Source organism: Chamaea fasciata, unplaced genomic scaffold, assembly GCF_029207755.1.
Source record: "Chamaea fasciata isolate MVZ Bird 193981 ecotype frontalis unplaced genomic scaffold, bChaFas1.0.hap1 SCAF_13, whole genome shotgun sequence".
Classification (NCBI taxonomy): domain Eukaryota; kingdom Metazoa; phylum Chordata; class Aves; order Passeriformes; family Sylviidae; genus Chamaea; species Chamaea fasciata.
Genome location: NW_027094098.1, coordinates 10,738,105 through 10,860,000, shown reverse-complemented (window position 1 = coordinate 10,860,000; position 121,896 = coordinate 10,738,105). Strand labels below are relative to the sequence as shown.

Genomic DNA, 121,896 nt, shown 5'->3' with positions numbered 1-121,896 from the left:
AATTCTTGGTGTCTCAGTCATTATTCCTGCTCCAGACCATGACTCTCACTCGGACATTGGGGGAATCAGCTTATTTGGAAGGTGACTGAATTTTCTCTAGTGAAAATTTTCTCTAGCACAGCATGAGTTGACAAAGCACCCAGAAAATAATCGGCCAAACTGTGAATCATTCATTTTGGGGGAGGAGGGAAGAGCCAATGGCATGGCACAGAGTGGGGAGGTGTGTCACCTGTACCACCTGCCCTCTCTGCCTGACAGCCCTGGTTGCAAAAGCCAGAGGACAGTCTGTCCTCTTGGACATCACCATAGAGTTGTGGTGCATTTGAATCCTGCAGCATCTTGCTTTCCTGCACTCTTTCCTGTTCCTCTTGTTCCTTGTACCTCTCCAGTTTGCCTTGCCTTTCCTCCTCCTATTTCCTCAGCAGCTATGACCAGCCTGAAGGAAATCTGTCGTGGCCTTCCTCTAAACCCTCTGCCTGAAAACAAAGGTCGGAGAAAAGGGATACCCCATGCACCTGTGAGAACACCCAATCTTACTGCTCGGGAGAAAAAGGTAATATGGGGTTTCACAGGGCCTCATTTCCTTTAAGATAAAGGCAGCTTGGGGCAGCAAACTTGATTATCTCAAATGCTTTGCTGAATGGGCAGCTGACTTTGTGTCAAATGTATTTCCTTGGTGTTATGTGTAATTCACTCCATAATGGGACAAAGGACTGGGCGCTCTTCTGTTTGCTTCCTTTCTTCCTCCTCCAGAATAATTTGGTTGATATGAGGGAGACTTTCTGCACAGCACCTTCCATGACTTTAAATGGCTAAACAAGAAGCATTAGACTTCAGTGTTGTCAGTCCAGCATTGTTTCTCAGAGGTGAAATTCAGAATGCTGTTGCAAAACCACTGCATATATATGGGAGTGAAAGCTAACCCCTCCAATACAAAAAACATCAAAGGTGATGAATCAGCATCATGGTAGCAGCTACACATCTGTATATTTGCATAAAAAAATCCAAAGATTACTTATTTTAGCCAGTAGTCTGGGCATGCATTTTAGGTGAGTTTGTAGGGAGTTAAGTTAATTATTTGTCTTCAGTTGCGTAATTATTTTCCTGTCTCTTTTTGTTTAAATAATCTTCGTACACACCAAAGTAATCGTTGCCTTATTTCTTGTTCAAGACTAAAAAAAATTAGCAGCAGAAAACAATGGTCAATGGGTGGAGATCCCTAGGAATTTGTGTGGAAGAGGATAAGGTGGGTTCCTCAGTTTGGAAGTCTGTGCTTCATCACATGTAACATCACTTACACTGAGACATTCTGGTCAGACACACAGAATTTCCCTCCCCAAGAACAACTTGCACATAAACTTCCTTGCCTCCGTGGGAGTTCCCCACTGGCATCAGCAGTCAAATTCTTTCAAAGTCACTTCCACGATCAGAGGGGAGTCTAGTCAAAGGGTAGAAAGAGGAACAGCTGTGAGATATCCAAAGAGGATTTACTTCAATGTCAGGAGCATTCATGGCTGAGGCATCCTGTCTGTGCCTGGGACAGCTCAGACCCATGGAAATGTGGTTACTAAATGTGCGGGAGGGCTGTGGTGATGGCTGTGAAGATAAAGAGGTGGGGAGTGAGTTTCACTGCATGTCAGAATATTGCCAATCATCTCAGTTTTATTCTTTGCCTTTCCTAAATCACTTTTCCCCAGAAGTATGATATAGCAGGAAGGAGTTCATGTTTCAGGAGAGGAGATGATGTCTCTCAAGAGGATGCCAAACCCTGCTCTCTAACCTGTGGAGGGGAAGGCAATGACAAGGTCTTCACTCCCTATACAGAAACTGGAATAGTTCCCTGCCTCCTTTAAGGTTTGGAGCAGTAGACTGGTTTTCTGCCTCCAGCTGACTGTGTAACATCCATCTCTCATCTCTTCATTTTACCTACTGCATGTGATAAGAGGTCATGCTAGTTGGGTATTTCATTAGACTGTCAGAGATTTTAAGGCTCTCTTTATGATTTACTTTATGGTTAATCCTTCACCTTAAACTCTTAAAAGAATTGGAGGCTCAGCTGGTATTTGTTTCATATCTGAAAAGTCAAATCTCTTTTTAAAAGAGGTGCTCCATGCTTTGAAAAACATGTAGATGAACGATTGTCTGTCTATAAGGTTTTTTAAAGTCTTGAGACAGGCTTCCAGATGTTGTTGACAGTGTGTAATGCTGAGCATATTATGAGACTTGTCTTTATGTGCGGCTTCATGTTCACTTTCTAATTGAAATATTCAGAGGAAGCTTTGACAGAAGTGAAGTTAATGATGCTCTGCTGATTTCCTCTGGATTTGTCCCCCTTTTCATATGCTTTCATTCCAGTTTTAGTTCTTGTTACAATAATAAACCTTCCCACTGCCAATGTTTTATTTTCTTGAGCCTCCTTTTGTGGTTATAATAGAAATCCTGTAAGGGAGATTTATAAAGAACTGTATGTTTTGGGACTTGCTGAAGAAGTATCTAATTCTTCCTATCATACCAACTTTAATCTTCTTGGATAAATTGACCCATATCTCAGAACTGATTCTGATTATATGTTTCCTGAATTCCCTTCCTTCAGCATTCTTTGCCTGAGGCCTGAAACAGCCACATCCTCTCTCTTTCCCTCCCTCCACAGCTCAGGAAACCCTAGCTTTCTGTTTCTCAGCATCTGTATCTTAATGTAAATATGCCTCAAAGAAACTACCCTTAAAATCTAGGCGTGGCGTGTGCTTTGCAGAACAAGGATGTTGCATGCTCTGTACTCACTGACATTCCAATGAAGCTGGAGCCACTTGGAAAGAATGGCCACTTCTCTGTGCTGCTCAGGATCAGAAAAAATGGTGTGGCTTTATCCAGACAGCAATTCCCTTATGGATCTTAGAGCCAAATCATGTTAGAGTCCCCCTGCTACCCAGAAGGGTCCTCTCTCCCCTGACTGCAGTTTCTTGTGGTTCTGGGACAGGGGGGCACTGAGGTCAGTAATGGGCCTTGATGACCCCGATGAGCCTCTCCTGAGATGTCCTCCCACAACCTCTGCCGTAGCCTTAGGGGCTCCCTTTAGGCTGAGGCCTGGGGTTTCAATCTCAGCTATGCTGGCAATGTCTTTAGTTGTGTTCAGGGTGTCCCTGTACTCATCCATGGAGCTCCTGGGTCTTCTCTCCCACCTGTGGGCTGATAACGCACTCTGAACCTCCCTGAGGATTTCTGTGCTCCATCTCTCCATGGTAACCATCACCAGACCAGGTCCTGACTTGCACTTCCAGCTTGGTCCTGGACCTGCAGGTCAGCCTGGTCTTGCCTGATGACCAGGACTCCTGGTGGAGCCTGGCCGCCATCCCTGGGCTGCCTACTCTCCTCCCTCAGGTAGCACAAGGCTGAAGCCTGCTGGGTGAAGTTGTGCTGGCTCTGCTTGGCTCCCTATTCCTTAGGGAGCAGCTGGGACCTCCTGCTTGGGGACATCTTTGGATGAAGAGCTGAAAACCAGAGCCTGAAAACTCACTCAGCACCCGAAGCTGTTCTGCAGCCTTCTGGTGAAGAAATGGAATGTCTGACCTTTACGATTTCTTTGCACATCCAGAAATGAGGTTACTTTAACAATTTTATTCGTGGTTTGGGAAGGTTGACATATTAGCTCCTGTTTTGGGACATCTGGATGAAAAGAACTTGGTTAAACTTTCACAGCTCATAAATGGGTTCATTTATGGCAGTGGCCAGTAAGAAATCTCCATGTTTACTTCCCATCTGAAACTGGGACCTATCAGGCAGAGTAAGAAATGAAACAATCTTGTTTGCTGCTAGAGAATAGTACCACCAAAGATCCTGGGTCTGGATGTCATCAGGCAGAAGATGACAAGTGGGAGGGCAGCACCATCTCCACTGGAAAAAGGGCAGAACTAAGAATGAAATTGTAGAGTCAAACCAGACACTTCCTTTCCTTGTGCTTCCCTTTCCCTCAGTAAACAGGGAGACTGCAACCCTTAATGCTTGAGCGTCTCAAGGGTCTTAAATTGGAAGTCCTGATGATCCATTTCAGAAAATGGAAATGAATGACATTCCTTCTGAAGAGGCTTCCTTCTGGCTCTTCAACAAACACCAATTAACAAACAGGCTGGTTTGCTTGATTTCTCAAGAGAGTCCCCCAGCAAAGAAATTTACAGCTGATTGATTGGATTTCATCGGCTCTCTTGATTATATTTTAGCATTGAGAGGTCTAAATCGTGATTACATAGCAGTAGAATCCTGTTATAATATAAAAATTCTAGGCAGTAGAAAAAAACAGGCACCCTAATAGTGATTAGAGCTTAAACACAGAACCAAACGTTACATTCAGCTGGCAGATTTAAGAGGAAGACTTTTCATTTGCTTACATTGTGCAGAGTTGAATTAAATCAGTAATTCAGCAAATTCAGAGCAGATCATTTTTTAAAACAGCCTGTGAAACTCAGGATTATAACTACAAACAATATTTTTAAGACACCAGTGAACTCTGGACCTGCTTTTTCAGAGATGCTGAGCATGTGCAACTTGAGCTTCTGTCAATGAAAGTTATGAAAAGAAAGAACACCTAAATATCAAATACAAAAAAATTAGTCAGAATACAATGTGTCAGAGGTAAATCAATCCTTCTAAAAGGCTGGGATAATTTTTTATGGTGCTTTAATGAAATATATAGTCTTCCCACAAAAGCATAATGATCAGCCTATTTGAATTTGCTCCTTGGGTGTCTTTCTCAGGTTATTCGGGTAATGACTAAATAATGAATATGTAAATTTTTTCCCAATGCACATGGCCATTGCCCTTTCATAAAGCAATCAGGCTTCATCTAAGCAATTTTTAGCACCCTGGCTTTGTTATTGAGAGATTGTTTCACCATCTCTTACATTTAAATTCTTCTGATTTCATAACTACATTTTTTACAGGTAACTCACATCTATATACTCCTTTTCTAGCATTTCCCTGATGCTTCTTCCTGCTTTGACATTCATCCTGCAGTGAGACAGCAGTCGAATATCACCTTTATTCCATTCAGCTTCACAAGCCATGGTCTTAGTCCTCTCTTATAAGATCTCTATTGTCTGTGCTAGGTGCCTTTCCCACGTTTCATGTAACATTCAAGTTCATGTTTCATTAATGTTTGCAACATCAAAATTCAGGCTTCTGATAATGTGTAACATTGATAGGATAGAGGCTCAGTCTAAGTGAATTTATTTGATGATCAAAAGAGGATTTTCTTGCTTGAATTAAATGGTGAAGAAAAATATTTACCCAACAGTTTCATTTTATTACAAATAATATATTGATCAAAGACTCTGGGTGACCCTTGCCACAATGGATGCCTTATAGTTCTCTGTAGTTCTCACAGGCAGCCAAAATACCAATGTTTGCCTCTTGATTTTGTAGGTTTTAGGGGTACAGGTGATTTTATTTTTGCTTTAGAAATTTCTCATACCTAGAACCCCCTGTGCTGGCTGCTCACCTCTGAGACTGACTTTGGAAATAAAGTGTATTTTGTCATTGTGTGGATATAGGTGGGGTTTTTGTGTTTATTAATAACATGCCTTGAAAAATGACTGCTTATCTAACTGGAGAAGAATGAAGCGGTACTAGAAGACAGAATTTGCATTTTCTCATCTGGTAAATAAGTTTTCCCCCTTGCCATTCTCCGTGTGGAATGGCAATTCTGATTTGTAGGATTGTGCTGGTCTGATCCTCAGGTGGTGTAAATCATCACAGCTTCACTGATCTTGAAGCTGTATGCCTGCTCAGGAGAAAGTGTGACAACAAAAACCTCTCTCAGTATGAGGCATTTTAGATTTATTGTTTCTTTAGTGTACTCTAAGGGATGTGAGACCAGAGTGCTCAGATGAAGCGCCTGGAGAGGTCAGACCATCAGAGCCAGACCATGGACAGGCTGAATGAGGAGTTTTGTTGCTGATCTGAGGGTTTTGTGGAGCTTTTCAGCACTGCTTACCAGAGTGGTTGGGGATGATGATTACACTGGATGTTTCTAGATGCCTTTGCTCTTGATATCTGCACTACAGCCCACCCCTCACCCCCTCCAGGAGGCACTCACCTCCACAACTGAAGTGCCAATGGCAGGTGTCACAAACTCTCTATTCAGCCCTCTCAAAAACGGAGCTGTTATCAGATTTGGAAGTAAACTTGATCCCTTTCTATCCTTTCCACAGCCATTAAAAATCAGCCAAAGGAAGATAAGAAATTCCATATGATTTATGAATCTTTTAATCTAAAAGTCCTTTGGATGGTGTTGCCATTTGCCAGGGAACTTATAAGATCTTTGCATGAAACCGGCTATTTAAAGATGACAAAACCTTTTTTCTCATTATGGTTTTAATCAAATGAAGCACAGAATACAGAGACAAGCCTTAACAGGCTGTTGCTAAAGATAGTGTGCTTTATTTATGGATTCTTTCATCCAAAAGGACATATTGTACTTTGCAAACCATGGCAAAAGTCTTTGAAGGCAATAGGGAGTGTAAGCCACATAGTATCATCTTCAGAATTTAGCTGAGTGCCTAATAATCACTTTGGCTAATTTGGAAGTGATACATGTAACATCAATAAAATAATGTAACCCAGTACCCTCTGCAATACATTAGGATGCTAAATGGAGTGAATCTGCAATAAAACGTAGTCCAGGAACATCTTCATCTGGGAGTATGTCACGTAACCCTGGGCTAAAGTCCCTTTTTGAATGGAAAGTACAGCAGGATCTTCAGTGTCTTGGAGTTTAGGGACTTAGTTTTAAGAATTTCTGAACAATGTTCCTTGGTAGTTAGTGCCCCCAGTACTGCAAGAGAGGATTTGTCCGTGTCTGATACTGGTAAGACTGAGCACTACTTCCCAAATCTTCAAGGTCTCTCCATGCAGATTTGGGGAGGCAGGTGGGAAGGAGATGGTTATGTATTTACACCAATTGAACCTACAAGGAAAGATGTAGGTGGAAACACTTCAATAGGGAAGCAGGAATAGAACTCCCCTGATGTGAACTTGGCCTTTTGAATTGCATTGTCCTTGTAACAGCTTAGGCAGGCTTCCAGCTGAGTCTGGTTAAAGTTCAGGGTCATCCACTTTACCTCCATTTCTCTTGTACCTCGTTTTTTCTCTCTTGTTTATTTTTGTGTGTGTGTGTTTCTCGGCAGCTGGCTCTGCGCAATGCCTTGCGTTATTTCCCACCTGAAATCCAAAAGAAGTTGGTGCTGGAATTTGCTGAAGAACTCAGGCTGTATGGCCACATCTATATGTACAGATTCTGTCCAGATATTGAGATGAGGTGAGAACTAGATGGTTCATGTTGTATTCAGCTGCCATTTGCCTGCCAGCTTTCATCTGTGGGACTGATCTTTAAAGAGTGGCATTGTTGTTTCCAAATTTACTTCTTGTAGAAGTTGTCATAATATATTAATGAAGCTCATTATCTGCTAATTTGGATGTTCTGTGTATTGCAGTGATTTTATTTCTAGAGAGAGCTTCTGCACGTTTTGGGACGCCCCATGGGACTGGGAGGGAAGCAGTATGTTCCCTTCTGGATAGGCTGTGGTGGGCCTGGGCAGTCTCACTGGTGGAAAGCTCAGTCAACACAGGGAAAGGACTGAACCAGGCTGTGTGTGGCAACACCAGCTTTGCCATACACAGGGATCCTAAATGCTCTGCCCCATGGCAGGCCTTAGTTTCCATGGGCCAGTCATTACTCAGAAACCTACAATGACAATCTTGGCAGAAAACTTGCAATAGTTTCGAGCTGCTGCAAGTCAAGTCCCAGCTGAACCAAGAAGTAAGACCAGGTGAGAGGCTGGTTGGTTAATCTGTGCTCTCAGAGCAGAGGAAACCTTCTGGGCTTTAAAAGTAAGGCAGTACATTTTTTCCATTGGGACCTTTATGTGACCCTGGTGTGTAATAAGCTGTGCCTGTTGGTCTTGGACCATCACTTCATTCTAGGGCTGCTGGGGCTAATGTTTGTGAAGCAGAACAGATTTAGTGAGGGCTGCCAGGGGCTAGCTGCTTTTTTTAGGCTGATTGATTCCTTTTTGCATCAGCAGGGGCCTGGTTAATGTCCATAGAGAAGTCTGAATAAGGCAATAGGAAGCACTCTGATTTCCACAGACAGCCATGTTTCTATGCTGTTCATATTAGTCTGGGACCAGATCTTGCCAAATTCAGCTAAGGACTGGACAAGTGGAGGACTATCTGAAAGATTTTGCAGTGCTGCACTTCAGAGGACCCTGTACTAAACTACAGATGATGACACCTTCCAAGTAGGCTTGGATGAGACAGTCCAGCAGCTTGTTCCCATCACTGGCATCAGTGATTTTTGATAGGTTCAAGTATTTTTTTGTTTTGTGACCATTTCACTGATCATTTGCTAATAGATTATTGCAGTCTCATAATGAGAAAATACCTTTTGATCTCTGTAGTCTTAAAGTATTTGATTTTTGGTTTTTATGTCCCAGGGACCATAGCTCCATTTAAGTAATGTTCCTATGCCAGAGCACTCAGCTGATACCTCGACACTGGGTTTCTTATGCTCTGAGCAATATTATGTATAAGTATCTCCTCTTGATGAATTGGTATGATTCCACAGAAATGCTCTTTTATCAAGTTTAGAACAGCAGAAATCCCTAATAAAAAAAGTATTGTGGAAAAACTCAAAGGCTTTCCCTCCTGACTTGGCAATGACTACAAGGCATTTGTTTTAGTACCCTGATGTAAAAAGCCAGGATAAAGTGCATGGGATCATGGGAGGAGCCCATTTGGTGAATCTGTGGAATATGCCTTCCAGATCTTGGCTCATGAGCTGGACAGTGGATGTCCAATTTTTGTTTTTTGTTGTTGGCACTCTTCAGCCTGACCTTTTCAGTGTCGCTTTAGCTGCACAAAGCAAGTGTCCAGCCAGTGAAGATCTGTGATCCAATAAAGGGAAGATCATTTAGAAACCATGCCAAGAGATCTCATCCCTCATTAGGAATATTCAGCATTGATAATGGTGGTGGTGGTGCTTACAGAAAAGGAAGGAATAGTGATGATCAGTGGTTCTACTTCCTAGGTGTCACACCTTAGAGGCCTCAGCACAACTGTACTAAAACCTGAGCAGACACAGCAAAGGAGCTCTCCCTGCCCTAAACAGCTACATTGTTAATGCCAGAGTAGAAGTTTTAGAACAATTTGATACACAAACAGATGGTGGAGGAGAAGACAACAATGAGGTGATCACAGCAGGTGGCATTAAGGACATGAGTGCCAGGCAACCTGAGCTGGGATAACTTTGCAAGTGTTTCATACCTCATCTCTCAGCTTGGATGAAGTGGATCCTTGTAAAAAACCCCGTATTTCTCCAAACTGGTTCAGGTTTTGAGAGTTTCGTGGACTCTGAAACTCAAGCAGAGTGGGGTTTTTTAGATATGATCTTAAATAACAGGGGTGGATGAGCCTGAGGGCAACTGCCAGGGATGCTGCTTTCCTTGGCATTGCAGGACTTGGCTGCTTGGCCTGGAAACTGTTGCAGAGGCCACTTTCACCACCCCCTGAAAAAAAAATGCAGTTGAAAAGCAATGAGCATTCTTGGCCACTATATTTATCAATTGTGATTAAAAAATTCAGCAATTGATAAGCTGAATGCATTTTCTTGGTTTTGCTTAGTTCCGATAATAATTAAAACATGATTTTCCTGTTAAGGTACATATATAACTTCAGAGCTGTGTTTTTTTTCTTTACTCTTCCCCCCTTGGATAAAAACCTGCAATTCAGACAAGTTTGAGTGTCCCTGGCATGCAGAGATATTCCAGTGGGGTGTGTTGTTCTGGTCGCTCGTTTGAGCTGGAGCGCTCTTTCTAAATTTTTGTGCCTGCTCTTTCAGAGCGTACCCCATAGGAGAATACCCTTGCAAGACCAAGACAGCTGCTGCCATCATGCTGATGATCATGAATAATCTGGATCCATCTGTGGCTCAGGTAAGGTACAGTAAAAGGAATCTGGACTCATAAGCAGCAGCAAATTGGCAAGATACTTCCTGTATGTGTTCTCACATAAATACTGAAAAATTTAGACATACTGGCACTATATACAGGAGCTTGGTCACTACCTGAGACATAGAGGTCAGCTCTTGGTACATTGCTTCTACAACTTATGTTGAAAAATTAGTGCTGATGCTTCCTTTGTCTTTGGAAACTCATCCCAGTGACAGTGGTACAATAACAAACACATAATTTTGAAAAAAAATTTGGTTTTATTCTCAACTTATCACTTTTACAATGTTACTTTCTGACTTCAAGAATATAGAGAGTTTTGATGCAGTAAACTCTAGAAAAGATTTATTACCTGGATGGCAAAAATAGCTCAGAGATACAGTAAAAGGTTTGAGAAAAGTGATTGCCTTAATGTTGAATTACCTTTTTTAGTTTCCTCAGGAGCTCGTCACTTATGGAGGAAATGGGCAGGTCTTCAGCAACTGGGCACAGGTAGGACATTGCTGGGTTTGCAATTTGTTTCACAGAGCCAGTTTCACCCTCTCCCGTGCACATTCTGCTTAGGCAGTTTGGGATAATTTTTGGCAGTCATTGCCTTAAAATACTGCAAAACATCCTGTTTGGATAGGGGAATGCTCAGTTATGAACTGCATAGATGGAGAGAGCTTTATTTAGTAAGGAGAGCGCAGGCAGCCCAACAGAAATACTAAACATGATACCATAAATACACCAAGCTGTGCAGGATGATAAAAGGCCAGTTCTTTGTTTTTTTCTGATGCATATGTATGTGCCTGTGTATTTAGCACAGATAATTTCAGAGTTTAAATCTAGGAAACAAAAAAGTGCATCCTCTATTTGTTTATGGTACTTTTGCAACATTTTTCACAAGTAGTGGAATAAAGAAAGGCTTTGATTGAAGAATGTGCAATTCGGAGTCTTTTTCCAAGTAAATCAGATTAGCTGTTAATATTTGTGCTAGCTGGCCAGTTCATACTGCACTTTACTATGGACATTAGCCTTTATCTTCTAAGAATATTGGCAGGTGGTTAAAAGCCTCTCTAAAATCAGAGAATGTTTTAAACTGTGTTTGTATCATCTCTGTTCTCTTATATTAAAAAAGGTCAATAAATGTACTCACTTTATTCTGCGCGCTGTAAAATGCATGTGGGAAACATTTTCAGGAGATCTTTGGAATCAGCAACATATTTAGAATTCTATCTGCAGTGCAGGACAGAATCAGCACAGGTAGGAATCTACATCCCCCTGGAGAGCAGCATCATTCCTGAAGGCTGGGAAGGTCTTGATTTCTGATTGTAGCTGGAACTGGCAAAAGCTGGCCTAAGGAGCCATCTTCTGTCATAAAGAATCACATGTGCACCTTGTTGTGGCTTTATCTGAACCTGGCCTCTTGCTTGTTAAAGAACCCAAGCAAAAATAATGTGTGAATGAAGTTCCTAGTTAGGGGAGAGGAATGGATTCCTCACTGTAGCATGGGATTGAGTGACCTGGGATTTCTTCCCCGTTTGGGATTTCTCATTTGTGATTAAAAGAAAATTCATGTTTCAGTTTCGTAATCTGGTAAATTTAATCTAGAAGTTAAATGGAAGCCATAGGCAAATTTCAAGGCAAAACTGTTCTGCCTTTTTTTTTTTTCCAAAGAGAGGTACTGTGGCAATGCTCACCATTTCTTTATTCTGTGCATTAATTAATAAATGCCAGTTAACTATTGCCTGTTAGCTATGAGTGTTTCAGCATTTCTGAGGTGAGCAGTGCCAGCAGTTTATACAGTGGCCTTTATTGGTCTGTCAATTCTTAGGCAGATGCTCAGCTGCAAGGTGAGGGAGAAGTGCTGCCAAAGTCAGAAATGCACTTTTCTCTTGTTCTCTTCCAGGCCAGTCCTATGACCTGCAGTTGTTTCACAGCAAAGCAAACAAAACCTTTTTGTGTTTATTTACTTAGAGTAGCAATCATATGAATGATTCAGTAACCACAGAACATTTTATTCTGTTTGTAGTTTGAAAACAGCATTAAAAAAAAATCTAGCATTGCAAAACTCACAGTAAAAAGGTTCAGTTTGGTTTATATCATCCATGCAGACCTGTGCTTTCTTCTGGATAATTTCAAATGAAAGAACTGTGTCCAGAGCTAACTTTACAGGTCTTCTGACAACAGACCTGCTTTTTAAGCTAGGAAAGGCTTTTCCTTCCTCCTTGCTAGTTATGCCTTTCAATGCCACAAGACCTATTTATTTTACAGTTTCTAGTTTCAGGAAGCTGTTTAGGAAAAATATTAGGGCATTTTTCCAAACTGCTAGGGACTTGAGAGTTCAGCTAGCTACCTGCTCTGTCCTATGACATGAGTTCAATTATTCAACATTTTTCATAAACCAAATCATGAAAAGCAAGACAGTAACCTGACTAACTCATTCCTGTTCAACTGCACTTGCAGCTTGGGCAATTGGCTGCATTAGAAGGGTCTGGCTTCAAATCTGTACTATTTTTAATTCAGATCAAAACCACAGCCTCAGAGCTTAAGTGCCTGTGTTTGACACTGATACTGCTGCACCTTTGACCAGCAGTTTTGGGGAGTTTTTTTCCCCTCAAAATTTTGTTTGTGTCCCCACAGAAACACTAGTCTCAAGTAATTGTTGAATTCCAATATTGCATGGGGAAGTTTCTCACAGGCCTAGATGACACACACTAGAATTCCTGTGGAGTTTAATGGGCTTTGTCATAGATAGTGATGGATTGAAGTTAAATTTAAAGCCAGATTAGATGGTCAAAGTGTAAATTTTGGCATCAATCAAGAATAACAGCAGACAAAGCTGAAATATATTTGTGTGCTCTGGGGTGCATCAAGGATTTTCTTCCGTGTCCACCATGAAAGCTGACTTTTTTTTCCCTTGAGAAGAAAAGCTGTTTCATTTTAAAGTGCACATTGTAAAAACCCTTTATTGCACTAGAAGATGCTGGAATTCAGATTAGGATCAACAATAAGCATGAGTATTTAATCACTTCTATAGGGAAAATTTTGCAGTTTGACTTTGGAAGGATTGCCAGAAAAGTGCCAAATACAAGTGGTTAATCTCAAGATAAAATTAGAATGTCTTTAAAAGTGAAGGATATCTGGGGTTTGTACTGGAGAAATTATTCTGGAATTTATTCAGACTTCTGTTAGTTGATGATTTGTGTTTCCTGGTGAGTGATATCTCTTAAAGAACTTTATTGAAAGCAAGAATGTGTAGAGAGGTCTGTTATTCCATATGTGAATGCACCTCGTTATCTCTATAGCTGCCTTCACTCTCCAAGATTAGCAGCTTCACAAAAACCAGTAAATGTAAGATGCAGACAAAGTCCCTCTTTTCCTTGCTTTTCATTTCAGTTCTGGTTGGTAATGCACTATTTGTCAGAGATGACAGAAGAGCAAACACTGGTGATGTACAGTGGACATCCCCTGGGGCTCTTCCCCAGCCACCACCGTGCTCCTCGTTTAATCATTACCAATGGCATGGTAGGTATTAGCATCTTGTTCTTTTTTCCCCCGACTCCTTTCATATTTAAGTATTGACTGAGTTAAAATATGATTTATACTATCTGAATTTACTACAACCACAGGAGAATCTGGGGTCCAAATTCTGCAACATTTTGTCCAGCACAGCTGCTGTCACCTCACGTATCCTGATCTGCAGTGATGGAGGAAACAACCTTGTCCTTATTCTCCTTAAAACCTCTGTTCTTACTGAGTCTGTGGCACTTCCTTGCCCCAAACAGTTCAGCTAGGCTCAGTCTGGAAGATTTAAAAGCCCGCAGTAAGCAAACATGAGTATTAATCAGAGACTCAGATATCTGGACTGTTTTGCTTGGAAGGCAAGGTGGACAAGTGGAAAGACTGGTTCATTGCCAGTCTTTTGAGCCATTCAATATCCATTCTCCTACAGGTTAGTTTTGTGGCTGGGGAACTGCTCTCCTTAAAACTTGTGTGGCAGTTGCAGTGCCAGGAACATTGGTCATCTTTTTTCTAATACTAGAATACCTGAAATAAAACACCTGGATTACTCCTCCTGTTTCTACTGTTTTTCTGTGTATGTAATACTTATAGAAATAGTTAAAGAACTTTAAGCAGTTTAAAAGACCTGCTTAAATCCCTAATTTGCTTATGTAGATTTTACTTTGGTTGTTTTCTTAGGTTATTCCCAACTATTCCTCCAGAGATGAATATGAGAAGATGTTTGCTTTGGGCGTAACAATGTAAGAAGATAGCTCACTATTAAAATATATCAAATACTTGACTAAAATATAATTCAGATATCATGCAGTGACTGGTTAAAATTTCTAATGCAGATGAATTTCAACTGTGCTGCATGAAGTACTGATGCTGCAAAGCATTAATGCATACTTAAATGGAATTACTTCAGAGTTTGAGTTATGTTCAGCCACATATATAAGGATGTAATTGACGTCTGTTAGGAATTAATATTAGGTTTATGTGTGAGGCTTGGCTGAACAATAGTCTAAAGCCTTAATCATAACCCACTTGAAGCATTTGCTAGTTCTAATTTTCAGTGGTTGTTTCGCAGTCTATGGAAAACACAAGTTATAAAACATTCTTTCATGCTAAGAGAAACTTTGAAGTAGAAAGTGATCATTTTTTACATATTCTTCTACTGTTGATGAGCACAAGATTATAATTCTTCTGTGTACTGAGGAGGGAATAAATTAAAACAGCCAAAGATTTGTCCCACCTCTCTGAGTATTTACTATGAATGTGGTGAACCATTCTGGGCTAAAAGCTTCCAAAGTGGCCATGTGTCTGAGAGGCATGAGTGCCCCTGAAACCCAATGACACAGAGATTCCAGTGAGGTGAAAAAGAGTGTCCTTTTGTCCCAGTCACTGTGCTAAACACCAAGACAAGTTTACACTCAGGTTTTGATCCATGCATTTTTGAACTCAATTTAATGAGCTAAACACTCCTCCAAAAAGATGTTGGTGCATTGCTTATGATAAAACTATAAGTTGAGAATTTGATAATAGGAGACCTTTAACAACGAATTGAAGCACAGAGGGTTTTTTGTTGTAATGGGAGCACAAGTGGGCAAATGCAAGCGCCACTCCAGCCTGGGCAGTGTGTGGTCTCACTGTGCTCCTTGCTGTTCCCAGGTATGGCCAGATGACTGCAGGGAGCTACTGCTACATTGGGCCTCAGGGAATAGTCCATGGGACGGTGGTAAGGACCTGGGGAAAGCTCTCTGTCAGTACCTGATGGAGTAGGCTTTCTCCCAGAGCAGCTGGCTATGGGAGTGGATTGGATTGCTGTGAGAGGAACGTCTGGCTGCTAAAGAAATTCTCATTGCCCCCTCCATAAAAAATTATGTCTTTTCATTTTGATGTGTCTTATCCAGAACACAGATTTGAAGAGATTTGCAATCAAGGTCTCAATCGGAGCCCATATTTAGCTACAAAATGTGAAATATCAATTGGCCAAATGTGCTATATAAAAATGTTTTCTTGGCTGTTTTCCGTAGCTGTCCTTTGCAGCCACCCATGAGTCTTTATACTGCCAGAGCAGCATGTGGGGAACCACTGATTATTCTATCTCATGATGAGAGAAATAAGCATAATGAGGACAGATGCTTTCACAACATCATTTTGTAACGTATTTCCTTCTTAAAGGATTAAAATGTTTCACGGTGCTGATGACCCCAGAGTTTCAAAGTCTGTTTGCTAAAGGGACAGAAGATGTTTAAATGTGAGGACTCTGGTGAGAATGGCTCCTGGAGATGGCTGTGTTTGTTGTGTGCAGCTCACAGTGCTCAATGCAGGCCGTCGGTACCTGAAGGCAGAGGACCTGTCCGGGAAGGTGTTTGTCACTTCTGGCCTCGGAGGGATGAGCGGGGCTCAGGCCAAGGCTGCAGTCATTGCTGGGTGTGTGGGGATCATTGCAGAGGTGAGAGCAGTGCTGCTGTCATTCCATCTTCTTGTGCTGAGTCAGAACCCTCATCCTTCTGATCTGACAGGTTCCTGAAGTAACTCTGACAAACCAGACTCAGAAAAGATACTGTTTTCTAAGTAATGCCTCTTTTTTCCCATTGCTGAGCATTTTTCACTGCTATTCCACTCTCTGTTCATTCACTCATTTGATCAGACTGCAAAGATATGGACTTATAATTGCTTCAGAAATGATGCAGAATGATGCTGTCAGATGAGCCATTCCCGGTGTATGAACTACTCTTGTTTCATGGGTGAGAGTGCAACTTCCACAGGCAATTCCCAAGAGAACTGCATTCTCTTATGCCAAAAGTAGTCTATGTTAAGAAGGTGTTAGTTATGTTATTTAACTTTGATTAACATTTAAAGCCTCCAGCACCCTTATCAGATGCAATAGGAAAAACGTTGGCATGGTTTACTCATCAAGGTTGGTATTAATGAAGTTGCTTCACTGGAGTGGGAGCTTGGCCTTCTCAGCTAAAGTCACTTAGAAACCTCTGCTGTGGGTATGTCACACTGCAGTGGAAAGAATATCACAATCTGACCGATTTTAGTTACAATTAAACTTCAAAACATAGTGGGTCAGACTGCCCATGTCATGTGCAATAAACCTGGCTGCTCTGGCTACCTCAGGTCTTTCATGGAAGGCTTGGGTTTCATCAGCTTCACAACAATGGTGCAAAGGTGGTTTTGTTAGCATGTGGGTTTTGCATTTGCATTTGAGATCTCATCAGGTGCTCCCTGCAGATGAAATAAATGTATTCAATTTACTATTGAATAAATTAGTAATGAATAAATTATCTTTATTCAGACTTCTGTCATCATGCTCTTTCAAATGCTGGAATACAAAGGAAGGATTTCAGTGAATGCCATTCACAGCCATCCTTTGTCCTTTTCATCTCTATGGCTGCAGATGATTTTGTTCAGGAGACTGCATATCGCCTGGTTTTTATCTCCTGTGAGATGATCCTCGTCGGAAATGAGTCTCAGGAGCACATGTGGATAGCTATATATATGTACATATTATTTATTTAAGGAACTATTTATGCAAATGACATTGAATTGTGCAAGAGATCATTTTGTCAGCCAGGGCTCCAACAGAAGGGATTAGTGGTGCAAGTATTTTACCTCTCCTGTTTGACTGGAAGCTGATTGTAATTTTATGAAATAATTGTGTCGAGGACCAGAAATCTCCTCTGAGCTGCACTGGGCTTTCTGGGATTACACGGAGACAACATTAGCTCATCATCTTTATGCAGTTTTTTAAACTACTGAGATGTTGATCCAAAAACTGAGCATATTTTTGAAAGTGTGGTTCAAAGGGAGCTAGTTTTCTTGAGCCAGCAAGCCTGTGAAAGACTAGGAATGTCAGAGGGAGCTAAAGTAAAATATATAGGATGTGGTAACATTTAAATAGATCTGATCTGTATTATGTGGGGATTTAAATGAACCCAATTCCTGTAATTCATACAGACCACTTAATATTTTTCCTCCTGTGCTGATTTAAATATCTCAGAAGCAGCTGTCCCCCATGGCACCTAACTTTATTGAGTAATTCCATGGCCAGTGACACTGTTATTATCATAATCTGGGGTTTGGGAAGGGTAGTCTTCATTACTGATGTGGAAAATGATGGATGGTGTCCCATGCTAAGAATAATTAAGAAAGAAAAGGTTTCCTGGTGTTCAAGCAACTCCTGAATACAGAACTTATTTAATTTACATGTAAATACTTTCTTAATGAGAAAGAACTAAAATGATGGGGAAAGATTATAGAGAAGTAAAAAATGCTTTAATGAAATACTAGGAGATACTCACATTATGAGTTCTCATGCACACACATCATTGTGGGGGGTTTAAATCTGTTGCTACCACAGAATATTGGTTTAAATTAATTTTGCCACTTGCCTTATGCCACTGATAGCTCATTAGAAGTGTATTAATGATGTGCAAGCTTGTACATTACTGTGGAATCTGTGCCAAAGCCTCCATAATTTTTCCATCCATTTATATTTTTATCCAGCTGTCTCTTGGGCACGTCCACACTGGCACACACAGAAGCTGAGCCCAGAAGAGAGTACAGATTTGGGATTAAGCTTGTTTGGAACTTCAAAGTTCAAGCAAGAGGGAATTAAAGTCATAGTTTTGTTTTGCTCTGTGCTATTTTTCAGTGGCAACTGGGACAGGAAAATGCTTTCCTCTTTTCCTTCCATATTTGGTTGAGGTTTTCAGCCAGTAGTCCAAGAACAAAAGTGAAGGTTAATTTTATTCAGCAAAGCATAGCTTTATCTTGGGCAGCCTGGCAGAAATGTCTCTCTGGGCTGATCAATGAAAATACTTTCTTAATTATTAATTTTTTTTTTTTTCACAAAAAATAGCCAGATTTGAAAAATAAATTTGGAACATTTTTCCTTTTAACATAATAATGATAAGAAACAATAGGAACATTTAAAATTTGCAGAAATATACTTCCTCTTATGCAATTTCAATGATAAATTTTGATTCATAAAATAAATATTTTGGGAAGTGATGTATCAAAAAAGTCTATTTCTTATTTTGAGCCTCGAGTAAAAGAGAATGGAAAGCTTAAAAAATCAGAGGTGAAAAAATAAGCATTTGAACAATAGTTATATATATAATCTACATATTTTATATATAAATGTATAACTCAAGGTAATAGTAGGGTTATTACCTTTACTTTTTGTTACTTTTCTCTGCAGGGTAGTTGAAAAACTAAAGGTAAAAATGGCTGCATGGGGGAAACAGGAATTTTAAGATCTCTGCTATTTCTCTTAGGTTGATGAAGCAGCACTTTTGAAACGTCACAAGCAGGGATGGCTGATGGAAATCTCTAACAACCTGGACCATTGCATTGCTCGCCTCAGGTATGACATGTGAAATAACTCAGTGAGTTTATCTCTGCTTCCTAACCCTCCCTTCACATCCTTCTGCACTGTGCCATTGTAGTCTGCATATAGGAGGGGCTGAGGGTCACCTCTTCTTATTCCAGGTCTGCTTTGGAACATGAATCCAACTTCCCAAGCTGCAGCAGTCTTTATTAGTGACTACTAATGCTTCACATCATTTATATATGTTAAATATGTCTTCATTTAGTTTCATGAATATGCATGGAGCAATTACAACTGATGTTACACTTGCAGCATGACCCAGGCTTCATGGAATCTGTGATTAAAAATTATGTAAATGTTGAAAGATCTGTTTCTGAGATAAGTGTTGAAAACAACATACAGGCGCTTTTTTTTTTGGGGGGGGGGGGGGGTGTTTCTGTGTGTGATTTGTACATTTCAGGATAGAATGAGGTGCATTTTCTTCAACCACTCTTTTTTATTATTTTCTAGAGATGCAAGAAAGAATAAAATTGCCCTCAGTTTGGGTTACCATGGGAATGTGGTAGATCTGTGGTAAGTAGTATGAATGGATAATGAGTACATTAATGCTCTGGCTCTTTGGTCAATGTGGAATTAGTTCCCATACTTGGAAGAGACATTATGTATAGTGCTAAGTACATTACTCTAGATGCTCATGAAAAGGTGCTGTCAGAAGGGGGATCTTCACCCTTTGTGTTCCTTTTGCTGTCCTCCCTAGGGAGAGATTGGTGCATGAGCTGGACACGACAGGAGAGCTGCTGGTTGACCTGGGGTCTGACCAAACTTCCTGTCACAACCCATTCAACGGGGGGTACTACCCAGTGCAGCTCGGCTTTGAGGAGGGAAAGCAGCTCCTCTCCTCCAACCCGGGGAAGTTCCGGACTCTGGTGCAAGAGAGGTAAAGTTTGTGACAATACATCTTCCTCACTTCTGAGTTTAGTTGCTCTGCGAGTGATGCAGTCCCGGGGTGTGATCCACCACTGGAAAGAAAGGATAAATTGGGAGGTTTGGGCCAAGGTAGAAGCCAGAACAGTGATGTTCTGTTTTTCAGGTTTTTTTCTCAGCTTGCTTTGTGAACTACTTAAACTGTTCTGCAGTTTTGTGCAAGCTGGTTTTTGTTATCAGCTTTCATCTCCAGAGCTGGCTGTGTTGCTCTGCTGAAAGATGTGAAATGTCTTTGCTATTTAGTGAAGTTTCCTTAACGACTGTAAATCACTTCAAGAGTTGGGGGTAACAGGTACTATAGAGACTGAGAGCATCTCAATTGATGTCTCGTGGGTTTATATTGGAATTTATCTGGGGCCTTTCCATTCCCTCTGTCTCCTCCTCCTCCCATGCCTTTGGTTAGTTAATGATATTATTCTTTTTTATATTTCATTGACCTCAAGAATAACTGTTTTCTTCTTTATTTCAGTCTGAAGAGGCATGTGGCTGCTATTAACAAACTGGCTGATAAGGGCATGTTTTTCTGGGATTATGGCAATGCTTTTCTCTTGGAAGCTCAGAGAGCTGGTGAGTAGATCCTGGAATTGTAGATGGAAATGAGGATAATTCTGCACGCATCTTCCTGGCTGTGTATGTTAAGTAGGATGGGGTTGGCCACTATAATTCTAATCTTTAGTCCTTTCTCTCTTGTTCTTTGAGACCCCTGCCTCTCCCTGGCTGAGGTACAACCTTTATAGGAACTTTTGTGCAGTCTGGTTTTGCATTTTATAGATTTCCTCCATCAAATGACTGAGTATTAAATTTTTTTTGTAGGTGCTGATGTTGCAAAAAAAGGAGCAGATAAAACTGAATTTCGATATCCTTCCTATGTTCAGCACATCATGGGGTATGTTGGGCAGAGTTGGGAGTATGCTGTAAAGTACCTTGTGACTCCCTCTGTTCAGTGGGAGAATACTACAGAGATTAGTGCAGATTGACAGTGCACTATAAATGATCAAAAAGGAGGCAACAGCAGTAGGAAAATTGCTCTCACAAGTGTTATGCCAGAGTTAGTGTTGGCTTGCCATTGTCAAATCAACACTCTTCACTCCTTTACATGAATAGCTGCATTTTGTTCTTGTGTGAATTTTCATTAAGCAGTTCTGCTCAAGAGGAGCCAGGTCACAGCCTCAAACTGTGACTAGAGGCAACTTCACTTCGAGGTGCTAAAAACTGAGAGATTGTCTCTTCACAGCAGATTCAGAGATCAATTCCAAATCATCCAAGCCTTATATCTGCCCTGAAGTTAAAAGTATGATGGAAACAGGACATTCTTCTGCCCGTGTCACCAGCTGTGCCTCTTACCCTTACTGTACACACTGCTTGTAGAAACAGCCGAGCTCAGGACATCTGTTGAGGGACTGGATTTATAACTCATTTTTCCTCTGACTCATGCTTAGCTTGCCTATGCCATGTGAATAAGAGCCTGAACATAGAGTAAGGCCCTCAGATTAGATCTTTTCTTCCGGCCCTCAAGTGAAGCGTGTCTCACTATTGTATGTAAACAATGTGGACAGCAAATGAGCCTGGACTCAGGCACTCGGTCAGAACCTGCACTTGTCTGACAGTGTAGATGCACTCAGGGTTAGCCTGGGTTAAGGACACAAAGACCAGGCAGCAGGAAGAGTATATTTGATGAAACAGAAGAAAAGCTGCAATTCATCTGATGATGCACTTGATTGAACTGTCCAACATGACTATGAAAATTCTGGCCTGACTACACTTTTATATACCAATGGATGGCTGCATGAAACAGCGTTGTTTAATTTCTCAATTAATGGTCCTTGATGCTTCTGTTTAGATTAGTGCATTGAAAATGTTTCAAATTCTTCCGTCTCCAGCTAATGAAAGAAAAGCATTGCTAGCAGCCAGGATAAATAAGGAAAGAATTTCAACTATCTCCTAATGAAACATGTTCTCTTCCCAGGGACATTTTTTCCCTGGGATTTGGGCCTTTCCGCTGGGTTTGTACCTCAGGTGACCCACAGGACCTGGCTACAACTGACTCCATTGCCATGTCAGTGCTGGAAGACTCCATACGTCAGGGAGGTAAGGCATCATCCCGTGCTCCCCTCCCTTTTGGAGAGAAAAGGAAACCCAGAGTTGAAATGTGTGTTGGCTTTTGGCAGAAAACATGGAAAGCAGGCTCTTCCAGGTTCCATGTAGGCAGGAAGTGTTGCTAAACTCCTGGTAGGAGTGTAGCCTGCAGGTAAAAAATAAAAACACCATGGATGTTGATCCCAAACAAATTTTGGCTAAGAGCCTTCCTTTTTATTTGTTACAGGTGTTTTTAAACTTTGTCACCTAGAAACTTTAGCGCAATCAGTATCGTTCACCATCAGGTCTCCAAGAGTAATTTAAGGAGTCAAATTGCTTTGCCCCTGTCTCACAGGTAAATGAGGCATGAAAATCTAGGGAGTCTTTCTAGAGGAGACCAGTGGCAGGAAATCCATGTTTCCTGGGTGTGGTGCTCCATCCAGTGTCATTTTTTTGTGATTACAATTTTGAGATCTTTTTTGTCATTTGTTAATAGATTGACAGCTATTTCTACTGACTGGTGGAACCAGTTTGGAATACCTGCATGGGTCTGTATGCTACTCTAGGATCTAGGAATTGCACTCTTCCACATCCCTGAAACTGGGCTATTTCTGATATCCCCTGCTTATGAACAGGAACTGAGACAAAACTAATTTAGTGTCAGCAAACATTAATCCTCATCTCCCAGGATGGAGAGGAAGGCCCTACCCCTTTTCCTTTCTTTGCCTACCTTTGCAGTTACCAGACAGCAGGCTCAAAGGCTTGTCACTGTCCCCAGGCACTGAAGTCCTCAGCTCTTCTGTTTTGAGTGCCAAAGTTTGTGCTTTCCAGAATCAACAAAAGAATCTTTGAATTCTGAAGAATTCCGCCAGATCAAAAGCAAATGTATCAGAAATCCAAACCATATTTTGAGATCAAGAGCATAATAATTTTTTTTCGCCGGTAATATTGAAATATTTGTTCTTTTATTTCATGAAAGGCATTGAAATACAAATAGAAGTGTGAAATTTTTGAATGCTATCCTGTTTGTTCTGGGACAATAAGTACCAGGAGGATCCTGGGTAGTATTTCTGAAAAGGATATACCATGTTCAGATGTCTCTCATTTAGAATAAAACTACTCTTGTCTTCCTATAATGTAAGGCTGATGTCCAGCCTCCTTTCCCTCCCAAGAGGTGAATTGTCCATGCAGTGGGTCTGACCCTGCAAGGTCCTTGGTTCTGTCTATTCTCTTGTTCTTTCCTTAGGTGTAATTTTCAAGAAACACCACTGGTGCATGAGTTGTGTTTAATGCAATAACCCAGAAGTGCCTACTCTGTTCTGTGGATATTGAAACTTCCATGCTTTTAAGCCTGGTCCCTTGGCTTTATTGAAGGGAGGGCAAAATCCATTACTATACTGTTGGATCTGTCTTCAGAAATCTGCAGTATTTTTTCCTGTCATGTACTGCAGCTTCCAGAAATCTTCTCTCAGGACTGAACCACTGTATGACCTTTGGATGGTTTGCATTGCAAGACTGGGAAATGAATCAGTTACTGTGTGTACAAGAGTGTGTGGGTGTTTACATAGATGTAATGTAAAGCTGGAGAGTCTCTTGCACAAACAAAAAGCATTGAACTATTGTGTGCATATTCTTAATTTAAATGAAAAAAATGACATAAAAAAATCCCAACAGGTGAAAACAGGCTTAAGGGCAAGGCTATTATTCTATTTGTTGTTAAATTTGGCAGGACAATGGGAATTTGATTCAAAGAGAAAAAAAACCCAGAATTTGATCAGAAAATAAACAGCCATTCGTGCATAGATATTCTTGAATAATCCATTTGCAGTCCACTTTCTATGAGGCCTGTGTCTGGACCAGATTTTAGGGTCTGGATAGCCTCACACACATACATATCTGAAAACTAAGCCTACCTTTGAAATTTATGAAAGAATCTGTTCTAAACACTGAGTGAAAACTCCACAGAGCTGAACTCTGTTGCATTCCAAGTCCAAACTGTTAACTTGGCCTTGAGTCCCCTGTTAACCATGCTTTTTCTTTAGTGGAGATGAATTTCTTTCAGAGTTTGTGAGATTTATGTAATTTTATTATCTGCTTCTACGTCTAAGGTACCTGAGCTTTTAAGAGGGCCTTTGCATGAGAGATGCAGCACTGATGATTGGGGTGTAACTTGGATTTAGGACCTCTATGGTAGTTTGAAGCTGAGCTGATACATAGCAATGTAAATCTCTCTAAGGGACCCAGCCTCTGTGGTCCTAGCGAAAATTTCTCTGGGTAAACAATGCTTTCCAGTATCTTTTAAATCCTAGGTGTGTATAAGGGCCTGTGAAATACCAGAAGCAATACAGTTGCTTGCCTGACTTGAAAACACATTCCTGTTGGGATGGGAAGGTGGAGGCAGCAGTTCAGCAAATGAGACGCATGGAGCTACTCTAAAGTTAAAGTCCTTCTAGAAAAAGAAAAAGTGAGACTTTTTTCAATTGCAGGAAATAAGACTAAATAAAAGGGAGTATTTCTACACTGGGGAGTACTTCACCAGGGGCAACTGACTAAATCCAACTGTTTATTGGAGCTGGTTGGAAGGGACAGATGTGCTGTGTTGAGATAGATCCTTGTAGCCAGTATTCTCATCTGGCTTCTCTTCTGGATATATTCTGTAGATCTTTTCTTCTGTTAAATCTTGTCTGTAAGTCTGTGCACTGTGAAGTATAAAATATGGTAAGTGCTCTCTGATACAGCTTATAAAAGTGATAGAAAGGAACCCGTTCTCTGTGGTTTTTTGGTTTTGTTTTGTTGGGTATTTTAGAGATATTCCAAAAAACTCCCATTACACGTCTACAGTAACCTAAGTAACCTACCCTTGTTATAGTAACCTAGTAACACTACCCATTACCTTGTAGAGGCTGCTTCCTTAAAGCTTCTGAGTTGCAGCACAATCCTATTAGGACAGCACTAGCAGCTGTTTCATCTTTCACTCCCTGCAAAGTGAAGTGCTGACATGTTAATCCTCATTGCAGAGTTTAGAAGCTATCACTTGAAGCCAACCCCTCAGGCACTGTCAGGTCTTTTTAGGATCATTAAAGCTCTTGGTATGGGAGGCCTGCCTCTGCAGGAATGAGCGTATTTTTCATTTCCCTTAAACAATGTGTTTAACACAGGTTCAATGTGAACTTCTCACATTTTCCTCTTTCCTTTTTTTTAGTTTTACCCTGCATAACTGCTGTTGTACTGCCTAGTGCAGAAGCAGTAGTCCAAACACTCTTCTCAGGGACAATTTCAAGTTAGGAGTGTGCAGTTTCTCCAGCTTGACTTTGAAACATAAGTTATCTGTGCATTATAATTTGCCATGAAAAGAGGTGGGAGCTGGAAAATAATGGAGAAAATTCTGTCTTGGCATCTGCAGAGATGACTGACTTGAAGCTCCACTGCATGGACAGGTCACTGTGGCTCAGCCTGTTGTCACAGGCCAGCTGAGCCCTGGTAGCTGAGTGTGACTCCCAGGGTAGGGTAATGTGACATAGACCACAGAGAAAGAGCTTACAGACAGTAACTTCTTCAGCCCCTGTAACCCCATCTGAGCTGCAAAACCCCCTAAATGAGGATAGTAAAACTACTCCTCTGTCCCATTCCTTATCCCCTATCCCTTTTGTGACTTCCTCACTACAGATGGGGCTGTGCCTTTGGAGGCAGCTGATTGTGCTGAGGTCACCAGGTATCTGACTGATATGTGCCATATTTCTCTGTCTTTCACTTGAAATATCTTCATTCTTATTCCTTTTCAGTTTGGCTGATTGAGGTGGAATGAGACAGATATAAATGAGAAGAGAAGCTGGAGAATGCTAACCTATTAAATATAATTGTCTTCTTAGGTAACATATACATCTAAACAAGGTGTAGGGTGGATTTATACATAAAGTATCTGCTGCATAATAAATTTTCATGCACAGTTTTTGTTCCATAGACATGTGAGGCAACAAATCTCTTTGTTGGATAAAAGACCTCAGTTTTATCTTGGTACAAAAACATCCAAGGACCATGTTGTAGAGACTAACTGCTGTGCTGTAAATCTGTATCCCAGATATGGTGTCCATTGGTGTAACTTATCCTCAAGGGTGTGTTGCGAGCTGCTTTTGAGAATTTCTGCCGGCTGCCTCGAAGGAGTCATTCACTACATGGTACAAGACTGGATTCCAGTACCCAATGTCATGGAGTTTGATGAAACTACTAATTTACTAATTAGTAATATAGTGGCATTTAGTAGGCAGTAAAACAGGTGACCAAAAACGGTCAGTACATGTAAACCATATTTCAAGGTTTAGTTTAGTTTGCTGAAGATCCAAATGGGAGTTACCATTCCAGCTGTCCCCTGAGTGGCATCTTGTACCTTTCTCTAAATAAATGATGCAGTTACTGCATCAGCTGCACAGAGGACTTTATGCAGCATTTCCTATATGCGTGCTTGTATCTGAGAGTAGAATGTGACTTCCTAGTGCTGCCAGATGAATTAAAGTAAATTTAGAACATATTGCATTAATTTCCAAACTGTATTTTTTCTTGTTTTCTCTTGCAAGTGAGCACATCTGTGAAGCAGCAGTACCATGACAACATCCGCTGGATTCGGGAAGCCGGCAGGCACAGCTTGGTGAGTGCACAACCTCCTGCAGCAGATGTGGCTGCTCCTGGTCCTGAATGCAGTTCTTGAATGCTGGGGGGAAAAGCAGGAATGGATGGGAATGAAAACATAGTCTGTAGCTCTTGGGGGTGACAGTTGAAACCCTTCTCTTCACAGCAGGATTTTAGGTTGACCTGAAGCAGCTCTTTCCCTTCACTTCCTCATCTGGAAATGTTAAAATAATCCAGCGATGTCTACTCTTGTATCTGGAGTGAAACATATCTGTGATTCACCCTCGACCTCAGTTGTAACCACTTTTCTTTCACAGTGCTATTCAAAATATCCCTCTTGGCATTGCTGTGGACCAAGCTCCTCACACATGCAGTTCCCAGAACCCTTTCCAAAACAGGTGATAGGGCAGAAGAGCTGCCATCGTTCCGCATTGTGGGAAGCAGGACACCAGTGGATCATCCTTAGTTTTCCTTTTTGGGCAGGCTCTCCCTGTGAAGCCAACAAGTGATGCTATAGAACTCATATGTGCTCTCCTAATCTGGAATCACAGCAGAGCTGTGCAGATCAGATATTCTTTGGCACATTTCTCTTCTCTTCCAGTCCACCATCACCAGTTCCAAACCTCTGCTTCTCAGCTGTTGGTAAGGGATTTGTTGATAGGGGGATTATAGCCTAGCAGTCAGGTTGAGTTAAAATTGGAATTTACTGGACAGTAGCAGCTGTATACAGAAATACATCTCATGGATTGTGTGAATGGAGATAAAACTAAGTTCAAAGAGGGATTTCTTCTTTCTTTCTTTCTTTCTTTTTTTTTTTTCTTTTTCTTTTTCTTTTTCTTTTTTTTTTTTTTTTTTTTTTTTTTTTTCTGGAAGCTGGATGTTGGTGAAGAAATAATCCGCACTTTCTTCTATAGAAGGAAAGGGGTCACTCTTGTGACTCCATTCATCTGGGACCTAAAGATAAACCAGTTGGAGACAACCTTATCCCTCTGTCATTTCTCTTTTCCAGGTCGTTGGCTCTCAAGCCAGAATCTTATATTCTGATCAGAAGGGTCGTGTGTCTATTGCTGTGGCTATTAATCGAGCCATTTCTGAAGGAAAGATTAAGGTTTGTCTCCTGTGTCTTGACATGCCCTGATAATTGTGCTTAATATCTGAGACTGGGGTGGCAGGTGGGAAAGTAGAAAGCTTCAAGCAGTGAGAGCAGAAGTGCCTGTCATTTGCACGGGGGCAGTTTGTGTTAGAGCTCAGTCCTCTCTGCCTGCCAGCAGTATTGTGCTCTGTCACCGGAGAGAGGTGGGCTTAGAAACTCTCTGAAATTATTTTTCATGATGAGACTGCCAAACTTTCTGTTTGGGCACCTACAAGCACAACATATCATTCTGTGATTTGCTGAGAGCACAGAGCAGGGACTGTTACTCCTTAGTAGGGCTCCAAATATTGAGACTTAAGACAGAAGTGAATTGAGCAGATAATGGTCCTCAGTAGCAGTGTCAATCTGTGAAGGATTCCACTGTCTTGTCCTTGGCTTTCTCCAGGCTCCAGTAGTCCTCAGCAGAGATCACCACGATGTGAGTGGGACAGACAGCCCTTTCAGAGAAACGTCAAACATTTACGACGGATCAGCCTTTTGTGCAGGTCAGTGGAACAACTGAGGCTTGTCTGCCTGGGCCAGCAAGGAAATGGCTTTGAAACAGAAATAGCTTTTTTATGCAACATTTTTAAAATGTTTTTGCTTAAAAAACACCCTTTAATCCCAATTAATCAGATTTCCTGAGAAGCTTTGTGGGATTTAACAGTGATAGAGACACGAATGTGGAGCTGGTTACATAGGAGAGGTCCTGAACACTCCTGGAAATTCCATGAAAATGCACCAGATGTATCTGAACACAAAGGGAGAGCAGTCTCAGAGGATTGTGCCTTCTGTTCAATTTTAATTTTGAATATCACTATTTCAAACAGGTGATCTGATTACAGCCATATTTCCTTGGAATCCACAAGATCAAAATCAGGTCTATAAAAATATTTTGTTTAAAGGAAAGAGGTTCTCAGCTGTTTTCATTCCATTGCCCAAGGACTCAAGAAAACAGTCTGGAGTTTCTGAAAGGAACTTTTCTGATCATAAGGGAATATTGATAATAAAGGAATAAGAATAAAAGTCAGGTCTTGCTGTTCACTTAAAGTGTGACTGTGGGCAAGTCATGTAGATTTCCTCTAAAAAAGGAGCCTTTAAATCTGCACACCTGATCTGTGATAACCAGACTCTACTTTTCAGTTTGTGAAACCATCTTTTAGAGAAATAAAACCAAGAAATATCAGGTTGGAGACCTGGAAAAAATGAATGAAGCACTGAGCCCTCTTTAACCCTGAATCTTCCTCAATTTTCTGTCTGTAAAGTGGAAATCAGGGTAATAGCCTTAGCCCAGTGGTGTTTCTGTATGTCATGAACTGACAATCACAAAGAGGTGTGAGACTGGAGGATCTACTGCTGTAGAATGAGAAATTATGACAGAGGAAGCTGAGAATATTGAATTGCTTCCATTATGTGAATTCATAATAGAACCAAATTATGGCTCAATTTTAAGGAGAAAAGTTCCCTGTTAATTGGATTTCCTGGTGAAATGAGGCTTTTAACTGTGTCCATCAGTCCCACTTCAACAATTTTTAGCACATTGGCTAGTTCTAATAGGTCAAATAGATAGATGCCTTGATTATTGTTTGTTTCTGACAAGCTAAGAGAAAATGGTGCACCTGCACAGACGACAGAAATTCAAAGTAATGTCTACATCTTAGCAACATAAGTAATCATCAGGCAACGACCTCAGGAGAGGGCAATGGAAATAAGGTTTGTTAAACCCCATTGCTCATCATGCTTTGTGGTTTTCTTTGCATTTTGTGATTTACGTGATCCATTTGCCTTTTTCAAGGGCTTATCTAAAGCCTGTTGCCCACTGATATCACTGGTCTTTAAAACCAGGCCTAAATCTCTTTGACCAGATGAGCCTCTGGAGGCAATAAAAGAACCTCTTAGATCTTCCTCTCTCCCTTGTATCCTGTTGTTTTAACACAACTTTTGAGATGGCTAGTGTGAAATTTGCTCCTCTTTAACACATGGGACATCTCCAGAAAGTTTGTTTGTCTCATTTTGTTTCAAAGTACCTGAGCCTGCTGGGTCATTGCTGCTCTGCAAAGTGTATTTCAGCATGGATATTTGCAGCCTGTGACCTTTATCAAAGCCAAGGAGCAGCTAGTTATTGCATTGTTAGCTCACTCCTTGTCCAACCTCCACTCGTATCAGGCCGGTGGCTGAGGAGAAAATCTGTACATTAGAGAATATGGTGATTTAGATCTCTCCCATTCAATCTCGACAGCGCTGTAATTATGATAATTGCGTTATTAAAGTGACATAATGTCAGATAAAAGGTGCCATAATGAAGCTTTTGAAAGGGTTTAACATAGATTAGCGCTCAAGTAAACTCATTTTTCCATCAGACACATAACTGCGGGTCTGCAGATGTGGCTGGTGGGGATATTGTTGTTTTTCTCTTATTTTTCCTGTTAAAAATATGGCAAATTTTGTATTGAATCTTTCCTGAACGAAATCTGATGTTTTCGGTAAATTTTACTCTTATCCTCTGTGTGCACGTCTTTGAACCTCTCTGGGTATATGCTTAAGCACAAATTGAAGTGTGTATACACAATTCTAGTGAACAATTCAGTAGAAATAATGCATTAATGAAATTATATTTGTTTGCTAAATTATGTTTCTTTCAGGATTTTTATAGACAAACCTTCTTAGTGGTTTCAGCAGTTCCTGTTCAGGGAAAAATTCCCACATGTTCAGAGAGTTGGGGTGGGTATAATTTTCATCCCAACTTTGTCCTCAAAATGCATCTCCTTAGCTTTAGGCTGGCTTTCTGCATAGGGCTGAGGTAACTCTGCACTCTGATCTGAAAATATTTCAAACTTCGGAGAAGCACAAGGTGTGTAGTGTCCCAGGTGTCCTGCCCATTTTGAATCCATACGACATGGATGTGTCCAGCCTGTTCCATGACTGAGGTATCCCAAAGGAGTGCACTGTATTTCTCTTCACCCTGAAAAAGTGTATCAGAGCTGAAGAGTGGCAGGTCCTTCAGCTGCTTGTGTTGGGGCACAAATGCAGGAATCACCACCGTCCTCTCAAACCAGAGTAAAACTGGAATTTGTTACCTCTAAAGTCAGGGCAGAAAGTGGCAGACAAATCTCTCTTGCCTGTTCCTCCCAGGAGTGAGATGTTCAGTATGTATCTGTGATAGAAGCTGTGAGTTAAACCTGCCTCCAACCCTGCCTTCCTGCAGCCCCAGGGAAGGTGTCAGTGGAAGGAAGGAGCAGCACAAACAAAAATGAGCGTGGCCCATGAGTAACACCTTTGCTCTCCTCCCAGACATGGCAGTGCAGAACTTCGTGGGAGACTCGTTCAGAGGAGCCACCTGGGTTGCGCTGCACAACGGGGGTGGAGTTGGCTGGTGAGAGCTTGTTTGTGTTCCTAAAGCTGGGCTGTGAATCCTGTTCCTACTGCTGGGTGTGTGTGTGTGGGGAGGAGAGACAAGAACTGCTGAAAAGACGTGTAGTACCAGAGGAGAACTATGTTGTGATGGTGGGAAGGATGGGTTTGGTATCAAGGACTGAAAGGATAAATTAGCAAATTTGCAAAGTATGGCGTTGCATGACTCTTTCTCTAATTAATGCTCCTATGTCCAGAAGAAGTGTTTTGAACACTGGCTACAGCACAGTTTGAAGAACTTAATTTGATGAACAAGGACAGTCTGCTGTGGTCTGTTTGAGCAGATCCTGCGTTGTCTTCACACATGCAGAGCCAGAGTGTCAGTGGATGGATTATGTTCAGGTCTCCTCTTAAGCTGCATTTAAACCTGTGACCTTAGGACCCCAATATAAATGCTCCCATGCTGAAGTGCAATGAGACAAACCAGCTCAGGAGCCAGCCCCAGTCTTTTTCTCCCTGCTCGTGCCTGGTCACATTAAAGACCACAACCAAGTAAGGACTGAATTGAACACCTCCTTCACATGACACACAGAATTAAGACACATGCCTAAACTGAAAAGCAGAATGAAAGAAATATTCTATAGGGAGATGGAAACTAATCTCCTCCATATGCCACTGAAAGACTACCTGCCTTGGCAGAGATGCAGGAAGTAGGAAAGCCTGGCCACACTGCAGTCTTTAGTTCTGGTTTGTACTTTCCAGCATATTCCAGAAAAGCCTCTCCCATTTTACAGTTATGTCTTCATTTGGTGGTATCAGCAATCAAAAGAGGCAACCGTCTGTTAAGTACTGTGGTGAGCCCTTATACTTCCCTGTTTCAAATTGTGCTGGAATACGCCAAAAACAACAAGCCAAAGAACTCGTAGCAGATGTTATCCTCAGAGACATTTTATGATATTTAATTGTTACTCATCTGGATGAGCTGAATCTAGAAAATATCCCTTCAGGTCAGCTGAAGAACTCCCTCGCTGTACTCTTAATTCCTTTGATTTCTGTAACATAACTACTGCATAGAAAGGTGCAAGAGAGCAAAACTGAACAATGGGAAAAGAAAGCTTTCTGAGGACTTAAGCGCATGGAGTGAAGATTTGCTTTTGCTGATTTCAGTGATAAGGACCCACAGCCATCATTTCATTCACAATTTCCATAATTCTGAATGAAAAACACATACCAGAATGTCTCCCTACTCTGGTCATCTCAGTCTGAGGCTCCAGAAGTAGCAGCAGACAAGTTCTGTCTAAATTTCCTCAGCTGAGTTTAACCTTTTAAAATATCTGCTTATGAAATACAAACAAAGAAAACTACTTTTCACAACATTCTGTGAAAAATATTTGCAATATTTTTATGCTAATTATAATTGTTAGAATTACTAAAATAATTGCTTATGCCATGAATGTTCTTTGCATTGAAGATGCTTAATTCAAAGGATACAAATGGTCCTATTCCTTTCTGGTGTCCCTAAGGCAAATCCTTCCAGGACACTTTAAGCCCTCCATGCCATTCAAAGATAGCTTGGCTGAATGGTGAGACTGCCCTTAGTCCTGGAAAACTGGCCCTGACCACTGGCCCTGACACTGCAATTTTAATTGTTTTGTAAGTGGAGTTACATCATTGAAAGAAACTTTGCCACAAGACAGAGCAGATTTATGCTGTAATTTATGTAACGCATCAGAAAATTAGTGTGTGGCTATTCACTAAAATCAAAATATTTCTGGAAAAACAGGGTTTGGTTCTCCTCTTTGTCATTTCTTATGGCTGCCTGGGGGTTTGCCACTGCAGAACAGTATCTGCTCATCTCGTTCTTGGAGCAGTCATAGTCCTCTATGATTAAATTACTCTGCCACAGTGAAGAATGCAGGACCTGAAATTGAGGTGTGTCTGTGCAGAGCCTTAACAAGCCACCGTGCTGAGGCTCAGCTGCGGTGTCCATGTCCTGTCATCAAGTGCCCTGGCCTGGAGAGCCCCCAAAGCCAGCCCGGGAAGGTGGCTCTGCTTGGCTTAACTAACGTGGCACCACCCTGGCTGGTGAAAGGGCTGCACCCCTTTGCCCTCTGAGGAGAGACAGGAATAATTTAAAAATGGCAAAAGACGATAAGCAACCCCCATCCATTAAAATTTGCTTTCTTTGCCTGGAAGCGATAGATGCCTTTTAAGTTTTTGACCCTGTTTTGTTTTCTCTCTGGAGCACTAAAAATCCACCTGACTTTGCCATAAAGAAATCTCCACATGTTTGGTAAACTCATCATCAGCTGATTTGGAAACGTGAAAGTGGAAGTTTATTTTTTTTTATAAACAAAAATACGTGTGATTAGAGAGAAATCTAGTTGTCATTGGCAAGTTTCTTCCCTGGGAGCTCAGAAATGGGTAATTGCACTGTTTTTAGCTGCCAGTTCTCCCTGCAGAGGCTGGGCTTGCCTGGAATTGCTGGCAGATCTGCTGTGTCTTCCCGTTGAGACTGCATAAGTGCCTTTTACATGCTTTATTTTCTGTTACAGCCTTGCAGGACAAACAGGAAAAGCAGGATTAATATTTATTTAGCTGGAATCTGCATCACATGTACTCTGGGAGAGACTTAAGATTAACATAGTCTTGACTATAATTACAGCAAATGATTGTTATTCATTTTTTGCTGCCTGTTTGTTTGCAGGAGAATGTATATTAGCACAGAGCCTGGATAACCTGCACTAACAAAGGCAGAAGTGCAGAATCGATGTGCACTGTGGACAGTGTGGCATCTTGATTGTGAGAGAGGCCTTGTTTTCTTTGATCATCTGAGAAGGAGACATCTGGAAATTATAGGAGGTAGCTTAGGTTCAAATGCCACATGTTTCTTTAATTACCTGAAAATGTGACCCAATGCTAATGAAGGCAGAGAGAAATTTTGCTAGAAAATCCATCATAACAAACACTGGCATTTAATGTAGGAGGGATTTTAGACAGTAGAACAGATCCTGGTGAGTGATTCTGGTTTGCACTGGAGTAACTCCATGGAAATCGATGGAAAAGCTTTAAATTTACCTTGTGCAAGTAGATCAGATGCACCCTGTTCAAGCCCAATCTTCAAAGGATGCTCTGTGGGATACTGTGTGCAGAGGTAAATTTTGCCACTGAAAGAACATCATCCTCTTACATGACATATCTTTATAAAATACTAATCCAGAGGTCTGGGTTTCTGTGGCTTTGAACTCTGACAGAAAAGAGGAGTGCTCTGTTCTTTTGTCTCTGTACACAGGAGCAGCAGAGGATGGTGGAGTAACTGGTCCTGGCACAATGACGCTTACTGTCATCCAGTCTGGTCCCCTCTTTTGGAGAGGACAGTAACAACACGAGCCATAGAAGAAGTAGAATTTGCAAGGAATACAGATGTTTGGCTGTTTGCATTCATCCCCAGATGAGACTAAGAGCAGAACAAATGAAAGACTTGACACAGTAAAAACATCCTGGGAATTAAATTCCAGGCTGAAAAGAATTGACAGTGTCAATCAAAAATAACAATTTTATTTTGAAGAGTTAGATCTTACAATATTCAAACATCTCAATTGAAAACATGACTTTGTTTCAAATTTTCCAGTTAAAAAATTTAATTAGTTCAGTGATGTTCTGCTGTGAGAACTGTCACTTTCAAGAAAACTGTGCCTTTCAACAGAAAATGCGTTTGTAATACTGACATGTCTGATAATGGAAAAGTGAAGGGAATTCAGAGAATGGTAGTGTGATGACAGTGAGATGTGGAGCCCTGTGTTCCTTGCTGAGCTCTGTGATAGGGTCCTACTTAGCACACAGGTACTCTACATAAATAGTAGAAAGGGAATTAACACCACATGAGTAACAACATTCCATTGAGACTGAGAAAATGTGAGTTCTAGTTTCAGGAAGTAGATCTCAGGTCTGTGAGGCTCTAGTTTAGCCTCGATTCCCTATTTCCTCAGGAGCTCAAGTTACTGCTGGAACATACACATTAAGAAACAATTCCTTCCTGGACTGGAAGACTCTCAATTCCTATCTGATTAATGGACATGTCTGATGTTGTTCTATGTAAATTTTGTAAACTTATATTAACTATAAAACTCAGAGGACAAAATCCTGCCTCTAAGGATTTCCATTAGTCTCTCATAGCATGCATTGTTGTATGATATGCCCTGTCCCTCAGGTATTGCTGATGCTGAGCTCTAATGCCAGAACTCACAGATTTACAGCAAGATTAGTCTCCCAGCTGCATCCATATTCACCATATGCCATGGAATGGGAGCTTGAGCAGGCCAGATTCTGAAGTCAGACAAGATGTTTTGCTCTACGTGTTTTCCATGTCCTTTAAAACCAGACTGTTATTTCTCCCAAGAATAATCTGTTCATTTTAACATATTTCTGTTCTTCTTCTGCCAATAAGTCTGCTTCCTGAAAAGTTGGCACTGATGTCTTTAAACATCTCTGTATCTCATACAAAATGAATGACTGTTTTGGAAATGATTGAGGCAGATGTGCATTAAGTGGTGGTTAACACTTTTTTAATAAAATGCTTATGCTCTGTCATTTGTCCCAAGAGAATATAAATAGATCCATCTGCCTGCTGCTGTAAGTACACTGTCACCCTCACGATCCTGGCTAGATGGCAGCTGTAGTGTAGCAAACATGAGGAGCTTAACCTTTAAAAACACCCTGAGACAGGTAAATCTCTGTTCATCAGGTCTATTAACCTTTCCCCACCTGTTTTTTGAGCCAGTACACAGTGCAGGACTCAGGAGATACAAAGCAAGTTAAATTTTTGGCATCCCTGCTTGGAGCAGATCCTGAATGCTAGCTGGGCATTACAAGAAAGGTGGACTAGGTTTGCTGCAGATCAGGAAATGAGGCTTTTGCCTGCTAAACACTCTTTTTTTTTTTTTTTTTTTAATAAGTATAAAACATCAGTGATAGTCCCTTATTCAGAATAATTTCTATATTCTCATCCTTCTATCTGCAGTACAACTACACGAAGTGACTCCTGTAAATTTTGTGGTATTGGTTTGATTTTTTTTTTTAAATTTCATTCTCTTACTTTTTTTTTAGGGGTGAAGTGATCAATGGGGGATTTGGCCTGGTTTTGGATGGGTCCAAGGAAGCTGAAGAACGAGCTAAGATGATGCTTAGCTGGGATGTTTCCAATGGAGTAAGCAAAACTCATATATGTATACTTTAATATTATTTTTTTTTTTATCTGGGGAATCTTGCTTGCTCAGATCAAAACTTAGAGTTTTGTTGATGGAAAACGGGTTTATGATTTCTCTAGCTGTTGGTAGAATTTCATCCTTACATGCTGGCAGAGAATTTGGCTCCTTGATTTCATAGTTGAAAATGCATTGAAGTTTTCAAAAATTTTCCTTTTAAAATATTTATCCCACTACAAAAGCATTGACTGCTTAAATGATGCTGTTATCTAAAGCTAGTGCTAGTTTTACAGAGCTAGGATGATGTGCACAATTATTTTTGGTGAGGGAATTTTGTAAGTTTATAAGGTACCTGACTCTACCAGTTTTTATCTGTCCAACGTTATGCATGGAAAAGTACCATATCTTCCCAAATACTACTCTTAAAAATGAAGTATTACAAAAGTTACTTGCAAAATCAGAAGGGAAACTAAAAGCTGGCAGAGGGTTGAAAGATTTATTGTCACGAGCTGGGTGAGAGTGTTTTTGCGCAAATATGGTGCAAGGTGAATGTGGCCAGAGAAATGTCTGATTTTTACACCTTCATTCTGTTGTCTGACAGGTCGCCAGGCGCTGCTGGTCGGGAAATGCCTTTGCTTATGAAACCATCTGCCAGGCAATGAAGGAAAATGGCACACTGAGGGTGACTCTCCCTCACAAGGTGGTGGATGAGAACATCTTGGAGCAAGCCGTGAAGCATTAGTGCTACTCCAAGCGCAGTGTTGCTCTTGCAGATACATTTGACGTTGCTTCCTTGATATCCTGTTTTGCTCTCTGGCCAAATGATAAAAGCCTTGCAAACGTCTGTTCCATGGGAGTTCTTTTTTTTTTTTCCTCTCTAACTTATTAATGGGGCAAATCTGGTTTTGTTTGTGACAGGTCCACCAGGAACAGTCTTTTCACCAACATATTTGGAACAGTGTTTGCAGTAAGAAACCATTCATTATGGGAAAGCAATGGGAATTTTTTCCTGGAAATAATATGGAAAAAAATACCCCAATAACAAAACAGTCACTTATTCCTGAAAGTACATAAATTAATGTGTGTACAAAAGTAATTCTTAGCTGTCCTGTCTCATGCTAAGCATGGCCCTTGCACAGCACACGGGCTTCATTCTGACATGAACACAGTGGCAGCAGTCCCTTCCCCCCGTGGACTTGCTCTGGAATGTCACTCAATCTCCTGGCACTGTATCCATTACCTCTTGGAATGGAAAGGCGTGTTACACACAGAACCCTGCCTGTGCTGCTGCAGAGTGGACGTGTTGAGCTGCAGTCTCAGGACAGCACACAGTCCTCAGGACTGTGAAACTCTACCCCTGCCAGAGCCCACGGTACCCACAGGTGGGCACTCTGCAGTTCTGCATTGCCTCTGCTGCTAAGAAAAGGGAAGTGTATATTTTGAATCACAAATGAGTTCTTTACTCTGTTCACGTACTGTGTCTTTCTCCAGATGAACAGTGAGAGTCTGGCATCTGCTTGAAACTGAGCCTTCTGTGAAGTGCAATCTGCAGTTGATTGGAATTGCTTTACATTATGGATAAAACCCGCCCACATTGCCAATTTATATGATTGAGATGGGAGTAGTTGTCAGGCAGATTTGACAGCCTTTGCTTTGACATATGTTATGCATTACCTTATTAATAATCACAGTGGACTAGGTCCAAAGCTAGGGTATTGGTATTATGTGAAACCACTCTAATCTTCATAGCCCAAAACCACTGGTGATTCTTGCTCTGTCAAGAGGAACCAGAAAATACAATGGCTTATCTTGGACCAAGGAATGTAGAGCTGTTCCATAGACTCATCTTAATTCTGAGTTGAAAATACAGACAAGATGTTAAAGAAATATTTATCACAAATTCTTCACCTTTCTATTATTAAGTACTGGAGTACCTGCCAGTATGTTCACCTCTACATCCTAGGCACCATAAGAACCTTGTTTTTGTCCTAGTAGCCTTATTGCCCAGAGGACATAACCTTACCAGTATAGCCATGTTTAAGGTCATCCTGGGAGTTTATAACTCTGGGCTGCCTGTAGGGGCAGGCAGAACCCATATGTATGAGTGCTATAAACAGCTACAAGTCAGATCTCAAGCACTTAACAAACATGAACTGGCTGAGGTTTATACTACGTTTGGGAGGGCACAGTGAAACACCAGCCTGTTGCTCTCAGGGATGAAATAGCAGAGGGTTTCCAGCACACAGAAACCATAAACAATCCCAGTGCAAAGCTCCCTTTTGAGCCTTGCTGAGCTTCAATTTATCTGTCCTCTGCTTGCTTGCAGAGAAACTGAGACTGTGAATAGGCTATTGTGGGGTGCTGCTGTCATCTTTAAGTAGCTGACCTCACTGCTGGACAAAGCCAGTACAGGGGGAAGAGTTTTAAATCCATCCATCTGTAGGCATTTCATCGGATCTGATCTGGACAGGGGATGTACAATTAGTGAATTTCTGCAGTGCAGTGAAGTCTCAAGCTTGCCAGGGTGAAGAATCCTTCCTATGAATCTTAGCATCTTAAAGCATTCCTAAAATGCAGACACTTATCCTGACAACCTTGTGCATGGTTGCAGATAGAGGCAAGAGCTTGGTGACGGGTTTTACATCCTTCAACCGAGGATGCACCTTTGTGTTAAGCAACAAACTCGGGTGCAGACCAATCTTTTCCTAGGAACATGAAGAAAGGTATTGCAAAGACCTCCACAGGGAGATTGGGATGGCTGGCGCCACCAAGTACAGGAAAGACCTACTGCCAGTGGCACTCAGCCCAGTGGAACTCTTCGTGTACCCACAGCTCCAGCTTCCCTGGAGCCGAGTGTGCCTGGCCAGTTCCCACCCTGGCTGTAGGAGGTTTGATGCTCAGAAAGGAGGAATAATCTGAGCAGGAGAAGGATCACAGCACCATCTGCCGGGACTGCTCGCCACGGCAGCAGAGAACTGGTAAATTTCTGTAGCAAATACGGGATAATTTAACCTTTTCCTTAAGTGTTGGAGAGCCATAAGGCAGCTGAACATTCTCCCAGAGAAAGCTTTGCCCAAGAATAAATAAATAAAAGCATCAACTGAATTTGTAGGATTTCTTTTTTTTTTTTTTTTTTTTTTTTTTTTTTTTTTTTTTTTTGGTGCTGGTCTATCTTGGGTGATGCTGTGTCCAGTTCTGGGCTCCTCAGTATGAGAAAGACATGGAGCTAGTGGAGAAGGTTCAGGCAAGGGCCACAAAGATGGCTTGGGGTCTTGAACATCTCTCTGATGAGGAGAGACTGGGGGAGTGGGGCTTGTTTAGTCTAGAGAAGAGAGAGGGGATCTCATGAATCCATATAAATTTCTCAAAGATAGGTGTCAGGAGGATGGTGCCAGAGTCTTTTCAGTGGCGCCCAGCAACAAGATGAGGAGCAACGGCCATAAACTAAAACATGAGAAGTTTCACCCGTACATGAGGAAGAACTTCTTTACATTGAGGGTGGCTGATCACTGGAACAGCTGCCCGGGGAGACCACGGAGTCTCTCTGGAGCCATTCAAACCCCACCTGGGCGTGTTCCCGTGTCACCTGCTGGGGGTGACCCTGTCCTGGCAGGGGGGGTCGGACTGGGTTATCTCCAGAGGTTCCTTCCAACCTTAATTCTTCTGGGACTCTTCCTGGCCATTAACAGGGACATCAGCACAAACCCCAGGAGCTGAGATGACTCCAGCGGTGCCACGCTGGGTGTCGCATGAGCCGCTCCCCTCTGTGCCATTCCCACCCGGGCGGCCCTGTCCCGGGGCAGCCCCGCTCCGTCCCGTCCGGCATTCCGCTCTCCGGGTTTCCCCGGCGCCGCCCGCGCCGCGCCCGCTCCGCGGTTCCGCGCTCCGTGTTTCCGCCGCGGCCCGCGCCGGCCCCGCCCCGCGGCTCCGGTTTCAGGCGCTGCTACAGGGACCCCCAAGATGGAAACGCAGGGGCTGCCGGCCGCGGAGGCGGCCCGGGCCCGGCCCGCCGCGCAACATGGCGGCCCCGCCGCGCCGCCGCCGCCCGGCTGGGACTCGCCGCCCGCCGCCGCCGCCCCCTCCCCCGCCGGCAGCACCGCCGCGCCGGGCCTCTACGTGAGCTTCCCGGTGCTGCTGGTGGAGGAGAAGCCGGAGCCCGGCGCCAGCCCGGTGCCCAGCGCGCCGCCGGCGGGGCCCGCGCCTGACAGCGACGGGCTCCTGCTCGTCTTCAACGTGGTGCGCGGTGCGGCCGAGCCCGGCGCGGGCGGCGGCGAAGCAGGGCGAGCCCAGCCCGGCCCGCCGCCCGCCGAGCCGCCGGAGGAGGCCCCCGGCTCGGCCCCGTCACCGCCGCCGCCGCCGCCGCCTCCTCCCCCGCCGGCAGCACCGCTGCCCCCCGCGGGCGGCGATGGCGGCGGGGCGGAAGACGGCGCCTTCTCGGGGACCATCACCATCAACAACCAGAGCCTGCTGGTGCGCATCGAGAACGGCGTCCTGACGCTGGGGCCCGGCGCCGAGCAGCCCGCGGGCGCCGCGCCCCCCGCCGCCGCCAGCCCCGCCGAGCCGCCGGGCGGGCCGCGCCCGCGCTCGCCGCCGGCCTTCCCGTGCCCGGAGCCGCGCTGCGGAGAGGCCTTTCCCCGCAAGCAGCAGCTGCGGCTGCACCGGCTCTCGGCGCACGGCGGCGGCGAGGACGGGCGGGGCGCGGCGGCGCGGCCCTTCGGCTGCCCCGTGCCGGGCTGCGCCTGGTCCTTCGCCACGGCCTACAAGCTGCGGCGGCACCTGCACTCGCACGACAAGCTGCGGCCGTTCGCCTGCGCGGCGCCGGGCTGCGCCAAGCGCTTCACCACCGTGTACAACCTGCGGGCGCACAGCCGCGCCCACGAGCAGGAGGCGGCGCACAAGTGCGAGGCGTGCGGGCAGCGCTTCCCCAGCGCCGCCCGCCTCGCCGCCCACCGCCGCCGCAGCCACCTGGAGCCCGAGCGGCCCTACCGCTGCGACTTCCCCGGTAAGCCGCCTCTGGGGCTGGGCTCCCTTCCCTCTCCTTTCCGGAAACTGGGATCCCCGCCCTGAGGCCGTGCGGCGCTCGGCTCGCTTCTTCTGCCCCTCCCCGCTTCTCCTTCCCCTCTGTGGTACCCCAGAGTGTCAAGGAAGGTTATCCTCCAGGCCACCTCAGTTACCAAGAGGAAAAGTTTGGGAGCTGGAGGATGCTGTGCCTGTCCTCCTACGACTTTGTGCTGGTGCAGTGAAACACCCACCGTAAGACACGGCGCCAGCGTTTACTGGGTGCCCCTTAACCCAGGCTATACGTGATTGCCCACTTTGGCAAAACAATTGTAATTCCTGGGAATAATGTTTAGGATTTCACTGTTTGGTTTTTTTTTCCCTTTTCCCCGATGTAATATCCTGAAAAACGATCATGAAAGTACCTTGCTGAAAGCTAGGAGGAAGAGAAGAGTGCAGTTTTCGTGTCTGAGATTTGTCAAGCAGATGTGCTGTTTCCCTTTTCTCCCCAGGCTGTGAGAGAACGTTTATCACAGTGAGTGCATTATTCTCCCACAATCGAGCCCACTTCAGAGAGCAAGAGCAGTTCTCCTGCTCATTCCCTGGCTGTAACAAGCAGTATGATAAGGCCTGCCGACTGAAAATCCACATGAGGAGTCACACAGGTATTCCCAGGGATGACTTGTACACAGGGAAGTACGTGGAGCTTAGCATGTGGAACGTGGACTTCAATGTGCTGGAAAAACTGAAAGTCAGGAAGGGTGACATTAGTTATTTGGAGTCAGTGAAAGCATTTGATTCTTGGCCTTCTGGGGGTAGGAGTCCACTGAATCAAGTTGTCATATGCAAAGCAGTTACGGACATGCAAAGCTGTGGCTTTTGTCATTGTGCATTCTGTCCAGAATCCCAGCTCTGTTCCCAAGTTCATAGACGTTCAAAACGTTTTACTGTTGATACAAGCAAACAGCTACAAAACTCTCAGAACACGTGCAATGTATGTGCCAAGGTCTGGAACAGCAAGAAGATAAATTTCAGCTCTGGCAAGCATGCCTGACTCACAAGGACCACTGCAAGGCTGAAATACAGCCTTGTCATGTTACTGGTGTGTCTTCTACTGTCCTCTCTTTTTCTGGTTTCATGATTTTACAGTTTTGAGGTTTTTTGAAGAGTCACTTGAAGTTCATAGGTGTCATGGAAACCAATGTCACATACTTCACAGTCCTGTAATCAAGACACAGATCATGAAAACAGGAAAAAACACTTCAGTTGTGTTTCTGTTTTGAGTAACGCTGTTACTGACTATTGAAGCACCTTCAGGATAGGAGGTGGATCAGTAAATACCTGAGTTCCCTCATGCAATAGATTGTAGGAGGGGGAAGAGACATGATAGTACTCTGCAGTGCATTTCAGGAGAGGATGGTCAAGTTGTCTTAAATTAATTCAAGTTAGGCAGGTTTTAATATTTTCTAGTAGCAGTATGTGTTTTTGTATTAAATTATTAATGTAACATTTTTTATTCAAGGTGAAAGACCTTTTATTTGTGACTTTGAAGGCTGTGGCTGGTCTTTCACCAGTATGTCCAAGCTTCTGAGGCATAAAAGGTAAAGGAAGCCTTTTCTGATGATACTGCCCTAAGCCACTGGCTGTTTGCTTGTCTTTGTTTCTTTTCCCGTAGCTAAGCAGTAGTGAATTTAATCATGCCAATGACAGTTTCCTTCCCTTGTAGGAAACACGAAGATGACAGGAGATTCATGTGCCCAGTAGAAGGCTGTGGGAAGTCCTTCACAAGGGCAGAACACTTGAAAGGCCACAGTATAACTCACCTTGGTACAAAACCATTTGAGTGCCCAGTAGAAGGTATTGCTCCGCTCTTGTATGTGTTTCCTGGTAACTGGTGTGTATTTGTGTCTAAAGGTTGTATGTGCTTGATATGGGGCTGGAACAACTTAGAGTGAGTCTTCTAACAGGGTTTGAAGAGGTAAAACTAAACGGAAGACTGAACAAGTGATCATTCCAAGTTAGGAATGACAGAGGAGACTGTTTCATACTGTAGCCTGACCACCTTCACCACTTCAGTGGGACTCCAGAAGCAAAGATTTTTGGGTGTGATCTGGATCTTTTCAAAGTAAAGTATCTCTACTTGATGTTTGTTTCTCCTTTTTATGGTGTTTCCAGCAATTGTCATGAAGAATTTCTGATGCCATAGTGTGAAAAGATTGTGCTTTACACTGAATGACTTAAGAGTTTCATGTTGTTAAACCCTTTGACAGGTTTATTTTCTTGTAGTTCTGCTGAGTGCATGCACAGGTGCTGAAAAATAGCAAGTAGAGGATACTCTGATTTGTTAAGACATTAAATATGAATTAACAATTTAATTAAATTGTTAATTAAACAAATTTAAACATGTCTTAATTTTTTAAAGACATTAATTTGAAACTTCATTAAATTTGAAACTTCAAAGCCGTATATATCTTCTTGCAGGCTGTTGTGCAAAATTTTCCGCACGAAGCAGTCTGTATATTCACTCCAAAAAACATCTTCAGGATGTGGACTCGTTAAAGACTCGGTGCCCTGTTTCCAGCTGTAATAAACTGTTCACTTCCAAACACAGTATGAAGACACACATGGTCAAGCAGCATAACTTCAGCCCAGGTAAAGTTTTTGTCTCTGGCTATCAGAGGGTGCAGTGGAAAAATTAAAGATTTTGTTAAGGAAAATGTGTAATTACTGATGTGGAAATCTGAGTTCCATTGATACAAATGACAGAATGTTCTCTGAGACTGAAGTTGGTTTCACCCTCCTCTAAAATTTTCAGTGGGATCTCTGAGTATCAGAAAGTGATAATTGAACTTGACCTTTGAAATTGTGAGAAATTGCAGCATTTTGCAATGAAGCAGAGCTTGTCCTTTTCCATGCCGTGTGTAAAATACGAACAAAGGCTAAAAGGATTTCTCTTTTCACCCCTTTCACTTCTCTACAACCTGTACTTAGCCTGCACTGCCTTACTGTTACTTTTTGGAAAGTGCTTTTGTAACTCACGCTTCTCAGTAAAGGAATGAACTTATTTCAGTGGGCTGCTTTTCCTTAAATCTGCTTTCAGGGGAGTTGGGAAGTGTTTTAGTAGGCTAAGAATATAGTATTTTATAGATTTTTAATCTTCCTTTTCTTCCTGTTGTCTGTGGAAGCTCTGTCTTATAACCAAACCTTTCTCTTCCAGATCTCCTAACTCAGCTGGAAGCAACCAGCTCCCTCACCCCCAGCAGTGAACTCACTAGTCCAGGGCAGAGTGATCTCAGCAACATCGACCTGGTATCCCTGTTTTCCAACGTGTCCAGTAACAATTCTGGAATTACAATGGACATGGCGCTGGTGAACTCTGGAATCGTCACCATCGATGTAGCTTCGGTGGGCTCGACGCTGGGAGGGAACCTGCCTGTCAGTAGCAATTCCCTAAGCCAGGCCGTTGATCCCTTGATCCTGGTGGCAAGCAGTGACATGCCCCAGAGCCTGGACAGTTCTCTCCTGCTGGGAACCAGTGCAACGGTTCTACAGCAAAGCACTTTAAATTTGGATGATGTACAGACCGTCAATGCCGAAGCCTTGGGTTCGCTGGCATCTCTGTCAGTGAGGAATTCCAGCCAGGATGTGCACGGGTTGACATCCAGCAATAATTTAACAATAGACACAGCCACTTTGACTCCTTCCAGCAGCCTCGGCAGCACCACTGTGCCTGAGTTACTGACACCAGTTAAAGCTGAACGGAATTTGCTTCCCAGCTCAGATGTGGTTGGTCAGCAGGAGGGCAGCAACGTAGTGACACAGTTTGTGTTCTCCAACCCTCCGGGGAGTTACAGTGCACAGAAGGAAATGGATCTTGGCGCAGTGACTGGCAGCTCGTTTTTGGTATGGAGTAACTGTATTCACTCCACCCCTAGATGAGACAGCCTGACTTGGCAATACCCCTGGCTGCTCACACCTTATAGGGAGACCTCTCAGATTTTGCAGATCATGTATTTTGGCTCTCTTTTGATGAAAGATGTAGAACGTACATCTAGTTGTAGATGTGTTGAGTAGTGTGTTTTCACAGGTAGATTCAGTGTGGTGACAAGTTCTAAGAAATACTGAAATTCTGGTGGGGACAGTTCAGGAAGAACCTTTCAAAATAAGCAGCGGTCCATCTGAAATGGAATTTGCAAGAACACCCAAGAATAAGTGTTACAAGTGTTACTTATTTCATTCCAGGGAAAGACTGAGGCTGTAACAGTTACTGCAGCATTTTTATCCCAATACTTATTCCTGTTTTAAGTACTTCTCCCTTTCTGCTTCACTGTGTTATTGCAGACTTACCTTTTTGTTTACATTACAAATTAAATGTTTACACTCTTAAAATCTGAACACTTACAAATGTGGAGCTAACTTCTTGCGTTGAACTGCAGATGTTCAATAGATAAAGGGAATTTATTGAAACTCTAATCAGAAGATTGGGGGAAGCTAGAATTCAGTGTTTGCCACATAGAAGATAACTGCATCTGAGAACTCATTAGTCTGTGTTCGTTATCTTGTTCTTAATTCCAAAAACCTTCCATCTCTGGGCTTTTTTTTTTTTTTTTTAACTAGGAGAGCAGTGGTTCTGCAAGAACAGACTACAGAGCCATTCAGCTGGCCAAGAAAAAGAAACAAAAAGGGAATGGCAGCAGCACAGGTGAGATGCCATTAATTCTGTTAAATTCACTAAATAAAAACATTTAGTAATTTTCACAGTGCACTGGGAGCAGTTTTCTGAGGAACATTCTTAAATGCCCTATCCTGTTTATTGTGCTGTATTATGCATGTGCTCTACCATCTGTTACTCAGGATAATCGCTTTCTGTGGAATATCAGATTCACAGGATGTTTACAAAGAAAGCTGTGCCGTATGTTTCATGATTATTAACAAGACACTAGCTGTCCATCTCTTCATCTGCTTGTTATTTTCTTATTAAAACAAAAAATAATGTCCCTGTGCTTTCTGTTGTTTATGCTTTTGGTCTTATCTAGGGGGTTCTTTTACTCAGTAGAGACAATGGAAATATCAGGTAGATTTTGCTTCTGTTTCACTTAGTGACAGTGTTAAGGAATTTACTTTTTGATTATCTAGATATACTCAAACCTCTCACTTTAACCTTGTATAGAGCTCTTGTGCAGGGTGATTTTAGGTCATGATTCCAGATGTGTCTTAGTTGGACTCAAAGCCATTTGATGTGAATAATAACCATTCCTTTGTCACATCAAATGTGGCCCATGGTTCACTGGACTTGCACGAGCTCAGGTGGTTGAGTTGCGTCCACCTTTGGGGCTGAAGTGGAATATCATATGTTTCTGATATATCAGTGTCATGTATATAGAGTGAGTTTACTGCTGCCTTGCTGTCTCTCAGACTTTCCTCCTCTGAAAATCAAGGCAATAGTTTTTGAGGCGAGTTAAGAGACTCGTTCTAATCTGAGGACTGTTCTGGTTGTGTATTTGTAAAATGCATACATGCATACACTCTGTCTGGTTCACCAAATCATCACATGGAAGGATCAGTGCCTTATGAAGCTAGTTCTAAGGGGCCTTGTATTACCAAACATGTGTATATAATATCAAACATGTCTTTCGGACATTAGTTTAAAAAATATGATTGCACTTTGCATGACTCCTCAGATGACCTCAGAAAATTCCTGTTTCTGTTCCTGTTCAAGACTCCCAAGAGTCCACTTTTCACCAGCTGTTGCCTTAATGGTATACTGTGCTTCTCAGAGTGGTCTAGAGTCCTGTATTTCTGACTGGTTTAACTAGATTGAGTGAATACTGTAGAGGGAAGTTCAGTGTTTTAAAGTAGGTTATCCAAGCCATTCATTTATTACAGATTTTTTTTAAAAATCCAACCAAAAACCTGAAGAGCTGATAGAACTGTATTCTTACATTTGTTTTGATAAGGGTTTTGGTTTTCAGCTTTTGATACAGCAGCTGGTTCATCCTGCTTTAAACTGAAAAAAGCTTAAGGTTGTGATTGTTGTACTTTGTGTAGCCTGTTCTACCTAGTAGTCCTTGAAATTTTCCTATAAATTATGATCTGCACCATGCTTTTTTACAGTTTAGAAAAATCACATGCATGACTTCTCAGGAAATGAGTTGCAAAATGAAAAATAGGAAATGCAGTCCTACTTCCTAATTCCCTTCTGTAGCACCACAAGTATGCTGATATTTCTGTGCTACCACAGGGGAGGGCCCTAAGCTTAGCAGTTTGTGATTTTTCAGTGGTGTTCATGTAAAAATGTTGTCAGTCAGCAGCTGGAGTTCACCAGCTGAGTGCTCTCTGGCCTTTTAGCAGTTGTCAGATGGTGCTTAATTATGCTGCACTGTTGTGGGCATTTGCTGTGTGGTATAAACAGCTGCAACAAGTTGAAAAATACTAGCAGAAAACCCTGGCAAATTCTTCCTGACCATCTAAATATAAAAATTGCTTTCTTCTAGGGGCATCTGGCTCTGGTCAGAGGAAAAACAAGGGTGGTAAAGTAAGCCCTACCAACTTTTCTTCACCAGCTCCTGGCAGTCGACTGGGTGGTAACATAGTTCTGCCAAATGGAGGGCTGACAATAAGGGACCCTGCCACTGGAGCCCAGTTTGTGCAAATTCAGCTTCTTCAGGTAAGAGCTGAGGATAAAAGAACACACTCAGCTTCTGTTATCCAGACTTGCATTTATGGAAGAATTTGAGTGCTTGTGAACTACTGCCCCTTGAGCTCTGCAGTGCTCATACAGTATTCCACCTCTTATTTACAAAGTAAATGAGATGGACGTGAAAATTTTCCTGCAAAAAGAAGATTCAGTCTCAACTATTGTTTCTCTTAACCATGGAAATAAAGCTTAAAATTTAAAAAAACCAAAACAACCTAGTAATTGGTGGGGACTGATTATTGGAGCATGGCAGCTAATATGTTTTTTTGCCAGCTGTATCTGTGTAGTATTCAGAGAAAAGGTAAGTTCCTTCTTTATTCCTAACAACTCTGGTGTGGAGAGACCTATGGGCAGAGTTCTCCATGGATCTATTTTTTGATGGGTGTACACATTTGTAACTTCCATGTTAAGTATCAGCTTCATGAAAACATGATGAAACTTGTTGCATGTTTCTGAGTGTTAGTTTTGTTGAAAAGGGAAGCATACTGTTCAGATCTTGCCAGTGTTGCAAGTTGATGAGGACAGGATAATAGGTTGTACACTGAGCTAGGTTCTGATTTAAGTTGTAGTTAGCTTTCCACGTCTTTGTGGAGCTCGGCCTTACCAGTACAGTCAGTGGCTTTATCAGATATTTTAATATTGTGAGGCTGATTGAAGTTTGCCATATTGTGCTGAGATAGCTGGGGGTTGTGTAATTTCATCATGTTTCTGCATTCACAGGATGATTCCCCAGGAGAGGGTGATCTTCCCTTTCAGCTGAGCTCTCAGTCTTCCTCGTCACATTCTCAGCTTACAGTGGATTTACCTGTTCACATACTTCAGGTACAGCATGTCAAGCCACTGACATGGCTTGCTTGAAAGCAAGGGCAGTTTACTGTGAGCACTCTCATGTTCTGCCTGATGAAAATACCTTGTTTACCATTGGGAGTTGAATTCCATTCACAAGGAACAGTAAGCAGAGAGCTGCACTGCATGATTTATCTTCTGTCTGTTACCAACCATTGACACATTAGAGGTGGTTGGGGTTTTTTTCCTCTGTTACTGAGTAATGAATAACTCAGTGTTACTCATTTTTTCTGAAATGCCCCACCCTTGTTTTCCTGATCCGATCCTGCAGATACTAGGTGGGTCAAGAAGGAGGATCAGAATTGGAATGTTGCAGGCTACAGGAAGGGGGTGGGAAGTGGGAAATAGAGTCTTGAACCTAGATGTCAGAGTGGTGCCCTTTTGGGAGTGTCAGTTATGTTTAAAAGCCTGCTTGGGGACCTCATTTTTGATAAACTCTGCAATGTACCTATTCCTGCCAAGTGTGCTTCTCCCGGACAGAAAATAAGCCTTTTCTTGTTGAGGAGGGGCACCTTCCTCAAAACCTTAGAAGTACAAGAGGAGTGGGACTGTTGGCTGTGGTAGAGAGTTAATGGAGGAAAAAGTAATTTTAAATCTATTTCCATTAGTAATGCTGATCTGGAGTGTTCCATAGAAAAACTGGCAACACTGTTTGGGTGGATCCCTGAAGTGGAAGAGCTTTGGGTTTCCTCTTAGCCATTCCAAGCATTTCTCTGGTGTTGGATAAATATCAGGATGATCTTGCTGATAAGCACTGAAACCATCTAGAGGTGAAGGTAATTCATGCTGTCTGTTTGCTTTAACAGGAACCACACAATTCCACTGAAGATGATGCAGGTTCTGATAACTCTCAGTTCACTGGAAGCACAATAAATTTACAGGATCTGGAATGACGATTAAGAACAGTTACTTGAAAACAAACTGGGCAATCATGACAGAGTGAGATTACTGCGTGGATCTTTTTCCAAGGAAAATACGAAAAGTAGGAGAACCGAAGTATGGTTGCACTCTTTGTGATTTGCTTAAGACAGTTGCAGCTGAAAGATTTTCTTTAAAATTGTAAATCCCACTTGATGTGCCTGTGTAAGATATCCTGTCTGCCTGGTGGTTGGGAGGCTGAGGCAGACTGCTGTACAGTGTTGTTTCAGGGAGAAGTACTTTATTACACTTCAAACTGAGGTAATATTTACTGTTTTCACAGGAAAGCAAGTATTCTACAGCTAACAAGTGCAAATTTATAATCCTGTCTACGACAGTTAAAACTTTCCTTCCATTGGTCTCCTCCTGGAGCCAGTGGCATCAAAGAATTAAGAGCTAAATTCTGCAAGTGTTTTCCACACACACAAAAAAGGATTGTTTTTGCCCGTGTTTGGCAGAAAACCGGAATGAAGTGTCACATATAACAAAAATAATGTTCTATGCCATGAAAACGAGATACTCTAAAATCTTTGTTTTAGAAAGCTAGATTCTAAATGTTAACTTAGCTGTGAATCAGTTTGTAGCTCATGTTGAGTTTCTCCCTTTCCTTGCTCCTGCATCCCAAATACTTTGCTGAATTCTTACAGCAAAACTTGAAAAAGAAAACTGCAATAGAACTGTACTCACTGTAAGTGATTAGCTAAGAGTCCAACAGCATCTGAGAGAGGTTTGTTTTATCTTTGTGTTCCCTTTTTTGGGAGGAATGTTGACCGTCATGTAAATTTAAGCACCTTGATTTTTATCTCATCTATAAACCGCTGCCAAGTTACCTGTGAACTGGTCACTACCTTTTTATTTAGGGTTGTTTGGTGTTTTTGTTTCGTTAATTGAACACTGTTAACACGTGTTCTTTATTGCTATCCCAGAGTGTTACATGCACCTGGAGCTTCTGGCTGGTTTACAAAATATGCAGTTGTCAGAGTATTTTGTGAGGGGGAAAGAGTTGTTGCCCAGGAATATTTGCTCCTGAAAAACTGCAGTTTCTCTTGGGGGTGGTGGGAGAGGTTGTATGTACTCTACTTACCTGGATTGCAGACAGCTAAATAAGTATAGGGTTGTATAGGGAAAAAAACCACCTTTGGTTACATTTTAAGGTAGTAATTTAAATGTTTCCTATGGTGATGTTCTGAATGCCTGTAAAAGTATGTATAGGAGTTTGATAAAAGGCTGTTTGTACTTTTTTTTTTATTCTCAGTGAGGTGTGTGTATGCACGTATGTGTATTTTTTTTTTTTACAAAATAAGATATGTCACAGAGGAGAACGTTGTGATCTTTATAATCTTGCACATATTTATTTATTTTACAGTTATACTGATGTTAAATTCACATGAGGTCATTCAGAAATGCTTTTACTTCCTGTGCCTTTTGAACTATGTATGTGTCCATATAAATGCTTTTTTGATTGCAGACTTGGGGAAGAGAAAAGCATACAGGTTACAATGAAGTTCACCTCCTGTTTTGTAGGCAGTATTATATCTCTGGTTGAACCAGCTTTATTTTTCTATCTTTAGCCTAACTGAGCATTAAGGTCTCTCTGTTCCTCTCACTCTGAGTTTACAGCTTACATCCAGGGAAGGTCTGAACCCTCTCAGGCTGGGTTTTCACACCAGTTGGTAGCTGAGATCTGCCTGGTGGCTGCGACTGCAGCATGGAGTCCACTCCTGAGAGGTGGAAAGACTGAGGAGGAATTGTGCTGAAGGGTCTTGCTCTAGTGGTCACCGTGCTCTCTCTGGAAGCTGAGACACCTCAAGCTCCCAATGCCTGCATTATTCTGTTCTCAAGGACCATACCAGTTTGTAATCTATTAAAATGGCCAAGGAACACTCCATCTTTTTATGGGACTTGCAACCAAATCTTTCTACTTCTGAAAATGTACCTCACTCAGCTTTGTAAGTGAATGTAAAGTGCTAACCTCTTGAGGGCGGAAACTTGGATCACTTGGCTTGGGCTCCATTGCTGGCAATGGATACCTGAAGAACTGCTGGTGCAAAAGGGTTAATAAAGCTTTTTTTTTTTATGGTCACTTTGTCACTGGATATTGTTCTTTGCATGGATGCATCTGACAAAGCTAATTACTGGCAGCTTGATTTCTGCAGAGGGTTTGTGTTTTTCCTTAGGTTGCATCTTCTCCACTGTTGTGGGGTGAAGTCTACAATGGTTTGGGATTGGAGAATAGCCCTTGGTTTTTATAGTCCTTCAGAAGACCTGTGATTATCATAAATGTCTATGAGGTACCTGGCTTAGTTGTGCTTTAAACAAAGATTGTCACCTAGGACTGTCAGATCTTACTGCTCAGGTTTGTAGGGATAGTGCTATTGGCATCAAACACTGAATGAAAAATCATTGGTGCTTAGCAGGAGCTTGAGATGCAAAATGAGAGAATTTTTATTTATTTCCTTAGGTAAAATACCAAAGGGGGCGAAAAGGGGTTGCAAACTTTCCCTGGAATCTTAGGGTAGGAGAAGGAAATTCCATGGGACAGTGAAGTTCAGCTGAGAAAAGACTGACAGAATTGTAGATCTACAAAAGACTTCTAGACCAGCATCAGCCCCATGAGCTGTGGTTAAGGCTGTGCCATCAAGAGAAATAATACAATTGTTCTTCCTTCTTATCTCTTTCCTCGGCTCTTCTTCCTGGCAGCTGGGTTGGAAGGCAAGGCCATTGTCTGCAGAGGAGGAAGAGGTGCTGCATGAGTGCTCGGTAGGGTGTCTGACCAGGAGCTAAAGCTGCTCTGTGCTGCCAGGCTGGGAGGGGCTGTGGACCTTGCCCTGTGCTCTAGGCAGGCTGCAGGGTGTCTGCTGAGTGTGCTTGCTATATTGGAAAGTGAATGTGAAGCACCCTGGAGGCTGTGTGTGTGCTCCTGCTTCAGCTTCTACAACTCACTGTTGTACCTACAACTGCTTTCTGATTAAAGCCTCATTAGTCCTGTGTCAGGAAGAGGAGGGAAAGTTGGGGATCCAAAGAAATATCAGAGGGAGGCTACAGAACCCACTATTTTCTCTTGGCTAAAGGGATGGGGACTCATGGCCCCTGCTCTCAAGTCACCTGTGCTGTTACTGTGACAGAACCAGGGTCGTGTTGACCTGGGGAAGGTGCAGCAGCAGCCATGGCAGAAGCTGCACTGAGCCTCCCAAGGGGCCAGAACTCAGCTTGGGAGGATGTGGAACATGTCCGAAAAGGTGTGGTTTGATGGTATGGCTCAGCTGATCTAGGGCCTTGCTGCCATTATCAGAAGTGTCCTGCTGCTGCTCAGTTCCTCATTTGCCAATTTTCTTGCTTGTTTTAATACAACTAAGTTAATGAGTTTAAATGAGCTTACTGAGAACTGGCAAGTAGTGGAGGGGATCGTGTGGTTGAGAGAAGGATGATGGAAGGACACTGAGCTGGAATAATGTGCACTGTGACTGACTTCCCAGCAGTGGCTTAAGTTACATCACTCCTGTGAATTGGGCTACACCTGGCTGTAGGTGCCATCCCCACTCAACTGTGGAGGCCCCTTAATAACACTTCACCCTTAAACACTGAGGTGAGGTGTTTCCACAGATCACTGCACTTACCTTTTTTTCTTCAGGTACCTGTGATCTTTCCATGTTCCTTTTCAATCCTTCATCCTGCTGCTGCTTCGCTTGTTTCTGCTTTTCCTTTCTGAGCCTTTTGAAGAGAGGGAATAAAGGACGGGTTAAGTTCAGCATGCAGCTACACCAGCTGTGCTTTTGACACACAGAATCAACATCTAATAACGTCTTACATCACACCTTACATCTAACCTTTGGGGCACAGGGGTTTGGGTACAGCTGCTGCTGGAGTTGGTTGCTGTGAAGGGGGTAAGAGGGAAGCACTGCCTGCAGTTGGGTCCTACTCTTTCTGGAGTGACGGGTGGAAAAAGCATGTCAGGCTTTGACACAGATGTTGGACAGTTGTTCTGTTACAGACATGCTCTGCACCCCCTTCAGCAGGTGACTTACGCCCTGCAGTTGACCAGGATGCTCACCAGCTGTGAGGAGGGTGATGCTTATTGCATCCCCCGTTCTCACCAGTGTAACCAGGTCTGTAACACACAGGTGTGAGCAGCAGGCTGTTACCCCCATGGAGCTGCACTTGGCCCAAAGGGACACGGTGGAAGCCAATATTGTAGCTCCAGTTCCCTATGAAAATGAAGTGCTAGAATAGAAATGGGCTCAAGCTGTGGAACACTGGTACAGAGAAACTGCAGTCTTAACCATGTAAACATTTAGGAAAACATTTAATGCTCTTTGTAGGGTTTGTTGTGTTTTGGTTTTGTTGGTGTGTTTTTTTGGTTTTTTAAAAATTTTAATTGGTTTTAATTTTTTTGGGGGGTAGGGTGTGTGGTATCTTTTCTGAATTATTCTCTTGCACTCCCAGCATAGAATAAACGTGTGTCTTACTTATTTTGCAATTTAAGAGTGCAAACCCATTCACAGGATATCAGGAAGAAGCGCCATACCTTTCCTACTACACAGCTGAATAAAGATGCAGTGGAAGTAGAAGCAAAATGTAATTGTTCTGGCTTTAAATCCTCATGCTAATCTGTCTGATTCACTTGAGGATGGCCAGATACAGTCATCAGTTTAGTTATCTTTGTTACTTGTGAGGTGAAATTTTGTGTAACTGGGCCTACAGGAATGTGTCTCATCTTGGGACTTACACTGATTGTGTTAACTGCTACTATTTAATCTAGTAATACAAGGTAAACTTAAAAGTTTTGTAGAAGAAACATTTCAAAGCTGGAGTTGTTGACAAATGCCCTTATGTACATATTAAAGTCTGACAAAATATCAGGGCAAGGCAGACTGTTAACTTGATGTTTAATTTTCTATTCATTCAGTTTAAATTTTGTTACTGTGAATTGTTTTCTTAAAATGACCATCCTCATCACAGAATCTCTTTTTGCTTGTGAATTTAGTGTTTCTTTTTTATTCTTCTAGATTTTTCTACTGTAGTTTGCAAGTCTTTTCTAATGTAGCTGTGAGCTGCTGCTCACTGATAAGGAGATGCAAGTACTGTGAATGTAGAGCCCTTACAGAAGTAAAATTGGATGGATTGCTCACATGGGATTTCAGATTGCTGCTACAGTTTTTGGGGTTGATTTGGCTCTTTTAGCTGTCAAGACTTAAAATAGAGATATTTTCCAGAAAAGGGTCTTGCCTTACCTTGCCCTCTGTTCCTTTCTTATGGCTTTCACAGCCTTTTCTATCTTTGCTGGTGGGATTCTCTCCACGCTGTCCAGTAAATCATTGAGCTTTTTTTCTATTACCTTTAACATCTCTACTGTAGGCAGGTTTGCCTCATTGTCTCCAGTGCAGTGGAAATAGACTTCCAGCACCTTCTCGTTCAGGCTTGTGAGCATTTTGTCCTAGAGGTGACAGGAGATGTGGTGAGTGGCACAGCGGGGTTCTGCCAAGTAGAACCATAGTATCCCTCCAAAACCAAAGGAAATCCATAAAGGAAACACTTTAATCCCCTCAGTAAGACTCAATTGCTTGTTTCCTTGTTGGCTAATGGCAATGGCTGGGACAGATGGCTGAATTGAGCCATTCTCCTGTTGGTCTCATCTTCCCAGCTTGGCTGTGACCTGTGTCAGGTGGCAGCTGCCCAGCTGTCCCTGTGAGCCCTGTTCCCACCTTGCAGCAGCTGCATGGAGCAGACACGTTTTTCCCAGTTTGCTGCCTCAGCAGTGCCCCAAACCAGCCCTGCTGTAGCTCCATTGCTGGGAAACAGTTCTGATCCCTCCTCAGCGCAAGCCCTGTCTGCTCTGTTCCCGGGATGGATGTGGCTGGTGGAGAGGAACCACTTGTGCACATGTGAACCCCCCCTTGCCTGGATCCCAGCGTGTACCTGGTGATGAGATTCATGTTCTCCAGAGGAAAAGAGCTGAACTTTGTGCTTCAGGTCGGCTACTTTCTCTTCTTCCTTGGCAACGGAGGCTCGGAGGGTGTTTACCTGCTCTTTCAGCACTGCCAGCTCCTTCTCCCTAGAGGGGAGAGAGGGAGAGGAGGTGTTTTGAAAGGCGCCTCTGGAACACACGGCTCTGCTCTCCGCAGCCTGGGCCGGCCCCTCCTGCTGCCGGCAGATGGAGGTAACACTTCAGCCTTTCCTGGGAACTTGTACCCACAGCCCTGAAAGCACAGGGAACTTCTTTTTTTTTTTTTTTTTTTTTTTTTTTCCTAGAAAAGCAGTTACTGTGCTGGTATGGGGGAGGGAGATGTAGCAAAGCTGAACATTCCAGGTTTTTTAGTAAGTCAGTGGGGGATCCAGATTACCTTTAAAACTTCCACAAGGAGATAAGCTACATTTTAAATGAGAATATACATGTCTACCTGCCATTGAAATTGTAGATTAAAATGACACTTGGGTTCCCTGCTGTCTTCCTCCATGAAGATTTTGCATTGAGTCAGCATTGGTGCTGCTCTGGATCACTCCAGGAACTGCCTTGTTTCTTTCTTTGGTCTTCCTTCATGAGAAATTACACTATACTTATAATGAATCCAGGATGATTAATGCATAATTCCCTAGCCTGTGCCTTGAGGACTAAGGAAGCTCAAGTCTTACTTCCTAAATTAAGCATATACAGGACACTTTCCTAGGAGCTCACAAGAAAGATCCTGCTGTGTGAACAGCATTACATGTGCTCTGTGGTGTGTTCCTGATGGTGAGGTGTTTGTGGGGGCAGAGAGGTCACTTATGTCTGAAAGGTGGACCACAGGAACCCCTTCCCATCACTTGCAGGGTCACACTTACATGCTTTCACGTGTGGTGATGAAAGTCTGTTGGACCTTGTTCCAACTCTCTGCAATATCCTGGGAGTTCAGGACAAAGGATAAGTTCTCATCCAGCATCTCCATGAAAGTAATCAGCAATTGTTCGGGATCAGTAAAATAGAGCTCAGGCTCCTAGAGTGGAAAACACATGTGATGAGGTTTTTTCCCTCCTCTAGCTTCTGTTCCACTGAACTACATGGAGGCTGGTCTGCACCAAGCCCTGGCTATTCAAATGCTCTTCCATCTAGAGGGGTCCATGTGTGTCCATGTACAAAAACACATGCACATCCTTCCTGCTGTGTGTGTAGCTCTACTCTTGCCTCAATAGCTAAAACAGATTGCATTTTGGGAGGTAAAAAGTGTTGCAAACATCTGTGAGTGGGAAAACATCAATTTCAGACATAGGCCAGTAGCTGCACTAATTTAAAATTCTTCCATTTTATGATGTCATATCTTACTGGAAGATGGCAAGCTTAGAGATGATGGTAGGTTTTTGGAAACTGAAGGAGGAAAGTTAAACTAAGGTATTTATAACGTGTCACCAAAACGTGAACATTTATAATTTGTAACTACAGTAACTCCTTAATACTGTAACTAATGGTTAGAAGGTGAGGGAAATCAGTAACATTGATAAATGACACAGGACAAACTGAAAATGCAAATACTTCAACATAAGACTGACCTCATCTTCATCTGAGCTGATTTCACTCTCTGCATCCTCCAATGAACTTCTGAAAATGAATTTTGTGTGTTAGGCCCTTATAGAAATGACAGCTCAGAGGAGATCTCGTTAGTGACATACGAACATTGCTATTGTTCACTCTTGCTGTTTACTCCTGAATAGTCCTTTGGACATTCCCACCTTTGCCTCCCTGTGGCTGTGGGATATTTAGGGGTCAGGAGGGTCCAGGGGCAATGCAAACAAGCAGCACAGGAGCTACTTTTGTCCATGAGCAAGCTGCCTTATGTGCTGCTCTGGGCTGTGCTGCTGTTCTGGTGGGGCTGGAACATAACACATGAGCCTGAACTGAGGGTGTTGATCCAAATGCCTTCAGACTCACTGGGAGGCTTTGTTTAATGCTTCTTCCTCTACACAAGAGCTGGAAGAGGGGCAAGTGGTGCCTTGCTGCTGTTGGCAGCTCAGTCTGCTCATCACTTTCACTTGTACCTGTCACCCTGTGCCATGAAGGGTTAAAAACCTCTGTTTGCATCATCTTAGTGACAGCCCCACTTGGGGCAGGCTCCCAGCAGAGGATTTGAGGATGGAGCTCACTTGAAGTAGACATACAGGCACTGACTTGCACACCTGACAGCTTTCTGCTGGTATCTGAATTTGTTCAATAAGCCCCAGATCTTGGAGTACCCAGCAAAGGTGAGCAGTAGGATTCCTCTGTGCTGATTCCCAGTCAGCTGAGTGCTCTTTGCAGTCCTTAAGTCCATTGGTTTCTGGTACTTACAGTTCTCTTGATAAAAGAGGCTTCAGGAAGTGCTGAAGCTGTGGCCTGACATCATGTGACCTGAAATCCAAACTTTCTGAAAACAGCAGGGAACTTGGGATATCCGTAAAACTGATGCTATGGGCAGTGTTTGTGGCTGTCGGACCCTGGTCTGGAGACAAGAGGAGGCGTCCACTTAGAGCCTGGGGCTGTGCCAGGGAGGAGCAGCAGCACTTTCCTGGCACTCACCCTGCTCTGCGGTGGAGGGAGGTGAAGCACTTCCTTCATTAATTTTGGAATCTGTTTTCATATCCCTTTCTTTTTTGTGCCTTTTTCTGTGTTCCTCCTGCCACTCTTTTGGAGATAGGTGGTAGAGGATGTCCCTGTACATCTTGTACTCCTGCAGAGTGTTCTCTAATCTGGAGATATCACTGGGTAGAGAGAAGTGGACAAAGTTTGTTAGCGGGGAGAGAAGCTCCTGTTTGAACAGGTTCTTTGTCACTCCTGATATTGAGTTTCATCCAGAGAAGGGGAGAGAGGGCACATGTTTTCATGGATATGCAAAGGCAAAAGGGAACCTTCCCTCTGTGCTCTCTATGGTTTCTCATGTGGAAACTAAGAATTCATGTGCAGAATAAAGAAAAATTTGTCATATTCCCTGGTCATATCTCTTGCTATGGTACTGAGCTTGCTAATTTTTGAATTTTTACTTGAAAAGGAAAGAGAAAATTTTCCAGCTCAACTCATAATGGTAATTATAGTTATTTCTCTTGTCTTTCCCTGGGTCCCCACTAAAGTGCATTACTTAGTTTTGTTTGGATTTTAATCGGATGTTAGGCATTTAATTTTGGGTTTGGAATATTATACTTTTCTTAAAATGTCATTATAAAACTAGATGAGTTGTTTTAGAAACAAAGCCAGCATCTGGAAAACAAAAGTCAAAACATTTTGACTTTTCATATGGAACATTTTTTAGAAATCCATCCCCTGCAAGGACTGTGAAGTTATAGTGTTGTAGGGGCTGTTAAAGGTGAGGCAGGAGTAAATGAGCAATCTTACCTTTGGATTTTCTTTATTTCAGTAGTGATTCCCTGGATCTCTGTTATTTTCTTTGTCTTTGCTGAGGTTTCTCTTCTGGCTCTAGGAAAGGATGCACAAACAAGCCATTAAACATTTTAGTAGTGAGTAGTGAATTGAGGTGCCTATGAAATGGTGAAAAAGATGTGGTATGAGCCCTAGAAATGTGTTATAGATGTATCTCAGGAGATGCTTGGCTCCTGCCTGAAGGCCCTCTTTTCTTGGCAAAGTATGGCATCCCAGTGCTCAGGCCTCCCTAATCTGGCTGCTGCTGAGCATTAGTTGCACCTCTGCCCTTGTGATACCAGGAAGGGGCCAAAGTGCTCAGTTTGCTTCACTGAGGGGACTGTGAGGGGTTGGGTAGAGGCATCTCCCTCCAGTAAATGGTGGTGTGAGAAGGATGGAAGTGGTGGAGCCACCAGCAGATCAAGGGCTTTTGCAAAGAGGGCATTCCCTGGATGTTGTTCTTCTTCCTCTCTTTTATTGAGTGTGTGGGAAGAAAGTGCCACCAAACTGTTAACTCTGGGAAGCTCAGAGTGTTCAGCCAAAACCCTGCAGGGAGGTCAAGCAGCAAATCTCCTGTGCCCATAATGAAATAGCACACAGGTGGTTCCTTCAATGTTCCTTACATTCTCAGGGCTTCAACAGAGTTATTATGGTTCTCCTTCAGGAACTGATCAAACATGGCAGCATCCTTCTCCATTCTTCTCTCAGCTTTTTCCAGTTTTTTTTCCTCATTCTTTGCTATGTTCTCCATCTTTTGAATCTCCCCTCGCTTTACTGCAATGGCGTGCTGAAAATGAACCCCAAAGGCAACACAGTCACATCAGGTGGTTGGTTTTAAAAGTACATTGGTTTAGCTTTGTACCTGGTTACCAAATTACCTGATAGTTGTGGGCAAAGAGGGTAAGGATTTCAAACCCAGGTGTGTGACTTAGTGTAAGCCAGGTACATGGAGGCCAGGAGTTATTTCAGAAGGAACACAGGAAATAAGCAGTGAATCTAAAGGCACAATTCAGAAGTCCCAGAACTGCATTAACTCCTGGCTGACAAAGATTGATTCAGTTGTGTTACAGCACAATAACAGAGATGACTAATGGGAATGTCTGAGCACAGTTACTCTGTTCCCTTTTTTTGAGTTCAGAATGGCTCCCAGCTACAATTTATGTATAGGACAGCAGGAGCCAAAGGTCAGTGTATCTGTGCATCTCACAAATGGAGTAGTTTCACGGTGGCTGCTGAATGATGCGAATGACCTACATTCCTTTATTTCTTGGCTGGGAATTACTGGGCTACAGCTTCTGAGTGACTGAAACACAGGACTTGGACAATCAGTTCATGAGGTCTGATGTGTGCCACCTTGGAAAGATCTCTAGGCAGTGGATCTCAGGAGAATAAACTTCAAAACAAAGCAACACTGGGAAGAGTAATTAAATGAACAGGAAGTAACATGCTGAAAGCCATGTACCTCAAGAAAAAAGATCTGTTTTCTGTCCTGTAGGTAGCCATGGAAGGTCTCCCTGTGGAGTGCATAATCTGAAATTAGAATATAAAGTTGCTTAGACTGGAGAGGGGGAAATATGACCAAGGCAAAACACAGTGATATGTAGGCTGCCATGACTGTGGATCTGGCTGGCGTTGGAGTCAGCAATTGATTATTGTGTTACATATAACCTTGTTTGGGATCAGTTTCATATGGGTTTTCATGGAGTGAAACCAGGGAGAATGAAGTGGAGAATCTGGTCCTTGCCCTCTAGACATTAATGGCAAATATACTCCTCATGTCAGAGGCAGAAAATCTACCCATTAATATCCATCTTTAGGTTGGCTTAGTAGAAAGGTTTCCATGACCCAAGATCCTGCAAACGCTCAGCTCAGCTGCTGCAAGGCTGGTGGAACCCAGGCTATGAGGGGGTGGCCCATGCTCTGTATGTAAATGCCTGAGCTGGAGATGGCTCAGCCAACGAAGAGGTTGGCAAGATAGACAGACATGTCTGTCTACATGACCTCACCAGTCAGCCAGAGCCCAGCTGCTCCCCTATCCCTCTTTGGGCTTTCCTTTAGGCTGTAACTCAGCTGAGCAGAACCACTGCAAAGAAAGCACCTGTTCTCCACCTTTTTTCATGGCTAACTTCCGTGAAAGCATCTTCTGAAGAACTTCCAGTCTCTCTTCACATGTTTCCTCTATTTTGCTGTCCTCTTCCTCCTCCCTTTTCAAAGTTTTCCTCAACCCGCTTTTTGCCTTCATTTTGGTGGAGTAAGTGATTTTCTCATGGACTTTCATAGTTTTCCTCTTTTCACGTTCCTGTGAGAAGTCAGATATGTGTACAGTTTGATCTTGTGCTTTGTCTGCTGTGGTTTTTAAAGACATGAGCAAGTCATTGACAGCCTAGAAATGCAGAGCGGTGATACCTTGCTGATGCATATTTGCCTAGTTTATCTGACTAATCCCAATAATATTCTCTCTCAAGGCAACTGAAACACTAAACTTCTTAGCACTTGTTGTCATTATTTTGTTGATTTGTGTTCTGCATCCATCCACCAGCTGTGCCAGTTTGTACCCACTCAGTGTCCTCATTTTTCCTTCTTCGGTTATTCCTGTGAGCAAATGGAAATTTTCTGAGATTCATCCTTTGAGTCCCCTGGCTAAAGGGGGACAGCCTACACTTAACCAGCTAAGTCCAACTTTTACAAAGACATTGAAACCATTAAGTTGAGTTTGAGATCTATTCAAACCCACTCCAGAACCTTCTGGAGGGTAAAAGATGTTCCTGCTCAGTGCCTTCACATGGACTGAAGTGTAATTCAGTGCTGTCTGCACAGTTTAGGCCAGTTGGTTTATGCTGAGGACATCACTCAGCAGACATCCTTAGTGCACTGCTCCCTAAGCTCTTCCCCATAACTGTATAGTGACCTTCAACCCAAGCAAAAACCAGACTCTGTCAGTCACCAGTGTGAGGTGAGGAGGCCTTGCTTTAGACCTCTTGCTTCCTTCTACACTACTCCAGGCTGTGCAACAATCAGACCTCTCAGAGATCACAGAAAGGTTTGGGTTGGGACCGTGGGGATCACTTAGTTCCAACCCCCTGCCATGAATAGGGGCACCCCACTAGACCAGGTTGCTCAACACCTCGTCCAACCTAGCCTTGAATAGTTCCAGGGATGGGGCATCCATAACATCCTTGAGCAACCTGTGCCAGTGTCTCACCACCCTCACAGTTAAGAATTTCTTCCTAACATCTAATCTAAATCTCTCCTCTCTTAGCTTAAATCCACTCCCCCTTGTTCTATCACAATCTGCTTGTGTAAAAAGTTGCTCTTTTTTTTTATAAGCACTTTTTAAGTATTGAAAGGTCACAATCAGGTCTCCCTAGAGCATTCTCTTCTCTAGGCTGAACATCCCCAGCTTTCTCATGAAGAGGTCTTTGATCTCTCATGTGCTAAATGTTGGGTGGGTGCCTGCCTTAGTAATTGCTTGTTATATAGTTTAGCCTAAAGCATGTGTACATACCGCCTGTGCCTTCTTAATTTCCTTGTCCCTCATTGAGAGAAGATCAGTATCTGGTGGGACTTTAAATGGATTTTTCTTTGGGTTTTCTTCATCCTCTTCTCTGCTTTCTGGGGTAAAAAAAAAAAACAAAACCAAAACCAACAACCAAAAAACCAAACCGGGATGAGGATGTAGAAGATGTGAAGCTGAATATCTGGACCCAGCGAAAGGGAGTTGGATGTGCTGTGTGACACCTAGAGCGTGGGCAGTGCTCCCAGCTGCAGGTGTCTAACAATGCTGGATTGAGAGCAGGGAGTTGGATAGGGCTTCTGAGAAGCCAGTGATAAAACTGAGACCTCCGTATGATTTATGTCACTTGACCATATCTGATGATCAACACCAGCATTTCAGCCAGGGATTTTTCTAAGTCTGTAGCTGTTTTACCCATTTCACCTGTTTTGGGGCAGAAGAACCTGGCGTCATGCCTCTCCTCTGACCTGACAAGGAAACATTGCTGGAGCATTGTGTCCTTACCTGACAGTGCAAGGAGGGTTTCCATGTCAAGTTTAGAAGAGAGACCTTTAGATGTTGATGCTGTATGTCAGGATGGTGACTTTGACCCTGGCCCAAAGAAAATCATTAAAAAATCAGTTTTCTGGCATCTGCCAGTAATTGATGTGATAAGCGTTACAGCAGTGACAGGCCATGGGGCTTTCTGTACCTTAACCACTAAGCATTAAGTGTCTTTAGCAATTAACAAAAAGCTCCATTAAACTGGAAGACATATGTTCTGGCCTCCAAAAGGAGATGTTCATCCCTGCCTTATGTGAAAGCTGTGTAAAATGCAGTCCTCCTCATATGTAAACTGATGGGAAAGCAACAACAAAACAAATTTGGAGATAGCAAGCAACCTAAGCCCCTTGTATCTTTTTCCACCCAGTCACCAGTTCTGATCCACACCCATGTTTTTCATCCTCCTGTCACTAGTTCACAAGCTACATTTTTACTCACTAAAGCTCTTCCCAGTAATTGCTTCAGCATTGTGGACTTCTTGCAATAAGCCTGAATGATTGTTGGACAGCACACACACACTTTACAGAGCTCTGTTGCCTTTCATTTTAGGTTGGCAAACTGTTGAAGGTTATTTTTTTTTGTTTCTCTGACTCCAGTCTTTTTGTAGTTTTTGCTATGAATCCTAAGGGACAAGGCATAATTGGAATGATCTCACTTACAAAGAACAGATAGACCATTGTTAAAGTTATCCTTTAATCACCAAAGGCAGCAAGCTGGGCTCACTGAGGTATTAGTTCAATCGATGCAATTTTGCTGCTGGCACCATTCCTGATCTGCACTGCTATAAGACGCTGTAGAAAATATCCTCTTCTGCTTGCACTAGTTTCAGGGCTATTTTAGAGCATTAGTTTTTACTCTGAACATCCTCCAGTTTTTATGTATTTTGGGCTAAACTCATCTGGCCTAATTTCCATGTTTGTCCTTGCTTTGTGTTTTTTTTTGCAGCTGCCCAATTAGTACCTTATTCTTTGGAGGTGTCAAACTTTCTCTGCTGATGAGACACAGAGGCTGAGGTAGAATTAAGGCTTTTGAATATATCCTAAATATTTTCTCTCTCCTTTTCAGTTCTTGAAGTACATTTTAGCAAGAACCTCCTTGACTGGTTACTTAGGAGTTCAAACCTCTCTGACCTTTGCTTAATGTAAGGGGATATTTTTCTCTAGGCATCTCTCATCTATGTCCTGGAACAGCATCAGCCCTGCTGCTGATGTGAATTTTGGAGAAAGCCTCATCAGGGCAGGGTGGGCGGGCAATTGAAACACCTGGAGCTTCAGCCCTCAGTGCATATCTTGATTTCTGTAATCTAAAACTTTTCTCATACGAATTTTCCTGTTCCTGTGGTTGATTTAAATTCCTCCTACAGGCAATGAGTCTGAAAAGCAGGACTAGACACTGGCATATGGAAAATAATTGTCAGTGCAGCCCTCAGAGATAAAAAGTGTTTTATAATATAATTTTAGCTAAGTGTAGGAAACTGTATTTATTATTAACTTATAAATATTCATTTTATTAAGGTATTTTTTGTTTGAGGTTGCTGGATTTTTAATAGGTTGTTTGCACAGCACTTTGGAAATAATGAAGCTACAGAAGCACTAGCTCTGCTAATTTATAATTATTAAGCTCAATAATGGAAATAAAAAACGCTTAATTGCTAGAATCATTTGGCATATAGCTCATTGCCTCTGACATTATGTTCCAGTAGCTGCGTAGCAGTAGTACATGAATCAATAGATAAGGCATTCGTGGTTTTAATTCACTGAAACCTTAATTCAGTGCTTTTCCCTAGCAACAGGCTGCTGAGCGAAACAAACAAAGAAAAAGACATAGAAACAAACAAACCCTCCCCAAAACCACTAAAAAGCAAGCAAGCAAACAAAATACACACACACACACAAAACCCCCAAAAAACAAACAAAAATCAACAACAAAAAACCAACCAACTAAAAAACCCCAAACAAAACACAAAAGAAAACAACCCCCACAAACAAAACACAAAACAAAACCCCCCCCAAACAAACCCCAAACCAGATCCACCCCACCAAAACAAGCCCCCCCCAAAACAAAACCCCCAAGTAAATATGCAGAAAAGCCAGTGCAATAAATCCATCCACCGCGTTCCCCGAGCAGAGGCTGTCCCCCGTGTGTCCGCAGCAGCTGTGTGTGCCCGCTGCTCCGCGGTGTCTCACCGGAGCTGGCCCCTGGCCCCTGGCCCCCGGGCGCCTCTGGCCGGGATGTCGCGCTCGCAGCGGGTCCGGCTCAGCCGCCGCCGTTGGCGCTGCCATGGAAACGCGCGCTCCCGTGGGGAGCGAGCACGGGAGCGAGCAGGGAAGCGGGGGCGCCTCGGTTGGCAGAGCCCCCAGAGGGCAGCCGGGTCCGGGGGCACCTTCCAGCAGGAACTCCAGGGACACCTGCCAGCGGCCCCGGCCGCCCCAGGCCCCGTCCAGCCGGCCCGGGGTGCGCGGGGCGGGCACGACGCCGCTGCCCCGAGCTGGCGGCTCGCCCAGGTTCCCGGGAGATGAGGGTTTGGAGCGCCTTGTGAAAGGAGGAAAACGCCTCTGGTGTGAGAGGTGTCCCCCTCCTTCGCTGGGTTCTCTGTTCGTTGTTTCATTCCCCCTTGTTTCAGGCCTGGGAATCGGGTGTTTAACCCTACGTCTGTGAGTAGAGGGTTGAGGAAATGGGAGCTGGGGGCCCTGTTTGTGGAATGAGCGCAGTTTGTAATTTCCTAATCTCTGCCTTGGCCTGTCTGTTTGCGAAGTGTGAACTGTCACAGTTTGGAGAGTATGTGCGGGATGGGTGAACAAACTGCCATTTACTGAAAGTTGCCCAAGTCAAAAATGTTACAGAACCCCAAATATCACATTCTGAAATACCATATAATTCTATAGAGGATTTGATAAATATTAGTTAGTAAAAAGCAAATGTTTTCATAAAGGAAAAGATCCTTAAATCCCCTTATTTAACCTTTCCTGTTTCTGAGAAGACCAAATTGGTTCCAAATGGATCGTGTTCCTCTTTAGACTCTTTAAAATCTCTATTAATACGATTTCAGCTTTCAGAAATAGCTGTTTCTTTCATTTTCTGATAGATTTCCAAACAACTTTCTCTGTCTGAATAACTCATGCAATAAATAGCATGAATTTCTATAAGTGCAAACTCCCATTTGATTGTTATAATTCTTCTCTGTAATTGCTGATTATCAAGAGACTGGATTCAGGCAACAGAAGAAAAATGCTTATGCAGAAAGGAATTTGTCTTTATTCTGCACATGAATGCTTTGATTTCTAGCAGTGATGCAGAAAACCATAGTGCTATCTTTAGTACATTTTAGGATATTTCCCAAATCTATTGCGGAGTGCGTATAAAAAATGACACCACAGAATAATTTCTATTACCAAAAAAAACCCCAAAATTCATCCAGGAGTAAATCTTACTAAAGATGCATATTTTCTAAAGGCTTAATATGAAATTATCTTTGTTCAGAAACACCAGTTTATTACAGAATTGTGAATTTGTCACAGTGGAAACATCACAGAAATAGATAACAGAAACTGAAGATATTTGAACAGCTCTGGCTCTATCTGGCACAATCTCTGTATCAATGAATTGAACATTTGTGTATCCATTGCTCTGTTCCGAGCTATCCTTGCTGACCACTTATTTCCCAAGAGCAAAACAGAGGTTATTTAAAAACAGAGATGTATTTTGTGAATTCTTGGAAATGTGCAAGCTCTTCACATTTTGGTTCATTATTGGTGTCCTACAGATGCCATGAGCTACTTAGGCCTTGCATTTCCTTGAGGGCAAAGAAGTTTTTAAGGCCAGAAGGACATCTGGGGTCTATTCTTAGCCACCATTAACTTGGTTAATGAATGGAATAAATAGCATGTGCAACATCATGGGAAAATCTGCCTGCAAGGAACAGGCTGTGCAGCTGACCATGCCTGCAGCTCCTTGGGGGTAAGGGTACTTCAGGAAACCCCGGTTTTTGGGATTATGAAATGTTTGGTGCCCAGCTGATAAAGCCAGGCAGTTGGCATGGTAAGAAATGGCAGGTGGCTGCTTGTCTTTCCGGTGGAATGTCTGAGATTTGCTCCCTTCATTTTTTCACGAAAGGGCTACTTGTCTTCTCCGTTCAGTCCCCCTGGTTGGTACACAGGGATGCTGATCTCCTCCACAGAGGTGCTGCAGGGGTTAGTTAGTGTTGGCAAAACATTTTGAAATGGATGATTGAGAAATGCTGACAGAGATGAAAGCTGAATCAGTACCTAGATTAAGAAATCTTCCTCTGTAGTCTTATCACTATGGGAAACTCCCTGTGTAGTCAAGGATGCTGCACAGGTCACTGGGCAGACAACTCCGCATTTCCTGGAGCCTTCTCCAGGGGACTAATTTATTCCAGTATTCCAGTTTAGTTTGTGTGATACAAGCCCCAGTATGTGCCACACAGAGAGAAAAGCCTGGCAGCAACCAGTGAACACTGGAAATACCGAATGAGTTGGGATCTTCTTCTTTCTCTGGAGCTCTTGTTCTGCTGCTTCCCAGTGAAGTTGTGCAGCTGCAGAACCTAGAGCATCCCAGGAGGAAGGAGGGGAAGTTGGAGCCTATTCCCACGGTTAGAGATGAGGAAGGAGGAGGTACCCTCGAGTGCCCACAAGACACGACCTACAAGAACTCTGTGGAAGGCGATGCAGGCAGCTCTCTGCTTTAGTAGGGTCTCTGGTGAGCTGTCAGCAGAAGTTTTCTGCTGGTGGGTCTCTTTGAGACACTGTCCTCCTGCCTTTCTCCTGCTTGTGGGCAAGCAGAGATCCCATAGAGAATAAATGGCTGCTCTCACACTTCTTTCAAGTACTGTGCACACTCCTGAGCTTGGTAGAGAGGCTGAAAGGGGGGGCAAAAGAGTGACCATGTAGTTCTCCATTTGTATTTTATTCACAGAATAAATCCCTGCATCAGCACCACAGCTCAATGAAAGATGCCAAAAGAAAAAGTACTGGAGACGGTATTCATCCTGTCTGATCCCAGCATGTCTCTGTTTCACAGTGGATCATCTCCCTTCCCAGCACCAGACCTTCGTGAAGGCCACACATGCTGCATGGGCACAGCAAATCCAGGGCCTCTCAACAGCAACACGGATCTCTCCCGAGGTCATAGGGCACAGGGAGGTGCTGGCCTGATGGGAAAAGGATTACCATGGCTTGGGGTGGAGCCATCCCAAAGCAGAGGAGCAGCTCTAGCAGAAGGTAAAGCAGGAGACCTCCCAGGAACATCAGCGAAGCTCTGGTACCCGAGTGCCGTGGCCCCATGGGGTATAACCACTGGCACTGCTGCTTGCCCCCTGCTCCTTCCAGCTGAAGCTTACTCGCAGGAAGGATCTTACCTCAAAGGGAAATTTTCCAGCTGGAAAAATGTCCCCGGTCACCTTTGCATGGCCAGAGCCAGCCACGAGATGGCAGCAGCCTTGTATTGCCTGGCTGGGATTTGTCTGTCCTACGCTTCCCACTCCGGCTCCCCCATGCCCCTTTCACCTTATAGATGAGGACTCCAGGTCTGATGAGCACCAAGAAACCCTCTTCCATCCTCGGGTTGAAGGAAAAGTGACTCCCAAGGAAGGCTCTGAAAGAAGACCTGTGAGCTCAGCTCCCAACTTTGCAAACCAGCTGATGGAGCAAAACCCGCTCAGGTCCTTGTCTCCTGATCCCCAGCCCCCAGGGTCTCCTGGGGATGTCTCACCCAAAGTGAATGTGCACAATTCTTTCAAGAGCTCAGATTTCAACCTAGTGGATCAAAATTGCTGAAGTTTCTGAAGGCCCGTATGGAAATTAAGTCCCTGTCATTCTTCCTTTCACTGCAGCTACTCAGGGGTGCTGTGTGATGATTTGGAAACAGAGCAGCAGGTGCTCAGTGATTTGTATTTCACACTTGTTCTTGCTGAGGATGCAGGCTCCTTCCTGCTGAAGAGAAAATGTTCCATGGTATTCAGGCTGGGGTCCTGGCCAGAGTTGGGACAGTTGCTTTTGCAATGCAGAGCTTTTTCTGGTGTGTGCTTAGACATCTGCACACAGCTAAGGTGTGTGCTTTGCTCTGGCTCCCAGCTAACATAGCCAAGGTCATGGAGAGTTGGTTGGTTTTGCTCCCTGACTTGTGGCTCAGGCAGTGTGGGACTGCTTAGTGGTGCTGTAGCAGAGCCTTGTGCAGATGCAGTGGAAGATGACAGAATCCCAGGATAACGCTATTGGAGAGGGACCTCTGGAGGTCTCTTGTCCAGCTTCCTGCTCAAAGCAGGGATAGCTTCCAAGTCCTATCAGGCTGCTCAAGGCCTTGCCCAGCTCTTTTGAAAATCGCTAAGGGTGGAGATTTTGTGAAGTCTCTGGACAATGGAGGGTGACCCTGGATTCAGTGGGGTGACACCCCTGGTTTACTCTGGTAAGGATATACATAAACAATATGGTTGCAATTTCAAGGCCAGTTCTGAATAACCACGTAGACCTGGTCCCCAGATGAAAACAGTAACTAGTTCCAGACTTCCCTCAGAGCTCAGTACTTTTGGGAACTGGAGATTGCATTTGGCCCATTGTGCAAAAGAGAGCCACAAAGCTGCAGCCAAGGAGACTTTCTTAAGCTGGACTATAAATCCACACTATTTGCAGGGACAAATGACCCAGGAACCTGAGACTGAAACTTCATGATTTTGCATTAAGCTCTTGAGGCACAGTTCCAGCCTTTTTCCTGGCTCTTGTTTTGTGGCAAAACTTCAGCTGCTGTCACTGCATGGGAACTGATCCAGCTGAAAAATACCCTGCCTGAGGAAAAGATCCTTTTTTATCATGATCACTGTGATGGCTTGAGGAAGAGGGACACACAGGCTGGGGAAAGATGGAATTGCCCCTTTCAGTGACAGCCTGTTCTTTGATCTTAGGAAGATAGTGAAACTGCAGCTGGTAAAAAGGGCTGATCCTGCAAGTCCTACACACAAATTTTCTTCAACAGGGGCTTATGGAGCAGAGCAAAAAGGATTAATAAACCAAAGTTATGGGTTGAGCTGCAAAAGGAAGCACATGCTTCACAGCTCCAAGCTCTTTCTGCTCATGTGGAATGGATTAAAGATAAAACCAACCCTGTTATGTGCTTTGCTCCTGAACTGTTTCAATCCTGTCTATCTTCTTCTCCAGAGAAGTTTGTACAGGAACTATTATCTGTAACTCAAAACTGTGGCTCATATTCCCAGGGTAGCTCATGGGATCCACTTCTCCTTGCCAGAGAACGAGGCATCACTGGGTACAAGCTGCAGTGGTTCAGTGGTTTAGTGCCAGCCTGGTTGTTTTCTTGCAGGATCTGTCTATTTGCATCTGTATTTTGAGTATAGGAATACTGGGGCACATAGAAACACGGTGACTCTGCTGATGCTGGGCAGTGGATCTCCTGTGGGACAAGCACCAAATCCACATTTGATGTCTGTTTGGCTGAAATCGTGGACAGCACAAACATACTCCTCACGCAACAACAGCTTTATTACTCAGAAATAGTTTGAAATTCCAGATCCTGTTCCTATTCATTTTGCCTGCACCGGTGCGAATGACCGCTGTTCTCCTCCCCACCGAGATGTCAGCAGATCCTGTAGCTTGTTTTCCACTGAAATGTCTCCTCTTGGGTAAATATTACATCTGGGGTTGCTTTGCCAGTGGCTTTCCTACCTGGAGTTTGTACAACAGGTCAATGCCCTGCCGGGAGATAAGAGGAATACTTGCTGCCACTGGTGTTTGCTGCTGTGAAATGCCACCCTGCTCTTCCCTCATCAATTGCTCCTCTGAAGTTTTTTGAATGTTGCTTAAGTCCTGGAGTTTTTTTTTTTTGCAAACTGAGGGAAATTTAAGACAAGATGTCGAATGTTTGGACAGAGCAGAAGGACTTGTTTATTGCAACAGCCACGACTTGTAAATTATTCATCTGTGTGTAATTGAAACGCTCAGATCCTCAAAGGTCATGTTACAAAGAGTGAGGTGAAGGATCAGTGAGCTTCCAGCAAAACAGGAAGGCTGGCAGGTCCTGGGGAAGCCTTCTCCACCCACCTGCATCTGTTCCGTGGCAGTGCCTTTTTGAAGATGAAAATTGAGTTTTCAATAACTGAAGCAATGTACAAACACGTGTCTGGGAAGGGGAGAGGCCATGTGTAAAGTACTTTCCTGGTAGTTTTTCCCCCAGTGGGAAACACAGGTTTGAAGCCTGTTGCAGTGAAACATCACGGTCTGAGGGCACAGCCCAAGTACCAGCACACACACAGTGGACTCTGGCCTCTGTGGAATGGAGAAGAACTTCCAAGGACCAAGAGGGACCAGAATAGCTGTGTAAGCAGAAAAGAATCCAGTGCAGTTCCACTCAGCAGTTCTGTCTCCAGACAACACTAGGCTTCAACTAATTAAAAAGAGCAGATGCTAGCTGGGACATTAATTGGAACAGCAATCAACTTTTCTGTCTGCTTAAATCTGTATTCTAGCCCTCATACTAGGTTTGGAGAGAAAGAGTTAACCCTTCAGGTAATTTATGTTTTTTTAGGCACAGCATGTCCTTAGAAGAGAGCATAATGAAAGTTCTATGAATAGTTTTGGATCCAGGTTTTTTTCAGTTGAAAACAATTCTCTGTCTAATAATGCAGAACCATCATCACAAACAGCACTCTCAACCCTTCCCTCTCACTGTGTTGTCAGTAAAGTGATCTTGCTCAGCTTTCAGAGGCCTTGTAGCAGTGCTGGGCACAGAGCCAGCTGCTCTTCTTCCCTTTATGTATTGTATTAGATGGACACCTCTTCGTTAACCTGGGCTCATTTGTTCCCCTCAGCCTGTATTCCTTCTCATTAGACTTGAGGTATGATCAAGAAAAAAAAGTGCAAAGAGCTCAGCTGACATCTGATACACTTATAAATAGCCTTTCTGCCCTGCTACAGTACTGTGGCCATCCCAATGGGAGCAAGCACTCTGTGTATCACAGTCTTCCTGGAACTGGGATGCTATCGAAGATTTTCCTCTAAAGCAGCCAAATTTGGACTCTGCTGGAAACTGGGTGCTTGAATGCAGGCACCACTGTTCTGTTCCAGATTGGCAGTTCCTTAGTCTTGTCCTAATCTCCAATTCTTAAGAGATCAGGCAAAGACATTGTTCAAACAATGAAGCTCTTCCACTGTTCCCTGCCCTCCATGCTCCCCATAACAGGCAGAGGCTCCCTCAGCACAATGACAAGCCTTAGACTTTTTCTACAACTTTGCTCACTCCACCCCCAGCTCCTGTTACTACCTTCATTCCCAAACTCTGTTTCCTCCCCTCTCCTGGATCCTGTCTCCTCCATGGGCTCATTGAGTCCATCCCAGGTCTGGCAATCCGTGTTGAGATGTGTCCTCTGACGCTGCCATGAGCACCAGTGTTCCCATCTAAACACAGTCTTCTCTGGCTTCCAGTGGATGCTGAGGAGCATATCCCTTAACCCCTTTTTCTTTTGCTGACCTCCTTGGGTGATAACTATTGTCATTTGCCACACCTTACTGGCACTGAATGAGCCTCAAATTCAGCTACCAAAGAGATTGCCAGGGGGTGATGAATTTAGGCAGGAGGACTATGGAGGATAACAGGGCTGATTGAGATATTACAGATTATTCCTGTCTCATATTCTTGTAGGTCTGATGAAAGAAATGAGTCAGATCCTTCCAACACAGTTTGACCTGGCAGATGCATCCAGCAGCCAGCTCAGCTCATTGTGAAGAGCTCACAATGTTTTGTAAATGGAATAAAGTTCATTTAACACAGCAGGCCTGTATTTGCTGTTAACTCGAAGGCCTCTCGCCTGAAAACAACCTGCAGATCACTTACCCCATCACTGCCTGCAGGAGGAGTTAGCTCTGGAGAGCTGTTGTTGGTGGAGGAGGTGGGTATTTCTGAGAGATTATCCCCTTTCCCAAGGCAGGGATTTTTAAAGGTTTTTTTTCCTGTGATGCTAAGTTCATCATTGAAATACTCACAGTCCCTGTTCCATTTTTGGATAGCCAGGACTCTGCCCCAAAAACACTCTCCTGCCTCTGGGCTCTCCCTCTCAGCAATGCTGTCAATATTGGTCCTAATGTAATTTTTTCCTTTTTTTTGGCTGCTTTCCCGTCCTAAGTGGGAATGCTGTCATTACCAAATGACATCTCTTTCCCACGGGTCTCTTCAGCCCACAGGAAAAATGTTCTTTCCCCCTAGCTCAGCTGCAGGCAGGCATCTCTTGGGGCTAGTGGCTCAGGTAAGTATTCCTTCTGACTCAGTTCTCCTGCTGAGCTATCAGTGCCTGTCTGCCTTCTGGATGTGTCCTGTTGACTACTGACAGCCACAGGTGAATGGCTCACACTCTGACCAATGGTGAATTTTTAGACATTTAGAGGTTAGGAGATGAAATGGGAACTTGTTTCCTAGTGTTTGCCTCCCGTGTTCTGTCAGCATCTCCCCCCTCAGAACTCACCCCCATGTCACTGCCCTCCAAGTCTCTGCTATGCTCTACTGCCGGTCCTGTTTTCCCTCTTGGGCAGGTTCAGGTTTAGACTCTGCCAGCTTGTTTTCTTCCAGCAGGAAACAAACTCCCAGGCATCCTCCACAGCCTGTGTCCCTGCAGCCCATCCCACCCTGCAGGGTGCTCCCCAGTGCTGAGTAGGGCTCTGCCCCGGGGCAGCTGTTCCCTAGTGGTGCCCCAGAGCCTGTTTGCAGCTGAGCTGTCTGGAGAGAGCATTAGAATTGCTGCATCGGGATGGAGGACAGGTTAATGATTGCTCCTCGAGTTGTTCTTTGTGGCTGCCAACTCTGCCTTCATGCTCCAGAGATGTAAGGTGTGTCCTGAGCCCAGACTTTCCCCTGTTCCCCTGGGGCAATGGTTCTCAGAGCCTCCAATGGCATTTTCTTTGGGGCATGGCAATGATCTCACCTGGTTGAATGCGGACTTGTGCCAGGTTAAGCCATCAGCCTTGAATGCCTTCTCTGTTCTTGTTCCAAAGCAGCTTCTAAATTAGAAATCCCACCACCTGCATTTGATATGGGCAGGGATTTTGCAATACTGGGAGGCTGAGTCAGGCATAGAGACAAGAGCCATTCCTGCTGCTGAAAGGTTCTGATGTATTTAGGTATCCATTGCAATAGTTTCTCTCCTCACCCCATCTCCCCAAGGGTTGAGCAAGACTGGCAAACCTGGTCAGCTCACACCAGAGGAGCAGCACTGGGGGACCCTGGGCTCTGGCTGACTCAGCAGGGACTCTGCTCCCTGCCTGCTCCTGGCTTTTCCCCCGCCAGCAGCAGCATGGCCAAGGTAAATTACCTGGTTCTGGAACAGCTTTGGTTCCTGCTGAGATTGGCAGCCTCTGTCTTACTGTGAACCTTTTTGATATAGCAGCAGAACACCATCCAGGTATGGACAACAGGCTGGCCCTCTCCAGTGGTCTGCCACGTATGTGTTACACTGACTGACCCAAATTTCCCTAGACTGTACCTGAAAGGAAAGCATCTGATTCCTGTCCTTCAAATCCAGGCCCCTTTGCCAGTTCCCACTTTTAAAGCTTCTCTGATAAAATCTGATGGAGCTTGTTCAGGCTGTTCAGATCAGTGGTGACTGTGGGAAAGGGTCTTGTCAAAAAGTGTTTAGACTTCTATTAGCCTCGTATTTAGTTTCCTATAGTTTTCAATGTTTTCTGAGCTTGGCCTATGGCTAAACAATGCACAAGGGATTAGTTAAAAGACTCTTGTTTATTTTATTGATACTTCTTCTAGCATCCTGTTAGTAATTTTCTGCTTTTGACACTGTTAAATGGTAGATCAAGGAGTTCTATCACTGCAATACATCTATGTTTTGTTACAGCAGAAGGTCCTAACTGAAGGTCTTTTAAGCTGTTCTGTTTCCGTGTTTGAATACACAGCACTGCTTTGGGCCAAGCCCAGTGAAACCTCCAGCAGTTTGCCTGATTTACTTTCCACTCTCCATATACTGTGATATCATGCTCTGCTCTTCCTGGGTCACAGCTTGATTTCTTTTCAGGTGGTCAATCCTGCGGCTCCATTAATGTATGGCTGCTCAAGACAGCCCCTTGAAGCAGCCCACGTGGCTCCTCAGCAGGTCTGCAGGCTTAGAGGCAGCCAAAGAAGGCTCCTGGCACATCTTCCTCTTGAAAGTGGGTGTGAGGGAGGAGGAGGCAGCAGTTATTGAGCTGACAAAATTTCTTGTCTCCTGCCTGGGTCTCAGTGGGCTTCAAAAGAGGGTTGAGAAATGCCAAGTCCTTGGGCTGGCCCTGTCCCACTCAGGGGCTGCCTTCCAGTGTGGCCCAGGAGCATCTGCCCAAGGTGATTTTTTTCAGCATTTTTATTCCTTTTGCACCTCTTGTTTGGGTTGCTGAAGTTTTTCTGCTGGCTTATATTTTTATGAGGATTCATCTCAGCCATTGGGCTCTGGTGACTGGGCCACCTTCCCATTGCTGGTTTCCAGCAAAGCCATGGCACAGCTGAGCTCACCCGGGATGCCTGGGGCTGCTCCACCATCAGATCTGCTCAGCCTGTTATGGGAAAAGCAGAACTCTCATTCCTTTTTTGAAAAACCTCCAACTCTCTCAATTCTTTGAGCCCAGTGGTTCCTCTGTTGCTTGTCTTCTGTTGCCTGGACAGAAATGTTGGCCCTTAGCATCCTCCTTGGAGGTGACATTCCACACCTGAGTCCAACACAGAACCATTTGCCCCAAGCATCCTGAGAGTGTCCTGGGGCTTTCTCTGTTTCTGCCTGTGTCCAGTTCCTTTGGCTGGATTGGAGCTCTTCTGTATGCTTTGATTTTTTCCTTCCTACCAACTCCAAAATCATCACCATTGTCTGGCTTCCCATGAATTTCTTTTGATTCTCTTGCCTGGACAAAGCCTAAACATCTCCACACACTCATGCCAACTGATGGGTCCCTGAGATATCTGTAGCCTTTATTTCTCTTTACCAAACCCATTTGTATTAGGCGGTGTCCCCAAAAGAAAAAGAAACCCCAAGGATTATTGAAACCCTCTCCTCCATCCCACGCAAACAACCCTGCCTATGAGGGCAAACAGGTCTTTTGTACATCATTTTGCTGCTCCACAGTGATATCCCCTCTATTTTAAAATGTTTTTGCCTGGAGACAAATTATTAAACGGCTTTTTGAGCAGACTTGCACCAATTTCTTTGCCAAACTCTTGCCATTCCTACACACTCCAGGCCGATCCTGGTGGTGCTGAGTTGCTGGAGGCAGGGATATGCCTGATCCCTCAGAAAAGCCTGTTCTGGCATTGCATAACGTGTCTGTTCTCCGGGGGGCCATGCGCAATCTCTGCCTGGGACAGATGTCTGAGCTTGATCCCGCTGGAATGACGTCAAAGGCTGCAATAGTGTCCCTCTTCCCAGGGCTGCCAGGGCTGCCAGGGGCTCTGCGGCCGTGCTGAGGCTCTGGGGCTGCCGCGGCCTCGCCCCACGCAGTGGCATTAATCTGTCACCAAAAGCCAGCACAGGTGGCCCCTGCCACTTTTTTTTTTTTGCCAGCACAGGTGGCCCCTGCCACTTTGTACAGTGGAGATATGCTCACAGGCCTAGGTTTTCCTTGTAAATTCCTGCTACTCTAGAAACCTCTCACTGAAAGCAAATGGGACTTGAGTTTAAAAGGAGCATCCTCTGTTGTCGACCTGTGAGCAGATAAAAGTCCAGCAAACTCCCAGCCTTTCCCGTGCTTGGGACACAGGCTGGCACAAATAAATGCCATTTGTCATGGAGCAGCCAGCACAGCAGAGGGTATCAGTAAATCCCTGGATGTGACTTGGCACCCGACTCCATGGCACTGATTAGGAGGACAGGAGTTATCTATGTGCAGCTATTTTAGATGCTTGTGTGAAGGGCTGCTAAAGGCAACAGCAGGCTCAGCTTGTGCCCAACAAGCCGTGGTGACATGGGGTGACACACACTGCTGCACCTGACTGCTTGCCACAGGGAAGGTTTCCCAGTGCTGCAGGGAAGGAGGAGACTGGCACATCCCTGGGGCAGGACTTCCCCAAGGCACCCCAGCCTCTGCACTCCCCGGGGGCTGTGGCAGGGCAGGGGTTTTAACAAGACATGATTCACGGTGACCTCCCGGCACCACTGCCAGCACTGCCTGTGCCTTGCCAGCCCTGCCCGCTGCTGAGGCACTGCTGACATTCCACATCTGCCAGACCCAGCCTGGAGTGGGCTGCATCCAGCCCGAGCTCGATGAAATGCTGTTCCTGATCCTGTCAGCTGCGTTCTGGCCTGAGCCATGGTCCATTTTGACAGCTCTGCACAAAGGTCAGGGGGAAGGAAGGAGTGTTTGACGTTTTCAATTTTTATATGAATGCCCAGACTGTTCTTAGATTCTTCTTAAAAAGCTGATGACAGATTAAGACCAACTCCCAACTTGGGATTTTGGAAATACTGAGATTTTCCAAGTTGTCAATCCAACAGGAGGAGTTCCAGCGTGCCTGTGGCTGTGCACAGCATCCTCTCCTTTAGCCAGCTCAGGACTGCTGGTGGAAGTTGTTCCCAGGATGTGGCCACATGTAGGGTATGACCTGGGGAAAGTGAAAAAAGAGTCTATAACATTATCAGGAACATTTTTATTGGCTCATGAAATGAAATACCTATAAGATGTAGAAAGCTATTAAAAATTGCTACCCCTCCAAAAATGGGAGAGATTGGTTTTTAACACATGCGTGCAGAGGTATGGTATCTTTAAATATCTGTAATTTTTGAGCTGGAAATATGACCAAGACAAATCTTGAAATTAGATATTTAATTACAAAATCAATTTTGCTAAAAAGATCCAGAGTTTGCAATTGATTTTGTTAGCCTCTGCTGAGCCCACAGGTGAAACCCCTGGTTACAACTGGTGCTGCTGTGTTGGTTTGTTGTGGGTCCCATCAGCAAATTACTGTGTTTGTAACAGACTTTGCATGCTAAAAGTGAAGAACGTGGCATTCCAAAAGCAACATCCATTCTGTCTTCTCTAATAGAGATAACTAGTTTATTCCTAGGTGTAAAAGCAAAAGCAGTTTCCTTGAGTGGTTGTGTTAACAAGGCTGGGAGGAGAAGGGCTGGTGTGGCAATGCTTCACCCTTTGCAGGGCAGAAATCACTGGTATTTATCTTAGGGGCTGTGATATTTAGACAGGAATTCCAACGGGAACTGCCATAGTGAACTTCCTCTGACAAGTTTGCATGATCGATGCCTCACTGTAGTAAGAGAGATGCTGTTTGCTGATGGCCAGGAGCCCTAATGGTATCCAGGGAAATCTGACTGCCTGCAGGCATTCACAGGATGGTCACCATCAAATACAAGTTTGTGCAAAACCACCTAAATGTGGCTTGATCATTGGGGTAAATTAGCTTTAGAGCTGAGGACAGTTGCTGTGCCAGCCTCTGCAGCAGACAGATCCCAGGTCCACCTGGACAAAAACTGGGTGATGTGCAGTGGTTTAGAGATCTCTTTTCCCTAGGGAAAAAAAAGAACTAGCATGTCGTTAAGTAGAGGTTGTGGAAGAATTAAATCGCTCAGTAAGATGTGATGTTCTCCCCAGTTCAGTGATTACAGGCTCTTCTCATAAGAGCTGCCATATTCCCTCTGCCTCTAGCACAATTCAGATGTCCTGAATAAAAGGTTTTCTCATAATCTTTTTTCTATATTTTCTTCACCAGGCACTTGAAATCCATTTTATGAACATGAGTTTGTTCTGTATTGTACTTTGCCAAGATTATTATCCTTAAGGAACAGGAGGTGAAACTGCAGAGCAAGATGAGGTGAGTCACTTCTGGCCATATAGATATTTAAATAGTTGCAGAATTGGGAAGGGACGTATTTTCCTCTCAAGCAGTGTTTGTGGGAAAAAAGTATATGCTAGTAATTTGAATTTAGCTCTCCATTATTGCTTGTAACAGCAGCAGAGGTAAGGATTTCACTCACAAACACCTACAGAGTAAGAAAATGGGCATCTTTAGATTGAAGGATATGTAATTAATCTTCCCCCAAACTTTTAGACAAGTCTAAGGTGGATGTGAATGAAAACACTATGATCACATCTGTATTTTGAGAAAGAATAATCCATGTCTGAATCAGTGGTTTTTCATTGCTTGCATTGCTACTAAGGACCCACTAGATGAGAGAATAGAAGATTGCATTACAATGGATAATTTTTGATATGAGCAATCCAGTTTCTTGGGGTTTTTTTATCTGTTTTTTATAATTAATTATTCTGCTGAGAATATCTGCCCTGGGACAAACAAAGCAGTCAGCTCTCAACGGCAGCAGAATAAATCTCAGTCCAGGGCAACACAAATTGGGAAGAAGCTCCGGAGAGTGGTGCTATTTGAAATAAATTGAGGAAATATTTTAAAAGCTTGCATAGAAGAGCAGAGTTTTGCCAGCTATTACAATTGGACTTCAGAGTAACTGCTGAGTGGGTAATTAGTCCCATGGGAACACAGGAGTCTGGACAAATGTAAAAAGGAACAAGAAGGGGAAAAAAAACATATGAAGAATTAACTTTGGAAAACAAGCTAGAACATTAGTCACAGGAGAGACATAACTCAACTTCCATTTAACATTTATTTCTGTGATGAACAGAAACATTGTTTTTTAACCCTGTATTGAAGCAGGAAATACAAACCTCGCTTTTTAAGACAGCTGGAACTACTTTATGGAAATTCATCTCTTTGATAAGAGGGTGAAGGGGAGGGTAAAGAGGTGCTGAAAATACTGCAAACAGGACTTGTTTTTGGGTGGAGCAGGGAAAAAAACAGTTGTGGAACTGGTCGAGATATTAGGTGGGGTCTGTTTTGCCCTCAGAGACTCCCCCATCATGAAGACAGAGCAGTCAGTCAAGGTTTAAAAGATCATGTCCCCACCAACCTTTGCTCACAGCCTGTCTACAATGCTGGGTTGAGAGAACCCCAGCTGGAAGGAGGTGATTTACCTACCTGACATGCCAGAGGATACCTCTTTGCATAACTCTTTGCTTGGTTTAGAAAGACTTGGTGGAACACAACTACAAAGAAATCTTGAAACACGTGAGACACTTCTGAGGTTATCTAGTGCACATGTGGTTGTTCTGCCATTCCAGAGCTCCTGATCCATAGTCCTGTGCTGTAACTACTGAACCAGAGACTTATTTATAGAGTGTCTGCACTTGGCTTTTGTGTTTCATTGCTCCCATTATTATCTCAACAGCAGTGATTTGCTAATCAATCCTTTGTAGGACAGCGCTAGTATTGCTTTAGCTGTTTGATGTTTAGAAAAAAGAAGAATGTAATTCCAGTGTCTCTGGAGAAGCAGGAAGCTTTGCAAAATCTCCTAATATATCTGGGTGTGAATCTATGAAAATGGGTCATATTCACTGAACTGTGTGCCTGGAGAAGTAACATAACAGCTGAAGGTTCAGGACCAGGCACCAGACCTGGATCTTTCTAATCCTGAGGACTTCCATGCTTTCTCTACTCTACAGCCTCCAAGGAGATTAAGTCGACTCCCTGCTGGGCTCTCACTGTATAACTGGCCAAGTGTTGGGGTCCCAGCTGCCTGTCCTGCACTGGTACCCACAGGAGCTCTGTCTGGTGTTGCATTTCTGACCTGGTGCTGCTTCAGCTGTGACCTGAGTGAAGGTTACTGTGTTTGCATGTAGGCTTTGTGTTTGCTATTTAAGGTGAGCGAGAGGCTCTGAGTTCCCTTGGTTGGGTCACGCTCTCTGTTTCCCAATTCAGTGCAAATAGCCAGACAGGCAGGCAGCTCTTCCTTGAAGACGTTCAAATTCTTGAGACGTGTGCCAGTGTCTGGCAGACGTGGTGTTGGCAATGCACGGAGGACACAACACGGTTATAGTAGTCCAATCCTGTGAACACTGTCTTCAAAACCACCATCTCCTCTCACCACCTCCTTGAGCCACTTCCCCGCAGTGCTCAGCACAAGGATCCTGCACAAAGGCACCCAGCCCTGGCGTATTCCTTCCAGGAGAGGGCAGGGGAATACAATTTATCGCAGATCCACTCCTGAACTGGAGCCAACGTCCATCCAATCTCAGATCTTCCTGTACGTCTTCCAGTATATTTTGCTTTCCTAAACTTGGATGAGCAGAAGCGGGTTCTGAATCTCCTCCAGGTGAGTCAGTGGGTTTTGTCATATTTACAGACCCGCCTGTCCCCGAGTCATCCTCGGGAGGGCTGGCTTGGGCTGTGCCGTGCCCCTTGCTCTCGGACCCCTTGGCAACGAGCCTTGTGTGTTCCATCAAGGCATCGGCTGCTGGGCAGCTTCAGGACCAGGGTTTAACGAGCCGAGCCCCAGCTCTTGTGCTTCACCTCGCCATCAAGCCAGGGGAGGCAGTGATGGGACAGCTTGTGTATCATACGCTCAGCACACTCCTGTCCCTGCAGAGGGTGGGCTCATTCCCTCGGATGTCCGTGATGTCAGCAGGAACAGCTCTGCTCCGTGGGTGCTTTTGCCAGATTGAAGTGCAGGGGTTGCACGTGGAAACCCGAGGTTGGAGCTGGACCTGGCTAAAGATGGCCTAGAGAAACGCAGCCAGAAGTTCAGCTAACATTTTGTCCCTCAGTATATTAATGGACAGAAAGTTCATTTTTGGAGAAAATCAGAAACTCTCCCCAGGTCCCCCCACTGTCTTTAACAGTCAAAAGCATAATAGCATAAAAAAATCCTAAAATGAGTTTCTTCCAACTTATCTCTCCCTGGACCCATGATTCTTGATTCTGACTTGAAAAGACAACATAATTTTCAAACCAGTGGAGGAAAGAAAAAAAACCAAAAATCAATAAACTGTTGGCCCTGCAGCACAGATGCCCTGGCAAGGCCAAAGAAATTAAGTCCTGAGATTGCTGTTGCTGTTTCCACCTTGTCCTGCAGAGACACAGCCAGGGATAAACATATTCTTTGTGTCAATATTTCTGTAGTACTGAGAGAACTTACAGTCCTTATCTGTGAGTGTCAAGGACTGCTAAGTTAACGCGATCATAACATTACTGGAGAGTCTGACAGGCTTTTTTGTTCCCTCTGTCCCCATGTAACTGTTGTGGTGCTGAAAGCTGAAGCCCAGTGGAACTCGGCTGGATGTGACCATAGGCTTTGTGGCACATGGAAGGGATCCATCTGCAGGGGATAATTTAAAGAAAACTGAAAAAAAAACCCCAAACAACACACAAAACCAACAAATAGAATTTGAACTTCCTTTTTATTTTATTTTTTTTTTACTCTGCTTGATTATTTTTGCTTTTTTTCATTGGAAGGAGAGCAACCTTGATTTGTAAATGAGATAGAAATGTCTGAATAATCAATTCAGCCTGACTAACCCTTGTTTTGCCAGGTGGCTGGTTGGCTCATCAGATTACTAATAGATTGCTGCTGCAGTAAATGGGAAATAGCAAGGGTAGGGGCAGAAATGCCACAGGTGACCTCTAAAAACAGCAAAGCACTCACCCAGTGCAACACAATCCCTCTTCTTGCCCATCCATGAAGTTCAAACACTTTTCCTTCAAGTCCCCTCAAAAATGAGAAGTAATTTGTAACACAGAACTGTGCAAGCAACATACAAAAGTGGAGAAAATCTGAGGCAGGAAATGTCAGCCTCTGCAGAGCACGTATGGAAAGGCAAAGTATGAGCAGAGCCAGACAATTTTTAGGTGTAAACTGCTGAGTGTGGCATGGAGGAACCCTTTGCTGCCTTTCCCACCTTTAATGGCTCTGTGCTCTGTGGCACAGAACAACTCATGAATAGTTCAGCCTATCACTCCTTTTTAACTTTATAAAGCAGGACAATTATTATCTTCAGGAAAATTTTTAAAAGCTTGAATGCTGAGGTTTATCTGCCTTTCCTGACTAGATCTTTAGCACACAGCCGTCAGACAAAAGCTGGTTAAAAGGACCATAACTCTGTTATCCCCAGGGTTTGACTGGGCTGTGCCAATGTCAGAAAGACTGTCTGAGCAGGGCAACCAGTTTGACTGAAGTTCTCCCCTGAAAGGTGGCAAAAGAGAGAATGGAAAATGCCCAAGTAATACCAAGGGACAGAAATTACAATGGATTTTCAAAGGAGTTGTTGAAGAGGTGGAAAAAGGGAAGGAAATCTCCTAATGATGCACAAAAAGGATGGGTTGGGAAAATTCAGATGTATTTCATAGCATGGAATGAGGACTCAGTTGTGCTGGAGTACCAAATGAAGGACGCTGATGTGAGACATCAGTCACGGATGCACAAAAATTAATTCCCAAAATCTTGTCCCAGCCCAACAGTCATTGCTGGCTCTCATGAAAAGTTGGCAGAAAAAAGGGATCAGAAGTAATTATATTTATCTAGGTCTGTGCATTTCCCCTGCTGTTAATAAAGGCTTCCAAAGTTTTGAGCAAAACTTAGATGTGTGTCAACTTGCTTTCACTGTCATGGGGCTCAGAAGAATTAACCAGTTCACAGCTTAAGAAGTGCATTCAGAGATCACGGAGGGATGAAAAAGTGGCTGAGTCAGCTCAGAGGTTGGCACCTGCCACTGTAGCTTGAGATCTTCAGTTTTGGGTTTAAAGGTTTGCCTGCAGACCTCAAAACCAGGTCTGCAGTTCAAGGCACTCCCAGCAGACTCATGGATAAGAAAATAAGGTCTAGCGGATAAAGGAAATCTGTCTGTTGAAATCTTTGCTCAGGAAAGATACTGTAATGGATGAAGCTGTGGGGTTGCTTCAGCAAGGACAACCCCAGACTGGCATTCTAGGAGGCAGTGACTTTCGTGCTTTCCAATTAGTTTCTTTTGTAGGGTGACAGGTTTGTGCTGTAGTGAGGCATCAGAACTTGTGCTGTTGTATACCCTGTTTGTTTGGTTTTAACGTGTCCTTTGTCTCTGTCTAGCAATTTTGCCTGGACAGAAAAAGAGGACTTTGGATATTTGTCTAGGGTGTACTGATGTCCAACGGCCTGGTCAGGGTAGCAATTCCTACAAGTGTTCTGGACACCCAGGAGTGCTGAAGGCACAGTCACTGAGCCTACACACAAGGGCTGTGCTGAAGATTCCCATGGATTCTGTGTGCACAGCAAAGGGGATCTGGACATAGGGAAAAAGTTTAGTGCATCCAGAACTTGTCACACTGTGTGTGAGTGAGCTTGGGTCATTCTGTGTGCTCTGGACTTGCTTCCCAGGTGCTGTGCACTGCCTGCCTGCATTTCTAATATTTTTTTCCCCCATGGAAATCTCAGGGAGAAATACAGATGCCTTAGTTACACTTTCCTGGTATTTTCCATTGTATTTGACCTTACAGCAGTATTAGAAGGCTGAGATGCTCAGTAGGGTTCTTCAGATGTGAGAAAGTATCAGATCCCTCCTCCATCATGACATGCAACCACACAGGTGCTGGCACAAGGGATGGTGGCTGTGCATCCCCTCTCCCAGCAGCACAAGTTTGGATCTGCTTGGGCCCACTGAAAACTTCTCACCTTCCTATCACCAGCCTCAGAGACAGCCAACAGTGCAGCCCTGCAGCTGCACAGTGGGCAAAGGACCCAGCCTCCAGTGGTGCTTTTAGGGAAGCGAAAAGTTTGTGGGCCCAGTAAAACGGATGAAACTTGAAAAGCAGAACTGGGAAAACACCATTTTATTTCCACATAAGGAAATATGGGACTTCACTGCATCTCTAGCAATTTAAAGAAAGTTCAGAAATACTGTGACTAAAATGTGAAGACATTGCCTTTTGCAAGTGGAAAAATGCAAGTTAGGGAAACCTTTAACATGTCCCAGTGCCTAGGTAGGTTATAATAATGATAAAATTAAGATTGCAACTTTTGGTTGTTTTCATGTAAAAACATTATAAGGGAATTTTTAATGTGTAGAGCCAACAATTCAAATCCCATGAAAGCCCAGCCTTGAGGGCTTAGATTTTAGCTGTACCTAAATTTCATGTCCTTTGGATTGCTAAATCACATTAAACTTTACCTACTCATGAAACAAAGAGGTTTTAATTGAGAAAAAAAGCAGTAAAACAAGGTTTGCCAAACATCTATTTTGGGTAAAAATATTTAAGGCCAACATTTTTACCAACGTAATCCTTTTTACGTCAGTGAAGTTACACTAATGCAGAATTTGGCCCTGATGTATTTGTATAAATATAGTATCTAGGATTTTGATGAGTACATATTCATGCATTATTCATTGAGACAATGTGGAGAGGAAGAATGAGGTCTGTGCATGAGAGCAGAGCCCTGAGCACCCCCAGGCCCTTTGATTATCCCCAGTGGGATGAAGGAGCACCTGTAGGGTCACCCCTGTGCTGCTGCCTGGCCATGACTTGTTGAGGCTGAATGTCCTCTTGGGAAGAGACTGGTTTATGTTTGCCAGGCTGTGGGATGTGTTACTGGCAATTCTGAAGAAATGCAGATGGAGGATATTTTTTAGAGTTTAAATTGAACTGGATTTGAAAAGAGATGAGACTGCATCTTGGTTCTGCTACAGACCTTTTGTTTGGTCCTCTGTGCTTCCGTTTCCCCATAAAATGAGAATAATACTTCATTTTCCCTACAGGGCAGCAAGGCCTACTGTGGGGAGAAGGAATGGTGTGCTGTCCCATGTGCACTCTAAAACGGGTGCACAGACCTGTTGTCATAGGACTGCATTCTGATATCCCAGGCTGCACCTTCCCAAGAAATCTGAGAAAAGGAAAAACTGCCTTTGAAAAACCACCGATTCAGCAGCAAAACTGACTGCTGCTGCAGCTGGCCCCACTGTGAGCTTCCTCTGCATGAGCTGAACATGGATCCTGATCCATACCAAGTATTGCATAACTATAGTGTGCTTGTGTATGTATGTATGTATATACATAATCATAAATTATTATGTTTGTTTATATGAAGAACTAGTGATGTCTGTAGTAACAATGGTGTGTGTGTGGGGGACACACATCCCAATACTTTCTAGCATGCTGGAAATCCCCCCATCAAGCTTTGGCAGGCAGGAAAGGGGCAGGCGTGGGGCAGGAGAGAGGGCATGGGACTCCTCACTCCTTCCCAGGGACTCAAATCTCCAGATGTCCAGCGGCTTGCACACTTACAGACTCACAGGATGGTTTGGGTTGGAAGTGACATTAACAGGCCACCTGGTCCAACTCCCTGCAAGGAGCAGTGACGTTTTCAACCCGACCGAATTGCTCCGAGCCCCGTCCAACCTGACCTGGAACGTTTCCAGGGATGGGGGATCAACCAGCTCTTCGAGCGACCCGTTCCGGTGTTTCATCACCCTCACTGTAAAACATTCTGCCTTACCCCGAATCCAGACCGACCTTCTTTCAGTTTACACCCGTCCCCCCTCGCCCTGCCGCCCCAGGCCCCGCCGGGCGCTCCCGGGACCGCGCATCCCCGGCGGTTCTCGGCCTCCCCGCGGCCGGGCCCGCGCAGCACCGCCCCGGGGGCCGAGCGCGGCTCCCATTGAGGCCGGTGCCGGGCCGGCCCCCGCCGCGGCGGGACCAATGGGGGCGGCGGACGCGGTCGAGCCTCTCCCCGGCCTCCCCCGCCGCGGCCGGGCGCCCGTCATGTGAGGGGGATATAGTACTACGGGAGCGGGGCCGCGCTCCGCAGCCGCGCACCCGCCTCCCGGGGGAGCTGCGCCCGCCTCCCGCCGCTCCGCGCTCCCGGCCGCTCCTGCCTTTGCGGGCTGCTGCTGTGGGTTTGCATGGTTTTAGTCCTGCGTTTTTATCGTGCGCGTGTGGCTTTTGAAATTTTTCTTTGATTTTTTAAAATATTATTTCTATACTTATTTTTGCCTTTTTTTTTTTTTTTTTTTTTTTTTTTTTTGGTGGCTTGGCTGTGTTCTTTGGGTTTTCTTCCCCCCCTCGTTTTCGTTGTTGTTGTTGCCTTCTTCGGGTCGTTCGTGGCCTTTGCTGCCCCCCCGGCTCGCAGAGGAGTTCAGGTAAGGGCGAGCGGGGCCGCGTCCCGCCGGCGGTGCCCCCGCGCCCGCTGCCGCGGCCCCGCCGGGGCCGGGGGCTGTGCCCGGGGCTGTGCCCGGGGCTGTGTCCGGGGCTGCCGCACGGCGGAGGTGGCAGATGGAATTCCATCCCCGGCGGGGCAGCGGCCAGGGCTGGGGGGCTGTTTGCGGGCTGGAGCGGTGCCGTGCCGTGCAGTGACAGGCGGCAAGGGTGGCCGGGGGGGGCTATTCCCGATCATCGCGACCACGCTGTTGGGGCGGGGGGGGGGGGGGAGAGGGAGCTCGGGCCCCCAAGGCCTCCTGAAAAAGGATGGAAGGAAAAAAAAATAAAATAAATAATAATTTAAAAAAAAACACAACAGAAACCTCTACAAACGGAACAAACAAAAACCCCCCACGATTAAGACGACCCCCCCCCCCAAACAAACAAACATGTTTTGGAGCCATGGGAGCCTGGCTGTGCTCGTGCTGGAGTGGGAATTCCCTGTGTGTGTGTCCCGGCACACCTTTCCCTGCCCAGGCTGCTGGTGCCACGCGTTATTTCGGGCCACCCTTCACTGCCGGGGTGCAGAGGCAGCGGGGTCGCTCCGGCGGGGCCACTGCCTGTGCCTGCTGCAGGCGAAGTGCTTCCTGTTGTGGAAGCCAAAGTTTAGGGCTGGAGCGGGACAGTTTTCAGAGAAGAAAGCTTTGGGAATGTTTCTGCGGCTTCCCAGGAGCAACGGGTTTGGTAAAAACAAACCTGAACGCCCCACTGTGTCCGGGGAGCAGCACAGCCACCTTGCGGAGGAGATGAGAGCCAACGTGTTTACTCTTGGCTCATGGCTTCTTTTCATTATTTTTTAGTTATTATTATTTCCACCCCCCTGCATTTCTCTTTTAATTTCTTGGAAGCTCTGGGCCTGCTTCATTGCCTTGTTTATGGCTCTGTCTGTGTAGCAGAAGTCAGCCTGAACAGATTTAAAACCTTCTAGGGAACGAGAGAAAATCTTGAAGAGATTAGTCTTAAACTAGAAAAAGCTGTGGCAGTAAACGTAGGAAATGACTGTCAGCGTCTCATGTGTGCTGTGTGATCAGTTGTGCTGGGCTGACTGTCCAGAGATGACAGGCTGGGAAATACATCCCCGTTTTTCAGCAAGTTCCCAGGACTTTACATTTTAATGTTGCCCTGCGTCAAAATATGTCTTCTCTGGTTTGCTCTTTGTCATTATTATTTTTTTTTTTTAGCTGGTGATTAGATGGACAGGTTTTAAACAGAACAACATGTTTTTGGCAGAAAGGACATCATAACAACCCAGGGAACTCTTAAAAAAAAAAGTTGGAGACGGTCGTGCTGCTGAACAGCTGCTGTATTTCACTCTAGAAGTGCTGTTTCCAGTGGCTCAGGCACTGCGGTCTCGCTATAGGTGCTTACATTTCTAACATGTTTTCATCGTTCCTGGAGATGAAAGTGTGTTATGGAAACAGCATCATTAGTTTTCATAGCCTTCACAGCCCCGGCTTTTTTTGGTTTTGTTTTCTAATCTTCTGGTTTTGGCTGTGTCTTCAGGCAAAGTAAGGATGAAAGCCTTTTGGTGGTTAGCCTGGCCTTTAGGAGAAGAATATAGCCAGGGCCCGATCCTGCATTCCAGGCATTCTCCAAAATCATCTTGGCTGTTCTGCAAGCTTTGAGAGTGCACAGAAAGCAGAACTGGCCTGTAATGTGCCTGGATCTATTTGGCTCTGACAGTCCTCTCTTAAAAAGCCTCTGGTTACATCGAGTGACATTGTTCCTTGTCAAAAGAGATGGGAAACAAGCCTGCTGGCTGTTTTCTGCTGAGGTAACTGGCCCACAGCAGTTGCTAGGGGTTTGTTTTTCCCCCCCTCCTCATTTAAGTCCTTATTCAAATTACAGTTTAGTTCTATTCCCAGGGAAATATATGGATATTTTGATTTGTGGCTTCCCAGCTCTTGCAGGCATTTAAAAAAAAAACAACTTAAAGATTTAATTTTTCTTTTTTTTAGAAGTTCACCAACTGCTTTTGGTGCACGCGAAGCACGCCAGCTTTTCTTAGAAAAGCACATGTTGCAGTCCAGATTTCCCTCACAGGCCCATTCTTCAGAAGTTTAAGCTGGAATAATACAGTCGTTGGAGGGAGGATCAGAAACCATCTGAGGGCAAGTCTTCCTTTCTGCCCTGTGTTTCTCAAGGCAGTCACCAGTTTTTGGTGCAAGATAGAAACAATCAGCTTGGGTGAATTCTTACCAGATGCCAATACTAATTTGTCAGAAGCAGATGGTGCTTTCTGTTTCAAAACTGGAATAGCTCAGCTATGGAACTTCTGCTAGGGGAACTTTCCATCAACACAGAGATTAAAAAAAAAAAAAAAAAAAAAAGGTGTGTTAGAAATAGTTCAGCTCTTCTGACTCTTTGCTTTTACTATAAGACATGATTATAGGCTAAGGTCACAAAACAGCCACTAACCTCTGCTTGAACTTCCTCATGTTCAGCACAAGTAAGTGTTTCATTATTGGTTCCGAGGCATAGCTGACCAACAGGACAGGGAAATGTGCAATCTTACTTTTAAGTCTTTCTTTCAACCCATCCCTGTTTCCTCCATGAGTCTATGAAGGAGGAAGCCATATCTTTCAGAAGTATGGCTTTCCCCCCCTCTTCCTGTGAAATATTAATAGAGGTTGCCAATGGGACAGAGCTCTTTAAGGGTATTGTGTAAAATACCTCTCTCTGTGTTCACTGCAGCACTGAGCATACAGATACCTTTTGATTTTTCTCCAGAGAAGGAAAGATAGGGCAAATTTTGGAGATGAGGCAGGAGAGATGCTCTGCAACAGCAGTAACAGCCATCCTCTTGCCTGCACAAAACTGGGAGCTATTGACTATTCATGGCAAAGCGTCCTAAGCGCAGCGGCAGAGCCTGTGGAAAATGACAGCGTGTAACAAGATTGACTGGCATTTCCTTCACGCTGGGTCACATGCCTCCTAATTCACACACACGCACAGCCTCATAGGCCGATCGAATGACTTCTATCTCTGCAGTCCACATACCTTCCACAGAAAGAGTTGTTTTATTATGCACATGTACAGCTCTGTTTTCAATCAGTCACCTTGAGCAAATGACTGAGGGCCAGTGTTCGCTCCATCCCGAGGAGGTCTCTGCGTTTGCTCTCTAAGGGGCATAATCTCCGTCTGTGAGCAATTTTTGGGTTTTTTCCCTCGGGGAGGTAAAAAACACGCAGATGTCCCTCCTGCCTCCCCCCCCCCCCCCCACCGCCGCAGGCGCCTTTCTAGGAAGTTTGCTTGTCTTCGCTGGTAAAGCGCAGGACAATCGCGGCTGTCAGCAGGGAAAGGTGGGGTTTGCCGCTGTGGGGTTGTAGCGGGAATAGGGCAGACGAGGGCCGGGATTTGTGGGACAATGCCTCAGCACGGGCAGGGGGCACCGGGGGCCGTGCAGCGCTCCCGGCTCAGCAGCGGGCTCGGGCTCAGCTCCCCCCTGCCCCGGAGAGAGAGGAGCGCGGAGCCCAGGGCTCGAACCAGCCACCAGCTGGCTGGCAGGGCATGGTAATTAGCTCAGTGCAGTGCCAGCCTTATTAAGGACAGTGCAGGTGATGATGACGTTGGCGCACTGATTCATTACATCTGGAGGGGAAAATCCGCCTAGTAAATGCTGAAGCGCAGTAAATATTTTTGGCTCTTGCCAGATTGATCCTTGCATTATGCTGAACAGCCTATATTTGTAGAACTGAGGAAGTTAAAAATAAGGTTGGTGGAAAGCTACAAGATAGGGAAAGTATTTGCATTTTATTGCCACCAGCAATAAACTTTTTTTATTTGTTTCTTTTTAGTGGTAAAAATTTCAACACTTTTTTTTCTTCCCATTCCCTTCTTCGGCTCTGGATTTCACTGCTAGGTGAAAGCTCGCTATTTATTTTCTCTTGCCGGCAATATTCTGTAAGGGAGCTGTAAATCTGGAGCGCACATGGTTGGGAAATGATTTCTGACAGAATTCTTTTACAAATATGTGGTGCAATCCTGCAAAACGCTTCAGCCCTGACGGTCCTCGGGGGGTGGTGCAGACATATCAAAGCTTGTAGCTGCCTGCGTACCCAGGGACGCTGGCTGCTCTGGACTTTCCTGTGGGCTAGAAGGCTTTAAGAACTGCAGTTTATGGAGATAAATTATTAAACCAACTTCTGACTGTTGCTGTTTTGTTTTCCTGCACTCAGGCTCTCACCTGAACTTTGGCTGCCTGGTATATGCTGTTGGGGTATCCTTAAGAGATCATCCAGGAATGGTGGATCACTTGCTGCCTACTGATGAATCCTTTTCATCCACAAGATCTTCTCTTGGATACTTTGGGGACATGACAGCAGGCGTGAGGTCCTACCAAATGCTGCCCTCTCCCCTTTCAGAAGATGACAGTGACTCGTCCAGCTTTTGTTCTTGTTCCAGTCCTGACTCCCAGGTCCTCAGCTCCAGCTATGGAAGCACATCCAGTGCAGAAAGTCAGGACAGTATCTTAGACTATTTATTGTCCCAGGCATCTCTGGGGAACACCACTGCGTCATGGTGGGACAAAAGGAGACTTCAGCCAATAGTGAAAGAGGAGTACTTTAGGTTGCCTGAATTTACCGTGGATATGGAAGACTCAGGACCATTTCAGCCCACGCTTGAGGAAATTGAGGAATTTTTGGAGGAGAACATGGACTTGGAGCTCAAAGAAAGACCTAAAAGTGAGACCAAGGACTTGAGAGCTTGCAGCCAGGTTTCTGTTGCTTCACTGCAACAAAAAGACCATATGTTACCCACTACTAGTTTAAAAGAGAGTAAAAATGAACAGTTGACCAGCTCAACGGAAGGTGGCCAAGCTTCAAATGGAGGAATGACCCTGGAGAATGGAATACCGGTTATGCTCCAAATTCAGCCTGTACAGGTCAAACAGGAGTCCAACACAAGTCCCAGTTCCCAAGGACCAGCACAGGAGAACATTAAAATTGCACAGCTCCTAGTCAACATCCAAGGACAGACTTTTGCCCTCGTGCCTCAAATAGTTCAGTCATCCAATTTGAACTTGTCCTCTAAATTTGTGCGCATTGCTCCCGTCCCCATTGCCGCCAAGCCAATTGGGCCAGGAGGCATGATCCAGGGGCAGACGGGAATCATCATGGGTCAGAAATTTCAAAAGAACCCTGCAGCCGAACTCATTAAAATGCATAAATGTTCTTTTCCTGGTTGCACCAAGATGTACACGAAAAGCAGCCATTTGAAAGCCCACCTGAGGAGGCACACAGGAGAAAAGCCCTTTGCATGCACGTGGCCAGGTTGTGGATGGAGGTCAGTATTGGGGTGCAGCTCTGTCCAATCCCCCCCTTTCCCTTTTTTCTCACTTGACCTAACTTGCTGGGCAAGTAGGTTTGTGCTCTGATTTATAAACTGTTTCTATTACCAGAACTTGTTTGGTTGGTTTGACAATGGAGACCTTTTTTCTTCCTGTTAGCTAACCCAGGCGTTTTGATAAATTAAATAGCACAGCATCACCTGCTGGCACCAGCAGTTTAGTGTCTTAAAAAAAATTAGCGTCGTCCATCATAATTTGTGTTTCATTCTAGAGGGTCAGATTAAGCTTGTTACCGCAGGTCTTACCTGGTGTTTGCATTGGTGTGGTTGCAGCACACCAGCCCCAGCAGACCCGTGGCTGGCACCAGCTGGGGTTGAGAGAACTGGATGGTTTAGGGCAGAATTGCTGTGCACAGCCCTGTGTGGGACTAAATGTGGTCAGTTAAAGGGCTGTGATAAGCAAGTGTGGTTAAAAGCAGTATTCTGTGCACTTTCATAGAAAATGCGCTCCATCCCACTCCTTCTGAAAATGCTGGCAGTGACACTCTGGCATACTCTGGGTTTTATTCTCTGTCTTGATTCAGAAAAATGCGTGGGTGCCACTCAAAGTTGCAAAAAAGCTGTCAGATGTAACAACATAACCAGAAGGCTGTGGTGGAGTTAAGCAGTGCTTGAATGAAAGATTGCAGGTTTGATTGAGAAAATGTTTGCCAGAGGGATTTTTAAAATACTTTAGTTTTAATATGAATTGAAAAATGTAGTCCTTTAAAAAAATCAACTTTTTATTTTAAGGAAGCTTGGACAGGTGCCTTCCTCCTTCTTTCCAGTTAGCTGTATTTCTGGCTTGCCTGCTGGCAAATGCTAATGTACAGCACCACAAATGATGATGGGAGAAAATATAATCTTAACTACCTTGTGTTAAATTAAACTGAATTTCTTGCAAATAATATGCTGCAGAGCTTCAGTGAGCAATGTGTAATGAGCAAATGGGTTGTGATCATGGGCAACAGATGAGGTAAAAAGTAACAGGAGAGTGTTGTGTAAAAATGCAAGTATGTGAGACATGCAGTAGTTAGAGATGGCTGGGTTGGTTTGAGGGAAAAGGTCACAATAGAGCTGAGCCCTCTCTTCCCCAGCTGGACCAGTCTGAAGTTTGCTTCTCAGAAGGGCTGAGAGATCGCTCTATAAACTGGTGGTGATTTGTTTCCTTTTGTTCTGGCAGCACCTCTCATGAGCTCAGTTTATTGCTGCTCAGGGTGCCCTCTCACCAAAGCCGCGTTTTTCAGCTGATTGGTCCCAGGAACTGTGGTCTGGCTGCTCCCGACCTGCAGTACAGGCACTTGCTGCTTTTTATTTGGTTGCCAGAGTACGTGTGCACGGGCAGCAGATGTGCCTGTGGGTGTCGTGTTGGCTTTCCTTGCGCTGGGATGTGAGCACAGCTCTTCATTTTGTGACAAATGCACGTGGCATGTGACGGTTTGTCTAATCCATGCTGAGACTTGTACCAATGCTCCCAGTGACTTTTGTGGCTCAAGATCAGGAACCTGAAGTATTGCCTGTGGCTGACCTTCCCCAGCTCTGTCTTATCACAAAGCTGGTGTTCCCCAAGATACAAAACCAAGGGGACCATTTAGGAAAAATATGAAGTGATAAAGGATGATTAAATTTACACCAGGTGCCTCTCTTCTCAAAGTGTTGCAGCGAATGGTTTGCATCAAAAGCAGGATGCTAATGGGCCAAAAGAAGTGCAGGTCCCACAACCTGGAGCACCCTGAACTCTCAGCCACCACAACTTTTTAAAGATGAGCCCAACAGGAATGAGAAATTAATCACCTTCATAATGAAGAACATGTGTCTTGTCCACAAACAGCTGCTGCAAAGGGCTTTTCAAACTCTTTTGCTGTTTGTTGTGTTGAATTTCACAGCCTGGACTGCAATCCCAATCCCCAAAACCCCCAAACTTTGGAAGGGCTCTGCTACAAGGGGAGATGTTTATAGCCAGCAGGAGAGGCTGTGTTTGGGGAGCTGCCTCCTGTGCTCACAGCAATCCTTAGCACCAGTTTGAGATTGCTGCACATCCCCTGCACGCTGCTCTCACATCAAAGGCCAGACCCAACTGAGCATTGAATTACTCAGTCCCCTTTCATCAATAAACCATGTTTACCTTTCCAGAAGTTCAGTGAGAGCTGTGACTTAAGTCTCACATGACTTAAGTCCAGTGCATCTGGCCACTCTGTTTGCTCCGAGGTCTATATAATCTCAAATGAATTCAAGTACTAAAACACTGCTGGGCTCCGCTTTCCCCCTTTTCCTTGCATTCTTGTGCTTGTGTATTTATTTTTTCACTGAAGACACTTAAGAGCTGATCTCACAGGAGATAGTAATTTCAAAACCAAAACAAAGTGTTGCCTAGCACAAAGTGCCTGAGCTCAGTGGGAGGGTTAAAGGTTTCTCAGCTCTCTATGTAGCCCTGCTGTGATGTTTTAAATTTGCCAGTGTTGGAGTGTGCACCCAGCAAACCCTTTTTGCTAACCCCTAGGATGACTGGAGATCCCTGGTACCTCCCTCATGGAGGCTGAACTCTGCTTGCTTGTGCCCTGCCTAGGCACGGGGCAAAGGCTGTTTTTGGCAATCTGCAGAGTGGTGCTCATCTGGCAGTGGCCAGTGACCCGTTGTGTTCCCTGGATGGGTCAGGGCACTGATCTGTGTCATGCCACCTTCTACCTTTGGCACCCGAGCCTCTGGTTATCACTGCTCAGCCAAAGAGCTGAGGTGCAGCCTGGGCTGGGCCCAGCAGCTGTGTTATGGCACAGAGCAGGAGCAGCTCCTGCTTCCCCTCCCTGGCACAGCACCGTGCAAAGCTGCAGTTGCTGCTAGGCAGGGGGATGAGGCAATCACCTTTAAATGGCCCACTGCATCTTCTGGCTGGAGGCTCCACAGGTGACAGCATGGGCCATAAGCTCTGCCTCGTTCGGCAGAGCGGGTTTAAAGGCTTGTAACACGTGTGGCCAGGAGAGTGCTTGGGCCTGAGTGACTGTGGGCAGTACCACACATGGGGCAGGGCAGGCATCTTGCATTGGCTTTTCTTGCTGCTGCTGTGCAAGGGGATGACAGGAGCTGTGCTGGTTTCTTGTAGGAAAGCTCTGGGGATGGGCGGGAGGAATCAATCTGAGCTGGGATCAGGAGTACCAGGCTGAAGCTATTGCCCTTGCCCCATGAGTCACATAGGAATGTCCCCATATGGCTGGGAGACACAGGACATGTACTACACATCAGGGAGCTGCAGGATTTTTCTTCAAGGGAGATGTAGTTACTGTCCCTTGGGGTCCTGCCAGATAGAAGGATGAAGAAGGCTCTTTTAGTTGCTGTGGGATTTCCCAGATCCCTTCACTATTTTTTTTTGAAGGAAGAAATGGCAGTGACAGAATAGTGAGGAATTCCTTGGGGCTTCGTTTTCCTTTTTTTTTTTTTTTTTCTTTCTTTTGAATTTTGCATTCCACAGTGGATTATTTTCACTTTTTTTGGGTTGATCTCAGTGCCAGAGTGTGTTGCAGATATTTCACTGCAGAGCCAGACCGCCAGATCCTCCCAGCTTCCTTGTCCTAACCTTTGCGTTGTTTTTTTGTAAACACACAGACAGCTTGAGGTTTATTTCTGTGGGCTCTGTAAGTTGATCTTTCCGTCACTGCTGGGGAACAGTATTGCAACATTCCTGCCTCTTCAGCTAAGGACATCGTTATGAGGCAGAGTGTATTTTTATCGCATGAACTCATCCAAGCTCATTCCTGACATGCACCTCGTTCTCCCCCACCATCCATGCAATTCCCCTCGAAATGCACTTGTGAAGCTCTTGTGCAGGACTGGCCAAGTGCTACTGCACTTCTGTTGCAGATGGTGACCTTAATGGCCAAGGACATCAGACAAGGGAACCCAACCACATCTCGTTTTACTTCTTTGAAGTCTGTATATAAGAAGAGAGCTCTTTGCAAAAGTGCTGTTCCCTCTCTGCTCCTTATTTTCCCTGGATGCGGCTCAGGTCTGTTCCTTGTCCAACACTCAGTCCTACTGAGGCAGTCAGCACAGGCAGCATCCTAAACTCTCCAGGCTCACTCACCCACAGCCCTACAGGAGCATCCCTGCAGAGATCTGGCACTGGGACTTGTTTGCTGCTAGGGTCTTTGGAGAAATCCCCGACCCTGCTGCCCGCAGGTCCAGACTGTGTTTTTGGGATGCTATGACAGAAAGGACCAGGGGTGTTAGAGGAAAGCAAACATGCAAGTAGAAGGCATGAAGAGAAACTTCTGTCATAGCCTTTATGAAGATAACTCATCCCAGACAAGGGTCAGGTTGACAGTTCTATAACAACTGCCTGTTTATCACGGATAATTTGACTCTTTTGAGGATACCTCTTGACTCATGAGGATACCAGAGCAAGGAAAGGAAGACAAGCAAGTGAACAGGTGAAAGAATCTCCCGTAGAAATGCCCCTGGGAGAGATGTGTCCACACAGTATCTTACCCATGGTGAGTGCCTGTGCCTACTTTCCACTGGTTGAGTGCTCTCTGCGGAGCATGAGCAGACTGAAGAGCTGCAGCAACTAAGGAAACCATTACCAGCTTTCCCACTGCCTATGCCCTGGTCCTCAACTGTTGGCGGGAGATCAGAGCTAATTAAAACCTTTATGTGGAAACTTACTTTTCTTGCATGAGGGATTTATTCATAGCAGCCCAGCAGTCCTGTTTTCTCCCTTTCATAAAAATAGCATATTCGCTCGGTTGATGATGTGATATTTTGCTCCAGAAGGGCACATTTTTCTACATGTTCTTTCCCCAATTTGTTCAGCTAGTGCCCATGACTTCACTTATTTATTGTAAATAAACAGCTGATACCATTTCTTGCAAGCTCTCTTTCTGTGCTGCTCTTTGTTACTGCTCTGGCAACGAAACACTTAATTGCCCTTTGTCAGGCAGCAAATTTTTTGTACCCATCTGGGCAGGGCTGTTTTGGTGTGACATTGTTAATTAACCCTCTGTCTCCCAGTGATGTCCAAAGTGGAAACAGAGCCAGCCCTGCTCTTAGGAACAAAGGATTAGCTCATTTGGGTTCAATAAAGCCTGTGGGATTCATGGTGGCTATTTGAGGATTTTTCTGTGGAGATGGAAGGTGGTAAACATCTAAAATCCAAAGGACTATGGACTACAGGTTTGGTAATTAAAGGCTTATTCTTGATTTAATTTACCCATGCTAACTATGCAAATGACTATGCTAATGGCCATTGGGGCCCACCTGAATTTCAGCTGTTGACATGCTGAGCATCTCTGGTACTATTAATAACTTTGTTTAGCCTGCAGGAGCACACACAGAAGTCAATTTTTCATCTGGATCTAACACGTCATGTTTCTAGGTACTAAGGCTGGATTTATCTGGAATCCCTCTCAAATTGGGTGCAGTTAGGGGGTGCCTGTTGTGCTCTTGTCAGTGGGAGCTTGAAACAGTCCTCACCTGCAGGACAGTGGTTGGAGTCTGTGCTTGGATTTGCAGGAGAGGGAGAGTGGGGTGGCTTTGGAGGGAACTGGCAGGGGGGATTAAGAGCAGCCCTGTTTTTGTCAAGCTGTATCTATCTTATGGGATCCAGGGCACGGCTGGCACAAATATTGCCTCCGTGTGCTGCCCTGAGGCCAGGGCTGACACCGGATGAGGTTGGTAGTCATGTATTTCCATCATTGCTGCTGCCTGTGGGCTGGGACCAGCCCAGCCCTGCTGTGTGTTCCTTTCACCTCCTGGAGTCTGCCAGTGGCCTGAGGGGACTTCTTTTAGCCAGCTGTGAGAGACTTAGCCTTACAAACTCCAGTTTTTCTGAAAAGGCTTCTCCTTTCTTGCAGGTTCTCCAGGTCAGATGAGCTGTCCCGGCACAGGCGCTCCCATTCGGGGGTGAAACCCTACCAGTGTCCAGTCTGCGAGAAGAAGTTTGCTCGGAGTGACCACTTGTCCAAACACGTCAAGGTGCACCGGTTCCCACGAAGCAACCGCTCCGTCCGCTCCGTGAACTGACGGGCCCTGCCTTCCCTCCCCACCCAGCCACCCTACAACAGCCGATGACAGCACTTTGCTCACCATGTTTCTAGTGATAATTTATTTGTCTCCACAGAACAGTCAATGCTGTTACTTGATACCACCATGTTTGAGTGCCCCACGTCCTTCAAAGATGATTTGAGAATGAAGCTCTTTTTGGGTCAGGGAAGTGGGGTGCTTCTTCCTTTTTTTTTTTTTTTTTTCTTTTAAGGATTTTATTTTCCTTTCCTTCTATCTGTCTCTCCTTTGCTGCTGCTTCTTTTGGAAATTACAGTGTTTTATTTTTAGCTGTTTTCTGCTGCACAGGAAAATGTAAAAGTTGCTTGCTGCTAGTTAATTATAGCCCTGGCATTCCTGAGGGCTTTGCTCATGTACAGGCCACTCATTGTGAGTTTTTATTAAGCTGCTCTATTTGTCCAGTTTGGAAACAGCAAATTCCTTTTGAAATGAAAACAACTCCTTTGTTTTTGGGTCGCCTGAGCCAAGGATTTGTAGGGGCTGGCCATAGGAGGGGAAACAGTGGGAGTTGGGGATAGGGGGAGACAAGGCTTGGAGAGCACTGGAATGTGCCTCCATGTGTCTCTGATTTTCCCGGCTCACATTTACCTTTCCTTTGGCTAGGGCTATATATAAATATTTATGTATACATATTCATACATACATACATACATATATATATATATTTAAGCAAAGACACGTCCCAAGCAAACCCAGAAGCTCAGGCTGCATGGAATGGCTTGGAGTGGAGCCTCTGGAACTGTGCGCGTGCTTCTGTCCTGTGCTGCCGAGGAGTGAAAGGATGCCCAGGTGCCAAAGGACGCTGCTTTCCTTTGAGGCTGGTTTGCAGCATCCACTGTCTTTAGCAGAAGAGCTGTTGTCTGCCCACAAAGCAGCACGAAGGTGTTTGTGAGAACCTCTGAGCTCTGTTCCTGTCTCTGCTCCTGCCTTCTCATGTCACCTGGCGGGAGAAACCAGAGCCCCAGACTGGGGGGTGCCTGGTGAGCACTGGGCATCCCCACATCCAGTGTGAGTCAAGGCCTGGCTGGCTGGAGCTAAGTCTCTGCTGGCAGGGTCTGTAGGATGTGCCTGTGCCCAGGGAGGGTGGGAGGAACCATGGTGGGACAGCACTGTGAGATTGAGGCCTAGGGGTGATCCTCAGTGCTAATCCTCTCCCTCCCGACAGCCATGTCAGAGCTCCATGCAGCTGGGGTGGGCAAATGGGTGAGAACAGTAGCCGAAAGAAACAAATTTGTGTGAGAGCTGGCTGAGAAGGGAATTTAAGCAAATCATCAGATGGCAGCAGGCAAGTGATTTTATTTGTGTTTCTTCTTGTTTTGTTTTTCCTTTTGAACTCTGGCGATTGTAAGAAGCTTTAGAAGAAAATAGAATTCAGTAATTAGGAATGATTTTATAATGGATGTTGCATTTCCTTTCCATTCGCAGACGGTGTCTGTTTGTCTTTTCTGTTGGCAAAATGGGAAGTAGGAAAGTGTGATCCCAGAGCTAGGCAGAGCAGGAGCCCATGCTGTGTGAGAACAGCAGGTCTGGCTAAAGTGAATGCATTCCTTTTGTCCTCTAGAAATTAATATAATTGAACTATCATCTATTGACTGGTTTATATCACATCCTATGAATGTATGTAAATAAAACTGTACATAGATGCATATCTATATAAAATATCTTTTAATAACGTATCAAATTTGTGTAAATTGGAAACAAAAATACCTATAAAGCCAGTGTACATAAGTTACAATTATGTATATTTTCTTTTGTTCTTCATAAAAATATATTTACTTTGACAATAAAATGAAAATGGAAATTTTAAATCCCTTCTTGAAATTCATTAATTTCCTTTATAGCCAGCTCTGTAATCAGGACAATAGCACTTGAAATTTTGGTTCACCTGGATGTAACTTTTCAGGTGCTGTGTAACAGGGAGATGATGGATCAGTTCTGAAGTTACCTTCAGTTTTTCTCATCTCAGAAAGTTCTTGGGAGGCACGAGATGTCTCAGCTCTCTCTCTTCACTGGAGCTCTCCTGCCTTGCTTGGCAGCCACGCTGGGACACAAACTCCTTCCATGGCTCCTGACTGCTGTGGAACAGGTCTACAGATGCAGTAAAACTGAGGTTAATAAAGTAAAGCGAGCAGATTTTGAGGGAATTCCAGCTTTAGTGATTAGTGTGGAGGAAGAAGGGCTTCAAAGTCTGCTTCAGTCTGTGACATGACTCACTGTGTTACCCAAGACAAAGGACTCAATTGCCATGTTCTGCAGTTCCCTTTCTTGTAAAACAGGGGTAATAGTGCATCGCAGTGATACTGTGGGACTTAATTTGTGTTTGTGTGATCCTTGGATGGAAGGAGCAAGCTATGAGACCAGTAGTCACAAGATTAGATTGGTAAAGAAAGGCCTGGCATGATAGAGGTCTTGGAGCCAGGGCGCCTCAGTTGGCTCTTCTGTAAATCCCACGCCTGAAAGAGTGATGTGAAGGAGCTGTGGTAGGAAGCATTGCCTCAGGCCTGAGGAGAAGACAGCCTGTTCTGCAAAAGCCATTGCTTCCATTTGTAACAATAGGGGCATGAACGCTGTGCTCTTGTGATCTGCAAGCTGGGACATCTCTTGCACTGTGCTTTTGCTTACTTTGGCCTCCACTGGAAGAAGAAACCAGCAAGATTACTGGTATTAAAGTCACTTCTGGGTCTTCATGGGAGCAATGGTGCAGTGGGTCCAGATCTTCTCCCAGCAAGAATCATTCTGAGACTAACAGGCACTGAGGGATTAAAGTCTCTCTGTGAAGAACAGCCACCAAAAAGTGCCAGCTGATGAGCCAGGGCTCTCCAGACCCCTGATTATTTTTCCCAGAGAATCCCTTTGAGTCTCGCAAGAGGACTGAGGGATGAGGCAGACAAAGTTCTGTGCAATCCAGGTTGTTGTACTGCCTGAGATGTAGCTTGAAGACCAGAGTGCTCAGGACAGCGATTTTAAACTTTAATTAGAAAGCCTGCACCAAGAGGATCTGCAATTCCCTTCTGTTCTCACCCTATCCACTTCATCCATTAAACCAGCTGCTTTATTTTAACCAGCATCTCAGTCTCTTCCCCATCTCACCTGGAGTTCTGATATTGCTGTAAAGTTGGGTAATTCAGCCTGCAAGACCTTTGGGGCAGAAGTTGCTATTTTTCTGCAAGAGGTAATACTTAAAGCTGAAGTGGAGTAATGCAAAATGCCTACTGTGGGAGCACAGCAGGCCAGAAATCTAAGTTTTGTTTTAACCTGTAATATTTTCTATGAAATGCATATTCCCTTTTCCCCTTCCCTTCCCTTCCCTTCCCTTCCCTTCCCTTCCCTTCCCTTCCCTTCCCTTCCCTTCCCTTCCCTTCCCTTCCCTTCCCTTCCCTTCCCTTCCCTTCCCTTCCCTTCCCTTCCCTTCCCTTTTCTGTTTTAAGTATGGGTTTTGAGTGTGAAGTGTGTGGGGTTAATACCTAAGGAAATAAAAGTTTATGTAAAAAGTTGCAATATTTTGCTGAAAAGAGTAGGGCCGTGTTTGCTGTGAAAGCAGAGTTAGTTCTGCATGAAATAATTGACATTTCCAGAGTTTTGTCCCAAAAAAAGTAGAAATTTACAAAATATTTTGATGTTTGTTTTATGTGGAATTACTGGCCTGGCTGGGCTTAGCTGATTCATAAGAAAAATGTGGCCTTGCCTTAAGCCTGACTTTATCCACCTGAAGATAAACATGTATTTAAGTGTTTTGATGCCACAACTGGATAAGTTGTCCCAGCTTCAGCAACTCTGCATGGCAAAGCACAGCATGGCATGGTTATCCATATACCTAAGTCTCATTGAATTCAAGCCTCTGTAATTGGGTTTCTGAGGTGTGAATGAACGTATGTGCAGTGGTACAGCCTTCACAAAATGATCGTGATCTGGTTCCTAATGCTTGCCAGAACTTTGTGTACTTTTTAAAGGGTTTTAGTCCCGTTGTCGGAACTAGTGGTGAAGGAGTAGTGTTAGGAGAGGTAAGGAGCTGTCGGCTGGTGAGGTTGTACTTGAGATAAGGACTAAGCAGGAGAAATAGGAGGAAAGTGATCTTTCTGTAAGGTGGCCTGACTTCTGTGACCTGTGGCCAAACATAGTGCAGTGGAGTGATGTGTCTGAGACTACAGAACAACACAGAGGGGAAATGGGAGCGGAACCAAGATGTCCTAGATCTCCTTTGCCCCAGACGGTGGCACAGACCACACGCCAGTAACACACAGAGGGTTACAGGAGGCAAAGAGTAACAGGACACGTGAGACATCAGATAAGCAAAGAAAGATAAAGACAGGACATAGGTAAAGTCAGGTTGCACTGATAATGTGTGCTTTTGGAAAGGATGCCAAGGGGAGAGGAACGAGATCTTACTTGCTGGTGTGCCACATGTGGAAGTCACCAAGGTAAAGCTCCCTAGGAAGTGTTCTGCTTCCCTGAGCTGTGTTACGTGGGGGCTTTTTACCCTGGTGGTTTTGAGGAGAGCTGCACTCCCGTGGAAAGCAAACCAGCCCATCGAGCAGGGTGTTGTGATGGAAGGTGGCGACTCTGGCTCCCTGGGGGAGTGCTTCAGTTTAGATCCTGTGATATTTGCAACAGTCTTCTGCTTCCCGCCCTCCCTGGGGGTTGTTTTCACTGAAGTCCTTGTGCCAGGAGCCTTCTCCTTGTCTAAATGGCCACTATACATTTAATCCAAACAACCAGGTGACTCCAGCACAAAGCCAGTGGCAATAATCCAGCGTTAATGATTACCCTGGGCCCCTTGGGTTATGTAAGCCTGGATGTGCTGTACTCGGCTCTCGGCTCGGACCTGCCCTCCCCATCTGGGAGAAATACCAGGGACCTGCCAACACACATAGAAAGCTCTTTGGAGCCAGCTGGGATTTTCTTTTTGACAGCACCTATGAGACCTGTTATTCACTCAGTTCAGTGATTGCCATGCCATGCTTGCTTGTTATTCAGAGACGTTGCTCTTAAAGAATGAGTTGTGCTAAGCTCCCACTGGCTTCAGCACAAGCCAAAGACAGTGACTGCCATGGCTTGTCCACGGTAAAAATTTCCCAGCTAAGGCAGGAACTGCAAATCCCAACAGGTCCTTGGCTTCTCCTGCTCATTTCTTCTGGGACATTTGTGTTTTTGTGGCTTTTAGTCTCTTGTTCTATGGGTCTTAGTTTTGTTCCTGCCTATTTTTTGAGGGAGTGTGATGGGGTGGGAGGTGTTTGAAGGTGTCTAATGTGTGAAAAATAAGTATTGAAGAATATTCAGAGGGTTGAGACATAAAGCCTCTTCTGGTTAAATTATCCAGATCATGAGATTTGCAGCTCCTCAGTGCTCAGTGTTTCACAGGTCCAACCTTTCATCTGCTCTGCCAGATCAGTGCAGGTCTTCCTCCAGCTGGAGCTGGAGCACATCCTTCATCTCTTGCCATATTCTCTACTATGCTCTACTTTTCTGATAGTTTTGTGGTTAGGCTGACTCAAAGCACATGTAAGTACTTGATCTCCTAAAGAGATAAGGCTGGAGGAACCTATTAGGTCTCGGAGAAGTCTATTGCAGAGAGCTCTCATCAGCTCATCCATCCTGCCTGCGTAACCATGCCTTGGCCAGCATCTCACTGAGCCCCAGACTGCTGTTCAAATCACCCTGAAGACTAGAGCAACATCTGACAAGGGCTTGGCCATCATGAGAAGAGGGCAGCATTTGCATCTCTGCCCAGGCAGAGGGAGACAAGGTGGAATGGGAGTGAAATACAGGAGTGACAATTAACTGTTGGGAAGGCCAGCTCTCCTCTTGCTCACACTAGTGTGCATCTGGTAACCCTTGCCCTGCTCATGTTGGGTTCAAAAGCATCCTGAAAGGGAGAGAAAATCGAGGTGAATGTGGTCTATAGTTTTCTGCAGGGGAGCTGAGGAAGGAAAACAGAAACTGGAGCAAGTTATGGCGTAAGAGGCACTGATCTTTCTTTTCCAGTAAAAAGAGTGTGATGGGCTCTTTTTGCAGAAAGGGCTCTGCTTGCGCAGGAGAAAGGTCTGAGCTGGCAGCCAGCGTCAGAACAGCTGCTGTGCACTGCTCTGGGGCAACAGCAGCTTTACATCAGGAGGTTTAGTGAATAATAATGAAGGGGTTGTGCCTTGGACCATTGGCAGTCACAAAGAGAAGGGCTTGGGATTGCTCACTCTCAGTCCCTCAGGTCCCTTCCTTGTATGATACTGCTTTTCTCCTGAATCTGTAGCTGATTCTTGGAGCGAACTCAAGGGTTCTTAGCACTTTCCAAAGCAGAAATATTATTTACCTATATAAACCAGGAACCTCCATAAGCAGTCCAAGGCGTTTAGTAGAAAAATCTATCCAGGAATTGTTCTGCATGTGACTGAGGGTGGAGTTCAGTAGCCCACAAAAAGAGAAGTAAAAAGAATTACTGTTATGTATCTAAAAAAGATTCTGGCATCTGCCTTTCCTACTGAGTCCAGTGGGCCCCAGCATAAGCCCTGCTACTTATTCCAACATTTTGGTTGCAAATACAGGAATTGGGCTATTGGGCTGAAAAGCGTCCAGGCATTTAATAAACTCACCTTCCATAAGGGAGTGATGTGAATATTTGAATTTGGCTCTTGACTGCTGACTTTTTCTGAGAAGTCTATAAACAGCAGCCAGGTAGTCTCTCACTTTTTGTTTCTCTGGTGTGTGTTGTTTTTCCATGGACAACATGTTCTGGACCTCAGAGAGTTGGCCGGAGCTAGATTCATTCAGATCCTGTGTCCCTGGTGGCAGATAATGCATCAGGGAGGGCAAAGGGCTTGGAAATTTTGTTGTGTCAGAGCAGTGATGCTGCAGCCAGCGTGGCTGGAATAACAGCCGGGCTGTGCTGCCGGTGGCAGCGCTGGAGCAAGCAGCCCCATGGAGCCCTGCCCGTGCTGGACTCAGCTCCCCGGCCTGGGGCTTGGGCCTGGCTGGGACACCATGTCTCCACGGAGCTGGGGAGGGCATGTGGGCATTCAGGGACAGGGCTGGTGGGGGAAGACCCTTGCTCCAATGAGACCTCTGCCTTGGCTGATGTGGAAATGGCCCCTGCTGGAAGTGGCAGATGCTCCTGGGTCTACTTTGGCTGGAAGGAGAGTGCAGGATGATGAGCAATCTGCCCCCTCTCAAAAAACCAAGTTAGTTACAGCTGACAAGTTTGCTGGTAAACTCTCCCACTTGCTCCTTAGGAATTAATGGCACAACTGGAGGGTGTTCATTTACCTGCCACTCAGGACCTTTAGTCTCCTCGAAGGGTGTTGGTATTCCAGCAACTGATAAATAAACACACATTAGTAAGGCATTGGGTGGATTTTGTTTGGTACTGAAACTCCAGCTGCTTTTCTCCAGCACGGCCCTGCTTGAGCTCCTGAGCACTTACCCCTCACTCAGTGTCCCTGGCACTGCCTGGTAGATAATCCAGGCTTAAAATCAGTAATAGCCATGAAAGTTTAATGTGAATAAATCTCTGTCATGCCTAAAGGAGAGATTAGCAAATTAGAATTTGTCCTGATGACTTCATGCAAGTTACCTGATACCCTGTGACTGATCCCTGGTGTGGGTGGAGGACCATGAATCCAGGGAGAGCTGGAGCCACCTTCCTAGCTTTGCTTTGCATTTTCATGCCAATCTCATTGAATCAAATTAGCTGTCCTAAATTAATAATGGTATCTGGCAGCTCTCTAGCATCTTCCAGCTGAGGAGCTGAACAAACTTCCCAGTGGGAATTAAGCCTGTCCTGCCCCTTGAAGAACAGTTGTCCACTGTGCAAAGTCAAAAAAAAGGATTTATATCATTTGACCAATAGTCCTTGAGGAGCTTGTGGCAGAGCTGTTGAGGAAATCCAATGTACCCGTTCCTCCTCAAACCCAGATATCAACCACAGCTTAATGATTTGGTGTGATTTGGAGCCATGGACACACTGACGTATAGATGCACACTGGGGGAGAAGTGAGGGTGCTTTTTAGCCCTCTGGATAGGCTTAAGACTTGCAGGAGGTGATATGCAAGGAATGACAAACGTTTATTTTGCTGATGTAGCAGGAGTGATGTTGGTGCAGGTGTGGCCCTTGCAGCTTCTGCAGGACCTGGGGAGCAGTAGGGGAACAGCTTGGCTGTATCTGTTTGTGACTTTTTGAGTCATTGCAGCGGCCCTTGGTGACCTCTGCAAGACAGGGTCATGTTCTTCATCTTCTGTGGAAACTTGTTGGCTCTCACAGTAAGTAGCAAGAAATTCAGCTCAGGTGTTTTTCTTGCCTTTATCACCTCATGAAGCATTTCCAAGTTGCTGAAGCTGTCAGCCTTATGGTGTGACCAGGAGAAGGCTGATTAGCACCCTCGGAGGTTTCCTTGCACTAAAATTCGACTTGCACCTTGTCCCACCTTCCTAAACACCTACCTACAATCTTTCCTCCTTAACTTTGGTACTTTCAGCTGACTCGTCTCAAACACATTTGTTCTAAACAAAATTACCTGCTGCTGATGCACGAGCTGTTATCTATTAACCCAAACATTTTAGATTGCATAAGAGTGTCCATTTTGAAAGTTAGTACAGAAGAACTAGTCCAATGTAATCTGTGGTGTTTATCCTCATCTTTTATTCAACTTCTGGAACTAGATAATTTGTGTGGGAATTAATAAACTATACTCTTTGTTGTGATAAGTTCTAATTATTGCTTTCCAGGCAGTTTGTTTGATCAGCAAATAACCAGTCACTAGCTAGAGTGATGTGCTGTTGGCAGAGAGAGGTTTCTACCTTCTAGCGACTAAGGAGACATTTGTAACCCACAGAGAAACCCTGCAAGTAGGGTCTCTTTGCAGTATATTTGCAAAGCTAATAGCCCAAGTCAGCCGGCAGTCTAACGAGATTCACAGGACTTATAAAGCACATTTGGGCCAGTTGAGAAAAGAATTAAATTTTTTCTCATTAGAAAAAAAAATTGAAACGTTCACCAAAAGAGCAAGGGAGGCAAGAGAGACAGTGGGACTGGTAATGTGGTGGCAGGCAGTGACTGGGGATACTGGCTGTGCTGGTTTGCTGGTCCCTCACTGTGGCAATGAAACACCTACACCTGTCCATGTTGGGTGATTTGAGGTGATGCTCCCTCTTCCTCATTTTCTTTCCACTCAGGCTCCCTTTGTGAAGCGAAGAAGTTTTGATTTTGCCAGAAGGGGTCTGGGAGTGAGCTAATGTTAAAGACAAATAAAGTTTCTAGTGCAAAACATGGCAGCCAGCTGGGGGTTTATTTAAGTGAAGTGTTGTCTGGGGACTTGCTGTGGCCACACAACTGTGCAGGCTCAATGAGGAGTGGAATCTTCTCTAAGTTTGTCCTTGAAGATTCCTCATGAAGCCATAGTTAAAGACTATGTTAGCAAAGAGAAAAACTCTGGAGAGAGAAGATGTTTTAAATATTCAAGGTCATATTCCCAGTCATTCCTAATCTCAGTCATTCTCCACCATGCTCTGCTATGTTTGCTTAGCTGTATTGCTGGGGCAATGCAGAGGCATTTGCTCCCCTAATTTTTTGGATGGGCACAAGGACAGAGGTGAACCTCCTTCCTAAAGGTGCAACAACAGCTTTTGATGTCCTGCCTCATGTTTAATGTGTGAGCCTGATAAGCAGCACATGGATTTGGAGCCTCTCCTGTTCAGGCTCTGGGTGCAGAAAGCCACAAAAAAAGAACTCTCACCGTGGTGAAGTCTCATCTCTCTCAGTGAAGGCAAAAGCCTCACTGTATTTGTCAGAGCCATGACTTCATGCTCAATTTGTACTGAGGTAGCCCTCCCTTCCAGGGCTAATGACTCTGCTTGCTGGGCTGATCTGGGAGGGAACTGGGAGCCTCACCTGGGCCTGGATTTAATCAGAGGTCTCAGTTGAGGGGCTCAGGTGAAGGGGTGGGATGCTGTTGGGGTGCTCATGGTTGGCTGGGGAGGTAGTTTGGGTGTAGACACTTTCAGGGAGTAATCAAGGAGGGAGACTACAACAAGGAGCAGCTGGCCTGTGTAGTGATTTTGAGAAAATGGGTTCCATTCAGATGTGAAAGGGGCTAGAGGCTGGTGGCTAATACCTGTTTGGTGGTGTTTTTGAGCCCAGGCAATGATGAATTGTGCTTGGCTGGCAGGAAGGCATGGTGCTTCCTTAGTGAGGTATTTGAGCTTAGTGTCCTGTTTGTGTTTTCTGCTCAAAGATGTAGGATAGGTCCCTGGCTCAGCTCAGGTGGCTGAGCCTAGGCTGTGCCAAAAATCATGACTCAGGGGGTCATGCTCCTTTCTGGACCTGTTCTCCTTTTTCTTCTCCTGGAACAGAAGAGAGGGGTTCCTCCTTCTCCAGTATCCTAGTGTAAAAATAAACCTATGTTCAATTCTTTATTTTCTTTTTCTCTGAATAAAAGAGGCTGTGCTCTGAATCACAACGACAAGCACACAGGCTATGAGGCAAGGAGGAGAAAACACAGTTTTGCCTCTGAGCTAGAGAGTTTCCTAGTACAGGGCACAGTCCAGATTTTTCCACGTGTGGGCTTGAGCCCAGACATCACCCTGACAACATGTGGGAACATAAATACAAACAAAAATAATTTCCAGATGAGGGATGTATGCAATGTTTTCTTTTACTGGCATTTATGCTTGCTTATTTGGCTGGAGTTGACAAGCAATTCTGCTTGTTGCAACAGGGCAGCAGGAAGATGCTCAAAACAGTGAAAGTGCCTCTTCAGTTCTGTCTGCATCCCCAGAGGGATCCAAAACCCAGGGCAAACACCTTGGGGAGGCTCTGTGCAATTTTCAGAGGGAGACAAGGCCCAGGAACCAACAAGAACGGTCTTGTCAAAGCAAAAGCTTTTGGGGGACCCTGACTGACTGACATGACCATTCAGGAGCTCTTGCATCTCATCAATGCTTCTTGTCTGGCTGTGCTGTGTTAGGCCCCCTCCTTGTGCTGTGTCCTCATGGATCTGGGTAGGACTCCATCCTCAGGAGGTGAAAGCAGTACCCCAGGAAAGGAGGTTTTGCATTTTATCTTCTTTCACTTGTGAATAACACAAGGGGGTTATCATTGCTGAGAGGATCCCCAGGCAGCCAGTCTCAGTGGGATAAGGATTTGTTTGTGTTGAATGCCCAGCATCTCTCAAGATTCCTTGTGGGGCAAGAAGGGGAGATACCAAGGGCTCTAGCTCCTTGTTTCACACTGGCACAAACTTTTCCATTCCTTCTGCTGTGTGTGGCTTTCTCATGAGCTATCCAGTCTGCTTCTGATACCCCCTGAATCTGGGGCTACAAAAGCTGGATCTCAAGCTCCTTTTTGTGACAGAAGATAAAACCATGCCCTCTTACATGTGTGTATATATATTCCCATAGAGAGTACAGAAAGTTGCTGCTCTAAGTAATGCAATCAGGATGCCTAGACATGATGCTCTACTGCAGCCCTTTGACAGGGGTCCTGGTATACCTGGGCACTGAATTTCTTTCCAGCTTATCCCCAGGGCACCATTAGGAAATACAATAATGACGGCAACATTAAAATTGGTGAGTGGAAAGCAGGGCTGATTTGTGCTGGCTGCTCTTATATCTATGTCTCCTTTTTTTCTTTTTCTCCCCCCCTTTTTTTTAAATTAAAAAAAAAATTAAAAAATCTTTTCCTTTCCTCTCTCTGTAAAAATCAGTCTTGAATGTAGCTTCAATATATTACAATAGTCAGCCCTTGATGTTGCTGCTTCGGGGCTGTACATTTCCAAGTCTAAAAATAACTAAATAAATCACTCAAATGAGGCAGTAAGCAAATAGATTTGCCCACCTGTTTATTAATAAACACATGCACACGAACCTATATTTCTATATTAGAACATGGCTCTGCATCTCCTGTGGGTATAAAAAGAAAAACACCTGGCAAAGAGCGAGGGCAGTAAGGCAAGTACAAAGTTTCCACAGTAAACATATTTGTGTTTGCTGAGCAAGTGTTGCCTTAGGAAGGCAGGCGAGGGGAGCAGCTCCTGCTGGCTTGCAGAGCCTCGGATTACCAAGCACAGGGACAGAGATGACTCCTTGACAGCTGCAGATGTGCAGGCTGCAGTTGGATCATACAGGGGAGCATTTCAGAGATGGGACGGGCAAGAAATCCTCCTCAGCCTCTCTCCATGCTGACTGTACCTGTGTAAAGTCCAAATGCACCTCGTCCGTGGAGTGTGCAGCTTGCAGAAAGCAGCCAGGAGATACCACTACCAAAGCTCAGCTTTGCCGTTGTGCTTTGTTTTGTGGAGGTTTTAAAAAATTATTATTTAATTTATTTGTTTTCTGGGACTTACTGCTTGGGAGGCTATTTCTTGAGAAGGCTCAGTGCATGCAGAAATATTTCTGCTGACTTGCAGAACACTTCTTTCACAGCATCAGCGTAAAGGTGATTCCTGTCTTGGTTGGTTTCATGGTCATTTGTGTAAAAGCTGAATGTAGGGGTAAAGGCTGAAGGAGACACAGTTGGGGGAAGAGTGTGCCCAAGGCATGCCAGGTCATGGCAGAGGGTCTCTGGGAAGGGAAGATCAGGGTCTCACAATGACAAGTGTCATCCCTGAGATCAGGGTGGCTGAAAAAACTCCAAGTGGATGCATCTGTCACGATGGCTCCTTTTCTTCCTTCCCATTCCAGTTTGCAAGCTGTGGTGTACCACCCTCCCAGCCACACTGCTATTTCTGCTCCGTCACAGGGTCAGCTGAAACATGCTGAACAAGGGGCAAAAGGATAACAAAAAAAACTGAAGCAAGGTACTGTCTAACTGGGACATGTTAAGATGTGTGGGTGGGTGTCTCAGGTCTTTCTGCACTGCTGTCTAGCTCTGCAAGAGACACAAGAGTTTAATTAAGGATGATGTCTCTTTAGAATTAAACAAATAGTCTTGCACCGGATTAAGACCAAGCCTCCTACCCCACTGCCTGCAGCTGTCCTGGTGCAAAGGCAATGTCAGGTTCATGCCTGAAAATGGTGTGAGCCCACGACAGGCAGTTGCACCTGGGCTGGGCTCCTTCAACATATTTGTAAAGCTTTGGGTCCTCCCACACCATCAGCAGTGGCAATAAATAAAGATTGTGAAGCAGTTGGGTAACACAATCAGCTTCACAGCTTTACTTAAATGGTGAGTTTGCTGACCATTATTGTGCAAAACCTGGATGAAGGATTGATTCATGTGGTCTTCACTCTGAAATTGACACCTAGGGGAAGGAGGATCAGAAGTATAAGAAAGTGCTGTGATTCAGTGGTGTGTATGTCACCGCTCTTGGTTGCATGACCTGCATTTTTCTGCGTGGGATTAGCTGCCGTTTGATCAGAATCACAAAATGATGTTTAATTAGGTCACAAATGGCATCGAACTGTCATTTCTTCTGTGTATTAAAAACCTTGAATAGCCTGGAGAAATCTCATGAAGTAGACTTGCCATGCCCTGTCTGTCCTAAGAAACTGTCTTTACCTTGGGACAAGGCAGACTTTAAGATTACTGTCCAGCTGATTTCTGGTTGTGTGTAAATGATTTGTGTCAGCAGCTGCTGCCTGCAACAAGATCTCCCAAAAAGAAACTATAGGTAGAGGAATACATCCAGGGCTGGCAGAACCCTTCTTTGACCCAGGGTTGCTAGTAGGAATTAGAGAAGCATTTTTTTCCTCCTCGTATTTTCATTAAAATGTATGTTTAGTTGGGATGGGTGTTGTCAGACTCATGTGGGACTTAGTCTGGCCATGTAGACACAAGAAAGCACTGAAAACAATGGTCTGCTGAGGTCCTTTGTGAACTGAATAAAATGTGTACGATCCTAAAGTAGGAAGTGACCAAGAGAAGACCATCTTTAATGTGTCCTTGATCTGCTAGTGGAGAAGCCTAAAGCAGCCCCAGTTCATAGGTCCCTCCTGGCTGTCCACAGATGCTATTTCATTGAAGAAAACCAGCAGCTAACACTGAAAGCTGTGCAAAGAGTGGCCTGCCAGGCACTTGAAACAGCAGCGAGGGAGGCTAGACATGTTTAAGCAATAGTAGGGGATGGGTCATGTAATTTTGCCACAGCAATCTATTTCCATTTGGTTCTGCCTGCTGGGCCCAAGGCAAAGCATAACTTGCCCCTGGAATGGTTGTCCAAAGGACAGAATTTAATGAAGCCAAAAGAGGATCATGCTCCTTTTCTTCAGCTCTAAAAATAATGTATAATGCCAATAAACTGTGGAAATCATTAAAGTGACAAGTGACTGTCAGACACAAAAGATCAGAGGACATCGGTCTCTACCTAAGTATGTTGCATGATTTCTGGCAGGACGCAGCTTTCAGATCCTGCCCCACTGAGGAACTGGACATTATTTTGGGACGTGTCTGAAAATTTTGGTTCGACATTTATTTTTGAAGTAGGTCCATGAGGCAGCTGCTCAAGTGAGATGCAGGTTTTTAAACAAATAAGAGAATTTAGGTTAAATATTAACTTTTGGTCATTTCAACTCTGATATCTTTGGCCTTCAGGCTGACCATTTAATGAGCTCCTTTCTGTTGCTACAGCAACTTCAGCCCTGCAAGACCTTGATGTTCAAGTCAGGGGGAAAAAAAAAAATAAAGCTTGTTCTGAAATTTGCTTAGGCTTCTATTGATAAGTGTCTGCGCTCAGAGTCAATTGTTCAGACAAACAAGTCTTGGAAATGTACCACAGGGTTTAATGCAATCCTTGCGCAACCCCATTCCAAGCCATGGGCTCTTGTGTGCTGTTAAAAAAAACCCAACACAACAAACCAACAAACCTTAAATTTTGTTCCTTCTTCTGACATGCACTAAGCCAGTCCGTGATGTAGTTTTAAGGAAGCAAACACCCTGGTTTGTTCTTCTTGCAGAGTTATCTTTGTACACTCTGTAGTTCTGCCCTCAGTGTCCCAGTGCAGTGTCTGAGGTGTGACACAGGCTGACTCCTGGAAGGACAGAGCTCGTCTGTGCCCCCTTTCAGCAAGTGTTTGGACACAGCACCATGCCAGATCTCAGCTACTTCTTTTCTGTCCCTTTCACATACAACTTCTGGCTAGAAGGTCCTGTCTCCCTGGACCTCTCCCAGACTTAAAATATTCAAATTTCCCCTGAATGCTGGTTCTATTTTACAAACTCTTTTTTTTGATGACTTCTAAGCAGGTGTAAATCATTGTCACCTTCTTGAATTCACAGCAAGTATGTTACTTAATACCAAATGAGGTTTTGCCACTTGTTTTTGCAGCAGTAGGAACCTCCTCAGTTCTGTTTACTTCTCTGAATGTTTGTCTTAACAGTGTTGTTTGAATTCTCTGATTTTCAATGTCAAGAATTTTTTCTTTGTCTGGACAATTGCATTTCCATCTCTGATATAGGCAGAGGTCCAGAATGAGGTTGTGAGCGCCACACACATTTTTATTTCTAGGTAGAATGCTCCCACTCTTTATTAGAGAGGTAGAAACACTTTAATGAAATGTGGGGCTGCGAATGTACAGCTGAGTGCTCATCAAAGCTCACGGCAGAGCTGCTGTTGTCTTTATTGTGCAGCCCCAAGGGCATCTTGTTCGAGTCATGTTTCACAATCGTTTTTAAATGTAAAGCTTTATGGCCCAATTTAAAGTACAGCTGGGAGGAAATGCTTTTTCCTATCCTGAAGAACACTTGAAACCTTCAAAAAATAGTCCTGCTCTGTGCTGAGATGGACTGACAGCTCCCAAACTGGGGAGGAGAAGCAGCCCATTATAACTAGTTAAAGCGCCAGTAATCTGGATTCTCTTGGAGAAGCTGAGGTGTTTAAATCCACAGTCTGAACCCGACTCAGCCTGCTGCCTCAGGGTGGATGGCCTGGCCAAGAGCACTTCGCTACTTCATGTTTTCTCTTCCAGCTCTGGTTCTGAAAAGTACATTGTGGACCTGAGATAACAACAGCGTTTTCACTGAGCTGTCGCTGTGAAAGCTATTCCGAGGAACTGTTTCAATTTTAGCATTGAGTCTGCATTTTCTGTCAAAATAACATTTTGTCAAAAACCTCCAGACTGTTTCTCATCCAAAGCCTGCCGAAGTCAATGAAAAACATACTTCTTCAAGAGAATTTAATTGCTATTAAGAGTACCAGAATAAAAGCATAACCACATTAGAAATTTGCTCTCTTGGTGGAGGTTTATATTGATTTTTTGTTTTTCTGGACTGCTGAAAATTAGGAATGGGGCTACTAGATAATGATCTGGACTTCCCCTTGGTTTGAAAAATGGGGTGTAAGACCAGTCCTTGCCTGCTAGATAACATGTGTTATCTTTGATTTCTGCAGCAGTCTAAAAGGGGCAGGCTGTCATAATGGACAGACATGACCACAAAGCAATACCCTGGTCAGATGGTGTGTTAATAAAAATTCACTACCATACTTTAAAAAAAAAAAAAAAAAAAAAAGACAAAACAAAAATAAACCCTCAAACAGGAGCACAGCCCTTTCCTCCTCCCTTGAAACTTTTGGCTGATAGAGCATCAAAGATTTTAAAGATGACTGAAAGAAATTCAAGAGGCAACAGTTTCAACACCACAGGGGTTTTTTTAAAGAGTATATAGTTAAGAATGCATGACAATAAAAGACAAATGAAATCACCTCTCCACCTAACTCCTTCCAGAGAATGCATGTGTGTGCTCACACAAATATCCTGGTGAGTTATTAGCCTGGAAGTCACTCAAGTCTTAGAGCGATCCAATTCTGTTGAGAAGAAGAAGAAAGTAAAGCTGCCAACTTCATGCTTCAAGTGGAACAATAATCCTGAGCTAAGAGAACAGCTTCCAAGTCTTCAGATGGCAAATTATTTATCTGCTGACACAGAACAATGTGCACTTTGTAGTTGATGTATGAGGTTCCCTATGTGCACTGCATTAGAAAGGAAGGGGGTGTGGAGTTATACAATTATACTTTTTTATTAATGGGGAAACACCCGCTCCCTCAACAGCTTTAAAATCTATAATTAGTCAAAAGGGAATCTAAATGCCTTTGGCAGCCCCTTTTGAGGTGTTTGACTATTTTGTTACTCGGACCAAAGGATGCTGCTGGCAAAAGTTTACAGTCAAAGCTCTGGGATTATTTGCCAGTCCCCAGGACAATTCTGACAGTGTCCCAAAGGACCCAAATCAGTGCACTCCAGTTGCTTTTTAATTTTTTCCATTTTTTCCCTTTTGTGTTCTCTTATTTCTTTAGCTTTTTATTTTGACCGTAAGTCTTTAATGTGGAGACTCTTGTCTCCAAGACTGTCTGTAAAACACCTTTTTACCACTATGCTGTTGGGAGGATGGCAGAAACACGGTTTGTTTCTCAACAGGGAAGAGCCATTTTTGAAAGCCAGCCTTTGTTTTAGGATTGCCAAGCCTTGGCCCTGAAGTTTAGGTAACAAGCCAGGGCTCTGCCTGAAGGCAACTGCTTTTGGGCTTTCATTGCCTGAAGCCCTCTCTGAGCTGAACTGGGCTCATTTCACCCAGGAACTGTCTGAGCTATCATGATTTTGCAACATCATCATAAACCAAAATCCGTATAATTAGCACTGGTCATCTAGACCTAAAAAGACACTGTATCTCAGCACAAAATGATTCCACTTTTGATTGCTTTAACCTCTATTAAAGGTAAGGTTTTTCTGTGGACTACTTGCATCCTTGTCAACGATCAGTAAGTGGGTATTGCTGTCTGCAGCATCCCTGGAGCAGGCAGATTGCTGCTTCATGAATTGCCAGAGACTGGCCCTAATAGCATCCTTCCCAAAAAGCACTCACTGTACAGATTTCCTCCTCAGTTTGCAATGCCAGGTTATGAGCCATAAGAAGTCCTTTGGAGATGTTTAGCGGTGTTGAACAAAATTACCTCCTGATGGGAATGAGTTCACATACCCAATCGATAAATGTCCTCTGTCTGGTCATCGGAGTGGTGACATTACCTGCCCCCTGTGCTGGCTTTGGCCCTGGAGGGGCCCAGTGCTCAGCCAGAGTGGGTACCCCTGGGGTCAGGGCCAGGGCACGTTGTGCTGCTGCGCCTGTTAGGGAGATCAATACGGGACTTCTGCACCTTTCATTGGAACAATCCTCACGTGCATTTACCATGTGAAAAAAAATCCAGGTTCCCATTCAGGACAGCATGTGTGTCCTGCCAGGTGGCCTGCACGGAGTGGTTCCTGTCTGGATGCATTGCCTCTGCTCGTGGAAAATATGGCTTTTGCTGTTTAGCCCTCAAATTAGACAAGCAGCATGAAAAGACACCCCACAGTGTGTGGGGGGATCAAAGGAAGATAAAGGCTATAAAGGCCCCATCTTATGTTCTAGTGTGAACTACCCTAATGTATCCATTTCCAGAGTGCAAAGTGTGGTGTTTTCTAACTGTGGGCAGGAGGAGCCCACTGTCAGCTCTTGCAGTGTCATTCAGAGCAGGAGAAAGCTTTGTGGAAGCACAAGACAAACGTTGTTTGGTGTTGGTGGTTTGTTGGTTTTTTCCCCCTCCCTGATCTAATGTTAAGACTGGTTCTCATGAACAGTCTGGGGTTTACTGGTGCTGAGTTGGCAAGACTTTCCTTAAACAAGACAGAAGACCAGTTCCAGTTATATTAACCAGGTGAAATGTCAATGAAGCTGATTAAATCCATTCCCTTGGGCTCAGCTCCCTTCCTTGGCTGTTTTTTGCAAAGTATTGATTACAATTACTGCTGATTACCATTTTTTTGATTAAAATATTATAAACCACATTTTTATCTTGAGGTATTATCTCCAGCAAGGGGAAGAAACACAGACATGAAATTTTACACTGTTTTCTGTATTTAGTCAACCAGCTTGATGCAGTAAAAGAGCTAACATCTATGTCTTTTCAGAGCCTTTTCTTCCTTGCTTCTGCACTGCAAACACCTGCAAAACCCTTGGCAAATATCTAATCACCACCTTTAATGTGACTGAATGGCAGGACCATTCCCAGACTTCATCACCTTCACTGGCCTGGCCAGGGATTACCAAAGTTGCTCTTTGCCTTCACTTTCTTTGAGCTTACACAATATTGCTGTTAAGCACATTGCAGAACAGCCTGGTGACTGATGAAATACCTTGCAGAGATGACAGGACACTGTGTAGATCTTCACACTGCACTCTCCCAGGAGAGAGATGCACATTGCAAAGGGCAAGGGTTTGTCAGAAAACTGCAGAACTTTTGACTGACATATTCATGCTACAAATGGTGTTGGGGTCTGATAAGCTGAACAAGAAAAACTCTGACCTCTGAACTGAATTCAGCTTTGCATTCAGAATGGTTTTCAGTTTAAGCCCTAGAAATTTTTATCCTAACAGCTTTCCACGCTGTACAACTGGGATCCCAGCACAGCAGAGGCATTTTGTAGCACAGATTCAGAGTAACAATCAGAGCACTAAGCCTATGACAGAAGAGGAGGTAATGTGAGGGCATTTGGTTTGCTGGCACCATGGAAGACCTCTTGGCCTGGTAGAGCTCTGTACAGATAGGTCTTGTTTTGTCAAAATAGGGGTTTTGGCATGCACCCATACTTGTGCTGTGCTGGTAGGACCAGCTCTGCTGCAGGATGTCAGCAGCAGCAGTGTCTGCAGGGGCTGAGCTCAACACTGACTCCGTGGCATTCTGGATTGTACTGTTTCTTATACCCTGCCTCACCTGGGCTCTTTTGAAGGTGCTAAGGTGAGGAAAGCAGAATTTTGCCTCCTTGGAGATGAGTGTTTTGGGGACTAAGAAGGGAAATTCCTCAGGAGAAGGAGTTTGTACAAAGATGACGTTCTTCTTTGGTTGTGTGCCAGCCTTGCCCAGTTGGTGACATTTCCACACAGGGAAAGTTGGCAGAGAAGTTGCTGAACCTGATATTTTCTATTGTGTTTGTTCTACCATTGCTGCAGGTCACTGTTTTATAAACACTTCATCTCTATGAGAAGGGGTTTATTCTTCTCCCAGCTGCACGTTACAGCATGTTGCAAGTTGATCAAGCAGGAGCTTTGCCCTCAGTAAAAGAGGTACAGGGCTGCCTAGTTTGGCCAGGTGCTTGTTTCAGACATTTTAAAAGAGATACTCTGTTCTGCACTTATTTAAAATATGGCTAAATTGTTGGCAATAAAATAATTCAGTGCTTGCTGCAAGATAACTCTGCATATGTAAAACAACACAGGTAATTTCATGATGTGCACCTTAAACTCCCTTGTTTTATATTCAAGTGGTATGAACATGTAGGTACCCAACTCTTAAGAGGTCAGACAGTCTAAAAGGGAAAGATTTTTTCTTTGCCTTGGATTCTTTCCTTCAGTGCTTCCCTTTCCAGTTATCTCAGTCACTCCCTGATGCCTTTGCTGCCAGCTTCCTCTGTGCCAAAACGTAGTGATGCAGAGGGAGCAATGCAGCCCTGTGGCCACCAAAGCAGTGACTGCACCTGTCAGCATGGCTCTGCTGGGAGCAGCATGTGGCTCTCAGCAGACTGGAACCTCTTCCAGGAGCCATGTGTGTTGTGGTGTTGAGTGGAGCTGTTGCAGGTGCTGTGCCAATGCCAGGAATTGACGGATCCAGAAAATCTGATTCTGAACTTGGAGGAGAGTGTGTGCCTTTCTGGGCTTGGATCTGATAGGAATCTGATTCCCAATCAGCATAAAAGCAAGTGGATTTTGTGTGTCCAATGCCCTGAGTTTTGGAATCTCGGCCTTTAACTCTCCTTGGTGTGTGTGCCTGTAAGTCTCAAGTGAGGCAGTGCCCTGGGACAGCTGACAGGGTTCACTGAACTGGAAACTTGACCCTCTGTAACTCTTTTTGGACTCTGCAACTGCTTAGCAAGTCGTCCATTTTAACTACTGCACTCATGTGCTGCAGTTTTAATCCTTCATTGCTTCTGGAGAACGGTCATTTAAAATGAAATCCTGGCCTCAGAGGAGTCAGTGGGAATTCTGAACTGCCTTCAGCCGGGGCCATGGCTCCAGCTCTCCTGGAGCCTTGTGTCTCTCTCCCCACAAGGGCCCTGAGCGAGCAGAGGGGCAAGTGCAGAATAAAGCAGGGAGTCAGGAGGAGGAAGTCAGGGTGCTGAACTGTGCATTAAGCTTCCTCTACTGCCAAGGGACTCCTGCCAAGGAGGGGAATATGCCCTTTCCATGCCCCATGCACACAGTCTCTCGTTGCTCAGCGTCAAGGCCACAACGTACCGAGCACTTCAGTGAGAAAGCAAAATACGCAAGTAAACAGCAGCTGCCTTCAGCTCCAAACATGTCTCGGTTGGTTGCTCCTGTTTTCTTGTCAGGGGAGTGGTTCAGCTAAGGGAAAGGTGATTGAACCATTACCAGAGGGGAAAAACACCTATTGAAAAGGAAATAATTCAAAATACTGCAAATGGCTCCTTTATGTGAGCATACCTGTTTGATTTAGCCACTGACCAGTCCTTAGCAATCCTTTTTTTTCTCTGCTGCCGACAAACCCATGTTCAAGAGCTGTGGGGTGATTCCTGACCTGAAGGGAAACAGGGCTGGAGAAGTGTCCTTGTCTATACTGGCACACAGGTGAGTTGGGAGAAACAGTAACAGTGACAGGATGTTTGAACCAGCTGCAAGGATCTGGAGGCTGTGAACTCTGAAGGATATAAGAAAGGAAGGGAATGGGATGCTAAAAGGAGTAAAAAGCTTAAACTGAGCAACAGAGACTGTAGATCTAAATGTCAGGGTGTATTTCCTAATAGTGATTTCTGTCAAGTTGTTGGATAATCCCAGAGGGAAGTGGTGGAAATCTTGTACATGGAGATGTTTCCCAATTTGGGTTTTGATGAAGCTAGCAGAAGATACATACTTACATAAAAACTCAGTTGAACTAGATAATCTCAGAGTATTTTCCCATCTCTAAAGTGTGATTTATACTATAAACACTGCCAGACCCTGCAAACTTAACTGTTGTACTAAAAGTGACTCAAACATGATTGCTTATATTTTTATACCCCTCATGATGTTAAACATTTGGTTTGCCAGGATAAGTGGGAGTATCCAGGACACACTTCACTGTGAATGGATTTCATGAACTATAATTACTAGGCAATAAATCCATACAAATGGGAAATGTCTCAGGCCTTGTGCTGGGTAGTAGGAAAGGACAGGAACTGATTGTTTTGGGGGATCACATTTTTGTGTGAACTTGGAAGGAATTAAAACACCAATGCTGCTTTTGAAGGGCCAGTTAGGGCAGGGGCCACAGATTTGTTCTTTACATTAACAGACAAAAATGTATTTGCACAGATATTTCTTGGATGGGAGCTCGCACAGCGACAGCTGGTTTTAATTAGGCAAACAGATGCAATAGCTGCACAATTACAACTTGATCATGAGCCCATGGAAGGCGAGGGGATCTTTAGGAGTCTGTACTTAAACTGCTTGTGTTGGACAGGATTAGACCAGCAGATGAGAAATCTTGCACTCGTCACAGCAATCCTAGGAAGCTGCTGCAAGTAAGATTTTTTCCCCATGGCAGACTCCATTTGTTCACCAACATTCCTGGTTTTGGTTTGGTGGTGGGTACAGATCTTGGGGAACAACCAACTCATTGGCTTTGCTGTCATTTCTTCCTGCTTGCAATGTGGTAAAGGATGGGAGAATATGATAAGAATCCCTGAACAGTTCTCTGGCATCATTTTAGGGGAGAGTGCAGGTATTTCTTCTGTGTTGCCAGAGGAGTTTGTTACTCATCATTACAGAAATTATTACCAGTGCTTTATATCATTATAATGCTCAAAAGGAGTTTTGTATTACAAATGGAATAAAAAATATAATTTCTTGCCAAAAAGAAATAAAAATGCAATCTCAAATAAGGATCTATGAATCTGCGACTGTTTAAGGCACAAATCCCCACAAAGAACAACCTGGGCTTATCACCCCACTGAGGGAAAAAGTGCTTCTGTTGTTAGTGGCAAGACAAGGGGTAAAGCCCCTACAATCTGTGACTCATTATTCAGTGTCTTTAAGTATTATTTTTCTCTCCTTTCTTTTTACAGAGGATGTGCAGGGTATCAACAGGTGAGCATATATATGTGCATATCTGTGTGCATATACGCAGGACACGCACATATACTTACAATTACTTTCCAAAGAAGTAACTATAAGCTCCCAGCAGTCCAATCTCTGCATTATCTTATTATCATCAGCCACTGGGCTGTAGTAGAACAACAATCTAGCACTGCTGAGGAGGACAAAGACAAACTCAGCAAAGGAAAGACAGGCACTTGTTCACTCAAGCAATTGTGGAAAACCTCAGCTTTACCTGCCTGTCATAAAAAGCCCTAAAAAGCTTCTGCAGGGGGTTCCTGTCCCCCCCGCCACATCCTCAGATGCAGAACAGTGCGGAGCCCCTTCACTTTGTCCAATAGAATCCAGAGGAAAATCTCCCAAGTCAGGTCCAGCCCTCAGGCTCTCGATCTGACCCTGAAAAT

At 44.3% G+C, this 121,896-nt stretch overlaps 4 protein-coding genes across 4 annotated transcripts; 3 read left to right on the top strand and 1 right to left on the bottom strand.

The window, feature by feature from the left end:
* The first annotated feature begins 293 nt into the window (after positions 1–293).
* Positions 294–37,098, top strand: UROC1 (urocanate hydratase 1). Its single transcript, XM_066195587.1, has 20 exons — positions 294–553; positions 7,179–7,309; positions 9,890–9,983; positions 10,431–10,490; positions 13,380–13,508; positions 14,184–14,245; positions 15,156–15,222; positions 15,799–15,942; positions 18,779–18,867; positions 19,342–19,404; positions 19,589–19,768; positions 20,285–20,382; positions 20,629–20,701; positions 21,782–21,903; positions 26,463–26,533; positions 27,524–27,622; positions 28,053–28,152; positions 30,938–31,019; positions 36,104–36,203; positions 36,803–37,098. The coding sequence occupies exons 1-20, from the start codon at positions 428–430 to the stop codon at positions 36,941–36,943; spliced, it is 2,031 nt and encodes a 676-aa protein (XP_066051684.1). The 5' UTR covers positions 294–427; the 3' UTR covers positions 36,944–37,098.
* A 3,048-nt stretch (positions 37,099–40,146) lies between these two features.
* Positions 40,147–51,743, top strand: ZXDC (ZXD family zinc finger C). The gene is made up of 10 exons (XM_066195160.1): positions 40,147–41,203; positions 41,712–41,864; positions 42,722–42,800; positions 42,926–43,056; positions 43,681–43,851; positions 44,417–45,102; positions 45,817–45,901; positions 47,694–47,866; positions 48,617–48,718; positions 49,549–51,743. Exons 1-10 carry the CDS (start codon positions 40,162–40,164, stop codon positions 49,633–49,635), a joined length of 2,709 nt encoding a protein of 902 aa, XP_066051257.1. The 5' UTR covers positions 40,147–40,161; the 3' UTR covers positions 49,636–51,743.
* On the bottom strand, positions 51,737–65,327 carry CFAP100 (cilia and flagella associated protein 100). Its single transcript, XM_066195161.1, has 15 exons — positions 65,262–65,327; positions 63,037–63,123; positions 62,524–62,630; positions 61,128–61,317; positions 60,481–60,548; positions 59,642–59,805; positions 58,995–59,075; positions 58,185–58,366; positions 57,957–58,107; positions 57,182–57,230; positions 56,480–56,631; positions 55,577–55,712; positions 54,892–55,094; positions 53,278–53,371; positions 51,737–52,385 (listed from the first exon to the last, which is right to left on the bottom strand). The coding sequence occupies exons 2-15, from the start codon at positions 63,059–63,061 to the stop codon at positions 52,329–52,331; spliced, it is 1,659 nt and encodes a 552-aa protein (XP_066051258.1). The 5' UTR covers positions 63,062–63,123; positions 65,262–65,327; the 3' UTR covers positions 51,737–52,328.
* Positions 65,328–86,889: 21,562 nt separating this feature from the next.
* On the top strand, positions 86,890–100,192 carry KLF15 (KLF transcription factor 15). The gene is made up of 3 exons (XM_066195179.1): positions 86,890–87,020; positions 91,257–92,364; positions 98,250–100,192. The coding sequence occupies exons 2-3, from the start codon at positions 91,322–91,324 to the stop codon at positions 98,416–98,418; spliced, it is 1,212 nt and encodes a 403-aa protein (XP_066051276.1). The 5' UTR covers positions 86,890–87,020; positions 91,257–91,321; the 3' UTR covers positions 98,419–100,192.
* Positions 100,193–121,896: the final 21,704 nt, after the last annotated feature.

Coding starts and splice junctions, on each gene's coding strand:
- KLF15 (XM_066195179.1), top strand. CDS start 91,322: ATGGTGGATCACTTGCTGCCTACTGATGAATCCTTTTCATCCACAAGA. Junction 92,365..98,249: donor TGGCCAGGTTGTGGATGGAG/GTCAGTATTGGG, acceptor CCTTTCTTGCAG/GTTCTCCAGGTCAGATGAGC.
- CFAP100 (XM_066195161.1), bottom strand. CDS start 63,061: ATGGAAACCCTCCTTGCACTGTCAG. Junction 60,549..61,127: donor GAAGTTAGCCATGAAAAAAG/GTGGAGAACAGG, acceptor TTCTAATTTCAG/ATTATGCACTCCACAGGGAG. Junction 53,372..54,891: donor AGAAAGGAACAGAGGGCAAG/GTAAGGCAAGAC, acceptor TCTCTTCAAAAG/GCTCAGAAAGGAAAAGCAGA.
- UROC1 (XM_066195587.1), top strand. CDS start 428: ATGACCAGCCTGAAGGAAATCTGTCGTGGCCTTCCTCTAAACCCTCTG. Junction 21,904..26,462: donor AGACTCCATACGTCAGGGAG/GTAAGGCATCAT, acceptor TTCTCTTGCAAG/TGAGCACATCTGTGAAGCAG. Junction 26,534..27,523: donor AAGCCGGCAGGCACAGCTTG/GTGAGTGCACAA, acceptor TCTCTTTTCCAG/GTCGTTGGCTCTCAAGCCAG.
- ZXDC (XM_066195160.1), top strand. CDS start 40,162: ATGGAAACGCAGGGGCTGCCGGCCGCGGAGGCGGCCCGGGCCCGGCCC. Junction 47,867..48,616: donor TGCAAATTCAGCTTCTTCAG/GTAAGAGCTGAG, acceptor CTGCATTCACAG/GATGATTCCCCAGGAGAGGG. Junction 48,719..49,548: donor TACCTGTTCACATACTTCAG/GTACAGCATGTC, acceptor TTGCTTTAACAG/GAACCACACAATTCCACTGA.